At 41.7% G+C, this 144,179-nt stretch overlaps 1 protein-coding gene across 2 annotated transcripts; it reads left to right on the forward strand.

Annotated features, from left to right (window-relative positions):
* Positions 1-18,833: 18,833 nt before the first annotated feature.
* CACUL1 (CDK2 associated cullin domain 1) lies at positions 18,834-99,845 on the forward strand. 2 transcript variants are annotated; one of them, XM_077823047.1, is made up of 9 exons: positions 18,834-19,314; positions 31,914-32,040; positions 40,362-40,464; positions 56,021-56,116; positions 72,546-72,648; positions 85,038-85,127; positions 92,602-92,740; positions 98,192-98,235; positions 99,338-99,845. In XM_077823047.1, exons 1-9 carry the CDS (start codon positions 18,987-18,989, stop codon positions 99,376-99,378), a joined length of 1,071 nt encoding a protein of 356 aa, XP_077679173.1. In that variant the 5' UTR covers positions 18,834-18,986; the 3' UTR covers positions 99,379-99,845. The 2 variants fall into 2 exon arrangements, with proteins under 2 accessions (XP_077679173.1, XP_077679174.1); XM_077823048.1 differs by lacking the exon at positions 85,038-85,127.
* Positions 99,846-144,179: the final 44,334 nt, after the last annotated feature.

The raw sequence follows: 144,179 nt of genomic DNA on the forward strand, positions 1-144,179 counted from the left end.
TTTCCTGCTACTACAGTAAGTAGCCTGTAAGCTTTTTTTGTATCCACTCCATCAGTTGCAGCAGTTTTCATGCAAAATTGTCATACATCTTATGCCAAACGGGTAATAGTATTTTATTTTTACTGCATTTTTCCAGGTGTCCAGTTGTTCATAGTAAATAGGGCCTTGGTGTCAGAACAGGTTTTCTTTTGTTTTTATTGCCCTTACATTGTTTTCCATTTACTCTATTATTCTGCAGCACCTTAATCCCAATATTATATCTTCAGTGATACCAACTGTGGTCCTGTTCTTGAGCCACATCCTCAGGTGGTGTAAATGATTTTCAGTGAAGCACCAGTGAAATCAATGGCTTTTCACTAACTTACACCAGCTAAGAAGCTTCTTGAGTCTTCAGTGCTTTGCCTTCCAGAAAGTTAACACTATTGATGCTCTGTAATTTAGCCAGCAAAGGTTGCTTTAGAAAAAGAGTGCTGGTTTGAATAGTCCCATTAAAATAAACTTGTTCTCAAACCGAAAACCACAAACTTCCACCATATATATGCAAAATGGGTTATTTCTGCTGATTGAATTGTGCTCTGGCATCAGATGACGCTTCTATAAAGCCAAGGTGATAGGATCCTAAATAAGAAACCACATGTGTGATGGTGAATGATTCTTGGAGCCCAGTATGTGGCCAGGATGGGGAGACATTCCAATTGTCCTACAGCATATTTTGCTAACACTGAATTGATTTATCAAACTATTGGTTACTAGTTTTAGAACTACAAGTCAAATTACTTGATGTCAAGTTGACTGACATATGGCCCTAAAGTGTAACTTACTTTTTGTTATTTATGCTCTTTGTTGACATTTTGCATTTGTTAATCTTGGAAAATGAACTAGACTAATCAATTTCACTCTCTTGCTCTCAGAAATTAGCACAGTACTGTAGTTTCAGCTCTGTGGCAGAAGTGTTTTAAATGGGGGAGGCGGGTAGCTGTTTTCAATGGGATAAAAATGAGGGTAACTGTTTTCAATGGGATATAAATGAGGGTTTTTTTCATATTGGGTTTTGTAATCTCTTCTGCCCCCCACAACCCAAAAGCATCTGAAAAATTTTAGGCTTAAATTTCTTGACATTGTCCCTTTAAATAAATCCTATTTACTATACTCCAAAATACTGTTGGAGTTAGTTGTATTGTAAATCCTTTCAGAATTTTTTTCTTTACATAACTTTAATTGTTTTGGCATCCAAAGCCCTTTTTATATTTTAATTGTTAGATTCAGAGAAAAAAACAACCCCTGAATCCACAAAATAAAGAACCAAAATCATAGTGGTAAAGTGCTGGCAGATTCTCAGAAAGAAAATCTAACCTAATTTATTCCATGATTAAACTTTATTTTACCAAAACCAAAGTTGTTAGTTAAATGCTCATGCAAATCCTTCAAATAAGTGAGAAAAAATGAAAAACGTAAAGATACAAGAAAAAAAACCCTGTGTTCCTGAGAAGGCTAGGGTTTCCTTTTTGCTTTTAGTCAAGAAGGACTTGAATGATAAATGGCGTGCTTTTAGAAAGCTTACAATAGACTGGACACACAAATGAAGGTTTAGTAATGGCAAGGGAGATTACTAGGAGATAATGGAGCAAGTCAAATTAGAAAACATGATGAAACAGCAGAAAATGTACATACTGTTTTGGTTGTCCCCCCTGGCAAAAATAAGACCACGGACATTATTATGTTTGTAGCGTTATTATACATTAAAAAACTGTGTTACTAGTTTCCGGCTGCTAATGACCTACAGAGCAGTAGCCAACCCAGCAATCACTCTAGTGAAATATGTTTATGTTTAATGTAAGGCCATGAAAAACAAGGTCACTTGGAATTCTGAAATATCATCTGTGGTACATTACCACATAAAACCTGCCAAACTCTCATAAAGAATCTAAATATGTGATGCGAGCAAAAATAATATATATATATACATAGAGAGAGAGAGGTTGGCCTTAATGAAAACACATTGGTGCCAATTCAGTTCCTCTGGAACACAGGTGGTGCATATTATGCAGTGAAATCAAGCCAACTCATTTTGATCAGGCAGGAGTGGGCCTAAGCCAAGCTTCTGACAGGCAGCTAGCCTTTCAGAATGGAAATCTGAATGAGAAACCTACAGCGCACTTGGTTTAAAGCTACTGATTTAAATAAAGTGTGTATGCAAGTTGCATAATGTAACCATTTTCATTGTGTATAAAGATGTTTCATTTTAGTTGTGAAACGTAATGGCCCCCTGGTGGCTATGATTGATAACAAAAAATATGGAGCATGCTTTACAGTATTCTAGTATTGCTCCACTGTCAATACGTTTGAGTTGAGTGTTTTCATGAAATATTTAAACCCGTTTTTAACATCCAGCATGTTAACAGATATATTTGATCTTATGTTTTAAAAGATGGTACTATAAAGGACTTTCACTTTGTCTGATTATGCAGAAACCAAAATGGACACTCTGCGTTCAGCTATGCACAAGAAATTGGCACTTTCAAAAGCTTCCCATCTCCCCTCTTCACTTCAAAGCCCCAGAAGATCCCTGACCTATTACATATTCAAATCTTGGGCTCAGCAAGAAGGATCCCTGTGAGAGTAGCTTTAATTGTTTTTGTATTTTGTTATAATACATAAGCACTGATGTGCACAAGGTATCCTTTGAATATTAGGCTTTTCACATATTTGATAAGCACTCAGCTGCTTTTGTAATTTATTGAACGTGCCATGACTTTTCAATGAGTCCACGTTACTGCTTGTATTGGTCCAGTGCAGTGGAAAGATGGTATTTGTAATTCTTAATTATTATTAGGGTTTGTGGCAATGGCTCTGTGTGTGGTTGATTAAGTGGCAGGATTTAAAAAGATCAGTTTGTAAGAAATTAAAGTGAGATTAACAGTGAATTAAATAACAAAATGTACTAACTATGGGCTCAATCCAAAGCTCCCACAAAATCAACCTATGGGACTGAATGACACAGGAACAGAGGGTGTGCAAAATATTTGCAGCAAAATAGCCTTTACTCAAAATATTAGAGCATTTCACATTCCATTATAAATAAGAAAATTCATAGCTTTTTCCTCCAAAAAAAGAATAATATTGAGTGGAAATTTAACTATTGGAGGGCGGGGAGACCTAATTTTCAAGTGAAAATTGAGCTTCTTTTTGAACGAAGGCAAATTTTGCAGTGAAAAAATCCTAACATCTTCCAAGGGGTTTGATATGAAAAATAACCATTTTGGTGAATTTTTACAGAGTAGCACAGTTCAGGAGTACCTGCCAGAACTGTGAAAACCTAATGTATACATGGCTACAAAATTAGCCTGCAATGCAATGGCAAAAAAATTCACAAATATTTTTAACCTCTTATTCACACTTCTGCTCAGGAATCTGGCAAAAGGGATTCGTATTGGCCTGAATTCTCAGTTATTCTAAGGCCCCTTTACATTGATTTGGTGGTGTAAGGGGCACCCAACTTTATACCAGTGAAAAGGGATTTTAAAGGAGCCTTAGAATAAGTGAGAATCAGGCCCATTATATTCATCTGAGCTTGGTTGTGAGCAAAATTGCCATCTGCTGGCATATGTGAAATGAATTTGTGCAGGTCAGGCATCCACATCATGAAGACTCACCAACACACTTTGCACCTCCTGCTGGCAGTCTCAGCAGAGAACTCAGAGCTACAGACTAAGGGCTTGTCTCCACTACAGGAGATTGATGCTGCTACAACTGATGCAGCAGGGGTCGAGTTAGCGGGTCTCCAAGAAGAGTAAGGGAAGTCGAGCGGAGAGCATCTCCCATCAACGCAGTGCAGTGAAGACACTAATTAAACTTTCACTAAGGGCTTCTCTTCACTACCGGGGTAAGTCGATCTAAGTTACACTACTCCAGCTATGTGAATAACATCATTGGAGTCGACATAGCTTAGGTCAATTTCCCCGGTGTCTTCTCTGTGTCGATGGGAGACGCTCTCTGGTTGACTTACCTTACTCTTCTGGGGGAGCTGGAGTACCGGAGTCGACCGGAGAGCGTTCTGCCATCAATTTAGTGGGTCTTCACCAGGGCTGGCCCACAACATTTTGTCACCTGAGGCAGGGAGCTCAAACGACGCCCCCATGCTCCCTTGCTTGGGCCAAAACTTTGAAAGGTCTCAATTCTGCCTTCTTCCTGTTCTCCTCCTCTCATGGTACTGCTCTGCTACTTACTTAACAACTTAAAATGCCTTGTTCAAAAATTTTAAGTAACACTTAACTTTTGAATGTCTGAACAGTAAATGTAACTTTTCTTGTCTGCATCGTAAACACTGGCATTTTTATCTGTTTGAATAATCAAAGTGGTGCTTTCCGTGCCTTCTTGGTTGCAAAGATTTGAACTGCTTCCTGAAGATCCATAGTCTGGGCCAGCTCATGCTCTATTGAGATGGTTGCAAGGCCGACCAGCCTCTCTTGTGTCATTGTGGAGTGCAGATGTGTTTTTATTAACTTCAGCTTGGAGAAGCTGCGTTCTCCACTGGCAGCTGTTACAGGAAGTGTTAGAAGTATGCGCAGAGCAACAAAAGCATTTGGAAAGAGGATGGTCATCTTATTTGTGCACTAGGGTGACCAGATGTCCCGATTTTATAGGGACAGTCCCGATTTTGGGGGCTTTTTCTTATATAGGCACCTATTAACCCCCACCCCCGTCCCGATTTTTTACACTTGCAATCTGGTCACCATATTGTATACATATATTCCAGAACAGCCTTTGGAGTTGATCCTGCTGAAATGTATCTTGAAATGGCTTTCATTCATCACCTAAATCACTCGCATCAATATCATGCATGTCATCATGTGTCAACACTGTCTCTAGTGCCCTGCATTGCTGGTGTAGGTCTTCTTCAGGTATAGTGAGGAGTTTTGGAATATCATACAACATCCCAAATATACTGCTGTGTTCTTTGAGCTGCATGAAACGTTCTTCAACTGACTGTATTGACAATCTAGCATCTGGTTAAAGAATTCAACTTTGAATTGTTGTTTGGGGTCTCTTATGGGATTATCCCATGCCTCGTAATCAAAATGTCTTCTTCTTCGGTGACTCTTGTATTCTTGAATGGGTGGGGAAATAGCTTCAGTGTGAAGTTCCTCTGCCAACTTCTGTGCACTCTTCAGAATGTTCTGAAATCCCGCATCTGACTGGTAAAACTGTAGGTATGACTTTGCTTTGTCCAGTTGTTTCATTGCTCCAGATATATAAAGGTCAGCACCTTGGAGTCTTTTTCTTACAACATTAGTTCAAACAGTATGTCATGCCACAACACTAAGCCACACAGAAATTTGAAGTTCTGTATGTTTCTGGTGATTCCATTTCCCTCTGCCACTGTTCTCCCATGAACAGTTCCTATCATAGTATTATCCTCCATAATGGCAACTATGGCATCAACTATCTTTCCAATTTGGTGTTTGGTAGGCTTTATCGCTTCCACTCAACTTTCCCATTGTATGGCACTCAGTGGTTTCAGTGTTAGAGAGGATGTTCCCAGATGTTGCTTCAAAATTTGCCATCGATGAGTTGATGCAGAGAAAAATACATAGATGCTTTGAATTACATTAAAAAATTCAGCAGCCTCACTAGAAGCTGATGCTGCATCACTGACCGCCAAGTTCAATGAATGAGAACTGCATGGGACAAAAAAAGCTTGAGGGTTTCACTCTTGGATCCGTGTCTGCACTCCTCTGTTCTTTCATCTCATGATGGCACCATTATCGTAGCCCTGACCTCTCATGTCAGCCATCGCAATTCCCATATCTTCCAGCTTTTTAAGAAGAACCTTTGTCATAACAGCTCCTGTAGTATCATCAATGTCAATCAATTCTAGAAAATGCTCTCTGACAGTCACCATTGCAGGTGATTTTCACTCGGTTCTGTTGTTGTTACAAAATGCACCATTAAAGTCATTTGTTCCGTATGGCTGATGTCAGGTGTGCAGTCCAGAATAACAGAGCAATATCTTGCAGACTTCAGATCTGCCAAAATCTTCTGTTTGACTTTTGTTGCCAGTAACTGTATGATCTCATTTTGAATTGTTTTTCCAAGGTAGTGGTGTGTGTACATTTCTTGGGTGGTTTCAGAGTAGCAGCCGTGTTAGTCTGTATTCGCAAAAAGAAAAGGAGTACTTGTGGCACATTAAAGACTTACAAATTGGGTGGTGACTCTTCTTAGATGCTCCTGGAGTATAGCATCAAACTCAACCATCAGCTCCACAATTTTAAGGAAGTTTCCATTGTTTGGCACATACAGCTGATCTGAAGTGCCACACAGTGTTAGGTTTTGGGTAGCAGCATTAACACAATGGCAATGAGCCTTTTCAGAACATTTAGCCAGTAAAGAGACTCTGATGCAATCTTCTCTTGATGCTGATCATCTGTGGTGGCCTTTAACGTTAGTCTCATCTCAAGCTCTTTACACCTGTGGAATGCTCTCTGGTGATTTGTTGCCTTCTCATGGCATGCCAGATTTCTAGCCAGATTTTTCCAGTCCTTTGTTCCTGTAAAACCCAATGTGGCTGGAACATTAGACTGGAAGAGTTTGCAACAAAAAGAATATGCAGCATTCTGGGTTTCTGAGTACATAAGCCATGGCCTCTCCACTTTGTCACCATTGGGGATTTCACACCAGCAATGTGTTGGATGGAAACCTCTATTTTCATTGTCTTTGGGGAACATGAAGTTTTTCACTTGCTGTGGCCCATGCAGTACAAGGAAGTCCCTCAAGCTACTGCTCAACTGGGTCCACAGTACTGGATCATCTAGACTTAAGGAACTAAACTCAGCAGCAGCTGTTTCTTGCACCTCCACCACACTCTTCTCTGATCTACACTTTTCTTCAGGAATGTGCATGGTTACATCCATTTGAGATGGAGATATGGATGCTGCAGTAGCTGCCAGGTCACTTGAACTCTGACTAACTGGAAGATCAGACATCTCCTCATCACTCACATGGGGCCAGAAGGCTCACCGTGAACATTTGTGTCTATGTATCTCAGGAGAGCTCCTTCCTGCTTAGATAGAAAAGCTTCCTTTGCTTTCTTTTTTTTTCTGAATGCTGCCCCAGAGGGACATTTTCTTCTTTCACTCATGACTGCTGTTCCGTGCCAGCTATAGTGGCTCTCAACATGCAGTTGAAGGGGACAAATAAGCAGGCTGGTAGCAGGGCTGGAGTGAGGGAAGACATCAGCATCTTAAGGGCCTAACGGGCTCCTACTACTTCGGTTGACTGCCTGTTTTCCTCAAGTGGGTTCAGGGAAGCAGCAGGAAACAGGAAGCTCCCTGAGAAGCTGGTGTTAATCAGTCCAGGCTCCTGGGGGTGCTAGAGTGGTACATAAGAGGCTCCTCCTCCTCTCTCTCCCTGCAGCTCCTGCTGCTTTCTGTTATTCCCTCTCACCTTTTCTCCTGCCTGCCTGTTATGTCTCTTGTACTCTCCTTCCTCCAGCACAGCACTCCACCATCTCTGTGCATCTAGAGCAGAGAGAATACATATGCACCAGCAGCAGACACAATTTTCTACACTCTGGGTCCTAGTGGCACCCCCCAGTCTGGCACCTCAGGTGGCCACCTCAGTTTGCCTCATGGTAAGGCCAGCCCTGGTCTTCACTAGACCTGCTAAATTGACACACACTTGGATCACTTGATCTCCCTGGTAGTGAAGACAAGTGAAGAGTGGGGGCACACTGGCAGGAGTGATGTGGGGAAACCTGCACTTCTACTGCCTTTGCTGTACTTATTCTATGGATGAATAGAGGGTTGCAGTCTCTAGGGCTGTCAGCGGGGCATCTTTCACCAAGGGCTCCATCCTCATCTTGAAAAGATTGGTGTAGTTCACCAGTACTAAATTAACCACTCTCCAACAAATCTGTCTCTCACACATATAGGTGGGGCTGGCAGCATCCCTTATTACTAAGATTGCCCAACACTTTTTATTATAAGACCCTGTTTTCCTGATTATTACTTTGCCATACTGTTTGGATTGAAATTTTTCAGGCTGGGTGTCTGCCCCAGGCTGAATGCTTTTGGAAAATTTCAGCCAAAACAGTCCAGCCATTTATGAGAACAAGGTTAGAGAAAAATATGTTGTTTTGCAATGATAAAAAAAATTCAGATGACCTTTTATTTTGAGATGCTTTAGTGCCCCCATGCTTTGGACCAGGGACTTGAAATTTCTTAGGGGAAGAGGATGACTTTGTATTAGGGATATGCCTTTTGCTGTTTCTGTGAAAAATTGGCCAAGTTATAAACCTTTGAAAAAAATCTCAGTTTGCACATGCTCAGGAGAGACCTCTTAGAGTTTAGCAGCTAAAATCTCCAAAGATTCCATCCTCACTGAGCATGCTCCATCCCCTCACAGCTCCTTTGTATGATCAAAGTGCAGGTGTACCACGCCCAAAGCGCTGAGTTAGCAAGCTCCAGACCAAGGTTATCGGTGTGAAGCTAGACTTTCCCTGTAATGGTTGCTCCTGCTCCTCTGGGCTGGGCACTGGAACTAAGAGCAGGGAGCCTGTCTCTCCTGTGTTTTCAAAGACTGTTTTTTCCCTTCAGTTTGCTTTTTTAAAAACCTAGGTAATTATGCATGCACGCACACACTTGAAAAGACTATTATTAATGTTGCAAAGTCAGACACTCAAAAGTCAGGAAATTCCAGGATTAAGGTTGCCTACGCAGTTATGCTCTAAATTTCCAAACAAACACAACTGTGGGCTGGGTTACAGTATGAAAAACCTCAGCCCAAAAGAAATTTAAGGAAAAGAGAACATTGAATAAGGTGTTTAAAATGGAAATTGGAAGTAAATCTTAAGCGCTGTGGGTGCTATAATACGCAATAGAGCCGATAGAATAATCTCATTATGACATCCTTGGATGATCGCATGCCAGTTGATGTGTGCCTCAGTTTTGCCACTTGTCAAATAGGAATAATTATCTGCTTCATAAAAGGAACATGTAGCTCAATTCTTTAATGTTTATGAAGTGCTAAATTACTGCTAAATCTTATTACTAATTCTTCTGTCACAGGGCTTGTCTTCACAAACACTTAGTTTGTGGGAAAACTGGGGTTTAAAGATATCCCGCAGTAGCCTGCTGCACACAAAATGTCTGTGTGGACCTGCTGCCATGTGCTAACACTTCCCTAGTGTGATTTAATTTACTCCCATTTCAAAGCAGGGTAACTCAAAGTGCATGAGGGAACTTTTAGTGTGAGGCAGCTGGGTCCATACAGCCACTTAGTGTATGGCAGGCTAGTGTTGGGTAGATTTACACCCTAGCTTGCAGCAAACTAAGTGGTTGTGTAGACAAGCCCTTACTAAGTCATAAACCAATTCCAAAATACAAATATTCCTTCATATTGGTGAATATAAGTAGATAGAGAAAATAATCCATATGATTGATTATGACTAAAATAGCAGGTTGCGATGGAAGTTGGAACTCAACTCTTACTGTAGGCTCATTTTCTGTTTGTGAATCATCCATAAATCGTGCAGGTAATTGCTATATACCTAGATGGAAACATAAATCCTAGGCCCATGGGACTGCCTAAGTGTGCTTAAGTGCTTTCTGGATCAGGGCCGCTGAGAAGAGAATAAATTTCTGCTGAATGAACCAGTCTCACTTTTGGACTAAGAGATTCAGTCACTCAGATATGATCTGACATTCTGGCCTGATGTCACTTGAAGTATTAAATAAAGTAAGCTCTTGGCACATCTCAATTGGGGATATGAGTGCTCTTTGTGCTCCTCTGTCTCAAGGATGTCCTGCTGCCCCATCCATTCCAGTTATGGCAGTCAGACATCGCTGTGGTACAAGGACTCCCATCCTGGCACATGATAATCCAGCCTCAGTTATTCACAGCTCTGTCACTTCTCACCCTATAACGATGGGATATAGCGAGGCATGCAGCCAACTCCATCTAGTACAGCACACTGCAATGTATCTCCTCAGCAATATAGGCTATCACAAGGACATCAGATCCGTTCTCTGCTCTCTATACTGTCTTCCCATAGAATCTGAATCAAGCTCAAGGGCTCAATCCTTATTTTGAAGGTGTTCAATTGCCTAAGCCCAGGGTATCTAAAAGACTGCCTAAAGCTCCAGGATGAAGACTGTGGTCAACAACTACACTCCTCTGGCACAATGGAACTCTCTCTACAATAAAAGTGAAGTTCGTCGGTGTAGGAGAGAGAACTTTTTAAGGGACTCCTCTGAGACTGGAATGAACTTCCCCAGAAGCAAAGGACCGACTCAAACCTTACCACCTTCTGCTCAAAGTCCAAGGCACATTTCTTTGACCTTGCCTTCTCTACATAAATACATAGAAACATGTATAATGAAACAAAATCACCTCTCCCCCCAAATCCTACCAAAATAAGATGTCCCACTACACATGCTTCTCCAGCTGGGGGAGACTATGAGAGAACAAACACCACATGACAGGTGTGTGGTCATGTTGCTTATAGTACTTCTGGAAGGCATTCAGATAGTATGGTGATGAGTGCAATAGAAGAACATATATAGAATAGACTATATTAATATTAGCTCTTAAGGACAAGACTAAATTTTCATTATATAGAGCTAAACAAGCCCTAATATATCTATAGCTATCTATCTATCCATACACACACACACACACACACACATACAGTCTGTCATATCAATTTGTCAACAATGACAAATATTTATTTTTAAATGCACTGTTCATCGTAAGTGATGTGGTTTCTAGCCAGCTGTTGAACTAACGTGTTAGTGTTTTCTCTTTATAAATTTGTGAATGGACTTTATTCCTGGAAGTAGTTCTTGGGGCAGGAGACGTCCCAGGCTCTTTCTACTGTCTTTGTTTTGCTAAGTTTAGTTTGCTGAATATTTATCTTTCAATGGGATAATAAAGCTGACATTATCATCAAGGAAGAGTAAATTAACAAAAACATACATGAAAAGGAATACCGAATGGAAAGTACTCCCTCGAGTGGATACATGTATAAATTGTAAGAAAATAATCTCCAAATGCAGCCTTGAATTATTTACTCTCTTTTAATCCTCTTAACTTCAAATCAAGATAATTCATATTGCTTTAAAGTCAAGCTTTCAATTGTGTGTTCACAAATAATTTCCTTGTCATTCACTGCATTGAACAAACTTGTAATCCGCTCATGTTTTCAACATGGAATCATTTGTCTGTTTAGCCTACAGCCTAACAACTCTCATCTTCATCCCTACTTACTTACTCTTCTCAAAGTCATGTTTTCAAGTTCTCTGCCCAAATTTCTTTATGCATGAATAAAACTGTCAACAGTAAATAGGAAACTGAATGCATTGCTTCTGTTTTAACCACACCTGATATGAAACAGCTTTCAGGTTGTAACATGTTCAGAAAACAGCTAAGGAATTCAAAGTTGGATTTGACAGTCTACTTTAAGAAAAGAAGCATTTCAGGGATGGTTATAAATTTGTATTGCTTAGTACCTGACAGTCTGGAATAGCCCCAGAACTGTTCTTGTTCATTGGCTAAATATGTTTTGAGGGGGAAAAATTCCTCTTCGTGTCTGGGGATTTGCATGTATAATTCCTCACACATCCAAGATGAGAATATGCCCTTTTGGCAGTTTTTACTGATTATTATTTATCAGAGACTAGAGTCTTTGATTAAATATGTATTTTAACACTTTTAACTACATTAATCTTAGAATGATTCTGGATGGTTAAATATATGATTTTGCAAATACATATGGATTAACTGTTGAGTTATGCAAACGTAAGTACATAAAACAGGCAGTAGGTGTCCTAGGATTATACAAAAAAATTTCCTTATGTGACATAATTACATCTCACATATATAGCAGCCAGTTTTCAGACTGTTTGCTTTCCATTCCAAAAAGACCATATAATGCTCTTGCTTATCAAACAATGTATTCTTCAGCTGTGAAAAAAGCCCCTTGAATAAAGAGGTTTTAAAACACTCACATAACTCAGAAATGGCTAAACATAGACTGTTTTTTAAATTTGGAAAAAAATCATTGGTACTGGTCTGAGACCTGATTGCTGTGTTTGGGGCTAACGTGAAATGCTGTATTCCATATATAAATCAGTTAGCTCACATCTTGCGCACAGCTGAGTGAGTCTCCATTTCCCAATAATTTCACTGGGAGTTGAGGACACCTAACACCTTGCAGGTTCTGAAGAAAAGAACCAACAGCCAGAGCATCCCAGCTGTTTTATGCTGCCATAGGGGGACATATAGTAAAAGATGGTTTCTTAGATAGTTGGGTTCTAAACTATTCAGGGCTTCACATAGAATCACCAATACACTGACTTGTCCCTGGAAATTAACAGAAAGGAAATATATATACTTGAGCACCAGTGCTCAGTTTATGCCAGCATATTAGAAGGAGGCAGGCACAAACTTTGAAGGGTTTTCAAACTCAGTTTTAAGTATAATGTATTGGAGTAGTATAGCATATAGGTACCAGGAATAAATAACCTTTGTGAAGTCTTCAGTAGAAAGGAATGGTAATACCACCTTGACAGCAGTAAACAATCAAAGGCATTATGGACCATTATCACTACCTGAGAATCTAAGAACAGTGGTGGATCACTAGACTTGCATACCATTTGGGCAAAAGGAAGGCATACACCCTCAATAGTTGGTACATGTCCTCTTTTAACTTCTTTATTAAATGCCTTCCTCTTCTTCCCACTTAGCAGTATTAAATCTTGGCCCATTTACTTTCCTTTAGATATCTTCCTTATTCAGTCATGGAGGAAGTAGACTGTAAAATCTGAGGAGTACTTGTGGCACCTTAGAGACTAACAAATGTATTTGGGCACAAGCTTTCGTGGGCTAAAACCCACTTCATCGGATGCATGCAGTGGAAAATACAGTAGGAAGATATATATACACAGAGAACATGAAAAAATGGGTGTTGCCATACCAACTGTAACGAGACTAATCAATTAAGGTGTGCTGTTATCAGCAGGAGAAAAAAAACTTCTGTCGTGATAATCAGAACTTAGAAAAGTTCTGCTGTTCTGCATTTTATAAATGACAAGGCTGAGGAGAAAGCTCTTTGCTTTGATCAAAACTGCTACAAAAAACAAAGAAATTCAATATGGAACAAAGTTTATCTTGCTTGTAGCAACGTTTTCTTCACCAGTACTCGAGGATTCTCCAACTGTGAACCATTGTGACCTAAGGATTCAATGTGAGGGGGGAAACAGCATCCAGGTGCCACACTGTCAATGTCCCTATGCAACTAATATTTATAATGTTCCACTAGCAATTAAGATGTGCAAACATCATTTACATATCTTTGTGATTAGTAGAAAATAGACACACTAATCTAGTCTAAAAATTGTTTGCTGATTTAGATTTCACCATAACATTCATTATAAAGGGCTCTCTTCATATTAAATATTACACACCACCTGCTGCACAAAGAAAGCTGTGATACAGAGACACAGCTCAAGTTAACAACAAACAAAGTAAATGATCAGTCCTTCATCTTGTCATGGTCAAGACATAGCAACAGATCACCAAAATGGGATGGTGGGAGAAGGACCATTATCTATCAAAAACAACAAGGAGTCTGGTGGCACCTTAAAGAGTAACAGGTTGCATCTGAAGAAGTGGTTTTTTACCCACGAAAGCTTATGCCCAAATAATCTGTTAGTCTTTAAGATGCCACCAGACTCCTTGTTGTTTTTGTGGATACAGACTAACACAGCTACCCCCGATACCTTACATCAGTGTTTCCCAAAGTTGGGACTCCGCTTGCTTAGGAAAAGCCCCTGGCAGGCTGGACAGGTTTGTTTACCTGCCGTGTTTGCAGATTTGGCCGATCGCGGCTCCTACTGGCCGTGGTTCACCGCTCCAGGCCAAAGGGGGCTGCGGGAAGCCAGTGGGAGCCACGATCGGCCGAACCTGTGGACGTGGCAAGTAAACAAACCGGTCCGGCCCACCAGGGGCTTTCTCTGAACAAGCAGCTTCCCAAGTTTGGGAAACACTGCCTTACATTATCTATCAGTAATCTGAGCTCTACAAGAGATATGCCAAAGCCATGTTTGGCCTCTGAATCGTTTAATGACTCTGTGGGAAACAGAGAAATTCCAGAAAGCTGCAAACTACAGCTTATTGAATTTTGGTCTGAACAAAGCCTGATGGAGTCGTTTTTATTTCTGCCAAACTGATTATACCTAGATCAGATATATAACAAAAAAACATAATGTGGCCAAATTGTTTTAATCACTGAATGCATCCAGGCCCCTCACAACAGGCCGGCTCCAATGGCCATTGTAGTCTAATGGTTTCAATAAGCATGGATCAGACCCAATGTCATTTTGGCCAAAAAATGAATAGGCATGAATCCCGAAGTACCTTCACACCTCTCTAGAGATTAGGATTTACGTCAGTGACATGACAGTGCGGAGGTGTTTGCACTGCTGCTCTTCATGCTATAGTCATTTTGTACATAAATAGGGGGCTTGTGCTTTTCGTGTTGTCAGGACGGACAAGCATTTAAGCAACTAAAAACCAGCATTACTGAGGACTGCAGATCATTATAGCAGGTAGGTATACATTGTATGTAACATTATTAGTTAGAAGAATATTATAGAAGCTATTCTCCTCCATCCACACACAGTAAGACAATTCCGTCAAATAATACAATACAAATAAAGACAAAGTAGGTTTGTAATAGAGATGCTAGAAAAATGCCAATCGTTTTTTCATGGGAAATTTTGGAAAAAAAAAAAAAAGTTTCCTTTTTTGGTTTTGTCAAGCCTTCCCACAATTTTTTTGGTTGCTTTTTCAGTGAAAAAATCAAACCCATAACATCTGCAGCTTTTGATAAATTTTTTTTTCCAGTTTTTCATTGAAAACCAGAAAATGTATTTGAAAATTTGTTTTCCATTCAAAGATTTTTTTTTGGCCAAAATTACTTTTTGACAATTTTGTTTTTACCACTTCTAGTTTTAGTTCAATCTTCAAAGAAAAGTTCCAGGGTCCTCTATGATTCGAGTGCAAATACAGATGATTTTATGTACAACCTTTCTGTCTCATTTGTCTGATGTTGACTGAAGCCGACAAGGATCTGAACTGCAATTATGCATAAGCTGGTAGCAAAAGACACTACCTCACACTTCACCATGGGAAACCAGCTTGTCAAGTACATCCTGAGAGATTCTAACAGAGATAAGTCAGTGGCAAGTTCAGCCATGTCAGTAAAATGAGTTTGGAGTCAGACACAACAACTAACAGCATCATGCCCTCACTCATTCGCAAAGGCCCTCACCCTGTCTCAGGTCGGTGGCACAATTTGAATGACAGAGATTGAAATTTTAAAAGGACTCCATCAACATAACATGACAATTCTGTCTGAAATGTTTTACCTACTATCATTATTATGGCCATGTCTTCACATACAGCGCTGCAGCGCATCTGGTGAAGATGCTCTATGCCGATGGGAGAGAGCTCTCCTGTCAGCATAACCCCCCACCCCGCCCCCCATGAGCAGCAGAAGCTATGTCAGTGGGAGAAGCTTTCCTATTGGCATAAAAAACATACCCCTGCAAGCGGCAGAAGCTGTGCCAGTGGGAGAAGCTCTCCTGCTGACATAGCACTGTGCACGCTAGCGCTTATGCTGGTGTAATTTATGTCACTCCGGGGGTGGAATATTCACACCCTGAACGACATAAATTTTGCCGACATAGGTGGTAGTGCAGACATAGCCTTAGATTATAAACTCGTTGGGGGCAGGGACTGTCTTTCTATGTCTATGTCTATGGGAATATTTTGAAGAAATTTTAAAATCACAAAAATTAGGAGGGAGACAAGGTGGGTGAGGTAATATCTTTTATTGGACCAACTTGGTCCAGTAAAAGTTATTACCTCACCCACCTTGTCTCTAACATCCTAAGACTGACACGGCTAGAACAACACAGCACACAATAAAACGGCAGGGGCTGCCTAAGGCTGCTATAGTGCCTGAAACTACTTTAAACTCAGTTTTTAAAATGGACTAGATTTCAATCTGATGATGTTCTTTTACTGTCTCATTTCAACACTGACCTAGAGATCACATGCCAGCAGAGGGCGACCTTTCCAAATTGCCTGAAACTGAATGTGTCTTTTTGCTTCTAAATAAATGGGTTTCTGCAGGCCTTGAACTGATAAATACAGCTGGATGCTAGTGGGTGGTATTGAAAGAGAACTCCTGAAATTTGCTGTTTCCTCACCTTTGTTAAAAATATACTTTCTTAGTTACAGGAGAAATATTACTCCCCCTCCCTCACCCAATAACTAGAGAAAACTTCTGAAGACTAAAATTCCCTCCCCCCTTTGCAGTGATAAAACAGATCAGTTTTAACTCTGCTGCAGCTTGGAAAGGCTCTGAGCAGCAGCAGGGGCACTAAGACTGTTTGTAGTCTCTTTAAGACAGTCTGCAAGCATAGGTGCCGACTTCTTCTTCCGCTGGTGGGTGCTCGACTCTCCTCTACCCCCCAGCCCCGCCCTGACTCTACCCTTGCTCCACCCCCTCCTGCCCCTGCCCCACCCCCATTCAAACCCCTTCCCCAAAGTCCCTACCCCAAATCCACCCCCCTCCCTGCCCCTATTCTGACTCCTTCCCCAAATCCTCGCCCTGGCCCCGCCTCTTCCCCACCTCCTCCCCTGAGCGCGCCATGTTCCCGCTCCTCCCCCTCCCTCCAAACGCGCTGCCAAACAGCTGTTTGGCGGCGGCATGGCGGGAAGCGTTGGGAGGTAAGCAGAGGAGCGGGGATGCGGCGCGCGCAGGGGAGGAGGCAGAGGAGGAGGTGGGGCGTGGGGATAGGGGAGCTTGGCTGCCAGTGGGTGCAGAGCACCCACTAATTCTTCCCCGTGGGTGCTACAGGGCTGGAGTCGGGGCCTATGTCAGCAAGTAGGGTTGCCAACTTTCTAACTGCACAAAACCGAATACCCTTGCCCTGCCCCCGGCCCTGCCCCTTTCCTGAGGCCCCGCCCTGCCCGGCGCCTTCTCCAAGCCCCCCCTTACTCACTCCACCCCCCCCCTTCGTTGCTTGCTCTCCTCACTCACTCTCATCATTCTGGGGCAGAGGATTGGGATGCAGGAGGGGGTGAGGGCTCCGGCTGGGGGTGTGGGCTCTGGGGTGGGCCCATGGATGATGGGTTTGGGGTGCAGGAGGGGGCTCCTGGCTGTGAATGAAGGGTTTGGGGTGCAGGAGGGGGATCAGGGCTGGGGCAGGGGGTTGGGGTATGCACTCAGGGAGGGAGTTGGGATGTGGGAAGGGGTCCCGAACTGGGGCAGGGGGTTGGGGTGCAGGAGAGGGTTATGGATTGTGGGCTCCGGCTGGGCGGCACTTATCTCAGGTGGCTCCCAGTCAGCGGCGCAGCAGGGTTAAAACAGGCTCCCTGTCTGCCCTGGCCCTGCGCGGCTCCCGGAAGCGGCTGGCATGTCTGGCTCCTAGGCGGAGGGGTCAGGGGGCTCTGCATGCTGCCTGCAGCCACTTCCTCTGCAGCTCCCATTGGCCACGGTTCTGGGCCAATGGGAGCTGCAGAGCTGGCACTCGGGGCGGGGTCAGTGCGTGGAGCCCTCGTGCCAGACCCTGCACCTAGGAGCCGGGCATGCCTGATGCCTGGCAACCCTATCTACAAGGGGTAGGCAGATAATGAGCTGAGACTACTGCTCACTATGCATAAAAGTACTTTTTAACTGTTACCTCTTCCTTCCCTCCATTTGCCTCAGTACTGCCAAACCCAACTGTTCAAAAATCATGCGAGTGGCTTAAAAATCATGAGATTTTCATTTTAAAAAACTACCATTTGAGGTTCTTTGTATTTGCCTTTTGGGTTTGACCTTTTTTGGGGGGTGATACAGTCAGATCACTTTTTCAAACTTTTCATCCACAACCATGAGGGCGTTTTAAAATGAGAGCCGCTCGTCTCACAGTCACATGATTACAGGAGCTGGGACTTTAAGAAAACCACCAAATATGGTGAGAGGTGTGGTGAAATTGAGAGTGGGCTACACTGCGTCTGTTTCATTGTGTCTTGTCATGAAGCTAGGTTTGTATGGTCTCTGAAGCAGAGCACAATGGGGACCTGATCCTTGACTGGGCCCACTAGGCACGACTGCAATCCAAGTTACTAATAATTGGATTACACTCAGTTCATATTTGGAAGGTTTTCTTTGCTGCTAGGGAGGGCTCGAAACCCTTTTTATATGACAGCGGAAATTCTGCAGAGGTTAGCAGCCCTGGCCCAGCACTTCCTCCTCCCGCGGATTTTTCAAGCCCTGTCTCAGGGGAAATCACAAAGCCAAGCCCTTCCCTGCCAGAGAGCCCACCAGCAGATGGCAAACAGGGAGAGTCTCCCCCAGAGTAACAATGTCCCCATTTGGAAAAAAGGGGGCACCTTCCCCAAAGAAAAGGGGGTTCCCTCCCCAGAAATGAGTCTCCCTTCCCCACCCCTCACAACAGGAAGAATGAATTTCCCTGACATGCGGGGGTCTTTTCTCCTGCACAGGGTCTGTCCCTCAATTCACAGCGAGGGTACCGCCCGCACCACCCCCGATGTGAGGCTGAGCAACTCGCCCGACCCACGCCTTGGCCCTTTGCCTATGGTGTCATGGCGTCGGGAACAATGGCCGCGGGCCACGTCACGTGATCCAGCCTACCGCCTCCCTGGCCCGGTAAACTACGATCCCCATAGCGCTCCGCGGCGGCACTGGGCGGAGGGTCCGCTTGAGCCACCGCCGCAAAGTGCCGCGGCTTTGGAGCGGCGTTCTTTACGGCTGAAGCTTGAGCTTGCTTTTCCGCAGCTTTGCCCTGCCCTCCTGAGCCGGAGGTTCTGAGCCCTGGGATGTAACGTGCAGGATGGGAGGTCGGTCTTGAGCTTCCCCCCGCCTCGCCGCCCCCAGCCGGACCGAGCGGGGCCCCCCTCCCCCGGGCAGGATGGAGGAGGAGAGCATGGAGGAGGAGGGGGGCAGCAGCAGCAGCTATGAGGCCATGATGGACGATCAGAACCATAACAACTGGGAGGCCGGTGTGGATGGCTACAGGCAGCAGCGCCCTGCGGGCCATGCCCAGGCCCCCCTCGGGGACAGGGCCCTGCAGCTGCCCGCGGATAGGAAGGGCCACCGGGGGCAGCCGCAGGAGGAGGAAGAGGCCCAGATGGTGCCCGAAGCCAATGGCCTGATGAAGGGCTGTGACTCTGCAGGGGCTGCTGGCAAGGGAGGAGCCGTCGCTGCTGCCACCATCAACACCTCCACCTCCAAGTTCTGTGAGTGACAGAGCCTGGCCTGGCCCGCCCCGGAGAGGCCTGCACCCCACCCCGAGAATGCCCTGGGTCCCACCAGCTTCCCACACATACACCCTGTGACCAGGCGGCCCTGGCCTGGAGTCTGTCCCTGTGTCGCCCCTGGCATACTCACACTCTGCGCCTGGGGTCCCCAGCCTGCCCTTGTGTTACACGTGCTGTGTCCGGGGCCTGGGAGTCTACCCTAACTGCCACTGCCCCACCCCCTTCTGTAAAACGGGGCTGAAGCTGGGACTTCGCTTGTGTGTCTGAGCTATGCTTCCCTCCACTTCCTGGAGTCTAGGCTGAAACTGTCCTCTCACCCACCATGTGTTTGCCCTTCTCATCCTGCTGCTTAGCTAAAACTGTCACTGTCTTTCGTGCTTCCTTCCCTTTGAACACTCTCTTTCCCCCACATGCCTGTATGGGCCTTGAGTCCGTTCTCAAACTGGTCCACTTCCCTGATTGTCTCAGCCCTTGCCTGTATCTGAACTAAGAACAAAAATATTTGAATGGTTGACTGAGTTGGAAGTAGAAAGCATCCCTTCGCCCTCATGCTTCCCACTTGCCTCAGAGCTGGGACTTCCCGTGCTGCTTGGCTACTCACCTGGTGGGCTCTAGGTAGTTTGGTATCAAGTATCAGGTTAGCCGTGTTAGTCTGTGTCCACCAAAACAATGAGGAGTCCAGTGGCACCTTAAAGACTAACAGATTTATTTGGGCATAAGCTTTCGTGGTTAAAAAAACCACTTCTTCAGATGCAGTTGCATCTGAAGAAGTGGCTTTTTACCCACGAAAGCTTATGCCCAAATAAATCTGTTAGGCCTTAAGGTAGTTTGGTAGATTCAGAAATGTTTCAGAAAGGTCACAATGGAATGTCATTTCAGCTTCTTCTGAATGAAATTTATGAATTCTGCAAGAAATCTTGAAATTTAATTTTTCATTCTGCTTTGGAACAATTTTGTTAAAAACAAAATTTCAGAATTTTCTGTGTAATGTGAATTCCAGTTTTCAGACAACTCTGTTTTTTAGGTTTGAGGGTGAAGGAACTGCTGTGTTTGCTTTTGTGTTGTGTGGGTCTCCTAAAATATAGATCTGTCATTAAAATGGCAGATTTCTTTTTTTAAGCATATTTGAGCATTTGTTCCCAGAGCTCCCATGAAATAGCTATGTACTAGTAGGTATGCAGACCTTCACTTATCTTCAGAATTCCCTTATCCAGTACTGCTATGTAAAAACTAGTAGAATGGTTTAATCAAAATATTTATGAAATCACGAACAAATGTTTGGTTTATTAGAACTCCTCAGTGTGATCATCAGTGGTTCTCAACCAGGGGTCTGAGGCCCCGTGGGAGGCCATGAGCAGGTTTCAGGTGGTCCTCCAAGCAGGGATAGCTTTAGACTTGCTGGGCTCCATGGCAGAAACCTGAAGCTCCACCACATGGGACTGAAGCCTGGTGCCTTGAGCCCCGCTATCCGGGGCTGAAGCCGAAGCCTGAGCAGTGTAGCTTTGTCGGGGGCCCCTGTGGTGTGGGGCCAGGTAATTGCCCTGCTTGCTACCCCATAACGTTGGCCCTGGCTTTTATATGCAGAAAAACAGTTGTTGTGGCACAGGTGGGCTGGGGAGTTCTTATAGCATGAGGGGGCTCAGAAAGAAAAAGGTTGAGAACCCTGTGATAGATCATCTTGGCCTATGACAGATAAACGTTGGTGGCATATGTACATGAGCAACATAGATCTTAGCTTCTGCAACTGCTGCTCAAATGGCATAGTCTATAGAGGCACTGTGATCTGAATGTAGGGCCAGGAACTCCTTTTGTTTTAATTTTGGTTCTGACACTGACTCTGTTCTTGGTCTTGGATAAACCATTTAATCTCTCTGCCTTAGTTTCCACATCTGAAAAATGGGGATAATAATTACTCCACAGGTATGCTCTGAGGATGTTTTGAAGAGATAAGTGTGTGGGAGTGAGGAGATGGAAGAGGAGGGACAACCCAACAATTTCTCTCCTGCCTTCCCCACCTCAGCAGCAGCTTACTGTCTAAACCAGGGGTTCTCACAAATGTTTTGGTGGCCTCAGTGTGGCCACTAACTCTTGCTGGTGGCCACTCTGACAATTTTTCCTAAAATATTTTAGGAAAAACAAATAAGTATGCACATATACATGTCCAAATCATTGTAATTTATTTATGCAGTAGGAAGGTGGTAGGAAATAGAGCTCCCCATTCAGTACACCCAGACTTTGCTTCTATTCTTGTGCTCAGTGTGTGTCGTGGAACAGGAGCCCCTCACCTTGCCGGGGAGCTGCCAGGCCTGTTGAACAGCTGTGGTATCTAAGGCAACTGTAAACAGCAGGTGCGGCTCCAGGCAGGGAAAGTGCCAACCCATCTCTCTGTTCCTGCCTCCTCTGGCGCTTCAGCGAGAGCCCTCCCCGGGGAAAGTGGGTCGGGAACTCACCAGCCACCGGTGGAGTCCCAGGCTTCCTGTGCCCCAGCTGGGTGGGAGCAGGGAAGATGCCCAGGGGAGCGCCCCAGTGACCGAGTGCCACAGCTGCCTCCACTGACAAGAGCTGCCTCCGACACTGGCCCCACTTGTTTCCAGAGGTGCTGCCCAGAGCCCCCAAGGAGGTTGCGCAATGCAGGGCACCGATCCCCGCTGGCAGCGCCAGCGTAAACACCAAAACGGTACATCTTGCTGCCCTTGGTAACAGCTACTCAGGAGCAACAGCTGGGTGCTGCAGGGAGGGGCTGCTGCTTTGCCAGCACCTCCTCTTCTCCCCCCCCCCCCCGCCCCCATCCCACTCTGCCCGTGCTTTAGAGGCTGTCATGGCTGCAAAAAAATCCACCTTTGGCAGCATTTGAGAAATGCTGGTCTAAACTACTCTTCAATCTTGCAGTTTTAAAATACATACAGGAGGTCAAATCTATTTTAATATATAAATGATATTCTGGTAAGGTTGGTAGACCTAAAACTAGATAGACTTGATGTTGCATATTTAATTTCACATTGTCCTCCTTTTGTTCCCATAAAAGACTTAAAAGAAGTTACTTCTCTGTTGCAAGTTTTGTTGTACATCGCCAGATAGATGATTCTAAACCTAATATTTATAGAAGCCGTTCATTTTATAGTGTTTTTTTTTCTAAGGTCATTAGAGAGTCAGTTCATGTTGTTTTACTTAAAATATTGAGAACTTATCGATTGTGTTTGTAATCAGATTGTAGGATAATTGTAGAGAAAATGGGTAAAGCGCAGTTTGCATCAACGCACAATGTGGCTGTAAACTGTTTTAAGTTCGGCTTTAGCTCTACTTGCAAACATGGCTAATATGGGTTTGTTGCTCAGCTTAATAAATCCTTGTTTGGCAGTGCAGATAGCAGCAGGATGATTGAGATATGCTGATGTATGTTTACCCAAATTATGTAAGAACTTAATTATAAAGCATTCTGTGTTCATTTTTCTGTGTAACAAATCCATTGATGTAGACAAAAAGTTTGAAATTTACTCTTGGTAAGCATTTTGAGTAGTGAGTGGGAAGTAGTGGTGTGTAATGCAGCCACAGAATGGATTCATAATTTTGCTACGTTATGCCAGGGTATAGCTGGGGAAAAATGCCATTGGACATTCTTTTAACATTCTGTATTACTTTGTTTAAAAACAAAGGACAATGGGGAATGGTCATCATATGAAGAGCAGCAATTTCTACAGGTAAACTCTTCATACAGTATATGACAGAATGTTTTCCAAAAGCATTCATTCTTAGAACTAATTTGTTATAGTTGTGAATGGTGATTGCAAGAGGAATACTAGAGTTATTTTTATTTATACAACAATAAAAGAAAAGTGTGAGATGCAAGGTGTGCTTGGATACAGGTGAGTCGCATCATACGTGCATTTAACTTAAGCAAATTCAACTATATGCGCTCTGCAAAAAAAAACAACAAAAAAAAAAAACAACAAGATACCTGTAAATAGTGTGGGCGATTCCGCCCACCATTCCACTCAATGAGCTTATGCCCTGGAGTGAGCGTGAGATGGGAAACTTGAATCTGCTGTTCCCTCAGTCAGTCTCAGTTCCCGCATGCCTCTCATAGTGTGAGCATCTCGCCACGCTGAGTGTGATTCTAGTGTTTAAAGATACTGTACGTATTTTTCGTACAACATGGCCCCTAAACGCAAGCCAACTACTTCATCTGGTGCTCAGCTGAAGAAACAACGATCTGCTCCAGTGCTGGAGGAAAAACTGGCTGTGTTCGACTTAGTTAGAGACGGTATGTCGGTCTCCAACATGGCACATAAATATGGCCGCAAAGAATCTAGCATCAAGATTAGAGAGAGAGAAATTCGTCATGCTGTGGCATCAAGTGCTCCAAAAACTGCTAAGATGACAAGCCAGATGCATGATAAGACTTCAGTGAAGACTGAAAAGGCATTAAACTTATGGCTGGAAGACATGAACTGTAAATGTGTGCCTATTGATGGTAACACGTTGCGAGAAGAGGCTCTTAGCCTCTGTGTGCTGTTCAGACCTCCCACCAAAGAGGGACAGCCTTCTGATGAGAAGGAATTCAAAGCCAGCCAAGGCTGGCTTAACAGTTTTAGGAACTGCTTCAACGCAAAAACGTACAGACTACCGGTGAAGCTGCATCTGCCAGTGAAGAGGCAGCAAAAGCCTACCCTGAATAATTAAAGAAAAATCATAGAAGAAAAGAGCTATCTTCTGGAACAAGTTTTTAATGCTGACGAGACTGGGCTCTTCTGGAAAAAAAATGCCCAACAGCACTTACACTTCGAAATCAGAAAGACAAGCCCCTGGCTTCAAAGCAGCTAAAGACCGTGTGACTGTGTTGTTTTGTGGTAATGTGGCTGGGCTTACTCTACAGGGCTGCAAATCGCCGTGCCCTAAAAGGCAAGAACAAAAATCTCCTGCCTGTGTCCTGGCAATTAAATAAAAAGGCTTGGGTGACGTCAGCAGTATTTTTGGATTGGTTCCACAAGTGTTTCATTCCAGAGGTCAAGCTGTACCTCGAAGAGAAAGGACTTGACTTTAAAGTATTGCTGATTGTAGACAATGCTCTTGGCCACCCTGTGGCACTCTGGTTTGCGCATAACGATGTTGAAGTCGTCTTTCTCTCCCCCAATATCACCTCCAACCAAGGCGTGATTCGCTGTTTCATGGCCACGTACACGAGGTTTACGTTCTCACGGATACGTAGCGCTATGGATGCCGGTCCCAATCTTAATGTGATGGAGTGTTGGAAGTCCTTCAACATTGCCAATTGCATCACTTATATTAAACAGGCAATGGATGCAATCAAGCCTGAAACAGTCAATTTATGTTGGCAAAACCTATGGAAAGAATGTGTGAATGATTTTAAGGGTTTCCCGACCATTGACAAAGAAGTGAAACTCATTTTTCAGGTGGCCAGGCAAGTGTGTGGTGATGGCTTCGTCGACATCCTTGAGGAAGAAATTGAAGAATTATTTGAGAGCCACAGAGAAACGTTGACTAACGAAGAGTTAGAGGAACTGATAAAATCGTCTACAGAAGATGAAGATGATGATGACGACGACCAGGAAGAGCCAGCAAGTTGGAATCTTCATAAATTTTCTGAAGTGTTCCAAGCAGCGAAACACTTGAATGATTTAATTTCTGAATACGATCCCTCTATGGAACAAAGCCTCAAAATCACACACAGTATTATGGACGATTTGAGACCATATCAAGAAATGTTTGAGCAGCTCAAGAGACAACAGCGACAGTTGCCGATCACCATGTTTTTCAAGAGAAAAACAACCAGCAGCAAATGAGACTATGCAATCAACTTCTCGAGCTGAACCAGAGCCAACCACTTCGTCTACGACTCTGTCACCTCTGTCTCCTGGGCTGACATCAAGCCCTGATGACCCCCTGTAATTACCCACTGTAATTAAAAATACAGTACTGTAAAATTATATTTTGCATATATACTCTTTATTATTTACTGTCTACATTATACATGTATACATATTACTGTACAGGGTTGTATACACAAAACCATGTACAGTATACTGTACTTTATGGGTGATTTAAGGGATTTTTAAGGGTAATTTTGACTATATACGTGATTTTCGCCTTACGTGCTAACTTTAGAACCTAACCCCCGGGTAAGATGTGACTCCACTGTGTATTGGTATATTTGAATGACACTATCTAGCAGGCTTTGCTAGTTAGTTGGAATTCTCTCAACTATGCTTTGCAATTGCCTAGAATGCAGTTTCTTCCAACTGGCTCTTCCTGATCTGAATTACCTAAGACCTATTAAATAGGACTTGCACTGTAGTTAAGAATAAAGATTTACATTACTCTTGGAGGCCCTGTGCAAACCAGTTTCAGTCAAGCTTTCACCTCTCTCATTTAACACTGCTGATTAATCTTTCTGCATTTTCAGCTTTCCCCCTCTCCTCTTATGCTGACTTTGTTTTGGAATAATTCACTTCACAAATCCACATGGACTGTGAGACCTTTGTGAACATCAAAAGACCCAGAACATATGATTTAGCATTTAGCCATCATGATAGTTTGCAACCACTGTTTGGATGCTCTTTCTGAGAAGGAGTGGGTCCCCATAGGTGATTTAGAAACTGTAATCACCTTGCATTCATGTCCATGTTAACTCTTTCAGTTTTTCCTTTTAAAATTTCTTCACTTGCAGGATCTATTAGTGGATCTGTGAATTTAAATCTGTCTGGAGGACAGTGTTTAGGGACAAAGTGCTTCAGTCTTTTTTTAATTTGTCACTTTGTGCTATACAGGAAGTGAGGTTAGCATAAAAAGAACTTTGCAGATTTCTTATCAATTTTAAGTTTATTTTATGACAATTAGTGATTGCTCTTTGCTGCTTCTTGGCATTTGGACAGCTTCTGAATGAAGTTGATGTGGAAGAGTTCATGGAAGGCCTGGAACGTGAATATTTTTTGGCAGTATTTCAGTTATGACCGTGACATTGAAAATGCTTGTTGCAGTATAAAACTCATCAGCATTCTGCTTTTCCACTTTAGTAGACAACATTTAATTCACTGGCACATTTGACTTTAGGCTCTGAAGAAACTGAATGCTCATCTCAAAAAGTGTAGAAAAATTCCTTTTATCTTGCTACTTTTCAAATCTTGGCAAAGTTTACAATTTACCTGGGAGGAATTGTTTGGTTTACTTCTGTCCCTTTTAATCACCAGTTTTCTATCACTTGTTTCAACAGTAGTCATAGTGTGTCAGATAAAATCATACAGTGATAGCTGGTAATCAGTAATTTGCAGTATTGATCAGCAGTTTTCACATTTAGTATGGTTTGAATGTGAAATAGCCCCGGGATGAATACAACACTGAAAAATAAATGAAAAAAGGTTGCCAGATTTATGTAGAACCACGTTATCAGCTGCCCTTTGGAGAATTGTATAGCTCATACCACACCAGAATTTTCTTCTGATATTTTAGAATGTTTTCACTTACAGATTGAAACTGGAGCCTAATGATGTTGGTGGTTTAAAAACAAAATAAAAAGCAAAAAACACTTACTTTCAAATATGTGCGATATTCATAAACAAATGGAAAAAATACAAATTATTACCCTAAAAACTCACTGAGTTGATCTTCCCACCCCCATCCTGCCCTTGCTCTCGATAAAACCGTTTGTGCAAAATCTTGATGTTACCCCTACGGAACTGATCATCAGGCAGTATTGTGCTAATTCAGCATTTATTCGGTGTGAGTAGATATGGGTGGGAAGAAAGGGATGTGATGTATATGAGAGCAAGAGTTCTTAGAATTCTGGAGAAACTTATTTTTTTTAAGGGAAAGAATAAAATTAGCAGGAATTGGACAGTGCACAGTCCTTGGACCGTTTGATATATAAACATTTTGGTTGGCTTCAGTTGAAAGCTGTGTGGTGGCAATCAAGTGCACTTTACTCCTGAATGGACTAAATAGGGTTTGTAATAGCTTTCTAATTAAAATCTACTACGCAATACTTCCAGAATCTATAGGTTCTAGCCAGTTAGTACACTGCAACCGCTACCTCTGTCAGAGGGTTATTCATAAAAGTGTCACTTTACCCCTGCCCTCTTCGAGACTGAAACGGAATAGGTTTTCAGGTTTCTAGTGCTTAATTCTTTGTGGTGCCACAAAAAAGTTGATAGGACTTATCACTCCATTTAAAAATTGATTCCATGTAGTTCCAAATTAGTTCTTAGGTCACTCAATCTCTTTGTCAGGGTAGCATAGTTAATTACGCTCAAATCTACACGAGGATTTGGACTAATATTTAGTGTTGGCTGCATGGAGGCATTATTTTTTGGATGAGACTTTAAACGAAAGTCTCTTCTTTCTCTGGTGACCAAACCATTCTTTTTAATACAAGCAGATTAGGCTGTCCAAAGCTACATGTAAGGTTTTGTTGAGAACAGCTACCCAGATACTAGACTATTATGAGTCTTAGGGCTAGATCCATAAAGCAATTTAGGTACCTAATTGCCACTTTGAGCACCTAAATCCAGAAATTAAATCCTCAACCCCCCTAGTCAGCTGCCACCTAACTATGTAGGTGCCTAAATTCCCACCTGTAAAGTTCCCATGACACCTAAATTTCTGTTGCTGGCCATGTACACAGCTGCCTTGGTCCTGACACCACTGAGCAGTTTGGTGATTAAGCCTTGGAGGATGCTCAGACTAAATATTTCCCTGCCTGTCTCTCCTGCAGGGCCAAATCCTGTAGACATGTTCCCAGGCATCCTACTGGATCAGGCCATGCATAAAAATCCAAGGAGAAGGAGGTGGTCTCTCTGTTATGCACAATAACCCAGGGGTTAGAGCATTCACCTTGGATGTGAGAGACCTGGGTTCAGGTCCCCCCCTCTGTCTGATTTGGATCAGGCTCTTGAACCCAGGTCTCCCACCTCCCAAGTGAGCTCCCTAAACACTGGTGTGGGTATTATTCTGTCAGGTTGAAGCTGTTCCACTTTGTATAAATTACTTAAATAGTGCTTGTGCCAGAGAGAGCGAGACTAATTCTCTAGCGCAGTGGTGGAGGCGTTCACCTAGGAGGTGGGGATTTGAACTTGGGTCTTATGTTCCAATGACTATTTAATTATTTATATTGCTCTCCTCAGCGTTTGCTGTTGGCTAGCTTAGGCGGCTCCCCACTCAGCTTGCTGGCTTTTGTGGATCCCATTCTTAGATGCCTCAAGTTCCCCATGCATTGCATAGGGAGCCTGGGTGCCCAGCTTGGGGCCGTGGATTCCACTAAGTGACAGGGCACCTAAATGTTACATATTGTAATGCTAAGTTTGTCCCCTTTGTGGCTCTAGTCCTTAATATCATAGATAACTTTTACTTCATTGATTTGCTGGAGTAGAGTGGCGTGCTGTCAGAACGAAGGTTTAGCTGTGGCTAAGGCAGGCTACAATACTCGATAGGCGTGCTGTGTACACTGCTGAGTGTCCTAAAGCCTCTGGTGTCCATCCATTTGCAATGAACAGAATGTATAACAAATATTAAGCAAGGGTGAACAAATAGTTTTGCCAAGATGGGCTGGCAGTATAGCATTTTAGTGTTATACAGTCAGCAAAACTGCTGAATCTGAACTAAATGTTATAAGAAGAAATATGTAAAGTACCATTCTACTGAGAAATCTTTTCAATTCAGTTCTGCTTTTGATGCTGCTATTCAGACACTTGCTTGACTCGCACCTCTTTCCATGCCCTTTGTATCTTTCTTTTCTTGTGTTTGTCTTCTTTCATGTTGCAAGTTTTGCCTGAAATCCTCTCCCTCTTGTTGCATTAAGCTACCATGCTCCCTTCATTCAAATCCCAAACTAAAACATGTTTAGTTCACTAATCCCATCAATGTTAATCCACCAAAGAGAGTAGTGATGCTATATTTAGAAAAGTATTTAAAATATCTTCATGGTTTCTGACTATATCCCTCTCCAAAATGTTGTTTGAATTTATATTGTCCATTTAGAATGTGAGCTATTTGGAACTGAAGCAGTCTCTTCTTGTGTTCTGAGGAGCATAGAATCATAGAATATCAGGGTTGGAAAGGACCTCAGGAGGTCATCTAGTCCAACCCCCTGCTCAAAGCAGGACCAATCCCCAACTAAATCATCCCAGCCAGGGCTTTGTCAAGCCTGACCTTAAAAACTTCGAAGGAAGGAGATTCCACCACCTCCCTAGGTAACGCATTCCAGTGTTTCACCACCCTCCTAGTGAAAAAGTTTTTCCTAATATCCAACCTAAACCTCCCCCACTGCAACTTGAGACCATTACTCCTTGTCCTGTCCTCTTCTACCACTGAGAATAGTCTAGAACCATCCTCTGTGGAACCACCTCTCAGGTAATTGAAAGCAGCTATCAAATCCCCCCTCATTCTTCTCTTCTGCCGACTAAACAATCCCAGTTCCCTCAGCCTCTCCTCATAAGTCATGTGTTCCAGACCCCTAATCATTTTTGTTGCCCTTTGCTGGACTCTCTCCAATTTATCCACATCCTTCTTGTAGTGTGGGGCCCAAAACTGGACACAGTACTCCAGATGAGGCCTCACCAATGTCGAATAGAGGGGAACGATCACGTCCCTCGATCTGCTTGCTATGCCCCTACTTATACATCCCAAAATGCCATTGGCCTTCTTGGCAACAAGGGCACACTGCTGACTCATATCCAGCTTCTTGTCCACTGTCACCCCTAGGTCCTTTTCCGCAGAACTGCTGCCTAGCCATTCGGTCCCTAGTCTGTAGCGGTGCATTGGGTTCTTCCGTCCTAAGTGCAGGACTCTGCACTTATCCTTATTGAACGTCATCAGATTTCTTTTGGCCCAATCCTCCAATTTGTCTAGGTCCCTCTGTATCCTATCCCTGCCCTCCAGCGTATCTACCACTCCTCCTAGTTTAGTATCATCTGCAAATTTGCTGAGAGTGCAATCCACACCATCCTCCAGATCATTTATGAAGATATTGCACCAAGCTTCCTGCTCAGATAATACAATTTTGAACAGATCAGTTCAGATTTGGTAAAAAACGTGCTCTGTATTGTATTGACTATTTGTGTCTTTGGGCTAGTTGGAACTTGTGTTCAAGCTCCCTGTGAGTAAGAGCTAGCAAAGTGGTTCTACTAATGCAATACACTATGCGTTTTTGAGGGAAAAGGTGTTGTTCATTCTAGAACAGCTGGAATTGTTCCATGGGCAGTTAATCAAGCTTCCTTGTCTGAGAAGAGAGAGCTTTAATTTCAGATGTTAGGGGCTTGACTGTGCCTGTGTGGATGCCCAAAGTGTGTGGGGGAAAAGGACACAAGGAACAAAAGTGGGATGGTGGTTGAGCTCAGTAGTATATATAGTCCTAGGTACTTCTGTCCCCCATTACCATAATATCTGAGTACATTACAATCTTTAATGTATTGCTTCCTGCAACATCCCTGCCAGGTATGGGTGTACTATGCTTCTCTTATAGAAGGAGAACTAAGGTACTGAAAGATATAGGGGTTGTCTACATGGTGCCTTATTTTACACCCCAGCCAGTGTAGACGAATATTCACTGGTGTGTTGTGCACTAACTGGCTCATGTGGCCCCTTGCTGGCATGCACAAAAAGTTCCCTAGTGCGTGTTAATGGTCTACATCAACACACACCAGGGAACTTTTAGGATATGTCTACACTGTTTTAAAACTGGTGGCAGTGAGTGTAGAGACTTGAGCTCAGGCTATGGCACTAAAATCAGTTGCATAGATGTTCAGGCTTGGGCTGGAACTCAGGCTCTGAAGCCTGGGGAGGGGATGGGTTTCAGATCTGGAGCTCCAGTCTGAGCCCAAATGTCTACACAGCTTATATTTAGTGCTGTAGCATGAGTCAGTCTTTAGACTTGGGGTCAGAGACTTGCCACAGATTTTGAAACACAGAATGGACATGAGCATGAGTATGCACCAGCAGGATCCACAGCGGCCAATTAATACACAATATGCTGGCACACATTGGAATTTACACTACAGTTAGTGTGGACTAATGCACCATGTAGACAAGTCCTAAATTGTCGCTGCATTGACCCATGAACCTTGTAGTCAAGAGTGTTGATGGTCCATTGTAAGATGGTGTGGTTCGCATACCAGTTGAGAGGGAGTGTTCTGGGAAACTGATGCTCCCAGCCTACCCTTGTTCTTCTGGTGTGGGAGAGCTTAGTGTTAATCTTTAATTTTGGTTTCCCATACAGTTGCATAATTTGTCATATGCTAAGTCACTGAGCCACTTTGTTTGTTTCATTTTGTCATTATTGGAGCTTCCAGGATGGTGATTTTCCCTTTCACAGCAGAATTGGTAACTCTTTTCTGGGGCCACAAAACACTGACTTAGCAACTTTTCCATTTGTAAACCTCAGATACAAATTAGGGCATAACCTCTATTGTGCAAGATGGGTGTATCCTGACAAAAATTAAATGCAGTTATTCATAGGGAGTTCTCTGCCTGCTTATCAGTTGTGATCTTAAATTGCTGACAGTTCACCAGCCTCTGAGTACCTCAGCTAAAAGTGCAGTAAAACACAGCTTTGTCTTTTTTTTTCCTTACAGTAATGAATGTTATAACCATTGAAGATTATAAGAGCACATATTGGCCAAAGTTGGACGGTGCCATAGATCAGCTTTTAACTCAGAGTCCTGGTGACTACATCCCTATCTCCTATGAACAAATATACAGGTAAGGAACCCTTTAAGTACTACATAACTTCCTTTCCATTGAACTTGTGTGTAAAATCCTCCCTTACAAGCTACATATGTTATTGATTTTGTTTATTATATAAAATGCAATCCATTTACTACTCATGTGGTTAGAATGGGAAAAAATAAGCTGTAAAAATATCCTTGCATCTTCTGTCAGGGAATACATGCATTTATGCTTGATCTACATAGAGCAAAACCATGATCATCTTGAATAAGTGAAAACTATAAAAATAAAATACGGTGCCCCTACAGAGTTTTGGTATAATACACCCAGAAGTGTGTAACGCACCATTAATTATGGCAGTTGAGGGAGGCGTCATGGTAAGAAGTTGAGTGAATGCCTCAAGTAACCTTTTAGGGTATGGTTACACAGCAAAAAAATCCCCATCTTAACAAGTCTTGGGGCCTCTGTCAACTGACTTGAGCTCGCGCTTCAAGGCTAAAAGTAGCAGTGTAAACATTCAAGCTTGGGCTGGACCCAGGCTCTGAGACCCTCTTCCCTCGCCAGGCTCCAGCATGAGCCGAAATGCTTACATTGCTATTTTTGGCCCTGCAGCATGAACCTGAGTCTATTGACCCAGGTCCTGAGTCTCACTGCCATGGGTGTTTGCTGTGTAGACATACCCTTAGAAGCCTGATCCTGCAAGGTGCTAAGAGTCTCCTCTAGAAAAGGATTAGTGATTTATATTTCTAAATTTGGGATGAAAGGGAGTTTTTGCCCTGTGGGTGGCAGCTATTCAGGGAGTCGGAGAAAAGCTGGTGAGGAGAGATGTAGCTGCTTTTATTGGGTAAGGGGCTGACTCTTGCTAGTGACACCAGCAGATTAAAGCCACCTTCCATGTTCCTTAGCAGAGGACTGGGTTCTAAGCATGGGTGCCAGGAATGCAGTCCTATTTCAGCTCTATTTCATGAGGCTTATGGCCTCTCAGCTCTTGTCTACTGCCCCCGCTTGGACATAGCCTTCCACTTCTCCATCCCCATTTCCCCAAGCTGGATCCTTAGAAAAAAGAGCCAGATGGGGAAAATTAAATTACCTGCCACATTGCATCTAGGGCACTGCCTGTTGCTGCCTTACTGTTTAATAAAAGTATTTATAATTTTTCAATAATTACAAAATTAATCACCTCTACCCTGCTCTTCTCTCCCGCTGCCCTGCTCTTAGAAAATGCTCTCCTCAGTCTCTGGACTGCAACATCTGTATCAAAAATTAAGAGGGATAAGTTCACTTTAATTCATTAGATGGTAACTGAATCTTCATTCTTTAGAAGTAACAGGTGTTCTCCCCATCTAGAAATCTCAAATGAGCACAAAGCCAACAATAAAGACAAGCTTAGCACCTACCAGCATTGACCTATGATAAACAATAAACACAGCAAATCCAGACCGTTTTTTTCCCCAGATAATTAGACTAACTCTTTACTCCTTTAGAAATAAAAATAATTGGTTTATTGTTTATAGATTTGGAGAGGAAAAACGGTCTTCTGGTTAAGGCACTCGACTGGAACACTTCTGAATGAATGATATATTTTCATGAGAAACTAATCATAAGGATAAATAATTTTAAATTGCTCCCAAAGGATTTTAGTCTCAGAAGCAACAATTAGTATTCAGATTGTGATGGTGCCTACAGGTCCCAACAGAGATCAAAGCCTTAGTGTTCTAGCCACCATACAAACACATAGTAAGAGACAATTCTTATCTCACAGAGTTTACAAGCTAAATAGACAGGGTAGATCAAGCATGGGGGAAAGAATATATATATATATATATATATATATATATATATTTATACTGACACACAGAAAAATGAAGAGACAAAGTGTTGCAGGAATTCAGTAAGAGAGCCAGGACTTGAAAGCACATCTTGTTCCAGTCCAGTGCCTTAACCAGAAGACCGTTTTTCCTCTCCAAATCTATAAACAGCTACGCATCTTTATCTTTCTCGCTGTCTGAGAAAGAGATGGGAAAAACAAAGACCTTCTGGACCTTAAAACCTAAGTTGTACTAAATAAAGTAGCCAATCCTTCTCTCACACACAAAGTACTTACATAAAGTCTGCCTATACACTGAATATTTTTCCTGTATCCCTGAGGAGTTAAAAATAACAGACACAATCTGTAGAGAGCATCTCTCAGAGGAAGAAAATCTGAGGTAGACGGATCAGTTGTACTTCTAGTACTTTTTATAAGCTCTCTTTAAATCTAATTAAAAATTAGAATTTCGATCACCATTATTCAACAGTAGAAAATTTACAAATCTCAGATTATTTTCCATTCAATTATCTTCTAATTGTTCTATTTGGGGAGTTGATAATCTCTCATTGAAGTGTGGGACTGTGCTAAAAGGAACAGCAGTCTGGTAAAATTCTCTTTCAGCTTCCTTAGAGTGATATCAGAGCAGTGGTGACTCAGACTCAGCCTGCACTTGGGAAGTGAGAACAGGATCTGAAAATGGGAAATAAGTTCTAAAATAGAAGTGTTCAAATAAAAACTTAAACACACACACCTATATTCATATACTAACATTGTCTAACTATAGCTGTTTAACTACATAAAGGATTGCAGAAATTCAGGGCAGGAGTAGATATAGGAGCAATTCAAAGTACATTCCTGCAGAATGTCACGTAGAATTTTGTAAAATTACGTACTATTTCAAATGAATCAGTCCACTTCACTTATTGTGGGAGTGGCCACATATTGTGCTGTGTCTGAACAAATAAACCCCACAGCCATGTGCTGTCTTTATCTAAATGTCAGTTTGACACAACCAATCTCATCTGCCTTATTCTGTCTCCATTTCTTTTCATCCAAATTACAGAAATGTTGTTTCTGACATTAATGTATTGTATGATATGTTTCTACCTGGTCATTCCTTCTTTAGACTTTATGCTAGAAGATTGAACTCCTCAGTATGGAGGAGTAAACATGAGAAACTATAGGGAGTTGAGTTGAAAACCAAGTATATGTAAGAGGAGGAGGAGCAGTTTTTAAGAGACCTGTTGGATAGGGAAGTTGCAGTGTAGGTGGCCACTGGAGGAGCCCTAGAAGGGGATGGACAGATGTGTTCTATAGTAAAAATTGTTGTCATACTTTGTAATGTTCTGAACGAGCTATTAGTCTGTCATGACAATTCTACCAAAATGCGTCTTCAGTGGCCTGAGAGCATGACATAGTTACTGAGTGGGCTTCCCTTTTTTCACCTGTGAAACTGTGGGGTTAATTCCTGACATTTCACCAGTGTTATTGAGTTCTTGGAGATCTTATCCTATGATTCATTGTGTGATCCATATTGCATGTTTATTGGCATTGTTAGCCTCTGCTGAGTGGGGGGGGGGAAGACAAAGAAAGGAATTGGAGAGTTGTATACTCCTGAGGGCATTCTGTGCCAAAAAATTAAAAATTCTGCAACAAAAATAAAAATAAAAATTTTGCGCACAACACCCTAGGGCCCTGCCCCTCCTTGCCAGGTGCACCAGGTGTGGACGGGCAGGCTCAGCAAAGCAGGAGCCAAGTGTGGAGGGGCTTGGTGTGGGGGGATCCAGGTGTGGGTTGAGCAGGTTCTGCGTGGGGCAGTCTGGGTGTGGGTGGCTCAGTGGGGTATCCGTGTGTGTCTGTGGGGATCTGGATGCACAGGAGCTTGTTGTGGGGTTCTAGGTACAACGGTAATGGGACGCTGCAGGGAGGTCCAGGTGAAAGTGGTTGGGGCTCAGCAGGGGGGATCTGGGTGTGGGGGGGATAGAGCTTGAGTATGGGTATGGAGGGCTCAGTGGGGGGTAGGGAGCTGGAGCAGTGGGGCTCAGTGGGGTAGGGATCCAGGTGCAGCTTCTTGGGGCTCGGTGGGGTGGGGATCGGGATCTGGGTGTGGGTGGCTCGTCGGGTGATCCAGGTGCGGGGGGGGGGGGGTCATCGTGGGGATTCTGAATTCGGGAGGGGGTGAGGCTCGGTGGGAGGGTCTGGGTATGAGGGTGTCTGGATGCATGGTGTCATGGGCATTGGGCGGACGGGGGAACAGCTCCCTGTACAAAGATCCCTCCACCTGCAGATGAGGAGCGATGGGCGCAGGAAGCCCGGGAGGGGGAGAGGGGGTTGGCAGAGCTTCCTGCAGTCGGGGGAGAAATCTGGGGGTGGGTCTGACTCGGCTCCGGATGCTGTGCATCCTCCCCAGCCCAGCCGGGACTAGCAGTTGAACCTGGCGCAGGGTAGGAGCCACCAGCCGGGTCTTTTCCAGTCTCTCCCTCTGCCCCACAGTGATTTACCTCTCTGCTGGCTGCCCTGGGCCCCCGAAACATACTGCTGGGGAGGGTCACATGACTGCTCTTGTGGCTTCCCTGTGAGAAAGGAATTTTTCTGTGGGGAAGCAAAGAAATCTGCAGGGGACATAAATTCTGTGCATGCGCAGTGGTTCAGAATTCCCCCAGGAGTAGTTGTAGTCAAGATTTTGGGTACTTCAGCAGAGGTGTACAGAAGGTCGTTTATAGTTTGGCTTTAGTTCGTTATAAATTTGTATTGTAGTAGCACCTAGAGGCCTCAACTAGGATCAGAACCCCATTGTGCTAGGCACTGTGCAGACACACAATAAGAGGCAGTCCCTACTGCAAATTGTGTGCATTCTAAATAGATAAGATGGACCAAATGTGGGGAGGAGAAACAAGGGCACAGAGAGGTAGTGACTTGCCCAAGATCATACAGCAGGTCAGTGGCAGAGACAGGAGTAGGAACCAGATTTCCAATCTGCTGCTCTATCCATTAGTCCATGTTGCCTCTCACTACTAGAAGGATTAGTAGTAGTATTAACTTTCAAAAGAGCCAAATTCACATAATTAAAAAAATACGCAAATTGTATTAATACAACAGCAAAAGTTTTTGGTAGGGTGGATTGATTTTTAAATCATCGATTTAAATCAAGTAGAAAGCCTTGATTAAAATCAATTATTTAAACCAACTTTTCCATTTGTATGTTAATTATTTTCTAGAGAGAGGTGCATTCTTATTAGTTAATATAACCATTAAAACATGTTTGTTTACAACTAAATGAGCCTTTGTGCTAGAATTGATACATCTTTTTGCTACCAAGGAAGCAAAACTGTATCCATTTATAACTATATACATATTTAAGCAAACATATAGTTTAATATGTTCAGATTAATAATTGTACATTTTTAGTTTGTTAGAAAATGGAGAATGACATACTGATTTACTAGATAATTAACTTTGTGCTCATGATTTGTGTCAAGTTATATTAAGATGGTAACTGAAATTTAATTAAACACATGAATTAGAGTAGAAAACTTACTTTGATTAAACAAAACAACCTTAAATGTTTTGGATATATAAACTTCTCTTATCAAAACATGTTTTAAGTTTACAGCTAAATGATTTATTAAACAGAGGGATAACTGTAGTAAGTGAATTAAACTGATTATTTTCAGGTAAGCCTGGGAAAATTTTCAAATATGCCTAAATGAAAGTGGCTGAAGCTTATGTTCCTACTCTCATAGGTCTCTTGAAAATGACAGTCTCCGAAGTTACATAGGCTTGACCTATTGTGCCATTTTTTTAAAAGCTTGACCTCAAAAGTTAGATATTTCCCCCCTGATTCTTTCTTAATATAGAAAACCAGCCTTTAACTCAAAGTTTGATAGAGGCTCATGGGTTCAGTATATTTTATTTATTTATTTAAATGTTTTAGGAGATTATAATAAGTTTAGCCCTTAACGTATTTTGTATTAAATTCAAATTTCATTTTAAACAGGTTTATTTTTAGAAAGTAAGAACTTATCATTTAAATAACAAACTACAAATATCCCATTTAAATTAAAAACCTGATTTTTAATTAAAAAAAAATTAGGACTGTTAAGCAATTAAAAAAATAATTGTGATTAACTGCACGATAAAAAATTAATTGCAATTTATCACACTGTTAAACAATAATAGAGTACAATTTATATAAATATTTTGACTTTTTTCTACATTTTCAAATATATTGATTTCAATTACAACATGATAGAGTATACAGTGCTCATTTTATATTTTTGATTACAAGTATTTGCACTGTAAAAAAGCAAAAGAAATAGTATTTTTCAGTTCACCTAATACAAGTACTGTAGTGCAATCTCTTTATCATGAAAGTTGAACTTAGAAATGTAGAATTATGTACAAAAAAAACCCCTGCATTCAAAAACAAAACAATGTAAAACTTTAGAGCCTAAAAGTCCACTCAGTCCTACTTCTTGTTCATCCAGTTGCTCAGGCAAACAAGTTTGTTTACATTTGCAGGCGATAATACTGTCCACTTCTTGTTTACAATGTCCCCTGGAAGTGAGAAGAGCCATTCACATGGCACTGTTGTAGCCAGTGTCGCAAGATATTTACATTCCAGATGCGCTAAAGATTCATGTATCCCTTCATGCTTCAACTACCATTCCAGGGGACATGCGTCCATGCTGATGACGGGTTCTGCTTGATAATGATCCAAAGCAATGTGGACCGTAGCATGTTCATGAGTCAGATGCCACCAGCAGAAAATTGATTTTCTTTTTTGGTGGTTCGGGTTCTATAGTTTCCACATCAGAGAGTTGCTCTTTTAAGACTTTTGAAAGCATGCTCCACACCTTGTCCCTCTCAGATTTTGGAAAGTACTTCAGATTCTTAAACCTTGGGTCTAGTGCTGTAGCTATCTTTAGAAATGTCACATTGGTACCTTCTTTGTGTTTTGTCAGATCTGCAGTGAAAGAGTTCTTAAAATGAACAACACATGCTGAGTCGTCATCTGAGACTGCTATAACATGAAATATATGGCAGAAAGTGGGTAAAACAGAGCAGGGGACATACAGTTCTCCCCCAAGGAGTTCAGTCACAAGTTTAATTAATGCATTATTTTTTTCACGAGCATTGTCGGCTTGGAAGCATGTCCTCTGGAATGGTGGCCGAAGCATCAAGGGGCATACGAATGTTTAGCATATTTGGCACGTAAATACCTTGCAATGCCGGCTACAAAAGTGCCATGCAAATGCATGTTCTCGCTTTCTGGTGAGGTTGTAAATAAGAAGAGGGCAGCATTATCTCCTGTAAATGTAAACAAACTTGTTTGGCTTAGCAATTGGCTTAACAAGAAGTAGGACTGAGTGGACTTGTAGGCTCTGAAGCTTTACATTGTATTGTTTTTTTGAGTGCAGTTATGTAACAAAAAATCTACATTTGTAAGTTGCACTTTCACAACAAAGAGATTGCACTACAGTACTTGTATGAGGTAAACAAAAAAAGTATTTTTCAATTCATAATTTTTACGGTGAAAATATTTGTAATAAAAATAATATACGCTTTGATTTCAATTACAACAAAGAATACAATAGATATGAAAATGTAGAAAACATCCAAAATATTTAATAAATGTCAATTGGTATTCTTTCGTTTAACCGTGCAATTTAAACGGCAATTAATTATGATTGATTTTTTTTGAGTTAAGTGCATGAGTTAACTGCGATTAATCGACATCGCTAAAAAAGGTCAATTTTTATCCATCCTATATTATGGCAAAGGTAAGCTGTGTCTAATCTTCGACGTTTCTGATTAGCTTAGGGCATGTTCTTGCTGCACGTATTGTAAGTATTTGTTTTATTACTGCTTACGTATATTTCTAATCTGTAGTTTTGTTGCCATGGGGGAAAATAAAATCTTTTAAAAGAACTAATGGTGATGATTTGACTTAAACCAACCAAATCCTAAAATGAGCAATTAAGGTACCATTTATGGTCTCTTGACTTCACGTTTCTGTGAAGATGTGGTTTTATGTCAAAAGTCTTAGACCAATGGACGGCGAATTGTAATATGCTCTAATTCTGAGGCACTCAGCCAAGTTTTATCTGTGGCAATAAATTTTATGTCTTTTGATGGTTTAAAACCAATTGTTTTGCTATTTTTATTTTTATGACTGGTTGACAGTTCTGTATATCTTATATACTTAATATGGTAACTTTAATGCTGTGTATGGAAGGAGAAACATACAAAGTGTACTCCTGACAGAATTACCAATGTACTTAGAAGTGCAACCTTACTTCCTAGACAGCATTAGGTTCTGATCCTGTCCTGAGCTCCATTATGGTGGGTCTTCATTGAAGTCAATGGGGATCCATGCTGAGATTTCAGGATTGGGGCCTTGGTCATTGGCTTAGTGTACAAACTGTTAAAGCTTCATCTTGTTGCCCTCTAAGTTGAGATTTAAAGCAATATTTTAAATGTTCACTGCCCTCCATTGCAAACTGTTGTAAATTCATCATTGTTCCTATATTTGTTTCTGCAGTTGTGTGTATAAATGTGTATGCCAGCAGCATTCGGAACAGATGTATAGTGACCTAATAAAAAAGATAACTAACCACTTAGAGAGAGTCTCAAAGGAGCTGCAGGTAAGAAGCTGCACAATCTAATTTTGTTGTTTTCCTGGGATCTGCCATTGTACTGGAACCAGCATTTAGAAGGGGTTGCTATCAAGACTAGTGCCTGCAATTCAGTAAATTGATGCATAATTAACAGACTGCGATTTAGACAATAACGCAATTGTAGGTAAGGTTAGATTGTACAGCACTGGTTTACACTTGGTTCATATTTGGCAAGTTGTCATTGCAAGCATAAGAGCTGAGAGTTAATATATTTTAAAATGAAAGCTTCGATAGTGGGGAATCTGAACATAATATAGACCACAAATGCATCAAGCAGGCAGGATCTGGCCCATGTGACATAGGCGCTTGACTCCGCTTTGCTAACTTAAAGCACACAAGGTCACTTACAATCCACGTAGGTCAGAAATTGGAGACAACTGTGCATATTAAAGGAAAAAACTTGGTGAGTTATGTATGAGATGGTAAAAAGTAGGTGAATATTATGTGCCATTAAATATGAATTCTTTGAGTTAGAGACAAATGTGCATTTTTCTTACCCATCCCTAGATGTCAGTGGTTTACAGCAATCATAATACAGCTTGTATGTTCCTGTCGCACTCTGCATTTCTGATATTTGTACAGTGTCTTTCGTCTGTTTCTTTTGTGTGTTGTGTTTTGGAATTTCTAACATGAAAATTATAACCTAGCATTCTCCAAATTGTCATCACATGGTCAACTGGAAGTCTAGGGCATCCTGAAAGTTTTCAGGCAGCAGGCTGAAAATGGAAAACTATAGCTGTACTTTTATTGCTATATTGTAGGTAGTTCTGTTCATGTTTATTTCGAGTGAATGTTGCACTGACGTTAGTTGTTAACAATTAAACTAAAATTACAACAAAGTCATGTAATTGACTTTAATCACTTTTGAAAACTGATATTATAGTCACTTGCTGACTTAAAAGTCAAGCAGTAACACAAAACATCTAGGAGTCTTCAAATACAGCAGTTTTTTGTTTTCACTTGGTGAAAATATAGTACCTTGACTATAAACCTCACTTTTTTTCACAGTGCTTGAAATTAACAACAGTTTGTTTTACTGCTTTTATCTTAGATCTGTTTTTGGTTTTTAAATATAAATACACACATCAAAATATGTAATAATGTGCTTATGCTGATGTTACTCTCATCTAAATTTAGGCTGTAAGCATTTTGGGGCAGGGACTCATTCTTTGTCTACTGTGAAGTGCCAAGTAACCAAGAAATAAGAATAATTCCCTTACAATGTCTTACATCCCCACATAACAGCCATCCCAGCTGTTCTACAAGCATTACTTATAGTAGCTGGTTGCAACATCTAGAATTAAGTCTTCAGCTCAGGTCCTGCTGAATTGGTGCTTTATACACTTTTTTTCCCTCCATTTGTATGAGAATTGACAATCATTGCACTGGTTCAACTAGTCCTCCTAATTCCATCCTACGATGCAATGCTTCGTGTTTGGAAATTTCCCAAAATCCCTTGCTCCCTGCTGTAGTGCTGGATTCTGAGATAGTTCCTTCAGGAATTTAAGAATTTATTGTTTTTAAAGGCATCTGTGCATGGATGCACTAAAATTCTTCTGAAAATATCTGCTATAACCTATTGCAAGAATAAGTGAGACAACTATTTTGTGCAGCCCCTGTCTTTGCAACAGCTTCCTTGCTTAGATTGAACCCACCTTACGACAGGTGATAGAATTATTATGGTATGATATAATGACATGACCTTTGACTTTAGTTACAATATTTTGTTTCATATACAAAAAATCATATAATTTGAAATGTGCATATGTAAAGATCCCTCACTTAGCCTGGTTTCCTACAAGAAATCTCTGTAGGACAAAGAATGACCATAGTGGGTCAGACCACTGGTCTATCTAGCCTTGTATCGGGTCTTCTAATGGTGGCCAGTGCCAGGTGCTTCAGAGGGAATGAAAGAACAGGGCAATTATTGAGTGATCCATTCCCTGCCTTCCAGTCTCAGCTTCTGGCAGAAAAACTAATTGGCAATAATCCTAGCAGGCAGTTTTGTCCATGTCTACCAGGCCCATACTTGCACACTGGCATTTTGGAGAACGCTAAATTCTGTTGCTAAAACAATTCATTCTTTTTTTTATGTACTCACAATGAGGGAGGTGGGACATTTTTGATATTTTAATCATGCCTGTTTATTTTCACAATTAAACTCCATCAGTTTATACTTGCATGTCTTCAATATGCTATCTCTTTATACTCTCTAATGTAGAACTATACGCTCAGTAAGTGATCAAGAACCAGTGTAAAGATGTATTATGAAATAAAACTGAGCATCCTGGTTTCTTGTTAGGACAACAGTCTTTTGTTTTTTCAGCTATTTTTATACTTTCCAAAGTATTAATTGCAAAACTGACTCTTGGGGAATGACACTTCTGCTGCTTACTCTAAACTCTCTTATTTAACTGAACAAATTCTGGCTTAACGTAACATAAATCATTGTCAATGTCTTATTATTTTGGTTTAGTTTCATGCATTAAGGAGCTGACTTAAATTAAAACAATGTAATCCAGCTTTAAATTGGTTTTAAGAATGTCTATATAGGAATTTGCACAAAGTTTGACTAAATTCACTTTTTAAAAAGACATTCAGTTTAAACCACTGCAACTCTGTTTAGAACAGGCCTTAAGTGTTAGATTCTTTGTCAGGTATCTATCTCTGAACCTGTCTGGGAAATCACTAGCATGCCATTAATACTATACAAATAATTAAAAATTATTACTGTTTAAATCTCAAGATTATGGACTGTACTATTCATAAATATAGTTCTAGCTTTAACTTCAGTGGATAGAACTCCCTGGTGTGGAATGGTTACCTGTGGTTCAACTCATGCATAAAAGATTTCATACTGTAAAGTGATGAAGTATGTGTGAAAGGATTCTAACTCTCTCATCTTGAGGTGATGTTAAACAATTTGCACTGTGGGTCTGATTGTACAAGTTATCTACAGGTGAACTCACACTGAATTCATGAGAGCTTTGCTCATAAAAGGCTTGAAAGTGGTTTTAGTAAGTAGAGGATTTTGTGCTATAAGACTGTCTTGGGTTCCCAATTTTAGCATAGTAAACTAGTAGCGTTGTACCAAGATTTTTGCCTGCATCAGCCAATTTCAGCTGCCTCTCCTTCAGTTTTGCTTGATGTAATCTGCACTGGAATTTGAGTTACTTCAAATGACAGTTTCACAAAGCAAGTTAGACTGTGTACAACTCAACTGTAGGTGGGTATCAGCAGACTACTGGGTCCAGAGCAGACTCATCATAAAAGGTCCACTTTAACACCTATTGAAATAAATGAAGAAACACCTACTGATTTTAGTGGGGGCTTGCTTGTCTCAGAGTGCAGATCAAAGCCTGAAATTGTATCTAGTAATGGGTACCAGATGTGTGAGTGGGACAGGATTTGGTGTGGCATTTATAAAGGGAGAGATGGTTGCGGGTATTTGTAGCTGCTGCATAGCAGGTAAACGTTGTTCTAAAATACTAAGCAAGATGTTTAAGTCTTTAAAGTAGTATCAGTTTTTGGCAATTTTTTGTTGTTGGCTACCAGTCTGACACCAATCCTCCTCTTTTTCAATTGGGCTTGGAATCAGCTATAGCAGACTCTGGCAAATGAGTAGGAGCAAATGATACCTGGAGGAATACAAGGATGTAAAGAAATTGGCCAGGAATGTACTTGCAAAATGTACTTGTATATTCGAGGAACTTTACACAAGACTAGGAACAAAGACTTGGCACAAGCATGGGACAAAGGACTAAAGATATAAAGGAAGTGAGGTTCATCAAAGATAAACCTGGTGTGGTGTTGACTGATGGTAGTTGCATAAAGATAAATGGAGACTGTATTCTGAACAGCTTTTAAATGAAGAAAACCCAAGAGAGCAATGCAACTTTGAAATGGTGAACTTAGGTGTAGTGGAGCCTATCACACCAGATGAAGTGGCAAATGCTGTAAAAGAAATGAAAAATTATAAGGCCGTGGGCCCAGAAGGAATCCCTGTTGCACAAAAAAGGTTGGAGTAGAAGGAATGAGCTTGGAATAGAATCTTCTGACATCTCTGTAATCAAATAAATTATGAGACGGGAAAAAATGTCTAACACGTGGAGGAAAAGTTTGTTGGTGCTGATATACATGGCAAAAGGTGACCTTGGCAACTGTACTAATTATAGAGGTATAAAGCTGATGAGTTATACATAAAACTGTGGGAGAGAGTCACTGATAAGAGACTAAGAAAATAAGCAGATATTAATGCAAATCAGTGCGACTTCGTGCCAGGAAAAGATCTGTGATTGAGTTCCAAGAGAAGTCACCTGGTGATGTATGAGGGAGAAAAATTGTACCACAACTTTATGTGCAGCATGTTAAAGCCATGTGTGTAGGTGTAATGTCAACAGTCAGAACGTCTAGTAGTGAAAACCCTTCATCAGTAAAGGTGTGAGTGCATCAGGGATCAGCATTGAATTCTTGTTTATCCTCATGCTAGATACCCTGACAAGGAACTTGTAGAAGGAGTCACGTTGGTCCATGTTGTTTGCAGCTGATGTCATTCTGCATAGTGAGGAGAAAGATGGTCTAGAAGAAGATCTTGAAAAATTGACAGATGTGTTGGAGAGACATGGTCTAAAAACAAGCAGAGGAAAAACAGAGTACACGATATGTAATTTCAGTAATGTGAACACGGGAGTATTATCCTTGAAACTAGATGGCCAGACAGTACTGAAAACAGTTTCAAGTATTTGGGTTTCAGAATCCAGAAAAGTGGGGGAAATGGAGGATGAAATTGGAGCTGGGATAATAAATGCGTGGCTTAAATGGAGAGGGAGAAGTGGTGTAGTATGCGACAAGAAGATACCAGTAAGATTAAAAGGGAAAGTTCACTTTTACAGTCTGGCGCTGAATGTTGGGCAATGAAGAAGATGATCTGTTCCACAGAAATGCGAATATTAAGATGGTTGACTGGTGTAAGCATAAAGGGGTAAGTGAGGAATGTGTATGTTGGAGACATGCTCAAATGGTTTGGTCATGGAAAGTGCAGTCCTGACAACTATGTGGGTAAGAGAGTCCAGTTGATCAAGACTAAAGGAAAAAGACGGAGGCCAACCCAAGAAGTAGTGGTGGAATCTCATAAAGGAAGACATTGGGATATGGTCTGACAGAAGATATAGCTTTGAACAGAGCACTTTGGAGGGAGGGGACTCGTAGAGTGGACCCCATTTGATGGGATTAATGCAAGGAAAAAAAAAGTCTTAATATTTTAAAGCAATTGACTTTGTTCTAGCTAGAGGACTCCATGTCAGGAATTTATCTTCCTTTTTACACCGGCAAAATTTTTTAAGTTGTCCTATGGTTCCCATGTCTCTTTTTAATCTACTATGATTAGAAAACATTTTCCATGCCTGACTGAAGAGAACACATTTACATTTTCTATAAAAGGGGGGTATTTAAAGTTTTTAAAGAACTACATATCATTTAAATCAGAGCAGGACAGTTTGTAGTCTGGAAACTACCTATTTCTCTCTAGCACTTAAAAATTCTTAAAACATGTAGTATTTCAGTGCATATTTCACATGTGTGACCCACAACACGGTAGCCGTTCTACAGTGCTGTAGCTGAGCAGACAAACACTTACCTAACTGGTATGATTTAATAGGAATGGATACAGAAGATGGGGTCTAGTACAAGGTGATGGTATTATAATTTTGTGTCAAAAGAGAGTGGGTGATAAAAATTGCAATGGCAGGCATGCAAAATGTCATCTCCTCAGCAAGCAGAGTACTTAGCAGCGGTTGTGTAACAGCTGCATTACAGAGCATCTGTGTACAACCAGTATGTCAGAATAATCTGGTTATCCTCACGCTGAAATTTCCTAGTGGGAACACTGAACCAAAGAAGTTGTAAAATTGTCAAATATCTGAACATAATGCTTGAGCATTTGATATCTCTAGACAGGCTTTTTAGTCTTGCTGGTTTCTAGTCTTATTAAAACCTATCCTCTGTCTGTAGTGGGTTCATCACAGAGATGCTTTTACTTACAAATTTATTAGAGCATAAGCTTTCGTGAGCTCTAATAAATTTGTTAGTCTCTAAGGTGCCACAAGTACTCCTTTTCTTTTTGCGAATACAGACTAACACGGCTGCTACTCTGATACTTTTACTTGACACTATTCTTTCTAGACTAGAGAATATTTGTCCCATGTACGTATTCTTTTGAACACTGCATTAAGGAACTTCCACTGAAGTCAATAGAAAGACTTAATGATTTCAGAGGGGTTGAATAGAGCCCTAAAAAAGCAAGAGCAAATGGTGTTTATAGATTTAGAATCTTTAGCTGTCCTAATGTCCAATATTACTCATGGTTATCAATTTGAGATTTATAACTTGTACTGTAGGTGGCAGTAGAATGCAAATAAAAGTTTTCTTCTTTGCACTGTAGCTTAGACTTTGCAGAGGGCTATATTTTAATTTTGACACAAGCAGCAGTTCTGTCTAGAAAGAATACTGCTATATTAATTGCAAACTGAAAAAAAAAAGACCAATTAACTTTTCTTCTTAACATTAATGGATCACAGCCGCTTCTACACCCCCATTAAAGTTACAAAACATACAAAGTACAATGTATTGCTTCTGTATTCATTGCCTACCGCCTCCTCTGTTCCAAATTGGTTGCCAGGCCTACTTAATACATTCTTTGCTGGAGAAACTACAGTGTAAAGGGTGGATGTAAAATGAATCTACAGGGCTGAATAACGCTTCTTTAGGTGGCACTGAAAAGTTGACAAACAGAATAGGAAAATATTGCTTAGCTTGAAAGAGTATATTCTTGGATATCAGTAGTAGGGTGGGCTGGTGAGCAGCCCAAACCACAAACAGAAGCCAATGTATATTTAATTAAAATATGTAATGTATGTGTCACTTGTCGTCATAGATCATAAACTTTATAAGGCAGGAACTGTCCTGTTTGTGGAAAGTGCCTACGTTTTGGAAATTCAAATAATATTTCTTAATATTGATGTATTGGGAGGAAAGAGTTGAGCAGGGGATGGCTTCCTGGCTTCTTATACTGCCATTCTCACCTCTCTGATCACCATTTATTAGAGTGAGTGGGTCTGTTGAATGGCCCTTCTCTTTCGGGTCCTCTCTGTTGCATCTGTGAAGAGACTTTGAACAAGGATTTCTTTGTCTCATCCCCTCTCCCATCCAGCTAATAGGCAGAGAAGGTGACTGTGTGCCTCAGTAAAATTGGGGTATGCTTATTGAACCCTTTTCTGAAGAGCCAGATTGCCGTGTGTGGTGAGTGGGCTGAGCAGAATTTCAGAAATGAGGCAGCTTAAAAATGGCTAATTTGGCATTCGTTAGGCGTTAATAGAGATTTCCCTCCTGGCTTTCTAGGCAGAAGGCTTGTGGGGTTCCTTTGGCCTGGCAGCCCTAGGTTCAGTTTTCTGATGGACTTCGTCCCAAAAAGCTGAAAGCACTAAATAAAATCGTATAATTTTTAGTGGATATTTTGTTGGAAAAAGTGTAATCTGTCATGGTCATGGCCATGATAAAAAAATAAACAAGACATCTATTTCTGTTGTAGAGGCTTGACAGATTAATTTTCCCAATGTGAAAAACAGCAAAAATTATTTATTGCACTTGTGGATGTGTCTAATTAGACCGTGACAGTGAGAGAAGTGATCATTCCTGGTATTGCACTTACATAAGTTGCTCTAGTTGGGGCATTATTTGTTATGCTTTCCTTTTTCAAACTAGTAGTCAAAATTGTATTAAATATGAACATCTCACTTTAAACTCACTAATTTGCAGTTATGATGGTCATTACTTTTTATCATGATTCTCTGTAACACAGAATCACCCCTACTTCTTATCAAAATGGGTTTATTTAGTAATTTTTTGGTAATGTTTTATCATGTTGCTCTAATGGCTTGCACCAGGTTTTAAAACTGCATGGAAATAGATGTGTGGTATTCTAGCAGTTAACTGTTTCCCTGTGGTAAGTGTGCAAACATCTTTAGCCATGACACGTCTGTCAAGCAACTAGCTGTCAAACTTGGAAACACTCTAGGCATTCCTCTTACTTTGAATGTCCATTTAGTATCTCAGTTTAATGAAGAGCCATATAAATAAGAAGCTAAATTCTTAAAACTACCAAATAATTTATTGTTAGTGTTTGTGTGGAGTCGGACACTGATTATTAAATTATAAAATTTAGTTAAAGAACTTTCTTTCTGCAAATATTGGACCTGAAAATTCTAAAGTGCAACAAAACCATCTCAAAATAGTATGACTAGGTAATGTTCATATGAAAAGGTCATTGCTTCTATCATTTCAGTTACAGCTGTATACATTTCTAAAAATGGTCAGAATTACTTTTAATGCTAGGAAACCAAACCTGGCATAGCACAGAATTATGCCAATGAAATTTTAGCTGTTGTATGTCTTCTGCTTTCAAAGCGTCTATGCTCCATCCCTACCACAATCTCAGAACAAGTCTCCATACGCTGCCCCAAACCAGTCTTTTCAATCCATGAAAACGGGTTTAATCATTAACTCCATTGAAAATCAATTAAAATTAGCGGGAGGTAGGTGTCTAAATAGCTTTTGAGGATCTCTGGCTAAGGCCTTGTCTACACTGGCAAGTTTATGCTCAGTAAAGCATCTTTCTGCTAAGCATCTAACTCCCGGGATGTACACACTGCCAAACCAATTAGTGCGCAGAAACGACGCAGATGCAGCGCTCTAAAAAAACCCACCCTGACGAGAGGCGTACAGCTTTCTGCGCTGGGGTTACAGCGCTGCGGTGCCAGTGTAGACACCCTGGTCGATTACAGCGCTGCGATAGGCCTCCGGGAGCTGTCCCACAATGCCTTTTCTCACCTCTCTGGTCATTGGTTTGAACTCTAGTGCCCTGCCCTCAGGGGAGAGGATGCTGTGCAGTCCCAGCTGCGCTCCAGCCATAGGAATTATGATATCTACGGACAGATTTCACGATGCATGACAGAAAGGGGCCATGACCAGACACATTGCAGTGTAGGGTAAAAGTGAAGGAGCTGTGGAAAGCATACCACAAGGTGTGGGAGGCAAACCGCTGCTCCAGTGCTGCGCCCACGAGCTGCTGGTTCTACAAAGAGCTGGACGCAATACTCAGTGGCAACCTCACCTCTACTGTGAAGGCCCCTGTGGATACTTTGTTGGCTTGCATGCCAGTCGAGAGTGGATTGAGTCAGGAGGAGGAAATCTTGGACGAAGAGGGGGAGGGGGACCCAGAGGCAGAGGATGACTCAGAGGCCAGAGATGCATGCAGCCAGGAGCTCTTTTCTACCCTGGAGGAACCTAGCCAGTCACAGCAGTCGGATCTTGGCAAAGCGCAAACAGGAGAGGAGGCCCCTAATAAGTGGATCTGATTTTGGGAATCCCTGAAGCGAGTTGTCGGGGGCAGGAGGGTTGCAGAAAGCAAGCTTGTCTCCCACTGCATGCCTAGTCTGAGCGGCGGAACAGGCTGTTGATAGACTCCCTCACTTCGTGGGAATGTCCCTCAGAGATCTCCAGGAAACTCTCGTGGAGATACTGGGCAATCTGCTGCCGCAGGTTCCTTGGCAGAGTTGTGTTGTTTCTTGCCCCATTAATGGTAATTTTCCCTTGCCACTTTGCTGTCACGGCGGGGTGGTGTGGGGTAGACCGGGAACCATTGCTACACACAGATGAGCCGTATAGGGGCCAGGGCAGAAGCCGCAGGCTTGGAGAAGACCCTCCCTTGATTCCCTCTCACCCTCAGCACCGAGATGTCTTCTGTAATGATCACCTCCTGTGGAAAGTGTGGGAACAGGAATGATCATTAGGTCCCCACTACAGTGCTGGCTCTCCCCAAGAGCCGTGTGCCTAGTGTACAGCAGGTTCCGGGAAGAGTGATTTACCCTGCCCCTGTGGCTACTGACCATTTTGCGGATCTTATTGCTCATGTGTGCTTGCCTAGGGTCAGCCAGTTAGTGATAGGTGTGTGAGTACTGGCTGTGTTTTAAAGCACTGAATCAGTGTTGTCTGTGTTGCAAACAATACTGCTTCTGTAAAATGTTGCATTTAAACTTCACAGAGATGACCTTGGGAGCCCAGCCTCCCTCTTTATCGGCGGAAGAATGGCTGCGCAGAATTAGAAAGCGGCCAAGAGCAACTAAGGAGGATTTTCTGCGTGAGGTTTTGATACTCTGCCGCCAAGAAACAGGAATTGAAGGAGTGGCTGGACAGTGAGAAGAGGGACCGAAAGGAGAACGCGGCACACCAGAAAGAAGCTACAGAGCGGCTCTTAAACGTTATGGAGCGCCAAGTGGACATGCTCCAGGCGATACTAGCTCTTCGAACCGAGCAGCTCCCTCCTTTGTTTTTGGACCATTTGTCGCCTTTCTGTCCGGCATGGTCCTATTTAACATTGAACCGTTGGATCCTGAGTACAGTAACAGTTTGTTACACCCTCTAGTTTTTATGCACCCCTCCCTCCCACCCACCATCCCGTCCCTCTTCAGGGACCTTTCTCACGAGCAACTCCTTGCCCAGAGGTGCAATTCCTCCTACGTGTGGGGGCTGTAGAGGAAGTTTCCTGGGACTCGAGAGGGAAGGGATTTTACTTCACATCCATGAACTCGGAGCCCACCTCCAGGGGTCCTGCTTGTGAATCACCTAGCATGGAATGGATGTGAGCAAGAACTCTTAAAAGAAAAAACGGTTGTTCTTTGAGATGCATTGCTCATGTCCATTCCATGACCCACGATCCTACCCCTCTGTTGGAGTTACTGGCAAGAAGGAACTGAGAGGCTGCGAGGCCCCTTACATCGGCGCATATGCGTGTGACTCCAGAGGTGCACTGGAGCTGGCCCTGCGGATACCACTAAGGGAAAAATTTCTGGTAACAGTGCACGCAATGCGCGCACACCAAGATGTGTTGCTCATGTCCATTCCATGCTAGAAGAACAACAGTTACGCAAGGTTAGTAACAGTTTTTTACTTGAATGAATTAGATTAGTGATTTTTGTTTATGAAGTATTAGATACTGAGGGTCAGAGAGTTGTATCTTTTTTCCTCCGCATATGAATAAAGAATATTGATCTGCAAGTGCTCTGCAACAAAAAATGGTGCACATCTGTGCTGGATATCATACTATTGAATTAGCAGCATGGTTATTGCTATTCAGTTGGGTGATAAAGATGACAGCCTAAAGCGGCACAGTTGCCAACAGTTTTATTGGAGAAGGAAGAGGAAAAGACTTTTTGTATCTGTAGATGAAAATGTGAAATATCCACCCTGTAATGAATCTTATTTTGATTGATAAATAATTTTAAAAAAGATTGCTATTCTACACTCTAGATGGCTTTGACAAAAATTTACATAATACATATACAAAATCAGCAGCTTAATCTTCTCCTTTCTCTTAAAATACCCACCCAAAGCAAGTTAACGTAAAAATACCTCACCTTCTTCAAGTATACCAGCCTATAGCTATTTAATCCCTAAGAAAATAGATTAATTTCCAATATGCTCTGAACAAAGTTAGGTTATTTCAAGTGAAGGGAGTGAATTCCAAACTTGAGAGACGCTCATAGATAATGACTTTCCAGTAGTCCTCTCTTCTTAAAACAAGGGAGTTCTAGCTCAAGTACCTCCACTGGTTACATCCAGAGGCAAATCCAAGGTGTGCATCGTGGCAAACTGTAGCCTCCAAAAATATGAAAGCTCCCAAGAGGGAAAGACTTCCATTGTAATTGAATGCCCGGACTTATTGTCTGGGGAGAGTTCAAAATCTCTGATGCAACACTTCCAGATGTCTTTGCTACACTTTTACAGCCTTGGTTTTGCACAAATAATTTGTGAACCTCTACCCACAGCCAGTCACACTGTAGACAGTGTGGACAGGGCACGGATCTAGGGAGAGAGGAAATGCCTTGTGGCAAAGAAACTACCCGTGAGTCAGTGGAACTGAGAATGCAGAATCATTAAGTATCTTTCTGTTAAGAAAAATGAACAAAAACGAAGACCAGTTATTCCATAACCAAACCCCAGCTGTCCAAAAGCCTTTTAACAAAACAAGAGGAGGCAGGAGCCACGTTCACATTCTTTAGTGGTGTACTCAATCTTTCCTTTATCCTGAATGGTCTGGAGGTTTCAAATATTTTTTTTTTTCCTGGTTCTTGATATTTTTCAACTTTCCCGTAATGATCTTACCCAAGCAGTTGAAACAATTTCGGTAGATATTTTGCATGGTTTTTCATTTCCCTTGCATACAGATATTTGTGTGAAATCTTTAACTTTTTTTTCTCAGTATCTCACTTTTCTATTTAGCATGTTTCTTCTATTACAGTTCATTAGTTAAAGGGCTTTAAAGTTTAAAGTCTTTTCATAGAGTTTAAAGTCTTTCATAATTGCCTCACCTAGCTGTAAAAAGGTAGTTGTCGTACTTCACTATTTCTTCCATGATTTAAATGGCTGAATGGATTTTTTTGTTAATATTTTCAATAATAATTTGTTTCTGGACTGAGACCAAGAATGAGAAATTTCAGCCAGAGCAGACAGTATCTTTTATGATAGTTATAACCGACTGAAAATAGGGATTTAAAATAGAAGTGACATTTCTACTAGAGCCCCTGTAGAGAATCATTTTAATGAAGTCTGATTTACTTGACTGTCTGAATAGGTCCAAGATCCATTTCTTCTTCTTAATTTGCAAAGTCTATGCAGTTATTTAGACAAATAGTCCCACTAGAGTCGTTGGGGCTATTCGTGTGAAGAAGGACTTACTGCGTAGAGTCCTTACTTTGAAACAAGTAGCTCATTGCAGTCCAACAGTTAGGAACAACCCTACAGTAAAATACCATTGAACTTAAAATTTAAGGAAAGGAGGGAAAAATTTAATGAGGCTATGGACTTCCTTTTAGGTACCTAAAGAATTGTTGTGAATCACTGTGGGGAGGAAATGCTTTTAAAATTATGAAATACTCTTCATAGTGATTTTTTTTGTTTACAGTAGTTTACAGGGGAAAGGAGGGGGGATATTCTTTGATAAAGAGAGTGAAATATTGTCACTTTAAAGATAACTTTTTGGAGGTGAATGGGATTTAGCTGTTCAGTGCTTTACTGTCAGACACCCACGAAAGCTTATGCCCAAATAAATCTGTAAGTCTTTAAGGTGCCACCAGACTCCTTGTTGTTACTGTCAGACACTGGCTGCCATCAACTGTATAAGGGCCAATGTGAAATACCAGAAGAATAAAAATGAAGATAGGCAGCTTGGGTTCGTTAATTTATTCGGCATTAATTATTTGACACTGGCAGTTACTATGCAAGTTAAGGAAACTTAAGGCTCCTATCCAACAAAACCTTAAACACGTACATATTCAAGCACATAAATATTCCCACTGAAGTCAATTGGCCTTCTTTGTACTTAAAATTAGATGTGCTTTAGGGCTTTGGATCAGGACCTAACACAACAATTTCTTCCTTTATTATAAGGAGATGATGGTCACAGTTCTTTACTCTGCTCATTTTTGTGTATTCATTGTATCAGAGGAACTCCAGAGACACCATAATCAGGTGGAGTTTTATGACACTTGGGTTGTAGTCAGTATTTGTCATGGGAATTCTTAGAGCCCTATATGACTGTTTCATTAGGTGAAATTAAGGTATATTTTAATCTTTGTGGGAGAAATAAGCATTAAATAAAATTCCAGGACACACATTAATGGGAGATCAGATATAATGTATTGGGCAGAGTGTTCAAATATGGTAAAACAATTTATTATGTCTTTGACTTTTTTCTTTTTTTTGATGAAAGTCTTATGTGAATTTCACATGGCCAGATAAGGATAGAGATGTCCAGTGTGAGATTGTCTCCTGTTTGACACATCCCTTGAAGTGGAAGTTTCCTTTTAAAAAACTTTACTTAGGTTACAACAAATCTTTAAAAACTGGAAATGATCTCAATAATAAAATAGCACAGACAGACACAAAAATGTACCTTGGAGACCATAGTTTGGGGTGGAGAAGTGGAAGGGAACATTTTAGAGGAAGCAGAAATACTGTCTGCTTGGAAAATGAGATTTGATGGCACACTACTTTCAGCAAATAGGTTTTTGTGCATAAATGTCTCCTAAACACTGTGTATGAAAAAGGAGTCTTCAGAGCTCATAGCCACCTCTACATACCCTCTCCTCATTTGCATTTTGTTCCAAGAGTGGGTTGGCTGGGCCTGAGAATTGGTCCCATAATCTGTTTTTAATCATACATTTGTTACACTTGTTCAATTTGATCCTATATAACTCTGTCACTTTTATTACAATGTACCCAAAAAATCTCTCTTATTCTTTTGTGGCTTTTGATTTGCCTTTTTAACATCTTTACTTCTGTTTCAAAAATCTCATGTAACTGGGTTCCGACTGTGAAAATTAACACTTTTTACGAATTTACTAGCTATATTAAGAAAAAAAAGATTGCTGGAAAACCTTGCCTTGTATGGAATGATTGGTTTTGAACATATTAGAAGTAGTGTTAGTATGTCTTTATGAAAATACTGGTAACAGTGAAATCACCTTTTTAGAAGATAAGAATTCTGGCTTGTGAAGATGAGGCAATATTTGAGGTGTAGCTAAATAACCGCACACCTACCCACGGGAATTAATATAATGCGAACCATTCTGAGTGAGCATTAAGAGTCAGTGTGGCAGACCTGCTTGAGAAATGTGCATCTCTGTCACTGCCACTGCACAGGGTTCAACCACTGTTGCAGTCCTCACACTCGTCTGAGCATAAGAACTACCTGCTCCTACTCGCACTGTGGGAAGGAGATGGTGCAGGGGAAGGCATGTTCCCTGTTAAAGTTTAATAGCAAACTTGACTGGCCTTGGAGAGTAGCAAACCCCTTAAGAGTGTTGCTGTTGCTTCTGCCCTAGGAGCTTCATAAGGCATTATGCCTCATATCACCTCCAACTAAATGTCTGATCATACTTCCCTCAGGCTGAAAAACTCAGCAGAACCCAGAGACACAGTTTCTTATATGCCGAGCAGTGGCTTAATGTCACCATAATGTCTAAGAGGTAGATCCTAAAAATGGATCCATGCAGGCACACTTCAATACCCATACAGATTCATTGTCAGGATCTAGCCCTGACAGACTAAACCTTTCAAAAGAATGTTTGGATGCTTAGTTAAATGCATATACTTGGTTGTGCTAAATACTGGTTTATGCTACAGGCATGCTGGAGGTATCATTGGACATATTTGTCAGAGTAATGACAGATTTCTGGGGGGGGAACTGGGTGTTGTAGCCTAAGTTTTTGCTGGGTGTCTTGGTGGAGGTTGTTCTAATTCTAATTGGAAATAGGAATTCTGGATTAATATGTGACTTGCTCCTCTTGGACTAAGTGTCGCATCCTTTATAGCCTTGGGAGTTTTGAGTTGAAAGTGTAGTCCATGGTGTCCTACATTTGTGTTTTCCTTTGTGTTAAAATTACTCCTTCCCTTTTACTGTTTCTTGCAGGCCAGCCCTCCAGATCTGTATATTGAAAGATTTAACATAGCTCTTGGACAATATATGGGAGCATTGCAGAGCATTGTGCCTCTTTTCATATATATGGTAAGTTTAGAACATTCTTTTTTTTGAATAGACTATGTCCATGCACATTGAGATGTTAACTGAAAGTGGAAAGAGATAAGTGCAACTTTAATGACCTATTTTCTTACAGAATATAGTATTCATTGTTGCTTTTGCTGCTGGTATCACACTTACGATCAAATCTAGGAAGATAAGAAAAGCAATGCACTTAAATTGAGAGTTGTTTGCTATTTTTCTGCCTTGCCGGTGTCTTCATAGCAGAAAGATTGATATTTTTTTGTATCGACAGCAAAAAATCAACTTTTGTGTAACTTTTTAAATGTATTGCGAGTTTGGCCAGCTCATAGGCTTGTTGTATGTTGGCCTGGTAGTTTGGGTGCATTATGGAAAAGGTGATTTCTCTCTTTAGGTTGCATGAGTTCTCTAGGCCTACAATGGCTTCTTGAAGTCATGTAAGCGGGAGAAACCACACAAACAAAAAAAGCTAAAAACCCCACCATACGGTCTCGGAAGTATAATTAGCCATAACGATAATGGAATTCGGAGCATCAGTTGCACCAAATGATTGTTTGCAAAGCTTATGGTTCGCAAGTATTTTTGCAGAAGTTCTAAACTCATTGAACTGTAACTATTGGTTTTACTGATTTTTCTAAATTCCTGCCTGTGGAGTTTTTAAGCTCTTTGATACCTGTGCAGAAGCTTATAATAATTCGGTGGGAACCTGTTAGAGCTCCAAGATGTATATTTTTGTAATAAATAACTAAAAACAAAAATTGCATGTGATCTTATCAAAAGTAGTTTATGCATTGGACTTCACTCAAGAATATGAATAGAAGGAATATTTCATATCTAGATCAAGAAAAAACTTAAATAAGATTTTAAAAAATGTCTTATTTTTAATTTTATCTGTTTTAAAAAAATTCTTTGCTAGATGCAAAAAAACTTTGTTAGAAGGGGGAGTGCATATGCATATGTGTGTGTTTAATTCACTTGCCACAATTTTAGCTAAGGGGTCACTTCTGTATCTTTATTATAATCCTCCAAATTATAAAAGGAGATGGGGATTCTTCAGTCCCCTCCACGTGGACCAGTGAGTAGTGGAGCCAGGGACCATGATGAGGAGGTGAGGATTCTCCAGTCCTCTCCTTGGGAGCAGGTACTGTCTATTTTGCCCAGCGTAATCTCTTGTACCAACCCCATTGGCCTGCCCAAAAAAAACCAAAAAAACCCCCAACAGCCCCCTCCCCCAGATTCCCCAGAGATCTACTTGCTGGTGAAGGGATGAGTCAGTTCAGTCCCTTGAGATGGGATATGAATAACTAGGCAGAGATGGCTATACTTCTTGATTTACCAACTTTGTTGCAATGAGTTGGCTCTCAGGAGTGTGCAATGCTTCCTTTCTGCGTGCTACGTGAGAATCCGTTGCATTATCTGTATATGCTTTGAGCTGTTTGTTCATGATTTAGAGCCCATAGCTAAAATAATATATTCTTAATGTTCAAGTACATGCTTTTATCACAGGTTTATTGTGTAAAATCCTGGTCAAAAGCTGTATTTAGCAGATTACATTTGGGCATTGCAGTAATTTTATTCTCTTATTCGGTATAATAACTTTTATGTAATCACAGGTTCTAATTGCTCCATAGGTTTCCCCATCCCATCTTTGTCATAACAGTGTTATTTCAGCTGGTGTTCATTTCTTCTTGATGTGAGGGGAAACGTCTTTAATTCTGTTAGTTTCTTGATAGAGAGTTTTTGAGAGTACAGTTAACACTATCTGAAAATAGTGAAAACAAGAAACTGTAATTGTAAATCAAACTGTCAGAACTTACTGATTAGACACTATAGATGAGGGCTGTGTAAGTAGTAAACAGGCAGATGGTAACAGAATCTGCTTTTAACTCTGTTTAAAAAGAAAAATATAGATTCTTCTTCGAGTAGTGTCCTTGTGGGTGCTCCACTCTAGGTGTGCGTGCATCTCTGGGCTGCTAATCTGAGAACTTCAATAGCAGTGTCCATTGTGCCCGCACATACATTGTGTCTCCTCGTGCTCTGCCAGGAGGCTAGCCAGCATGCATGACCTCCTCAGTTCCTTCTCAACCGCCCCTGGCTAGAGATGCTGCCATTAGCGTCCATTAAGACTATCATCTTAATTTACATACCTATGATTAGTTAGTTTCCTAGTTGTAGTTCTAGTTGTTTTTCTACTTTTATTTTATCCTTAAAAATAAAATTTAAAGAAGACTTTATTTTTTCTTCCGGCCTTTTCTCCCCCAATGGGGACCTTTTCCCCCAGTGGGGTATGCCCAGTTCGCTGAGCTTCAAGAATTGCCTCACTTGTAAAGAGGTGATCCCAATTGTGGATAAGCATTCTCAGTGCATTCACTGCCTCAGAGAAGGCCACGTTTAACAAAAGTGTTACCTTCGCCAACAACTCTGGCCAAGATCCTGCAAAGACAGAGAACTCTGCCAGAAGATTATCTTCATGGAGGCAGCTCTCCGACTCCAGTTTCCTGGTAGATGTGAGTCTTTCCCACAGCCTTCTACATCTAAGGGGTGTGGACCCCTCTCACAAATCATCTAAGAAGACAGCAGGAAGCCTCCATAGTGAGCGCCGAGATAGCTGCAAGTGATCACCATCTCGCTCAGTATCTTCGGCACTGAGGCAATCTCAGTCCGGCACCATGGCTCATGGAAACAGACTGCAACTGGTACTGCTGACAGGCCCACGGACCCAATGGGTATGGGCACTGACTCATTGGCACTGAAAGACAGGAGTAAGCACTGTTCTAAAAAGATGCTTCTAGTATGCAAGTCTGCATCGGTACCACCAGTGATGGCTCGCCAGGCACCAGAGCAATTGGTGCGGGAAAGATCTCTGTCCCCCCTGGCACCACCACTCCTTTTTATATAGCAGTCATAACAATGTTATGACTTCCGCATCACAAGTCCCCTCCTTTGAGTACTGAGACCTCTGCACCAAGCCTCTACTAAGCATGGGGAGTATCCCTGCTGCCATGCCATTCCCCTCTGCTCTCTAGCGAGGGTTCAAACAGTGAGCCTGAGGAAGTGGTGTTGCAGTACTCCTCCCAAGCTCCATATGGTGCTCATTACCAACAGAGCCCCAGGATATACCCACAGATGGTCCCATCATCACCATCCTGGTATGGCTATCCATGGGTGCCACTACCAGGTTCTATGCCACCACCACCTCAAAGGCCATATTGGGATCCTTGGGTGTGCACTGCCATCATGCCTCTCGACCTCTGAGCCTCGTCCGAGAACCCTTGAGGCACACTTCCCTCGGCCACACTATCCAGGGCTTCTGAATTGCCTCAAGACTTAGAGGAACAAGAAGCCAGTACTGAAGAGGAAGTGATACCAAGGACCATATCATCCTCCTCCTCTTCAAACAAAGCTGTCATGCCTTCTCCACCATCTTTGGCAGACGACTTTCGTCCCTTCGGGAGCTAACAAAGAAGGTGGCTGATGTGCTCTAGATTCTATTGGAGGAAGTCAAGGATACCCACCATCAACTCCTTGGTACTTCATTCTTCGGCCTCCTCAAAGATCACCCTCCTGATTGAGGCCATTTTAGACCTGGCAAGGGACTGTGTGGCACACCCTGGCATCAGTGGCCCCAACCTGCCAGCGAGCAGACAAAAAAAAATACTATAGCCCTGCCAAGAAAGCTGAATTCCTATTCTCCCATCCACCACCCAACTCCATCACACCGTCAACTCCCGTGGTCGACAACACCAGTCAAGAGCTTCTCCTATGACAAGGATTGGAAGTGCCTTGATCTGTTCGGTAGAAAAGCTTACTCAGCCACTCTACAATTTCGTATTGCCAACTACCAGGCCTTCATGGCAAAATCCGATTTCATAAATTACTCAAAACGGAATGACTTTATTGAAAAGATGCCAAAGCACATTGTGACTCATTCAAGGCCATTATCCAGGAAGGCCAATTAATGGCAAAGACGTCCCTGCAATCTGCCCTCAGTGCAGCCAACACGGCAGCTGGCTCTATCTCTACAGCTTTGGTGATGCGACGAGTGTCATGGATCCATTTGTCGGGCTTTCCGAAAGTCCACGTGGACCTTTCCTTTGAGGGCATGAAGCTCTTTGCCAAGAAGACTGACGCTTCCCTTCACATTCTGACAGACTCCAGGGTTAACCTCTGGTCATTGGGTATTTATATACAGGGACAAAAGAGACGATTTAGTTCCCTGTCCCAACACAGACCACAGGCATCTCAGTACCAACTTCACTGCCACTACGAGTCACAAAGAAAGAAAGGGAAATCCTCTAAATGCAAACCACCTGGCCCACAATCTTCTTCATAGCCCTCTATGTCTAAGCACCACTTTTGATGGGCAGGTTGAGGCACTGTTAGACCACTCCCCCTGACTGACTGTTAGCCGATGGCCAAGGATGTTTGGTGAGGTGCCAGCTATGCCCGTTTTATACCATCCGTGACTTTAACCGCTAGGACGCACTGTCCCTTCGCGGCGGGCAGCCCGGGCTCGGCTGACGGATGCCCCAAGGTCCTAAACACCCGTGACTTTAACTGCTAGAGCTCAGAGCTCCTTCGCAGTGGGCAGTCAGGATTGACTGACAGGCGCCCCAAGAGTTTGCCCTGTGGAGGCGGCACAACTCAACGCTAGGCTCTTAGTACTCTCACCTAATGGCCAGGCTTTATAGCCAAAACGGCTGAGGTTCTTTCATTGTGTTGGCTGCTTTACAGTAAACCAGAGAAACAAGTCAGGCTTATGCACAAATGGTTACCAAAATTTATTAAACTAGATTCTAATCATGTGGTTACAAAATTGCTAGTGCCTACTTATTTAAATGTAGAGATGTTACACACACAAACAAGTTACAAAACTGAAGCCACAATCCCAAAGAAAGAAAACAAAGTATAGAGCTCTATTTCAAAATATGTGTACACTAAAGATAGGAGATCAGGTGTGGGTCCTTCTTACCCTCCTTGCATCTCTCGATTCCAGCAGTGCCAAGCCAGGATCGGTCACTCAATTCCACGGAAAGACGAATAAGGGACAAGGCTTAGGGACCCTCTTAGCTGCAGAAGCCTTGGGAGGCTGTCACTTATCTGACCAGCAGATAGATAGTGGTGTACTCAAAAATCATGGTGCTGTAGGTCCCATACTTATACCTCTGTACTCCTTTATTCTCTTTCTCCTTTCTTATGCCAAATTGGGGCTGGTCTGTCTGGGTGACGCCAGCTCTCGCAAGAGTAGTTTACACTTGCAAGGGAGAGAAACAATAAGTTTCGACTACTGGACGTTCCTTTTATTAGGGTAAATATTTTCCCACCTAGGATGTTGGGGTGTGTGCATCATGCTATTTAGTAGGGGCTAAGAGCCATGTCTGTCACAGCTTCTCTGTCTGCTGTGAGCCTAATCGTTGTATATGTTCCCAGAGGCACATTGTAGCAGCACACCTGTGCTTCTCACAGCTTCAGAGGCTGTGCTGGAATTTATGTTAAGTGCCCTGTTGTTTTGGCTCCCTTGTGTTCCCAGCAATGCTGGTCTGAGAGGGGGGGCTGGCTGTCTGGCTACACTGACACAGCTGACCATCATTCTATCCCCGTTTGGCCACCAATTGGCAGCATTCTACAGTGCCTAGGAATGCATGACATTGGACCGATGAGTCCTAGAGATCATTCGAACTGGGTACTCCATCCATTTTTACTTCCCCATTCCTCTCCACAACACCCTTCCCCATCCATCTTCAGGGACCCTTCTCACGAGAGTTTACTATGACAGAAGATAGATCACCTCCTCCGGTTAGGATCCATAGGATCAGTACCTAACATCTACGAGGCAAGGGGTTCTACTCTCGTTATTTCCTAATACGCAAAAGGAAGGGAGGTTGGAGACCCATACTAAATCTCAGAGCTGTCAACAAATTTGTCAAGGCTCAAAATTTCAAGATGGTCACTTTAGCAACGACAGGAATAGGGAGACTGGTTTTCAGCCCTCAACCTCCAGTACACCTATTTTTATATCTCAAACCTACCAGCTCACAGACGATTCCTCTGGTTCACTCTGGGTCACAACCGCTACCAATACAGAGTGCTCTCCTTCGGGCTGTTATCAGCCCACAGAGTATTCTTCAAGGTTCTCAGTGGTTGCCGCTCATTTACATTCTCAAGGGATAGTGATCTACCTCTCCCTGGACGATTGTCCTCTCAGAGCCCAATCTCTTTGAGAGGCTCACCAAGTCACTAAAGCTACAATACACTTTACAGAACTGGGCCTACAGATCAACACCCAGAAGACAATCCTCGCTCCAGTGCAAAGCCTGGCATATATAGGGGCTGACCTTGACTCGTCATGGGTCAAAGCCCTCTTATTCCAACACAAGTTCCTATCCCTAGCCACACTCATAGACACTATTCAAAGCAGCCCACAAATACCAGCCAGAGTCTGCCTCCAACTCTTGGGGCATATGGCAGCAGGCACAGCAGTCGTATCACATGCCAGGCTTCACATGCGATGTCTCCAAATGTGGTTCATCTCAGTTTACAGACCAATCAAGGACAGACTGGACAAATCCCTGTTGCTACCCACCAGGATCAAAAACTCCTTAAACTGGTGGAAGGACCCAGACAATGTTTGCAAAGGGATCCCCTTCTCACAAACATCACTGTTGTTGCTCCTCATCACTAATGCTTCACTCATAGGGTGGGCCGTGCATCAAAACGGCCTCACAATGCAAGGCAAATGGTCGCCTTCAGAGATATCCCTCCACATCAGTGAGCTGAGAGCAGTCAGGAAAACCTGCACTCATTTTCTCCCGCTGCTCACAGGATCACACACAGGCCAAGTTATCTGTCAGGATCTTTATGTATTACGTCAGTTGGCAGGGGGGAGCTAGATAGCCCTACCTATGCACAAAAGTGATGAGCTTATGGAATTGGGACATCTCCCACAACATTATACTGTCTGCAGCGTACCTCCTGGATACACAAAACTTGATAGTGGACAGTCTCAGTTGCAAATTCCCACACGACCATGAGTGGGAGATACACCCAACAGTACTTCACAACCAGTTCAAGTGATGGGGGGACATACCACCCAGTCTACACACCTGTTCGCCACTCACCTGAAAAAGAAATGTTCACACTACTGCTCCAGAGCGGGGATGGGACAGCACTTGTTGGGCGATGCTTTCCTCTTCCCTTGGCATAGGGACCTTCTCTACCTCTTCCCTCCATTTCCCCTACTGTTGAAGGTCCTGCTGAAAATAAAAAGGGATGGAGTTCATGTCATTCTGAGTGCACCTAGTTGGCTGAGTCAGACCTAGTACCCTTACGTGTGTCAGCTCACAACGTACTCACCAGTCTCTCTCCCGACCATTCCGCACCTCTTGTCATAGAACAAAGAACATACCCTGCATTCCAACTTGGGGATTCTCCACCTCAAGGCATGACTCCTGCTTGGTTCTAACACCTAAAAAGCTCCTCCTGTTCAAGAGAGATACAAGAGTTCTGTTACACAGTAGAATATCCTTGACATGTACTTGTACTTGGGGGGAGGGATAGCTCAATGGTTTGAGCATGGGCCTGCTAAACCCAGGGTTGTGAGTTCAATCCTTGAGGGGGTTATTTGGGATCTGGGGCAAAAATTAGGGATTGGTCTTGCTTTGAGCAGGAGGTTGGACTAGATGACCTCCTGAGGTCCCTTCCAACCCTGATATTCTATGATTCGATTCTATGATACCTACAGAAATGGTCCAGGTTTCAGATTTCGTGCATGTCCCAACACATCTCTCCAAATGCCATACATACACACTCCACAAGGTCGATCTCTTCATCCATCACCTTCCTCAAGAATGTCCCTATCTTCTAGATCTGTACAGCGGTGACGTGAGCATCAGTCTAAACTTTCGCAGAACACAGGGTGATCACTGGGACTCTGCCTCCTATGCCATCTTCAGCTCCACAGGACTGTTATCTGTAACTGACCCAACTCCGCAGTCCCAGCCCTCGAGAAGGAATACTGCTTGGGAGTCGCCTACAGTGGAGCACCCATAGGGACACCACTCGAAGAAGACGAAGAAGTTACCTTGTGCAGTAACCAGGATTCTTCGAGATGTGTCCCCCTATGGGTGCTCCACAATCCACCCTCCTCCCTCTACTTCAGAATTCTTGTCTTGACTCTGCGGTAGAGAAAGAACCGGGGAGGGTTAGCCTGTGTCCACTGGCTAGCCTCATGGCGCAGCATGTCTGGGCCCAGTGGACAATGCACTGAAGTTCTCCAGTCAGCAGTGCAGAGGTGCAAGCACACCTACAGTGGGGCACCCAGAGGGAAAAACACATTAAAGAACCATCACTGCATAAATAGGGCCCTACCAAATTCACTATCCATTTTGGTCCATTTCACGGTCATTGGATTTTTAAAATAATAAATTTTAATGGTTTCAGCTATTTAAATCTGAAATTTCACGGTATTGTAATTGTAGGGATCCTGGCCCAAAAAGGAGTTTGTGGAGGGGTCACAGGGTTCTTCTTGGGGGGAGTTGTGGTACTTCTGTCCTTACTTCTGCGTTTCCGCTGGTGGCAGCGGCGCTGCCTTCAGAGCTGGGCAGCTGGAGAGCGGTGGCTGCAGGCTGGGATCCCGGCTCTGAAGACAGAGCCGCTGCCAGCGGCAGCACAGAAGTAGGGGTGGCCTGGTATGGTATTGCCACCCTTACTTCTGCGCTGCTGCTGGCAGGGCGCTGCCTTCAGAGCTGGGTGCGCAGCCAACAGCCGCCACTCTCTGGCTGCCCAGCTCTGAAGGCAGCAGAGACATAAGGGTGGCAATACTGCAACCCCCCCTAAAATAACCTTGTGACCCCCTCCTGCAACTCCCTTTTGGCTCAGGACCTCCAATTTGAGAAATGCTGGTCTCCCTTGTGAAATCTGTATAGTATGGATAAAAGCACACAAAAGACCAGATTTCACAGTCCATGATGCTTTTTCATGGCTGTGAATTTGGTAGGACCCCATGCATAAAATGACATAGCTTCGCTTCCTAATTATGACAAGTTTCCGAGTAGCAGCCGTGTTAGTCTGTATCCACAAAAAGAACAGGAGTACTTGTGGCACCTTAGAGACTAACAAATTTATTTGAGCATAAGCTTTTGTGGGCTACAGCCCACTTTATCGGATGCATAGAATGGAACCTATAGTAAGAAGATAGATATAATATACAGAGAACATGAAAAGGTGGAGTAAGAGGCTAATTAATTAAGATAAGCTATTATCAGCAGGAGGAAAAACAAAAAAAAACGTTTGTAGTAATCATCAAGATGACCCATTTAGACAGTTGACAAGAAGGTGTGGGGATACCTAACATGGGGAAATAGTCAATATGTGTAATGACCCAGCCACTCCCTGTCTCTATTCAAACCCAAGTTAATGGTATCTAGTTTGCATATTAATTCAAGCTCAGCAGTTTCTCCTTGGATTCTGTTTTTGAAGCTTTTCTGTTGCAAAATTGCCACCTTTAAATCTGTTACTGAGTTGCCAGAGAGGTTGAAGTGTTCTCCTACCGGTTTTTGAATGTTATGATTCCTGATGTCAGATTTGTGTCCATTTATTCTTTTGCATAGAGACTGTCGGGCCAGCTTATTATCACTACAAAAGTTTTTTTCCTCCTGCTGCTAATAGCTCATCTTAATTAATTAACCTCTTACTCCACCTTTTCGTGTTCTCTCTGTGTGTGTGTGAATGTATATGTGTGTGTATATAAATATATATCTATGCATCCGATGAAGTGGGCTTTTTCCTAGTTATGATTTTCTTCAAATATTTGCATCATGGGCCATGATTCTATAATCTGATCTGCATGGGAATGTTCTAGCACCCGGGCAGGACTTCAGTAAAAAGAAAAGGAGTACTTGTGGCACCTTAGAGACTAACCAATTTATTTGAGCATAAGCTTTTGTGAGCTACAGCTCACTTCATCGGATGCATACTGTGGAAAGTGTAGAAGATCTTATTATATACACACACAGCATGAAAAAATACCTCCTCCCACCCCACTCTCTTGCTGGTAATAGCTTATCTAAAGTGATCTCCTGTAAGGAGAGTGATCACTTTAGATAAGCTGTTACCAGCAGGAGAGTGGGGTGGGAGGAGGTATTTTTTCCGATGAAGTGAGCTGTAGCTCACGAAAGCTTATGCTCAAATAAATTGGTTAGTCTCTAAGGTGCCACAAGTACTCCTTTTCTTTTTGTGAATACAGATTAACACGGCTGTTACTCTGAAAAGTGACTTCAATGGGACTCTGCATGGATGGAAGGGCCCACTTGGATGGATCAGATTGTGGGACTGGGGCCACACCCAGTGGCCAGTGTTTAAAAGAAGGTACTTGTAACTTAAAACAGGAATAAACTAATGCTTAGAAAGCTTCATATGTATAGTATGAACCTAAGTTACTATTTAGCTTTTCAGAGTAACAGCCGTGTTAGTCTGTATTCGCAAAAAGAAAAGGAGTACTTGTGGCACCATAGAGACAAACCAATTTATTGAGCATGAGCTTTCGTGAGCTACAGCTCACTTCATCGGATGCATACTGTGGAAACATCCGATGAAGTGAGCTGTAGCTCACGAAAGCTCATGCTCAAATAAATTGGTTAGTCTCTAAGGTGCCACAAGTACTCCTTTTCTATTTAGCTTTTACTTTCCTGCTTTGGATTTTCCTTATCCTGCATCGTTTTGGGTATAAAGCTTCCTTGTTCAACGGTCATATATGTTGCCATTCCTGAGCTGGTCCCTATTCAAATTTTGTTTTTTGTCAATTTTTTTCTTCGATCTTGATATGTATTCCCTTCTCCCTCACCGTAAGAAAAGAAAACACTTATGTATCAGCATCCCCTTTTAAAATAAAGCAGTCTGATTCAGATGCAGGTAACAAACACTTATACTTAACTATACACTTTCATAGTCTTTAAATAGATGTAGCAAAACCGTTGGCAAATCTATCGTTCCAGAACTAACTGTTCAGCTAAGTGTTTAGTGCATTGAAAAATTTAATGACAGGTTTCAGAGTAACAGCCGTGTTAGTCTGTATTCGCAAAAAGAAAAGGAGTACTTGTAGCACCTTAGAGACTAACCAATTTATTTGAGCATGAGCTTTTGTGAGCTACAGCTCACTTCGCTGCATCCGATGAAGTGAGCTGTAGCTCACGAAAGCTCATGCTCAAATAAATTGGTTAGTCTCTAAGGTGCCACAAGTACTCCTTTTTCTTTTTGAAAAATTTAATTATTACCATGAATGGCCTTTTCTGTATTGTCAAGTTGCATTCAAGTAATGTATTTTGTAAGGATAACAGTATTCGTATTTAACCCCCGCTTCCCCCACGAAGGAGTCAAACAACCTTTTTTCCTGAGAAATCTGTGGTACATCTTGAACGTGTTTTTGTTCCTGAGCTCCTTGGCTTGTCTCAGCTTGTCTCCTCAGTATGGCCTAACAGTGTATTTTGCTGTGGTTTGAATGTATGTACCCACTGAAGTCAATAGCAAAACTCCTATTGACTCCAGTAGTACAGGATCAGGTCCCATGACATGTATGGGAGCATTGAAAATGTAGGAAGTATGTATGCTTGATCAGTTCAGTGTGTTTTCCCGCATATCCTGTAAGGCTCATCTTTATGAGGTGGTGGTGGTAGATTTCTGGAGAAGGGATTGTTGCAGGAGAAGGAATTCTCATTTCTTCCTTTTGCGAAGAGCTGTCATTTATGGTTTTAAGGTTGCTGTTGGTTTACTCTTTGTTTAGGTGTGCTTTTAGGCTGGGCTTTTCTAAGGATATTAAAGAAGCTAAGCACCTAACTTCCACTGAAATTCGGTGGACTTGGAGTCCTCTGAAATCCCAGCCTTCTTGCGCAACTAAACAAAGATCTAGCCAGCAGCAGCCTACATCTGAACTCTTTTGGCTCCTTTGAAAATCCCAGCTTTAAATAATTATCCAGGGCACCTAGAACTTAGGTGCATCTTTTTTTAATAAATCCGAATAAAAATAGGATTCACTTCTGGATGCTTACTAAGGGTTTACTACACAACATGCTGTGGGACATAAACTGTGGAATTCAAGTTAAACAAACAAAACATTTCCTATTACTCCCTTAAATTTATCATTTTGGAATATTCTCCTATTTTTGTCTAGACTTTGATTATTCCTTTCTTACATAGGTTTGTCCAAATTATGTCATGGCTGAGTCCCAGCAGTTGAAACCCCGTTACATTTCATGTTATGAAGTCAGTCTGAACAAAAGTGTTGGCCCTTCTAGTTTTGACTGCTGAATTTCATCACCACTACAATTCTTCTCAAATATTAGCATTCTTATTTTGGCACCTCCACAAACATTGATGCTCGCTGGATGGAGAATATATTGCATGGATGGTAGTAAAAGTGCTTTTCTTTCACATTTCCCCGTTCACCTTATTAGCACTAACTCAGGTTCACATTTGACATTTTAGTTGCAGTTATCTTTTACAAAAAATCTGCTGGTCTCTTCACTAAAGGGGGTAGGGGGGAGAAAACCCTCCTCCTTGGCCTTTCTGTACTGAAATATTTATCACTTACAGGATAACTACATTTGTGAGAGACAGAAAGTGGATATAGCATGTAAACAGCATTTCCAAGTAAACAAATAGATCATTTATATTCTGTAATATTGCCTGTATGATAGGATACATACAATAATGTTTTCTGTCCACAGCATTATAGAAATTAGAGATACAAAAGCCATCTAATCTTTCCCCCTTGTTGTTTCAGCAGTATTCTCTACTCCCCCCCCCCCCAATATTCTGTGTTGCTTTTCCAGTTATAAAACTTAAGTAATGGCATTTCCACCACTTTCCACCATTTCACCACCAAAGAGCGAGAGAGCATGTTGTCTGTCTAATTTGTTTAATTATGGCCGAGACAGACTCATTAGAATGCTTTGACTATCTTTCCCCCGCTGTCCCAGTCAGATCTGTTGTTTTCTCAGCTCGGTGTCTCACCCCACCCAGACAAAAATAGTTACTGCTGTGCTTGTTTCTGGCTGTCAGACATCAGCTGTCTGAGTTGGCATGGAAGGGAGACTCTGTATAGATAAATCACTTTAACTGGCTCTAGTCAGCTGGCGAAAAAGATAGGTAAATCTGACATTGCAAATACCATTAATGTAGTACTTTGGGTCTACCTAGAGTTAGAGTTTACAGTGGCCTAGCTAGCTGATGGCTCCTATACCTGAAAAGCACTATATGTTGCAACATTGGCTCCATGCTACTATTTATTGGGAAATTTCAGGGAACAAGGAAATAAGGTCTGACAAAGGGCACACTTGTTAGAACATGAATGTACCAATCTCTTTTAAAGTTCAGCAAAGGGTACATATGAATCTGATTTATGCATAATTTCTGTACTGTAATGCCATGACTAATATTAATTCCACCAGTTTGCACTATTAATTAATGTATTTAGGAATGTTGTACAGGATGTGTCAAATCATCTCTCTGAAGTTATCAATTTGAGCCATGAATGTGATTTGATAAATACCTAGATGGTACTAAACCACCTTGTACTGTAAAAGACATCACTGGAACACTGCATCATTTTTCAAAACTAATTGGGACACCTACTAAAATTATAAAAATAATGGGATCAGATTAAAGTCATAACACCTTTTTTAATGAAGTATAAAAGACGTGTGATCTCTTATCATTGCTAACCTAATTAAAAAGAATGAAAATGCCAATAGCTATAGAGAAATTCTGAGTGTTTTCCTTAGGAAAACTGTAGAACATAATTCATAGTCCAAATCAAATGCAGTATCTTCATGCAGTAAGAAGACCAAAAAAATAAAAAAAATAAAAAAAAAATTCCACCATGGCTAAATAGCACAGTAAAAGAAGCATTTAGAGGCAAAAAGGCATCCTTTAAAAATTGGAAGTCAAATCCTACTGAGGCAAATGGAAAGGAGCATACTCTCTGGAAAGTCAAGTGTGAAAGTATAAGAAGGCAAGCCAAGAAAGAATTTTGAAGAACAATTAGCTAAGGACACACAAACTAACAACGCATTGTTTTTTTCAATGCATCGGAAGCAGGAAGCCTACCAAAAAGACATTAGGGTGATTGGATGATAGAAGTGCTAAAGGAGTATTCAAGGAAGACAAGGCCATTGTGGAGAAGCTAAATTAATTATTTGCATAGGTCTTCACTGCAGAGGATGTGAGGAAGATTCACACACCAACCATTTTTAGGTAACAAGTTTGAGGAACAGTCGCAGATTGAGGTGTCAGTAGAGGAGGTTTTGGAACAAATTGATAAATTAAACAGTAGTAAATCTCTAGGACCAGATAGTGTTCACCCAGGAGTTCTGAAGGAACTCAAATATGAATTGCAGAACTGCTAACTGTGGTGTGTAACCTATCACGTAAATCAGCTTGTGTACCAGATGACTGGATGGTAGGTAATGTATTGTCAATTTTTAAATTTTAAATTTAAAGGAGATCCTGGCAATTACAGGCCAATAAGCCTAACTTCAGTACCGGGCAAATTGGTTGAAACTATAGTTATGAACAGAATTATCAGACATGTAGATCAGTGGTTTTCAAACTTTTTTCAGTTGTGAACCTCTAAAAAATTTAAAATGGAGGTGTGGACCCCTTTGGAAATTCAACCTGTGGTCTATTGACTCGTACCATAGATGTCTTGGACTGAAAACTGACTGAACAGAATTCAGCTATAAATGTTGCACGTGCTCAGCACAGCATTTGACACGGCATGAGAAAGGACGCTAAACTGTGGGCTTCTATGGTTCTAAATGTTTGCTGCCTTTATCAAAATCAATTGGATTTAGGTATTTTTGCAAACTTTACCAGCATCGTTTGAGCAAGGAACCAAGGTGCTTTAAAACACTTAATTGTGGTAAATTAAATCAAAACAAACACTTCAACATTTCAGGTTTTTTTTCCTAAACTCATTTCAAATTCAGGACTGCTGTTAACATAAATTACTAAACAAAATTGAACAGGAGTGTTTGTGGCACCTTAAAGACTAACACATTTATCTGAGCATAAGTTAGTCTCTAAGGTGCCACAAGTACTCCTGTTCTTTTTGCGGATACAGACTAACATGGCTGCTACTCTGAAACCTATACAAAATTGGTGTTTCTGAAATATGGATTTGTGCTGGAAATGGCCCAACTTGATTATCATACACATTGTAAGGAGAGTGATCACTTTAGATAAGCTATTACCAGCAGGAGAGTGGGGTGGGAGGAGGTATTGTTTCATGGTCTCTGTGTATATAATGTCTTCTGCAGTTTCCACAGTATGCATCCGATGAAGTGAGCTGTAGCTCACGAAAGCTTATGCTCAAATAAATTGGTTAGTCTCTAAGGTGCCACAAGTACTCCTTTTCTTTTTGCAAAGACAGACTAACACGGCTGCTACTCTGAAATCTGTCAAAAGAAATCTGTTTCTGGTCTATTTAATGTATTGCAGATTATGATTAGAGAATAGCAAGTGTATTCTGCTGTAGTATTTCACATTTCCTTTCCTCCGTGGTTCTACTGGGATGGTTGGTTTAAACTCCTAGTTATCTGCAGTGAGATTTATTCCTGGGAATAGGGTGTGTTGATTGGTGCTCCTTTTTTTGCTTGCTAACTGACTCTGTGGCAGCAAAGCAAAAATATTGTAAGGTTAAGTGTAAATAGTGGTTGTGTAGTGGTGGTTTTCTCTTGGAGTAGTTGAATTAAAAACAGTTTACGAAAAAGACTAAGCCAAAAACTTAAATCTGCAGGACCTCCCAACCAGATCATAATTTCAAAGTCAGTCAGTTTTGTTCATAAACTATTTGGCAGTCTTTCATGAAGACTTGTATAATCCTCATGAAACTACCAGTGCTAGCACAAAATCTGCTAACACTCCCTTGCCATGAAGCTGATGAAAAACACTTCAGATGTTTTTTATACACATGCACCCCCCCACCTCACTCCTGTCCTTCAGAAACAAGTAAGTGAGTAGAATTTTGCAGATAATAAATCACATCTTAAACATTTTGATGCCTTTGATAAACACATTATTGCTATAAACATGATATCGACTCCTACTTGGGTATTGTAGTCTGTTCAAAACTATCATTAAAATAAAATGTATTTTGCAGATGCAGACCCCAATTCTGCAAACACGCATGTGCTTAACCTTAAGGATGTCTCATTGGCTTCAGTGGTGCTACTCATGTGCTCAACTTTAAGCATGTTGCATGTTTGTAGAATCAGGGCTCGTTTGTGTAATATGAATCAGATTAGCAAGTAATCTGTTTAGAATTCAAACAATAGCATTATTACAGTTTTTAAATCTGGACTCCATTCGGTGGTAAAGTATATTTGCTTAGTCTGCCATTGTAAAGTCAAATATAAAAACCTTTGTCTGTATTGTTTTCCAGAATAAATTTTACATAGAAACCAAGCTTAACAGAGACTTAAAAGATGACCTTATAAAGCTGTTTACGGAACATGTTGCAGAAAAGCACATTTACAGCCTAATGCGTAAGTAAATTTATTGGACTTTTCTTAAAATGGGGGGCAATCAGATTCTGTCGCAATTCTGGGAAACTATAATATTTTCAAGTGTAGGTTTTAGGAGAAAAAGCAGAATAGGTAGGAATAAAATGGCAAAGAACTAGAGGATTTAAATACAGATTCCATAGAACAGTACTTAAAATAAGATTTAAAGATAAGGGAATGGGTGCCATACTGTGGGGTTTTTTTGAGTCTCCCAGTAAAAATGCAGTGTAATAAGGTTGGTTATTTATAAAGGTATAAATTTAGTAATGTTCTAGGACAGTGATTCCCAAACTTGTTCCGCCGCTTGTTCAGGGAAAGCCCCTGGCGGGCCGGGCCGGGCCGGTTTGTTTACCTGCTGCGTCCGCAGGTTCGGCTGATCGCGGCTCCCAGTGGCTCCGGTTCGCTGCTCCAGGCCAATGGGAGCTGCTGGAAGTGGCGGCCAGTACATCCCTCGGCCTGCGCCGCTTCCAACAGCTCCCATTGGCCTGGAGCAGCGAACCGCGGCCACTGGGAGCCGCGATCGGCTGAATCTGTGGTAAACAAACTGGCCCAGCCCGCCAGGAGCTTTCCCTGCACAGGCGGGGAACCACTGTTCTAGGAGGAAGAATGAGGCATATTAGTGCCAAAACAACAATTACGCTTTCACAAACATCATTTTGTGTAGATGTCACTGTCGTCGAAGTACTTCATGCTAAAGATGTCCATCTTACGATTATGAGGACATAATATTTTATTGTCCAGCTGCCTATGCTCTCTTCTAGTTTCAATATCAAAATGCTAAGTAAAATGTGACTGGTGTGGTGTGGTTGGAGGAATCAAGTGCCCAGGTGTTAGAGGGTGTACAGCAAGAGGAGAACCACATCTCCCTTCCCACCCCACCAATTAGGAAAAAGTTGGGGGATGGACAAAGTAGTGGCTAGTGTAGCCTTAGTGTACCCACATAAATCTCCAAGCACAGCCCCTCTTCCCACCAGATACAAATCAAGACATCCACCCACACAACACAATCAGCATATCAAATAACCTCAAACACACACAGTCCCTTATGTTAATACAGACCACTCATTTGCCACATGCACAAATCCACACAACTCTCCGGGCATAACATAACCAGCACACCCAGTATAACCAAACATCACTCTGAAGCATAAAATGTCTGAATCAGTATGTAGCATAGAAAGATTTACAAGCATGGTTGACCGTTCTTTTTGTTCAGAATATCACCGGGTTCAATGATCACTGGGATTCATGGTCTGTTACAATCCAGTTTTTAAGTTCTCAGCCTCTTTTGGCTCTCTTATCACGCATTACTTTACAAATTACACCCATACGACAGCATGGGCTTTCAGCTACTAGTGTGATTTAATTTAGTATGACCTTCTGTAAGGCAATAAGCTCTGTAGCACACTAGTTAACATTTTTAGAAAATAAATTTCTGATCTCTCTTGCCATGTAATTTTTCTGTGAATTATAATTGCAATATCAAAAGCAATATACAAATAACAGAAAAAAGAATTTACCAGGTAACACACGTGACTTTTTCCTTTGATTACCATAGGGTCTCTCTGTCTTTCTTCGCTACTGCTTTGTGATGAGTTGCAGAAATCAAATTAAAAGAAAATATTGGAAAAAGATAAAAAAAAAAAAAAAACTGCAGGAAGTAGAGAAACCTACTGTATGGCTTTGTGTGAGGTAGGGTTGCCAACCCTGAAGGATTGTCCTGGAGTCTCCAGGAATTAAGGGAAGCAGTGGGGGCAAAAGATCTATCTGGCTTTAAGATTAAACTTGATAAATTTATGGAGGAGATGGTATGATGGGATAACATGATTTTGGTAATTAAATATTCATGGTAAATAGGCCTAATGGCCTGTGATGGGATATTAGATGGGGTGGGATCTGAGTTACCCAGGAAAGAATTTTCTGTAGTATCTGGCTGGTGAATCTTGCCCATATGCTCAGGGTTTAGCTGATCGCCATATTTGGGGTCGGGAAGGAATTTTTCTCCAGGGCAGATTGGAAGAGGCCCTGGAGGTTTTTCGCCTTCCTCTGTAGCATGGGGCACGAGTCACTTGCTGGAGGATTCTGTGCTCCTTGAAGTCTTTAAACCACAATTTGAGGATTTCAATAGCTCAGACATAGGTGAGAGGTTTTTCGCAGGAGTGGGTGGGTGAAATTCTGTGGCCTGCATTGTGCAGGAGGTCAGACTAGATGATCATAATGGTCCCTTCTGACCTTTGTATCTATGAATTAAAGGTTAATCTTTAATTAAAGATTGTCATGTGATGAAATCTCCAGGAATACATCCAGCCAAAATTGGCAACCCTAGTGTGAGGTGCACTGTTAATGGACTGCATTTATTTAGTCTCACCATTCAGCTTATTAGAACTAGGCCATTTAACATCTTGTGTTATATTTTTAAACCTTTGACAAACTTCTTACTGTGATCTGACTTTCTTATATCCTGACTGTAGTAGTGGTTTTTTTTTTTTTTAAATCAAAGATTAAAAAGTGGTATCTTGACAAAATTTTAAACTTCCTACAGTATCCCTGGAAGTAACTGAGTACATGCATACAGTAGGGAAATTGAGAAACATCTTGCAGTAACCTTCGCAAATATTTTCCAGTCATTCTAAAATTTAATGCCAGAATAAATGAATTACCCCTTTATATTTTAAAGACTGTGTAACAAAAACAATATTATATCGTACCTCAGTGACTACCTACGGTTTGACTCAATATCTTTACATAAATTGCATTTTTTAATTTAAAAAAATAATTTGGATGTCAGATTACCTGCTACTACAGTTCAGCAAGACAATTCATGAGAATAAATGTTCAAAATAGGCATCTACTTAGGGAAATAAGGTAACTTTAATTTGAGGCCCTCTTGGAAGATTGAATTTTCTAATATATTTGAAAAAGTTTTGATAAGACGTTGAAGCTGTCATTTTTTTTAACATTTCTCTCCTCCCTCCCCCACCTCCCCAAACACACACGCACACGGCCAATCTATCAATATGAAAAATGCTTGGAGATTATATATTCTAAGCTCAACACAAAGGAATAACTTTTATTTTTACTTTTAAAATTTGTTCATCTTTTTAATGCATTTTTGTTGATGGTATCTTGTCATCCTATTGAAGGCTAAAAGTTGAAATTTCTATTTCAAATCCCATTCAAGAGGGGAAATGAGAGTAGTTTAAGTTTAATTGATTTGTAAAGTGCTCCTGCACAAAGGCACTGTTTAAAAAAAAAAAAAAAAAAAAAAAAGGGATAAATGGCGTGGAGCTTTCCGCCTTTAATATGCTGTAAAGGCAAAAGTCCCATTGACTGAGGCTTTGTCTACACTAGCACTGTCGTTGGTCAGGGGTATGAAAAAACATACCCCTGACAGTGGGCAGCTGGTGAACCGGCTGTTGGGGGAGGCTAACTCCCAGCCCATCCCCTTCTGACTGACGCCCCACCCATCATCCTTCCCTTCTGCCTCCCCTCCCCCACAGGAACCCAGAGCACCCCAGTGGCCCCACCGCAACAGCCCCAAGCACCCGCAGCTCCAGGCGGGCCCTCAAACCCAGCCTCGGAGCGCCCCCAGCCCCAGAGCTCCGGGTGGCATGGCTGCAGCCCCCTCATTCCTGAGCTCTGGGCGGCACACCAGCGACCCCAGCCCTAACCAACCTGGGCTATGGAAGAGCAGGAACTGGGAAGGAACTGCAGGAAGGGGTGGAGCGTGGGCAGGGTCACACCAGGCTGTTTGGGGAGGCACAGCCTCTCCCAGACTATGATACCCGCTGCCCATGCCCCTGACGGATATAAGTTTCACAGACAAAAGCGCTGGTGTGGACAGCGCTATGCTGACGTAGCTAACACCGCTTGTAGGGGTTGGTTTAATTATGCCTGCAGGAGAGCTCTCTCCTGCCGGCAAAGAGGGGCTATACAGGAGACCTTACAGCGCAATAGCAGTACAGTTCCACAGTGTAGACATAGCCTAAAATAGGGCCTGCTTCTGAACCCATATAGTTGGAGGTGAGAAGAGAATAATTAGAACTCTGATCTTACTTGGAATCCTCTAACACACCTAGGCAGTTGGGGGTGCAATGGGTTCTGAGTTAAAGCCTGTAGTTGAGCCAGGGGTTGAACTTGAGCTGCTAACTAGTGTTAAAAGCTGAATTGATGTGTCTTCGCTGCTATTTTGATCAGAGTTAAGAACACGCTTTTTATGTAGCGTAGGCATACCCTGAGTTGTTGTTTGTGGTGGGTCTGAATTGAGAGTCACTGAAGGAAAAAGGAAACACCTGCATATGGGACACAGTCTTTTGTGATCAGTGCAGGATGGGGCCTACACTCATCCTTGCTTTGCAGAAAAAGCATAAAATAAATGAGCTTTATGCAGATTTCTGGCCATGTTTTGCCTGTGCTCGTACCCGTTCAACCTGATTGTCTTCGCAAAAATACATGGGTATAACTGGTTGCAGACTTTGGCCCTTAGTGTGCTATTTCTGGACATAGTATCATAATTTTAAAAAATACTATATAGATGCGCACGCACAGCTGTGTACCTATGTATAGAAATAAGTATATGAAATCACACAAACAGAAATAATTGTCATGTCAGAGCTCTTTAAAGTAGAGCCACATAAACTGAGTGAATAGAACCATATTATTTTTCTTATGCGAGCTAAAGCTGGCTTCATTTGATAAGGCCGCTATATTAAATGATTAATGGAGCATTTACTAAATGCAAAACTACTTACCTGGGTATAACAAGGAGAGATGAAACATCTTATTTACACAAAGCTTTGGTAATATTGAGTGATGCAGATAATTTGTTCTCTTTTTATTTCATGAAAAAATCTTGTTTGTTGTTGATGGCATTTATGCATGAGATTATTATAAGTAACAAAATCCAGAAATGAGTAATAGTCACTAATCTAAACCACAATCACTTTCTTTATACTGTAAACCCAAATACAGGTCATTTGAAAGGCTTACTGTTGTCATTCTTTTCAAACGCACTAATAAACAAATCTCCAGTCCTTCACTTTACAATAAATTGAGATAGAAGATAGTCTTGTTCCTTCATGCGCTGTGTGAGTGATATGTCCCATTTGAAATGATAGGAATAAAATGTTTTCTGATAATAGAACACCTATTATCCCTCCCAGTTTGGTCACTGACATTTTAAAGTGGATTGTAGTTCAGGAAGCCAGGCTTTTCTACAGGTTTAGTTGGAAACCTCTCCAGACAGTCATGGCTTACAGCTATGCCTTGTGTCCAGAAGAATCTTTAAAAGTTATTACTTTGTTGGGTGACATCACTGTTGACTGATGGCATAATAGGTACCTGAAAATCTATGGTCCATTTGCAACTTCTTATATCTGCAAACATATCCAGCTGCCGCCTTCAGTGGCAAAAAAAGTTTTTTAAGTGACAATTGAGGGTTCTCATCTTTGATGTGAACAACTCCTTGGCACCTCCAGGAGGAGCTCACTGCAACCCTAAAGTAGAAAGCTCAGCTGTACTAATTTCAGTTGGTCTACTAAAGAACAAGCTAATAAGGAACAAACTGGATTTGGAAGAGTATCTAAGGCAAAATAATTCTGATTATTCTCAGTCTGGAGCAGTGCTGCTCACTAACTTGTTTGGCTGGGGTATGTTAGATTCTATTCTTGGGGCACCACCAAGAGCCTCTGTAAGTGTTGGCATCGTACACTGTCTTGCTGACTTTCACCATTCCTGTTTTCATGTGCATATTCTCCCCTTCCCTTCGTGTCTGTATCTGAGCTGAAGAATTTTCAGAGAGTTAATTGTATTTGGGGGAAACCTACCCTTGTAAAACATGTGATAATGCCTGCCATTTGGTGCAGTCTGGTGATTTCCAAAGACAAAAAGATTTCCCTTCAAACACATCATTTTGATCCAAAGATAAAGCACTCCCGTCTTGAGGAATCATTTAGCTGTAACTAGAGGAGGAGATCTGCTCCACCAGAGGAAAGAAATTAATTTCTTCCACATAGCTTCCCAGTTGCTACTTCCCTTTTCCGCGGGTGCGGGGGTCAGGGGGGATTGGACGGAGGCTGAATCTTCATGTTTTCCCTTCACTCACCTGTCCTCTTATATAAATGGATGAGAAAGGGAAACATCCAGCTGGCTGTTAATATAGGTGTGTGATAGAGTGTACCACTCATGCTGAGGAAGTACTATAAGGAAAGAGAAACGTTGTCTGCAATCACTCTTTTACTGATATAAAACTCTTTACTCAGATTTCAAACCAGAAGTGCAAGATCTGAATAAAGATGGACCCCAGAAACAGAGTCCCATTAAGAACCAGTGTCTAGGCATGAAAATACGTGCACAAAATTATACTAATTGTTTATAATATAGTTCAACACTGATTTTTATCTAGCCCCACACTTTTTTAGTCTGTGCTTTCCCAAGTCATAACATATACCTAGACAGTCATACGATTAGCTAATCAAAAGCTACTCATTTATTTGACAGATTTGTTATCTACAGGCTGACTCACTATAATAGCAAGCAGGCATTTGTTTTATGTAGTACTCAGGTTCAAGATTTAATTTACTTGAGTGCATTGAAAGTAAATATTTACCTGAAAAGACACATCTTGATCTTGATCAAAAGCCAAAGCCAATATTTCTGTCATTGGTTGTCACAAAAATAACTGTGGCATGGATTTGTGTGATTTACATTTTGAAGTCTGAGAGTCTGACATTTCGCTCTCAGGGGTCTGTGGTTCTTTTGCCCTGACACTGGAACCCCTCCCCATCTCCAAGAATTCTTACTTGTGAAACATTTAATTGATCCTATGATATATTTTAGTCAGAGTTGTCTTTTACATCGGACAGTGTTATTTCTTTTTCCCAGTCATGTTCCCCCAGACTCAGAAAGGGGTGGATTTAAAGCTGTTCACCTTTTCATGTTTAAAAAGGGCAGGAGTTCTTTCATAATCGCATATGAGAAAAGAGTTTGTTTTAAAAGGTCTCCTATGACGAACATAGGGGGAAAGTGCTTCAACTGTAAAAATTTCAAAGAGGAAGCAGAAAAATTGACCTAGAAGCTGAATAAGTTCAGCGATGGTTCTTTGCAAAAGAAATCCACTCAGATCATCCCTTCTTGCTTCTGATATGGAATTAAAAAGCATAAACGCCATATGAAAATACAGGAAAAACTAAGGTGGTTGGAGGCTGGTACATGTTGCAAGGAAAGGGGTTTTTCACTTTTTGATACCTCAGTTAATGGACAGGCAGGAAAGGGTGTGTTACTTGATTTGCACTCCAGCGAATTACTAACAGATGTGTAACTCTATACTGTCATCAGCCAGCTCATTAATGTGGGTGGAACAAAATGTACTGATTTGTTCTTAGTTTACTAAGAAAGAAGGCAGTAGAGTGACTCACTGTCTTACAGTGATATGTCCCATGCCCAGCTTTTATATATGGGAAGAGGGACTATGCAAAATACTCGGAGAAAACTGGACAGTACTTAATGTCAAGATCAATGCCTGAATGGGTTGCTATGGCAGAGAAGCTGGTATCTTCCCCCACCTCACCTTTTGGAACAGGCAGGCAGAACTCAAAATTAATCAGATGGAAGGATCTTGCTATCTTCCAGTGATGACCTCTCTTTTTTTCTCCAGTTTGACTCTTCCCTCTCAAGGGGTCAGCTACGGGAAAGCTACCTGCAGCTGCGCTGGCAAAGCAAACTAGAAAAAGGGCCTGAAAAGAATATCTACGTTTTTGGTTTCCAGGCTGCCAAGAGGGATGGGGAATGCACAACAGTCTCATGGGTGCCCCCATGTAAAGCCCTGCAAATCCATGGATATCCACTTTATATTCGGGGATATCCGCATCCATAGATGCAGATGCGGATGTCCACGAACCATTTTTGTGGATTGGACGTGGATATAAATTTTGTATCTGCGCAAGGCTATAAATATAGGATCTCAAAGGCGGGGAAGCAGCTGTCAGCCTATATTCCATCACTCTTTCTCCCTCCTCCCCCCATCTACTTACTTTACAGAAGCAGCTGCCTCCCTCTAAACTTCCGTGATACGGCAAAAATGAAGTCGGGAGAGGTTTCCTAGATAGCTTGGCTGCTTAAACCATGGTGATAGGCGCATGGGGGATTTTGCTGCCTCTCTTGATCTATCACCCCCCCCTTCTGTGTATGTTTGCGGGGAGAGAGAATATAGGCTGCTTCCCTGTCTTCCAGATCCCACTCTTCCCCCCCCCCCCCCGCCCCTGGCATACAGAGAAAGGGGAGGTAATAGGTCAAGAAGCAGTTGTCTACAGCTCATAACCTATGAGGCTGCTTTCCTGCCTTCTAGATCCTCATAGACTATGAGCTGCAGACAGTGGCTTCTTGATCTATTATCTCCCCTTTCTCTGTATGGGGGGTGATGGATATAGGATCTCAAAGGTGGGGAGGCAGCCTCATAGGCTTTGAGCTGCAGACTGCTGCTTCCCTGCCTTTGAGATCCTACAGTACACACACACGCGCACAGATGGTCCTCTGAGAGGCACTGTCAGCGTGCTGCTGCGGAGGCGGTGCGGATGCAGATAGAAATAAAAGATGAAGTGCAGGTCGCAGGTTGGACGCAAGTTGATTCTTGCTGATGCGGATCGGATGCGGATCCACATTTTTGTATCTGCACAGGGCACTACCCCCAAGCTTGCTTTACCTTTAAGATAGGGTTGGTACTGCTCCCACTTTCCTTTTCACTCCTACCTCAATGCGGAAATTAATCTCTTGTAAGAAAGGAACTATTTTTATTCTTCATTTAGATGACTTGGGCCCAGCAGCTGTGCTGTCTCAAAATCAGTACAGTTTGAGTTAATAATCCAGAAAAGCTTTCTTAGTGAGCTATTTTGTAGCTTTAAAGGCTGGTGCAATCTGCCTACCAAAAACAAGTGGTAAAAAATATTTGGCGAGTCAAGATGTAATAAGGTTTGGGGAGGAAAGCACAAATTCACTTCTGTTAATGAGAGGATTGATCTCCAGGTGAACTTGCTAATGAAATTCCTTTATAAAAAGGCGGGTGCAGTAATCAATAAACCAGCACAGAGATTACTGTTCACTTTCCTTGCCACGTATTGTGGATGCAGCTGGTTAAATCTTCAAATACTACATACTGTGGAACAGAATTATACCTCAGTTTGAAAAAGAAATGTTTTTATGGGAAAAAATCTAAACTAGTATGGAAATACTGTAGTCAGCAACTAAAATCATGTTTAAGTCTGAACATCTCCAAGCTATGGGTTAGTCATGCAAACAGTCCTAAGTTTCAGGACTAATTCCATTGACTTCAGTGCAAGTTAAGCACCACTAGTGGAAGTCTGCAGGTTGATTCATGAGCTGTCATCTCCTATGACAGTGGGGTCCCACCTGTGGTCCAGTGTCCATTTGTGCACCTCAAGTGTCTAAGCTGTGCCCTTAGGCAACTGTGTCCCTGAGGAAAAAAATTGTATTTTGTGTGTTCTATAAGCTGAACCCCATGATTTTTAAACAGTGTTTGAATCAGCCCTATCATTGCAGGGGGCCTGTAGGGGATAGCACTTCTCTAGCTGCCTCCCATTGTTTCCTCATCAGCCCCAGGATTAGCTCTAATGAGAGCTGGGAGCACTTTGAGCAGTTGCTATCCCTTTGTTAGCTTCTCTACTGGCTTCTTGCTGCATTGTAGGGGTTGAGGAATGAGGTGCATACTCACTTACCAAATTGTGAGAGCCCCAGGGAGAACACAGCAGTTTGACTCTGCCGTGTCTAAGGGAAGGAATGCCTGTTGATGGATGGCTCCCCTTTCTCCTCCATGCAGCCATGCAGGGTAGCCCAGGAGAGGGAGGGGAAAAAAGCTGAGAACAAGCAACCAATTATATCTCCCTTATTCTCTGCCCCAGCCCTATCACAGATGAAAGCAGCTTGGGGGGCTGTTCTGACTTGCACCTGGTGGAGTGTAATGTGATCCAGCCATGCATCCTCTCTCGTTCCCCCCCAACATGCCTTCTGTACCATGGTCAGAGAGCTGTAATAGCCAACATTGTTGGCTCTACATCTGTTAGAGACCCACCCATACAGCGTTTTGCTTGGATCAGATGTGCCTTAAGAAAAAGATGTTTTGTGTCTCTGGGCACTTTTTGTTTTCCATAATGTGAAAGCAAATATATAAAAGGTATGATGGGATGAACTCTGAAACAAATTTATAAACCAAAGATTTAGTATCTGACTAGGGTGACCAGACAGCAAGTGTGAAAAATCAGGACGGGGTAGGGCGTGCGGGGTGGGGTGGGTAATAGGAGCATATATAAGAAAAAGACCCAAAAATCAGGACTGTCCCTATAAAATCGGGACGTCTGGTCACCCTATATTCGACTCTGATTTTATTTTATGTGATCAGAGGCATCTAAGTAATTTGCAGCTTGAAGAATGTTTTATGCACCTGTTTAGGGAGCTTGCTTTCCTGACTTCTCTCTGATTGATAGGAACATAACATTTGGCGATACCATTTTTCTCTGTAATAATATTCTGTCTGTCCTCCCCCATTGTGTAAAATTGCCTGTGATGAGTGTTAGTACTGCTCAAGTATGTTTAAATATCTCTGGCTGTTGCAGCCTACGTGGGATATAAGATCAAACACTACTACAAAGCAAGATTGGCTATTGGGTTTCCTTTAATGAAGTCAGTGAATTATGTCCAAATGGTTTGAAGATACTGTCAGATGCCATGTATTCAGCTGCTCTTAGCTGTGAATGTTCTGGCTTTTGTTGAGTTCATGTTCATTTTAATGTTTAAATGTTTACCTTTGATGTGATTATTCTTTTTAAATAGTCTTCTCAAAAGTTTTAAGGAGGAACTGAAAAAGCCATTTAAAACTAAATCCAGTACACATATGTTGGTTCCATTTTAGATAGAATCATTTTACAATTGCACCTAAACGTCTGATGGCTAGGCTTGTGTTTTAGATGCATGATATATCTATAGCTTAATCTCTTCTAGATCATATTTAGATATTGCTATACATTGTAATAAAGTCTTGTTCCCTAGGTGACATCACTTTAGGCAGCTTTTCTGACTAGCCTAGGTACTGCTGCAGGGAAAATCTGTTGAGGAAAGGTTTCAAATGTCTCATTGAATGCAAGTCACTGTCCTTTCAAAACTTCCAGATTTAAAAGGACACTGTTCTTTTTAAAATCACACTTCTGTCAGAGACAAATTTACCTATAATAGTTACAAATAGCACTTTGGATTACTGTAATTGAAAGATTAAAGAAAGAGATTTCTCTTGTCAGTTTCCACTGTTTTATACAGGTCTTTTATACCACAGAAGAAGGAAGAACTTTAAGAAAAAAAAAAAAAAAAAAAGCAGTGGTTATAAGTATGGTGACTGCCATCTTGACCAATATTGGGTATTGAACTGGGGACGCTCTACAGCTAAAAACATATGTTTCTAAAGTGTGAGCTAAAGGGGCAGGACCGTGTGCTGTGGATCGGGCAGAGAGAGGAGTGTGTAACACATGCTGACCAGTGGCTTCTGGAAACATACAAACATGGCAGGAAGGGCTTGGGGCAGGTGTAGCTCTTTAACCAAATGAATTACAAGTAGTTCATGTTGTAGTTTATACAGGTACAACATTAATCAAATCCACCTCATGTTAAAAACTGATGCCGCATAATATGCTTAATAATAACAGTACCAAATCAACTATCCAAAGAAAAAATGCAGTTATTGATAGTGTCTCTCGGTTACATATTAAGCCAATAAGTGCATCAAGAATGAAAGATAAATATTCTCTCCTATTTAAAAAAAAAGAAAAAAAAAAAAAGTAAGTACTCTTGCTTATAGCTGATTTTTAAAAAAAACTTTTTGTTTCAGGGTGAGTGTTCATGTTTGGACTTCAAATCCAGAGCAGATATTGTTGCCAGGATGGTAAATGTCTTAAAACAGTTATTAGTGGAAATTCTTATGCTTAGCATAGCACTGTGAATGTTAACGCTAAAAATAAGTTGCATTTACTTCAGTTCTGTTGCGGAGTCATTTAAACACAGTTACTTGCCTGTTTTCCCTTACAAGTCCTATATGCTTAGCTGTAACAGGAGAAAGATAAAGTATTTCACATTTTTGCCACACATAACTTTATATCGTATATTGCACTTTAATTAAAAGGTTATACAGTACTTACATCTGTAAGAATACAGTTCTCACTCATTTGTCTCTCACTTGGTTTCCTCATTATGAACATCAGGTGACAGACAGAGCAGGAAAAAATAACTTTCTTTCTTTTAACTGCCAAAAATATATGCAGAGAACCTAAAGTATTTGATCAAGAAAATGGCTAATCAGGCTTCTCTTTTCATTTCAGCTTTACTTTTAGAAGCTCAGTCAACACCGTTTCAAATAACCCCTTCAACCATGGCAAATATTGTGAAAGGCCTGTATACACTTAGACCAGGTAAATATTCATTGCTTCCTTTTGGAATCTCCCATCATTCTATAGTGCCAAAACATTCCACAAACTGGAATATTATGTATCTTTAAAAAGGTAGTTTCATGATCTTATCTGTCAGCCAGTGTTCAGCTGTGTTGTGTAATGTCCCAGCAAAGCCTTTGTTATGAATGCAGTAGATCTATGTTGTGAACTGCAGGAGGACTAATTCTTGCATTGGGCTCCCACCTTCACTTAAATAGTTTAAAATAAGAGAGGGGAAACTGAAGCAAGAGCACTGTGCTTCTTTGTATTACTATAAGGGGATGAGGCTGCTCAATGGGACAATCATGACAGATATTCAAAAACAAGATAGATGAAACAGTGGGAATGATATGGCCTTTCCATCTATGATGCTGTGGTGATTACAGAAGTAATTTTGCTAAAACAAAGAAATAAATAATTCATTTATTTCATTGTAAAGTTTTATTTTGCCCTTGGGTAAAATGTATATAATGTGGGCTTCAAGTCCAACATTAGTTATCTCAACAAGCCTAGAAAAGTGTGGTGTGTGAGGGTATGTCTACACTGCGATAAGACCTTTGGCACTGTTGCAGATGGCCTGGGTCAGCTGTCTTGGGGCTGTGGCGGCGGGGCTATCAAATTGCAGTGTAGATGTTTCCATGAGTGGAGAGGGTCTCAGGGCCTGGGCTCCAGCCCAAGTGTCTAAACTGCAATTTTCAGCCCTGCAGCCTGGGCTCTGTGAGTCGTAAGTCAGCTACCCAGGCTCTGAGACTCGGTGCCAGAGGTTTTTTATGGGAGTGTAGACGTACTCTGAGATTTTTTCATGGCATTAGAAATTTAATATGAAATTGAGAAGGTACTGTAAAGTATAATTTGGAAACTGAAGTGAGCCCTGGTCAAGGGACAGTATTCCCAAGGAGTTTAACAGTACAGCAGCAGGTAATTAAAATAACCATTAGTCACTGGTATGTGTAGTTTGCCATGTGGTGAGCTCTGCAGTTGTTTATAAGACTTAATAGGCATATAATAAAATATGTAATTCTAACAATATTGTAATGAACGTGTATTCATATGCTTTAGTTAGTGACCAGGTATAGTCTCTGCTGTAAATCTCTACTGTCAACAGCATCTAACTGGCGATGAGGAGAGGAAATGTTTTGGGCATTCTGTGAAGTTCCCGGAATGAACATCGGTCATGCTCCTTTATTTTTCTGCTTCAAAAACACAAATACCAAAATGGGCCTGGTTTTCCTCTTACCTACAATGCCAGTTTTAGCTCCATGGAGTTATTCTATTGTTTTGTACTGGTGTAACTGCGAAGAGGATCGTATCCAGGTGCCATCACATCTTCTTTTCTATGGAATTGCCACTCAAAGAACCAGACATGACAAAGAGGAAGCTTTATGAAAACTTCAGTCTGGCGTGTATGAGGGCCAGTATTGTGGTGGTCAGACTATCTACAGAATTCACACAGTTAGCACTCTTCGCAGGCATGTCTTATTTTTATCAAACATTAAAAAATATAAGGAGGTAGGGGAAGGAAACTGGTGAGGACTTTAATCTTTACTCTCTTTTACTTTTCAGTGCTGGAGAAGGAAAATGTATTTAAAAAGAGCACAAAGCATGGTTTCATTCTAAGTTGAGCCGATCTGTAAGATTTTGATATTACTATCCTATTTTATATCCCAAAAGACAAGAGTATTGAAAACCTTACAAAGCCTGTCAACATTAAATGGAACTTGCCTTGCCTTTTTTCCTTCACAGACAAAGTTTAGTTTGGTTCAGTACTGTCATTTCCCTCTCAGATTTTCAGTATTCTTACTGTGTTCTAAAGGCTATTTAAATAAGATTGTTACCAGGTCATGAAAAATCACCTGGCTAGTGTTGAGTAGGAAGACCTAAGCCATTGATTTCTGCAGAATTTAAGCTTTCCCTTAAAAACGGTAACTAGCTGTCAGTTACCAGCTGCTCCAATGCCTGTGGAAGTCCTCTTGCAAGCCCCACCCTCAGTCCTCATATGACAGATTGCTCAAGCCATTCCATTATTTGACCAAAATAACTGACAACCAGACGGGACTGTACAAACCGTCCTCTCTCTGCACCATCCTAACATGAAGTGATTGGATTTTGTATTGCCAGACGTTTAAAAATCATGAGTTGTTGTCTCGGAGTCACCGGGCGATGCTCTGGAACTACTCCGTATAAAGCCAGTCAGGACTCTGGGGGAGCATGTCTCCTCTCTCTGAGCATACTGTTGCCAGGGGAAGACACCTACACAGCTTCGACCTTCCTTGATCTGACCTTGGAGCATTCAGCATCCCCTTCCATGCCGTGCGCTTCCTGCAGCGAGTCCGCCCGGGCGGGACTCCTGGGGAAGCCAGAGGGCCCTGCACCCCAACTTTGCAGTCAGATGTGACTCTCAGCCAGTGTAAAACAGAAGGTTTATTAGTCAACAGGAACACAGCATAGAACAGAACTTGTTAGCATGGAAATTAGTGACTTTCGGCCAAGTCCAAGTTGGGGAGTCCTGGGCCCGGAAGCCCTGGACTCCCCCTTTTCCAGTCTCCTCAAGCAGACTGCCAGCTTCCAGCAACCTGACCTCAGACACCCCCGTTGCTGCTGCTGCTGCTTGTCTTTGTCTCGCTTCTTGGGCAAAGAGTCATCTGGTCGTCACCTGGTTGCATCCCCTCCTGGGTTTCAGGTTATGAAGGGCACCGGTCATAGCATATGTGCAGGCAGCTGGAGCAGCCTCACCTGCCTCAGAGGTCTCAGCCATAGTCAGACACCCCTATTCTCACCACCGAGGTATTGGTGCAGCACGTGGGAAACTGAGGCACACACAGTATTCATGCAAAACAGTAAAACTCACATAGGCTCAACAGTAAGACTCACATCCAGCATAACAAGGGAAAATCCCCACTTCATCACAGTCATGTCCACAAAAAATAGATTTTAAAAAATGATAAATTTGAGGTTCTTTTTATTTGCCTTCTGGTGTTTGAGCTTTTGAGTTTAACATTTTCAATCCCGTCTTCACAATCTTGAGGGATAGAAAAATGAAAGCTGAGATTGTCCTGTAATTGCATGACTCCAGAAGTGTAGGCTTTAAGAAAAACACCAAACAGCACAAGACTTGCAATAAAATCATGAGTTGGCAGCACTATAATTATAACGTTGAATATCTTTTATTCTAAATTCTCAAGTCATATACCCGGTGAGCTGCATACCTATTAACTTTGAGTAGAAGTGCATAGTTGTCTGAGTAATCCTGCTGGATGCTTCATAAGTAAGCATTCAGAGACAGTTGTAATGTTTAGAGTGAGATAATTAGAGTTCACAGTGTCCACTCAGCCAATCTGTGAACAATGCTTATGCTATGGAAGAGAACAGAATGTCTTTGGTTAGCAATTAAGGAAAGAATATTGAGTTTGTGGTATACAACACATCAAATTCTTAAGCTCAATCTGTCAAACATTCACCTTGTCATGGCTTTAGTCAATAGCAACATAGTAAAATTAATTGAAAAGATGAAGATAAGGATACTAGATGAAGATAAGGATACTATATGAATGCTGTTCTAGCTGGACTGGAAGTGCTCTAAGTTTGTACCAAGAACAATTCCTCTGTATTGAAAGATGTTCCTTAGTAGAGTCAGTCCTTGGTGATTTAGATTCTACCGTGTTCAGAAGAGCAGGCCCCTGGGAGGCTGTGAGACTGCCCCAAAGGTGAGAAGCTGTTCCAGTTGTACACGATTGTTGATGCCACTCAGTCTCCACTGCTGGCACTGGAAATACAAAGGAAGGGAATATGAGCTTCAAGAGCTATCTCTTCTCCACGCTCTGTCTCCAAATGGTTCTCTGAGACTAGGTGATTGACAGAGTAATAGGAGAGGCTGGCAAAGGGAGGAGAAGAAGAGTAGTGCGATTGGAGAAACTTGCCATGCACTTAAGTACTCTGATCTGGGCTGAAGTCAGGGAGCAAAATGTGTCCAGCAGCTAAGTTCCCTGTAAGCTGTGCAGCAGCCTGTTTAGCGCTATGCATGTGCTTAGGGAACCTGCCCGGCCAGGCCCTGCCAGGGGAGGGGCGGCCCAAACCCAGCCCCGGCCTGGACCTGCTGCGGCCGAGGCACCCCTCCCCTAGCCCAGACCTGCCAGGGAAGGGGTGCCTATCCCGTGGCCCCAGCCCTGAAGCTGCTGTGCGGAGAGAGGCTCATCTCCCACCCCAGCCCAGGTGCTGTTGCGGGGAGAGAGAGCTGAGGGGGGGGAGTCCATTCTCTCCATACCGAAGCCCTGGAGCACCCTCTGCACCCCAAACCCCTCATCCACAGCTCCACCCCAGAGCCCACACCCCAGCCGGAGCCCTCAGCCCCTCCCCTCCCCCCACACACCCCCCAAGCCTCTGCTCCAGCCCTGAGCCCCTCATCCCTGGCCCCAGCCCAGAATCCGCCTCACCCAGCTGAAGCCCTCACACCCCTGCACCCCAACCCTCTGCCTCAGCACTGAGCCCCCTCCCACACTCCGAATGCCTCGGCCCCACCACATGAATTTTGTTAAATGCACCAATATGAAGGTGATGCGTCACACATCACCTCCATATTGGTGCACATAACAAAATTCATTCCATAGATTTGTGGGGAAAAATTAGAGGGAACACTGTCCAGTAGCTCTCCTTAAGCAGCTCAATCTGCTTCTTTTTCCTTCTCTCTTCTCTACCTACTCTAGCATGCCTTTTCTGGAGGAACACAGAGACACTAGTAGATTCCTCTCCAGATCTCCCGCAGCAAAATTTGTTCTGATTAATGTTGGGGATGGGGAGGGTAAAGGGTAGAGAAAGGAAGCCACATAGTGGAAGGAAGGAGACAGAAGAAGGAAAGAGAATAGGGGTTGGGAAAGAGAGGAAGAAGGAGAACTGAAGGATGACACTAAACTGGGAGGAGTGGTAGATACGTTGGAGGGTAGGGGTAGCGGTAGGATACAGAGGGACCTAGACAAATTAGAGGATTGGGCCAAAAGAAATCTGATGAGGTTCAACAAGGACAAGTGCAGAGTCCTGCACTTAGGACGGAAGAATTCCATGCACTGTTACAGACTAGGGACCGAGTGGCTAGGCAGCAGTTCTGCAGAAAAGGACCTAGGGGTTACAGTGGACGAGAAGCTGGATATGAGTCAACAGTGTGCCCTTGTGGCCAAGAAGGCCAATAGCATTTTGGACTGTAAAAATAGGGGCATTGCCAGCAGATCTAGGGACGTGATCGTTCCCCTGTATTCGACATTGGTGAGGCCTCATCTGGAGCACTGTGTTCAGTTTTGGGCTCCACACTACAAGAAGGATGTGGAAAAATTGGAGAGAGTCCAGCGGAGGGCAACAAAAATTATTAGGGGACTGGAACACATGACTTATGAGGAGAGGCTGAGGGAATTGGGATTGTTTAGACTGTGGAAGAGAAGAATGAGGGGGGATTTGATAGCTGCTTTTAACTACCTGAAAGGGAGTTCCAAAGAGGATGGATCTAGACTGTTCTCAGTGGTCGCAGATGACAGAATGAGGAGTAATGGTCTCAAGTTGCAGTGGGGGAGGTTTAGGTTGGATATTAGGAAAAACTTTTTCACTAGGAGGGTGGTGAAGCACTGGAATGCGTTACCTAGGGAGGTGGTGGAATCTCCTCCCTTAGAGGTTTTCAAGGTCAGGCTTGACAAAGCCCTGGCTGGGATGATTTAGTTGGGGATTGGTCCTGCTTTGAGCAGGGGTTTGGACTAGATGACCTCCTGAGGTCCCTTCCAACCCTGATATTCTATGAAAGAGGTGACCATATGAATGAGCAACATTCACAGACAAAAGAGATGAGGGGGTGAAAAAAAATAACAAAATGAAAATGGCAGGGGTGGGGGCAGGGAAGAGAGGATGGAGAAAAACAGGTCAGATGCAGTGACCAGCCACGGCATGGGGTTGAGGTAACCCAGACTTGAAGGTCTTGAAGATGGGGGGTGAGGGGGTAAATGTGGGTTTAATCCTTTGTTCTAAGAAAATATGTAGACATTTACACAGTGCATTTGGCTGCTGTCCATAACTTTCCTTCATTGGTAAACAATGTGTAAGATACTGATCTCTCTGACTCACATCACCATTAGAGGATTTATTGTTTATAGGTTTAAACACTTTTTATTTCACATGGTCCGTGTCAATGGCAATGGCACAGAAGAGCTTGTCAACAGTATTTAATGTTAAGAAATTAGCTTGGGCTAACTTGTCCAATGCTGATAGTTTAATGGGATATTTGTGTGTACTCATTAAATGGCACAGTACCTTTAACTTACTGTGTAATGTGCAGGGTGGTATTGCTTTGTGTACAAGTTATCAGTGAACCTTACTACAGTGATGAAGGTATTGGTTTATGCACTGGTGTTCATGTGTAAGGCCATGTCTACGCTAGGAACATGGTGTATTTTTAACACATTAGCTAAGGCATGTTCAGTAGTCAGGTAAACCCTATGAGGGAGCCAAGGGTTTACCTTAACCAATGAGTACAACTTGCCTTGTCTACACTAGAATTGCAACAGTTGTTAGCAAACATTCTCTTCTTCTCCAAGCAAGCTCAGCTATAGATACTTGCACTGTTACTCTGTGGTACTTCTCTGTTTCTCCATGTTTCTAAGGCAGTTGCTGTATGCTACATTATCTTTGCTTTGTCACTTCTGAGAGTCTGTGGAATCAGTCTGGAGGCATGGTTGCTTCCGTGAAGAGACCCTGTCTGTGGAGCTGCCTCCTGGAGGATGTATACCATTCTGACTTTGTATGCAGTGTAGTTGTTTAAAAGCTTGTCTCTTTCACTACCAGAAGCTGGTCCAATAAGACATTACCTTATCCACCTTGTCACTGGGTATCTGGCTGGTGAATCTTGCCCATATGCTCAGGGTTTAGCCTTCCTCTGTAGCATGGGGCACGGGTCACTTGCTGGAGGATTCTGTGCTCCTTGAAGTCTTTAAACCACGATTTGAGGACTTCAATAGCTCAGACATAGGTGAGAGGTTTTTCGCAGGAGTGGGTGGGTGAGATTCTGTGGCCTGCGTTGTGCAGGAGGTCGGACTGGATGATCATAATGGTCCCTTCTGACCTTAGTATCTATGAATCTATTCTGACTTAGTAGCATTTTACACCCTCTTGCTCTGGTGTAAAGGATTACAGAAGGTACAGGGCAATGAAGTATAAGACTCGTACTGTTTACAGCAGTAAGTGTCTATCGTGCCATTGGCTCTTGATGGAGAAGCACTGACTCTTGGGTCAAAAATGTGTGAGACTTTAAGAATATCTAGTCTTTTAATTCAAGCTATTAAACAATTTGTATTATTTTTTTAAAAACCTTCAGTCCTTCCTCAAAATAATCATTGCTAATTCTTAAAGAAAAAATTACCACTCATAAGGTTTTTTTTTTCTATTCTGCATGTTTCATCATTTTTTTTATTTTTCCCTTTTCACACAGAGTGGGTTCAGATGGCACCAGCTTTATTTTCTAAATTCATCCCAAACATTCTCCCCCCTGCTGTGGAATCTGAGCTTCAGGAATATGCTGCTCAAGACCAGAAACTTCAAAGAGAGCTTATGCAGAATGGATTTACCAGGTAATAATTATTAGCCTTCAATGGCAGTTGCACGCACTAGACAGCACTGATACTACTCAAATGCATATACTTAAAAAAAAAACATAAACATGTAAATATTGTATTGTATTCAATAGAATATTAAATATTATTCTAAAGGCTTGAACCAGAATGTTCAAATCTGGGTATTTAGGCACCTAAATCCATATTTAAGCACCTAACAATGTGGCCTGAGTTTTCAGACGTTCCGAGCACCCACAAATTCCATTGAAAGCAATAAGAAGTAATAGGTGATCAGCAGCTCTCAAATACTTTCCGATAAAATTGAGATGCTTCTGATTATTTTTATACCCTCGTGGTATTTTGATTTATTTATTAGTGGGTGGTCATCTTCACTGTCAGTTCCCATTCAGCATTGTCCTTTGAACATAGCTTTTCCCTAAAGTAGTAAAAGGACACCATCAGTTTGAATTTTTGTTAGTTTTTAAAAATGCGCTGGGGTCTACTGTGCTCCTCTTCTCCTCCCACTCCAGTCCGTGCTCTCACATCTTACCGGCCGATTGTCTTTCAGTGAACTTGGCAGGCTGCAGCACGTGACTGCCACTGCTGCCTCTCCTGACCCCCTCTGCAGGAGCCAGAAACGCTAAGGTTAGGCTGAGGAAGTTAGCAAGCCCAGATCCTTTCGGAGGAGCATCTCTCCGGAGTAGAGCAGCTAGTGCATGAGGCAGGAAGTGAAAGTGACCCTCAACAAAGCATTGAAACTGATAATACACAAAGTACTATCAAATGCACAAAGTAAACAAACTGAGTAAAAGAGAATTTTATTTTTCTCTAAATGTTAATTGTCCTAATCTTAGTGGCTGCTTATAACAATAGTGCATATACAATATTCTCACAGAAATGGGAATTTATAGATAGTCTTTCTTAAGGCCTTCAGTTTTCACTTAGATCAATATTATAATATTTCAGTTGATGATCAGTATTTCTGAGAAGCACATTCTTTTATCTCCTAACTAGAATAAAACATCATGTGTTGTATGTTGGCTGTCAGGAGACCTAGAACTGTGTTCTCTCCAATCATAAAGAATACACATAAAACAAAAGGTCAGGTCGGTCTTAACACATTGGTGTTGACCTTCAGATCGCCTTGTGATCTGTAGCTGAGCACGTCTGAGCTCCTTTGAAATATCCCCCAAGTGAGAGTTCCAGTTACTAAAGTAGAAAAGTTATTAGTAAATATTCTGCTGTTCAAAGCACCAGTGCTAAGGAATAATCATCTGCCTATCTTTTGACACAAAACCAGCACTCTGTATTTAATACTGGCTTCTATCAATGGGCAGCATCCTGGTGTTAAGATTAATGGGAGTAAGATCGGGTAATATTTTAAGTATTTCTTATGTGCCATTGCCTTGGTATTTAAGTGGTAATTTGAAGACTCAGATGTTTTCTACTGTGCTTGTATATATTGAATAGCCTAAGAAAAGGAGAGGGTGTTTATACTAACTCGGAAATTTAGTCAAGCCTTTTAAATTTTGACACAATCCATTTCAAAGACCATAGATAGAGCAGAATGTATTTAAGTTGTTTTTGAGAAAAATTGAAGTTATTAAAAGAAACCGCCTATTGGTCTCTTGAATTACGGTTTGTTCTCAGTTATGGGGTTGTTCTTTGGGAGTGGAGAAGCAGAGGGGAGATTGATATTGATCTTAGCAAAAGTTCTCGCTGCATTAAAACCCTCATTAAGAATGTGTGGTTTAAAAAAAAAAAAAAAAAAGAAAGATTAGAAAAGACTTTAAGGGCATTTAGCCACAAGATGACGAGATTTCTCAAGCTTCATTTTTACCAGTAAACATATTTGAAATGATACAATTACATCTAATCACTTAAACCTGGAAATCTGATTATGAAATATGTCTATTTTTAATTGAGAAGTTAAACTATATTTCCTCAGAGACAATTCGTAAGCAAGCCTTGAGCTGAGCTTTTTAAACACTGGCAATATTCCAAGTGCTAATAAATTTGATCTGAAAGATCTTTTTCCATGATGCCATAGGTCAATAATTAATGATTCATAGTTTTATCGTAAAGGGTTTAACTCTTCTCATCGAACTATACTGACAGCACTTTGAGTGCAAGGAAAAACTGTGAAAACGTGTGTCCTGGTAGATAGCTATTTCAGCATCGTTTCTGACATCACCACTGCAACGCAGAGCCTTATTTAAAAACCTACATAAAAATTATTCAGATAAGCCAACCTTTCTTTTTATCTTATTGATTATTCATGTAAATCTGTGTTCCCAGAAAACTCTATATTTATTTTGTCAGAACAATTTGATAAAAATTCTAGAGTGTATATTCAGTCTTGACTGCAGCAGTCTCTCTCTTTCTCTTTGATCCCCCAAATTGTCACTTTCCAATCCCCTCCAAAAAATGCTGCAAATTTCACCTCTTCTCACCATGCCACTCTCCTCTTCCTATCCCTTCACTGGCTTCATCTCACCTTCCACATCAAATTTTAACTTCTTGTCCATGTTTTCAAGTCTCTTTTCTGTTCTACCCTACCTTCTCTCTTATTTTCTTCTCCTCCTTGCTCTTCCCAAGATTTTTTTTTTGCTCTTCCCAACGTTCTCTCATTGTTCTGCTTTTTTTCCCTATGCTGCTCCTTTTCCTGGAATCTTTGCCTAGGGTGTGGACTGTAACCTCCATAGCCCTGATCCTTCACTGGGATTTACATGGGTGCAAGAAAATACCTTTATCTGTTTGTAAAGGACTTAGTAAATAATTTGTGGGGCCCTTGGGCTTTAATATCTTTGTCTTAGTTTTGTATCTGCATATGTGATGTTGGATAACAATTCTTGGGTACGTCTGTCCTGATGTTTTCTGTGAAATAAAAAAAAATGTACTTTGCTATCTACCAAATGCTACCTGTGCCGGGGGAGGGGAGACGACAACAATTCTTTGAATAAGGAATACCCACTATTTGGGTTTAGTCTTTGAAGGTGTTTATAGGATAACTCTAATATAATGTAACTGATTTTATTCTGTAAATATCAATATGCTATATGGAAAAAAGAAGGTAAGGTCTGATTTGGGCATTTGGAATAAACATAGCTAATATGCATGTTGTGCTTGAAAGAGCAGTATTAGAATATACTATATATGCTTAGATATTGTTCTGATGGCAAGCATTGGGGTTAATTTACAAAAAAAAAATAAAAAAATTCTTCTTTCCATTTTTAGCATTTAAAAGAGCCCATCACTGGCTCTGAGTGCCCTAGCAGTAATTTAAATTCACTTTACTTAAAAATGATTGACAATAATACTAATGTTACTCAACAGTATATTACTAGTCCAAAGATATAAAAATAAAGGTCTCCAGTTTTACCATCTACATATAATCATTACCTTCCTAAGTGCTTGAGAGAGGCTTTGCAATATATGACTGGAAAGTTCCCCGATCTATACGCTAGCAGACTAGTGCGGGGGGGAAGTATGTTCAAGAGTTAAGGGGCCCTTGTGGGGAACAACCTACCCTCCATCTAGTATGGACCCCACAGCAAGTGCTTTGAACCACCAGGGGTCCTTGAAACATAGTTTGTCAATTTCTGTTTTGTACAAAAATAAATAATTGCCTGTTCCTAATGTTACTGACCACTGTAGCCCAGTTCCAATTCACGTTGTCTCTATACATTACCTTTGGTAATGGTTGTTATTTGGCATGGGAATAACCAGGGTCGTCTTCTGCCAAGTTTTGATGTTCTACAGTGCTTAAATAGAGCCAAGCATTGATGGCTGGTTCCTTTGAAGAGCAGTATTTGTGTCTGCCTGCAAACAGGCTAACTAACTTGTCCTTTCTCTCACAGTTCTGTGACCTCATAGGAGTATAGAGGCAAGAGGTCATACAGAAAGGGGGATGGTAGAACCTAGAACAAAAAAAGTGGATGATCCTCAAGAACTCTTTTGTGCAGCCTTTGGTCAAATGCACTATGAGAAACCACACACACTCAGAACTATATACTAAATTAAAAAAATCAAGTTGTATTAGGCTTTTATACTGAGAACTATAGGCTTTTATTCAATTAGCAATTGAAGCTGCAAAGTTCCATATTAGTTCCTCTCTAATTTAATTGTATATATGGCTTGCTTATGTAATTGACATTCATGCTGATGAAACAGTTGTTTTGCTAAATTAATTCTAGAGTTGCTAAAAATCAGCTGAGTCAAAAGAATGTACACTGGGATGGAGATAATTTCCTGCAATTAGACTAAGCTTCCGGTGTGCTGTTTAGTACTTAAAATTACAGATTAACTCATTTATTAAATATAGATTAAAAAGCCATCAATTTTAGCAGCCTGATATATAAATGATGAAGTCAAAACAACATTCCTATTTCCCAAATGAGACTTTCTGTACAAGCAGCAGATTGTTGACATCTTCACTGCTCCACATATCACACCAAAATTAACCACAAGGAGACTGAATATTGAAGAACTAATTACATGACTGGCACCCCTCTAGAAAGTTTTCAGCAGTGATAATCAAATGACTAGTGCAACTGAAGATGGTGGGGAAGTTACCTAATCACTCCGTGGTGATTTTTGCATTAATGACCTTAAACGAAGTGCACACCACAGGCCACTCTCAAAGAGGATGGATTTATTAAAGTGGTTCACTACTTCCTGTTGTGTCACATGAACGCTTGATCTGGATTGCCTGCTAGCAGAGAAGTGAGAGATTCTGGCTAGCATGAAGAAAATAAATAACATTGAGACATCTCTCTTGTCTCATAGTCAGCTATTGCCATCTAGCTTCAAATAAAACTACAAAGCAGCTCAGTTTTCTGTACATACTAGTCAAGAAAGTCAAAGGGGTGAAGAAATCCTAACCCTTTTGAAGTGAATGAGAGTTTTGCTGTTGACTTCAGTGGAGCCAGGATTTCACCCAGAATTCTTTAAAAAAAAAAAATCCTCTGTTTAGAGGAATAGTATTTGGATTTAGTGGATCAGAAGAATAAGAAGATTTCGGCTACTGCTAAATCTAAAAATCTTTCAGATCTTCTAAAATAGCTTTATAAAACTGGTATAAGGAGTTTGTTTTAAGACAAATTGCTCAGCTATAGTCTGGTCTCAACTCATACATTAAATAGTTTCATTTAAATCCAGAGGGTGAGCTTTTTATTTATCATAAGAATTATTTTTAAAATCAATTTTAAAGAAAAGGATAGAGTAACTAAACTATATAATTGTCCGATTGCACTTTTTATTGTATGTGTATTGATTCTGCTGTGGTTTTTTCCCCAATCAGATATTTCGACTGTTGTTGTCATTAGCGTATTTGCATACTGTTTAATTTCTACTAAATGTCCCAGTATTTCTTTTACAAATTAAATATGATGACTTTGCTGTCATAGGTTTCCACACTGTGTTTTTGTTTGGTTCAGTGACCATTCTTTTCTCCCCATTCTTTCCCAGAGGTGACCAGTCACGCAAGAGAGCTGGAGAAGAGTTAACTTATAGTAAGTAAGAATCCGCTATTGTTCATTGTTTAGTTTAAAAAAAAATAAAAAGAATAAAACTGTCTTTGATCTTCTGTGCTAGTTGGGTTATGGGTCTTTCAACCAGCAGGTGGAGACAATATCATTTTCTATGTATATAAAGGTGTAACTCTTCAGCAGGGGGAGGAATGATTCTTTTCCGAGTGGACTGCTTGAATACAGAGAAAAGGGTGGGTCTCTGAGGTCTGGGAGTGATCAGAACCTGCACTCCAATGTGTTGCTGTCTTCCAAGTAACCACTGCTAATAGGACCAACTCTAACAAGGCCCCAGTGTTGCCTCTGAGACAACAAGGTGTCCATGCAACTGTGGAGATGGGGGGCCAGATTCTCCACACAGTTACAGCCCTTTGCACCATTAAGCCCATGTAAAGAGGCCATAATTTGGCCAAAAAAATGACCAGCAGACAACTCTCTCTATTTATGCAAGTGTACCAGATCTGGGCCCTGTACCTGAGTTTCCCACCTTATTCCCTCCCCTGTATAAGGGATATATGAAAGGAAGGAGGGAGGAAATTGGAGCTCTGCTACAATTCTTTGCTGGCTACCCTATCCCAGAGGTACAAATTAGAGCTGCCCAACAGCTTGCTCTAACTTGTCAGGGCTGGAGCTGGTCAGCTGAATCAGGGATTGATAACTAGGTCTTTGGTGCCCTCACCTCAGTAGAGCTTTGGCACAGGAGAGAATCTAGTCCCATATCTTTTATGGTGAGATTTAAAAGCAAGGTCCTGATCACTTGACACTAAACATCCCCCTGGATCTTTTGGTAACTATTAGTAGCATCAGCTCTCATTGAATTTTGACTGCATTCTCTCTACCCAATTTCTTCCAATAATATCAGTGGAATATGTCCTTCTTAATTTCCTTCTCTAGACTGATATGGAGCATTGCTCTGTGCTGCCATTCTTCTAGACAGAAGGGTGGTAGATGAAATGACTAGAGAGCTGGCGTATCAGATTCAGTTTGTACACAGTGCTTTAGGATCTGTCAGGATGAAAGGCGCTACAGAAGTGTAAGTTATTATAAGGATTTCTGATTAACCATGTCTCTTTTATGTATATTTCAGATGGCTCATCAGCATGTGCAAGCTCCAGAGGGTACAGATAGTGAACATACCGGATGTGCTTTTATTCCTAGCCAGAACAGACACTGGAGGAGCACAGATAATATCCAGCGCCTCAGCTGGGGTCTGCTGATATTCAGGAGCTCTGTCGCAAGCTATACCTGGAAGAGCAGTTTGGACTTTCTTCGTTATGTAATAAAATGTCAGTTGCTGCTACACTCGGGATAACTTTGAAAGACATGATGCTTCGGTTTGGTCTCTCAGCAAGTTCCTACTCTCTGATTCCGTGAGGAATGCGCCTTGAAAACCAGATAATTTCTAAGTGAAAATTGGCAGCCAAAATCAGCAGCTTCCTCCAAAAATGTTAAAATGGAAGAATCTTTTTTGCACTCTTGTTTTTTATTATGGACATTCTTTAAACTAATTAACACATCAGTGTATTAGTTTTAAAACTTCAAGGTATTTTCTGAAGCTTTTACTTAAATAATAAGAATAAAGATTTGTTACTTTGCAGTATTTATTATTCAGTACAAAGTGACAGCAGCTTTAAGAGTTGGTCCCTTCTAAATATAATTCTGACAATGAGGTTTTTGATTCCGGATTTGTTTCTTCCATTGGTTTTTTCCTTAATGTTTTTTGACTCTGTGCCTTCAGCTTGTGCACTTGGCAACTTTACAGACCGTATTTGGTGAATGCAAAATGGGTTCTTAAGGAAAAGCTTGTGATGTTGTGAACAAATATGCTGCAAAGTCACAAGGTTCTCCTGCATTACTAGGATATGAATTTAGAAAGGAAGAAAACTTTTAACCTGATAGTGTCACTTATAGTGACTTGGCCTCCTTCCCACTTTTTGTTTTTCCTGTGTTTATTTAGTATTAATGCTGGGACCAATTCTTGTAGAAACATCCCTATGTCCCCTCCCTTTTCTGGTGACTTTGGTGGCCTCCATAGTAATTACAATAGATGAATGTGAACTCCAAAATGAATGCAATGCCATGTATTGTGTTGTGTGTTATTTTGGAAAGTTAGCTGAGAGTTGGATTATGAGCAAGATTCTCCAGTCTGTTGAATTATGCTATGGGCCACTCTGGCAGCAATGAGCAGACTTAAACCTGCCTTAGTTGGTCAGTGGATGACAGCACCCATGCAGGGCTGCCGGAGTGGCTCTCCCAGTGCTCCTCCTGGCTACCAGCATAGGGCGTGTGACTGGTGAAGAGGGATATGGCCCTGCAACCAAACAGCCAGAGTGTAAGATACACAGCACCGTTCAGGATCAGGGAGATACCAAGGTGATGTAATGCATATGTGCATGCATGCACCCTTCTAGACTTGTGCCAAGCTCAATTGGGCTGGTCCAGTAAATCTGGACCTGTAGTCTTAATTGTAATGGTTAGGAGATGAATTTCAGTTAGCAGTATGGGTAATCGAATCCAGTTAATTTAAAAAGGGAGAGAAATGTACTTGAAAAAGTAGCTTTGATTCCAGATTCCTTTTATCATCTTTAGTTAAGAAGAAAAAAACAAACAAACTAGTAATATCAAAAACCTTTCTGAGCTGAGGCACAAGTGTATCCACACTTCTGCCACACACAGCTGTCCTACCTTTAGAGAAATTCTCTTAAGCTTGCATGAGTGGTCTATAGATTTCAGGAAGAAGCAAAATATACATGTGGCAGTGACAGAGAGTTCTTTTCCTTCCAACTTTGCTTTGTAAACAGACTCTATTCCCTTCATGTTTAAATTTACAGTGTCATAGATTCCAAGGCCAGAGGGGACTGTTGTGATCATCTAGTCTGACCTCCTGTATAAGACAGGCCATAGAACTTCCCCAAAATAATTCCCAGAGCATAGCTTTTAGAAAAACATCCAATCTTGATTTAAAAATTCAGAGATGGAGAATCCACCATGACCCTTGGTAAATTGTCCCAATACTTAGTTTCACTGTTAAAAATTTACTTCTTATTTCCGGTCTGAATTTGTCTAGCTTCAACTTTCAGCCATTGGATGGTGGTGTACCTTTCTCTGCAAGATGAAAGAGCCCATATTTGTTCCCCATGTAGATACTCAGACTATAATCAAGTCATCCCTTGATCTTCCCTTTGTTAAGCTAAATAGTTATATCATTGTAAGGCATGTTTTCTAATCCTTTAATCGTTCCCGTGGCTCTTCTCTGAACCCCCTCCAATTTATCTATGTCCTTGAATTGTGGGCACCAAAGCTGGACACAGTATTCCAGCAGCGGTCACAGCAGCGCCAAATACAAAGGTAAAATAACCTTTCTAGTTCTACTTGAGATTTATGCGTTCCAGGGTTTCATTAGCTCTTTTGGCCACAGTGTCACATTGGGAGCTCATGTTCAGCTGATTATCCACCATGACCCCCAAATCTTTTTCAGAATCACTGTTTCTCAGGATAGTCTCCCATCATGTAAGTATAGCCTACATGTTTACATTTAGCCATATTAAAACACACATTGTTTGCTTGCTCCCAGTTTACCAAGAGATCCAGATTACTCTGAATCAGTGATCAAAAACAAACCATCAAGGATAGGGTTTTCAAAAGCACTCAGCATTTGGTGTATCTCTGCTTCGACTGAAGTCAATAGGAGTTTTATCGTTGGAAGCAGAATTAGGCCAATGTTGATTGCTTTTGTAAATCCTACCTTGAATGAACACAGTGGAGAAATTAACAAATGCTGATAGAGGAATGGCTACTGATTTTAATTTTGCCACATTCCAAAATTTTATCAAAAACAGTTTAAAAAAAAAATCAAATTTCAAAATTAAAACGATTTGACAGTGTCCTTAGTTGTACATTTACTCTGTATACGGTGACAGAAAATATTCTTGAATTAAGAATATACACATCAACTAGTTGATTTACTACATCAGTTCCATTCTAGTTCATATGATAGTGTGCAAGCTCTCAGCTTTATCATGCTGTTAAGGTTTTGCTCTTTTTTTTTTTTTTTTTTTACAAAGGGTTTACTGATCTACAGTTTGTAAATAACTTGTAGGACTTAGGCCTCATATTTGAGGCAATGATTTTAATTTACTCCTTTATTGTTGAATTACACTTAGGACACAGACTTTTGAAACAGTAATTCTATAAGAAGGTAAAATAAAACATTCCTCTTAGTGTGGACAATATTATATGCACTATAACAGTACTTGAATGCTTTTCACCATGTGGCGTTCTCATTTGGCCAGCGGACATGAGAACTCTCCTTGTAAAGCATTGTATTATGTTGTAAATTGGCATTAAAATTTCTGTATGTTTTGGCATTATTAACCTAATGCTGAAGTATTGTTTATCTTGTCTTCTAGGGTTTTATCATTGTGAGCTGAGCATGAAATGGAGTATAGCATAATATGCTAAATTATTTTGTTTCTTTGTAAACTTGAATTTTACTTACAGTAAAACTAACTCAGCCAATTTGAGCATTGATACTGTAAAACCATGACTACAAGGCAGCATGGTCCTAGCTACACTAGTAACTCTAACCAAATAACTTTGTGGTAAATTTGCATCTGTTGCTTACCATGAGACTAAACAGTAAATTTGGTTATACATTGGGTGTCCTCTTCTATGTCTAAGTTCTCTAGGCAAACTTGCTATATTAAAGTATTTTTAGATGAATTTCATTTCTTGCTTCTGAAAGTTGAAATATTTATCTTACTACTTTTGTGTTTGTAGGAAGTTCTTGACTAAACAATGTTTAGGGCAGTTTTCGACACAGAAATAGTCTGTGGTTCTGTATATGGCCCAGATTGTGCAGGTGCTGAGCACTCAACTCCTGTATAGACTTTGGACCTCACTCAACATCTTATGTAGACATTGTGAAAATGTAATGCAGCTAAATGGAAAAGGTGCAGAGAAGGGCAATGAAAACAATTAGGAGGATGGAACAGCTTCCATACCAGGAGAAAGAGAAAAGACTGGAACTATTCAGTTTAGAAAAGAGATGACTTTGGGGAGTATGATAGAGTTTATAAAATCATGGTGTGGAGAAAGGGACTATAAGAAGCAGCAGGCTTGCAACAAACAAAAGGAAGTACTTCACACAACGCACAGTCAACCTGTGGGCCTCATTTCCAGGGATGTTGCGAAGGCCAAAAGTATAACTCGATTCAAACAACAATTTAAGTTCTTGGAGGACAGGTCCATCAATGGCTATTAGCCAAGATGGTCAGGGATACAACTCCAGTTTCTAGGTGTCCCAAAACCTCCAATTGCCAGAAGTTGGGAGTGGACAATGGGGTGGATCACTCATGACAGCCCTGGTATGTTCATTCCTTCTGAAGCATCTGGCACTAGTCCCTGTCAGAGACAGGATACTGGGCTACGTGGATCATTAGTCTGACTCAGTATGGTCGTTCTTATGTAAATATTTGGGTCTTTCTCTCTGGGATAATTACTGGCCAGAAATACAGTCTGCCAGATTCATCCTTCAGTGGAGTCAACCAGGGTGCATTTAGCCCAGTATTTCCTTTTCACACACCAAATAGAAGGCCCAGTTTTACAAGGTGCGGAATGCCTCCATCTCCTTTTAACTTGACCAGGCATGATTCTTCATCATCTTTCATGTTGAGAACTCCCTGACCCCAAAACAAATATTAACTTCCGAATGATTGAAAAATGATTCTCATGTATTCTGTGAAATTTTTCTTTGGAAAGAATAGGTTTTATAGGACTGACCTAACTTAAGTACTTGCAAGTGCATCCCTCTCTTCAGGTCTGACTGACTTGTGCTTGGTGTAGACTCCAGTAAGGAGAAAGATAAACAGCTTTACATCACCTTTGCACTCCCCCAGTGCCTGGGGCTGGTTCAGCCCCCAGTGCAAGTTGTAGCCATCTCAGGGTTGTTCAGATTTCCCAGCAGTGGCTCCCCAGAGTCCATAGGTTGTCCTAGAGCACTGTGTTTTCCCTCCAACATCCTCCTGGCATGTTCCTTACACCAGGGGCTTGTGAGGGTGGCGGTATATTTGTCTTCACTGACACTATGCCACCTGGGCATTGCCTTATGCTAGGGGAGGGTGCCCTGTTGGTCACATAGGCCAGGTTTAAGACTGCTTTTACCCACTGGAATAGTGTGAAAACAGTCTTATTGGAGCTGAGGATCTGGCCCATTCTGTCAGTGTTTTTTGTAGGTGTGGCTCTGTTGCTGTGTCACTGGGTTTCTTTGTCGGTGTTTGATTCAAGTCTGTTGTCTTCTTTAGCTGCTGAGAGGGAACGGCTTCTCCTGAGCTGTATCCCCCGCCCTTCCAACCTCTGCTTTCTCAATGCTGCAAGAGAGAAGATAGTGTTGTGTCTCCTCTGAAAACTCATGGTATTTTTTTTCTACTATACCAGGCAATGAGGAAGGATTAAATTGATCTTGTCCAGATTTGAATTCATAGTTTGAGGGAATCTAGAAATTTCATAGTTGATGTAAAAAGAAAAGAGAGTACTAGTGGCACTGTAGAGACTAACCAATTTATTTGAGCATAAGCTTTCGTGATGCATCCGATGAAGTGAGCTGCATTCGATGAAGTGAGCTGTAGCTCACGAAAGCTTATGCTCAAATAAATTGGTTAGTCTCTAAGGTGCCACAAGTACTCCTTTTCTTTTTGCGAATACAGACTAACATGGCTGCTACTCTGAAACATAGCTGATGTGTAAACCATTGAGCCATCCCTCCTGGCTCTTCTTCCATCCATCTTTGGAATCCTGGTGGCTAACCCCCTGGTTCTGAGCTCCTGCTAAAGGATTTTAATTAGCATAACATTGGAAATGTTGAATCCTGTAATGATGGGATAAAAATGGTGGCAGCTACTTCCTCTCTAGTATTGTTTTGAACTTGTTGCTTGTAGACACAGAGTATGTAACTTAGGTGAGGTGACCTGTGGGGGAATTTTGCCAGAAGTTCCTCCCATCTCTGTTAACAGACAAATGGTAATTTAATTGATAGCGTTGCAATCTCTCTCTGCATGCTATCAACAGGAGAGCTGCTGTTTGCACAAAGGGAACAACTCAAAATTGAAATGCACCAAATATTTAGTTGGCGTTATCTGAGTTGAGGACTTAGTGATGTGGGCTGCACAAGGGAGTAAGGAGGAATAAGAACCTCCCTTAACCCCCTGCTTCTGCCACCAGGCCTTGGATCTGGCCACACAGGAGTAAATAGAAATGCTGTGTGCCTGTTTACGACAGACCTGGAGCAGGTGAGAAAGGAAGGATGGGGAACAGGTGGACACTTGGTTTCAACCCCCCACCCCCACCCCCGACACACACTCACTGGCCAAAGTGAGGAAGAAGCAGAAGAGGGATTGTGACTCGGGGGTATCTCTGAGGCACAGTGCTTTCCAGAGCTTCCCTACAGGGTTGGGGGTACAGTGTACACATCATCCCTTGCTCAGGTTTGTGCCTAAGGGCACAATCTAGCCCTTAGTAGCTGTTATTTAATGGTATTCTCCATGCTGTACATCTGAGGTCTGGTGAAGTTTGGAGGACCTATGTGTGTGGGGGTCCTATACACCACTCCGTTCTAAATGGCTACCCAGACACTCCTTGTGAGAAATGGTTCTGCCCGAGTTCCTTGTTATACTTTCCTAATCCTTTAACGCTGTTGTTTAGCTTTTGAACCCTTCCCTCATGCGAACACATCTCTCTCAAATCTCCTCTCAGACACCTTCAGTCATTTCAAAGCTGCCTCTCTTCCCAGCAAGAATAAGCTGAAGTCTTTCCTCATAATTTACAATCACTCTATCTGGTAACACTGAGCCGCATCATGCCCGGTGCAATCCTCTCTCGGTGACATGATGGCCAGCACTGAACACAGTACTCTAGTTAGAGTTAAGAAATTAATTTATTTCTTGGGATTACTCTGGGCTCATCCCTATAGAATCTCTGCCCCTTATAGTGTCTGTATAACTGTAACACCTTTATTTTCTTCTCTTCCCCTGCTAATAAGTTGTCGTCCCCCCCCCCCCCCAGCTCCCCCTCAATGTTCTGGAGGATTGTTCTATTTAGCACATTTGGGCACTTTCCTCTCTGCTGCGCAGGAGGGAGCAAAAACACTGAAATTCAGCAGAAAAAGGAGTAGACAGGAAATGCAGCCACGCAACATGGCTCCCTCCTTAGATTTCTTCTATGCCTATAATGCAGAGTATATGGGCAGCTGGGGGGAGCAGTTGCCCTGAATGGCATAATCTTCTCTGACCTAAAAAATGACTGGCTGCCCTGAACCAGCCATGCCCTCAGTTTTCTGAGAGAGGAGCTAGATGGTACGTAGGAGGTTGGTTTTGCTCTTCTGGAGCTCGATCCTGCTCCATGTAAAGTCAATAGCACCAATTCCATTGACTTCAGTGGTGCAGCATCTAGCCAGCGACTGGAGATCCCCAAGGTTTGGGTATTGTGTTCCTGTGGATAGCCATCCAATGGGAACATTTGTAGGCCCTGCCTGTACTTTCTACCCTGCTTTGCTAAGGGGAGCTTGAGGTAGAACTTGCAAGGCATGACCTCTCTTCCTGTGCAGGAAGAGGAGGATGTGTGTTTTTTGGGTCCTTCTTCAGGACTAAGTTGATTTATGTTGAGTCTCCACTGAAATGCATTTCCCATCTGCTGCATGTGCAATCCAGCTCCTTTTAGAAACTGTCTGTATTGTTCCTCCACTATCTTTGCCTCTGCACACCTGAAGATACTGTTTAATTCTTTTGTCTGAATCACATGGGTAAGTATAGGAGGTGAATGTGTGTTTAATTAACATTTTGAGATGTCTCTTAGCCCTTTTATTGTTGCAGTTGCTATTATGGGGGACCAGTGCTCTTATGCTGGCAGCTTTCCAGTCTCCTGGAATCTGTCTCACTTAAGATTTCATAATCCTGCTTATTAATTTCCTTTAAAACATAAGAATCTACAATTTCTGGTGCTTAAACTATTTATAATGTACACAATCTTATAGTATTTGTTCACTCAATTACAGCTCTTCAGAGAGGTTTCTAAGAATCAGAGAAGCAACTGCAAAGCACACAGCTTGCTACTTCATGGCCACTGAGAGTTACAGGGAATATTGTGTTGAACACACACAGTTATATTTATGATGACCTCTACATTGAAAATGCATTCACCACAGATTTCTGTGCTCGGTGTACCTATTAATTAGTTTTATGCGGTAGGGGTGGTCGAGGGAATATTCAGCACAAAAAATAAGTTAGAGCTTTATTAATATTATTTTCCTAAATTATTTTCTATTTGTGTTACAGTGGTGCCTAAGGGCACAGCCATAGTTTGGGGCCTACTTGTGACTGACACTGTATAAACCCATAAGAGATGGTCCCCGCCCTGAAAAGCTTCCAATCTAAAATAGCCAAAGACTGGAAAAGAATCAGAGGTAACAGAGGCAATTTACCTAAGATCACACAACAAGCCTGCAGCCAACTTGGGAATAGAACCCCAGTCTCCTGACTGTCACTCAAGTTTCCTACCTGTGCAGCCAGGTGAGTCTACATTTTCAAAGGGGACTAGTGATTTTTGGGTGCTCAATCTGAGACAACATGAAGGGCCTGACTTTCAAAGAATAGGTGCTCAGCTGTTTCTGAGAAGCAGACCCCTTTAAGGTGTGTCAAATTTGGTACCTGAAAACAGCCTTCAAACTACTAGTCACTCTGGAAACCTACACCCTCGTTACTCTAGTTCTAATGTATTAACTGCAGCATCTAGGGATCAATGAAGAGACTCCAGAATTCACCATTGTGACATCACAAGCAGCATGAATGGTAATGAGAATTGCTGTTTGTCATGTCACACTCTGGGATATTGTTAGTGAACCAAGAAATACTAGGATTATTTCCCAAGAGAAAAAGTGAAAGAACGAGTTACTTTGTGTGCTCACACGTGCTGAATGCTTAGTTAGTGAGGGAGCCAAGAAATCTGTGCTTCTCAGTTTTCTGCTTGTTCTTTAAGTAGGAAGTAATTGTCCTTTGAACTGTAATCTGGCAGTAGTAGTGTGGGAAGAGGTGGGTTGAGAGCTCTCCTTCACTACTCTGTGTCTTGCTAGTTTGCTGCCAACAAAACCAGCTCCCCTTCAATCACAATTATAATTCAAGACCCAATCAAAACCAAGTAGACTGAGTTTAGGCAGAATTAAACTGCCATAATTCAGCTTTTATATCTGTGACCATTGCTTCAGAATTCTTCTTTCATACAAAATAAATGTTGAAATAATTATTGAATTAGCCCTCTACCATATTTTTTGTCTGAGTTGATTTTAACCTATTTAATTTCTTAACATCGATCTTTCAAAAGAAATCTTTATTCTGGCTGTCTAACCCTGAGGCTTGTGCAATACTGAAGAAGCTACTGTCCTGCTAATCTGTGATGGGCAGCTAGACTGTGCCCTGGCCTCACTTAACTGAGTAGGGAAGCAAGGCCTCCCTGCTTGCCAGTCTCTTACTTGATTAAATCTACTTGGTTCTGGTTTAGAGGAGTAAAATCCTTGCTGTACAGATGTTCCCTTCTGTGGGGAATGGAGCATGAGTGCTGGCTCAGGCATGGAGGGGAAGAAGTAAACTGCATCCTCTAAGGAAGGAATTATGCATCAGACACCCTTGTGAGTCCCCATGCCCTCAGTACTACTTTTGGGCTGGTGCATTTACACCCCAGTCCTTACTCAGGGCAATGCCCCAACTAATGAGCTAACCTACGGCAGATTATTTTTCATGAGCTGGGGGAAAGATGAAAATCTCAAAGCAGAGAGGTGGTGACCTGGGTCAAAGCCATATGCAAAATTCTACATCAACACTGATATTTTAGTCACAGCTACAGCATGAAATTCAGAAAATTAGATCCCCACAGTGGCAAGGTCTCCCTTGTACATACAATAATGGTCTGTTTGTAATTAACCTGACCATGCAATGTATAGACAGTAATACAAATTGCAGATAAAATGTGACGTTTAAACCTAAATCATGAATATCTGTTTACACCAATTTTACAGGGGTGGGGAATCAGTATTAAAATTCAGCTTAAAATGTAATTATAAAAAATGAGTGGTATCTGCTTACTGTTAGGTGACTTACAGATGCACACATTTCACCAGTTTAACCATTTTCTAAATTGATTTAAACTGCTGCAAGTCACTGGTGTGGGCATTTTTAAACTGGTTTAAAAGTAATGTTGATTTTTACGCTTAATTTATCACCACAAATTACTTTTTACAGCTGTAACTCCTTGTTGAAACGAACTCCGCTATGTATTTCTACAGCAATACGTGATTTATTTCAAACCCCACAGCTACCTCCCCTGATCATGGTGAAACTCACTAATTGAATAAAAAAAATGCCCTGACCACCAGTAAAAATTATTTTGTCACCCTTTTCTCCCCTCCCCCCCGCCCATCTCGATATGCAAAATAAAACAGACCTGATCTGCTGTTAGTTGGGACTGTTAGGACTAACTCATCTCTATTGTCACAGCAGTGCGCTATGGACCATGGAATCATTTTTAATTTTTTTTTTTAAACGAAAGTTGTTCTCCTAAACAGGTAACAAGATAAATTCCGAGGAATAACTGGCTAACAGTTCAGTTCTTTACCATCATGAAGAACTAATTCATAATTTAAAACCAAAGAAGGGCACATTAATATGCCAATTCATGATGAGATTTGATGTTTAAGGAGCACTCCTTCCTGGGGGTGAACTTGTCACTGACTGAATCCTGAGTGTGTCTAATGCTGTTGTAAATGTATGCTCTGATCAGCCATGATTTCCAAATTCTCCCCCTCAAGTAGCTGGTAGAACAGGAGCAGAGCCCCCAAGCATGGCAGGAAACTGAAGCAAAAGCTTTCCTGCTTGGGTGCCAAATCGTAGGCTCCTAGTTACTGTTCTAAATAAGTGACCTTAGTCTCAGAAGTACTGAGCATGCATACAGATTCCACTGACTTCATGTGCCTAGGCCAGCATTTTCATGGGCTAGTGGCTAATGCTGAAGTTGGACTATCCCTCAATGGGCTACCTAGACCTGAGTCCAGAGGTAGTAAGTGAGTGCTTACAGGGGATGGATCACTTGATGATTGCTTGTCCTGTTCATTCCCTCTGGGGCACCTGGCATTGGCCTCTGTCAGAAGACAGGATACTGGGGCTGGATGAACCTTTGGTCTGACCCAGCATGGCCGTTCTTATGCAACTACTTTCCTCTCCCTCCCCCCCCCAACCCCAGCAAGGAAGGGAGGAGAATGGAATAGGTGGAGTCTTGTCTCAGACCCTTCCCCATGCCTTCCCCCATCCCCATGACCTGAGGCTTTCTCTGTGTCCCAGCAATCCTTGACTGCCTTTATAACCCCTTGATAACCTGTGTAATTTAGTTGCCCTAACTTACTTTGTGGGGAAAGCAAATGTGCATTAAAGCTACTTTTGCAATCCTCTTTTTGAGTTGCACGCCTTGGCCACAGTCGAAGATATAGGGCCCAGACCTTGGGCAGTACACTGGCCGGAGCACGTGAGTTAAGGATGGTGTGGCAGCTTTAATTCTGATCACCTTTGGCTGACTTAAAACAATTGCCAACACATTTGGGTGCTCGATTTAATTTTTGTTACTGGGTGCTAAAGCAGCAAAGATGAAAATATTGATGCCTTGAAAGTGTCAAAATAGCGCTAGATACTTCCTGTGTAGACATAGGGCTCTCTGAGGTGGTGGTGAAGGGGAATTAATTTAAATGTATTAAAATCTTCCATAGTCAGGGCTGGTTCATGATTCCCTAGGTATTACTATACTGTCATTCAAATACTCATGATTCACCGATTCTTACAATATATGAGATTCTGCCATTGATCTCCTTTCATAATTCACTGTAATGCATGTCTGATGTCAGTGACTCAGATAAAAAAGAACTGAGCAGAGGTGGGTTTGCAGCAGTGCCATGATTCAAAGTGAAATACCTAGACTTTTTTTTATTTAAGCTGAATTTCTTCAAAAGCCTTTCAAACCCATAACCTCCTTTTATCTTTTATTCTGAGCCAGAGCTTTTCAAAAAGGCCTGTTTTAGTGCATGGTAAATCCCTGGATTTATTGAAATAGAAACAACTAACTGTTAAGTGCAGGAGCCTTTGGCCATAGCTGCAATATCACCACAAGTGAAGAAAAAATACAAAAACAATCATGTGAGTGGAACAAGTAAATGAAAATCTGCACATGGCCCATTAACGAGCTGGGTTAGCAGCCAGTGCTTAAAGATTTTGAAGGCTTGGTGCACCCAGCTTCTGTAGTGGTATAATTATGTTGCTTCAGTGTGTTTGCCACAATAGTTCTACCAGCGTGGGGATGTTGTGGATGTATACTAGTGTGGATGCTGACTGGGCCTTATGAGCACAGTGATTTTGAGTGATAGTTCTGGCATGTTCTCTTAGTGAATGGAAAGTTCCCCCCACTTTAATGTGTTTGACGAGTTTAGACACACAGGACTAAACTCAAGACTGGCTTTTAGTTGCCTCTTTCTGTCACAGCTTTCCAGCAGTGTTGCAAAATATGCAGTCTTGGCCAGCTAAGCCAGACTCTTATCAGACAAAATGGAAAAGGAGAGGGATAGGTAGGGCCGTCCCTAGCTATTCTGGGGCCCTACGCAGTCCCCCCCCACCCCACATACACACAGGGGGTGGGGGTGGGCCCTAGGCCTCTGCGGGGAGGAGCAGGGGTGTGTGTGGGGCCCCAGGCCTCCATGGGGGGCTGGCTTGGGGGGCAGGGGGAACCACCCCCCAGCCTTTACCAGCAGCACAGCTGGGGCCAGGTCGCTGCACTTCCTGCTGCTGGTGAGTGCAGCCCTGGCTCTGCCGCAGAGCTCAGGGGAGTGGGGACAAGATGGGAAGAGGTGGGGCTAGAGGGGGAGCAGGGGCGGGGGGGGCGGGGGAGCAGGGGCGGGGGCCCTGGGGAAGAGGCAGAGCAGGGACTGGAGCAGCACGCAGCTGCGCAGGGCATCAGGAAATTTGGTGCCCAAATTTCCTGGTGCCCTACGCAGTTGCGTACTTTGCATATGGGTAAGGATAGCCCTGGGGATAGGAAAGAAAAGAAATTAGGTGGGGAATGAAAAGGACACATAGGGGGCACAAGGGGAGAGAAACAAAGTCTCAGATCCCAGATGGTATTTGGGACTTAACTCCAATCTTTAAAAAAAGGGAAGGAGGAGGATCCTGGGAACTACAGGCCAGTCAGCCTCACCTCAGTCCCTGGAAAAATCATGGAGCAGGTCTTCAAGGAATCAATCCTGAGGCACTTAGAGAAGAGGAAAGTGATCAGAAACAGTCAGCATGGATTCACCAAGGGCCAGTCATGCCTGACTAATCTAATGGCCTTCTATGATGAGATAACTGGCTCTGTGGATGAGGGGAAAGCAGTGGACGTGCTGTTCCTGGACTTTAGCAAAGCTTTTGACGCGGTCTCCCACAGTATTCTTGACAGCAAGTTAAAGAAGTATGGGCTGGATGAATGGACTATAAAGTGGACAGAAAGCTGGCTAGATTGTCGGGCTCAATGGGTAGTGATCAATGGCTCCATGTCTAGTTGGCAGCCGGTATCAAGTGGAGTGCCCCAAGGGTCGGTCCTGGGGCCGGTTTTGTTCAATATCTTCATTAATGATCTGGAGGATGGTGTGGATTGCACCCTCAGCAAGTTTGCAGATGACACTAAACTGGGAGGAGAGGTAGATACGCTGGAGGGTAGGGATAGGATACAGAGGGACCTAGACAAATTAGAGGAGTGGGCCAAAAGAAATCTGATGAGGTTCAACAAGGACAAGTGCAGAGTCCTGCACTTAGGACCGAAGAATCCCATGCACCGCTACAGACTAGGGTCCGAATGGCTAGGCAGCAGTTCTGCAGAAAAGGACTTAGGATGAGAAGCTGGATATGAATCAACAGTGTGCCCTTGTTGCCAAGAAGGCCAATGGCATTTTGGGATGTATAAGTAGGGGCATAGCGAGCAGATCGAGGGACGTGATCGTTCCCCTCTATTCAACATTGGTGAGGCCTCATCTGGAGTACTGTGTCCAGTTTTGGGCCCCACACTACAAGAAGGATGTGGAAAAATTGGAAAGAGTCCAGCGGAGGGCAACAAAAATGATTAGGGGACTGGAAAACATGACTTATGAGGAGAGGCTGAGGGAACTGGGATTGTTTAGTCTGCGGAAGAGTAGAATGAGGGGGGGTTGATAGCTGCTTTCAACTACCTGAAAGGGGCTTCCAAAGAGGATGGATCTAGACTGTTCTCAGTGGTAGCAGATGACAGAACAAGGAGTAATGGTCTCAAGTTGCCGTGGGGGAGGTTTAGGTTGGATATTAGGAAAAACTTTTTCACTAAGAGGGTGGTGAAACACTAGAATGGGTTACCTAGGGAGGTGGTGGAATCTCCTTCCTTCGAAGTTTTTAAGGTCAGGCTTGACAAAGCCCTGGCTGGGATGATTTAATTGGGGATGGGTCCTGCTTTGAGCAGGGGGTTGGAGTAGACGACCTCCTGAGGTCCCTTCCCGCCCTGATATTCTAGGATTCTGTGGAGCTGGTAAAGGTGGTAGTGTCATCTTGGTCCCTCTGTCTGTGCCCGTCTGGGGAGGACGTCTCTTTGGATTAGGACGGAGAAAATCTAGGATGCCAGGAGATGGTGGTGTGATGATGGTGAAGCTCACTCCTTCCCTTTCTCTGTCTTTCAGTCAGCCAACATCACGGTAGCCTCCAGCTGTTTGTCCATATTCCCCAGAGTGAGAGAGAGGGAGAGAGAGTGAGTCAGTGTGTGTTAAAGACAAAGACACCCAAAGGAGTAATGGGCGGAATAGTCTAGCCTCTCCTTAGGTGGTCTGCCAGTCGGCCTAATTTCTAACACACGAATTTTCTTACATTGACTTTTGGTCTCATGTTGTCTTGTTTATCAGGCATGATCTTAACACAGTTCTCGTGTTATAGCAGTAGGCCTTTTTGTTTTTACTAATTCAGTCTTTGTCTCCATCTTGCAACTTTTCCCATCAAGATTTATTGTTATAGGTTATTGTGACACTTTATGAACTTTCATTCACTTTTCACAATTGAGCTCACAATTTGGGTAAATTTGTAGGCCCAATGATCGCAACAGGCATTTTAAAATAAATGGGAAGGCGTTGATCCTTTGGTTTTATGTTTGCTTTTCCAGGCTGAATTTTCCGTTGCAACAACTGCATCCTCTTCATTCTTCGGCTCTACTACCCCCTTTTCCTGTGCCAACAGCCATCAGTGTCAGCTTTTGAGTGATATTAAATTGGATAGTATTGGGAGCTGATTTATGCTCAGCCCTTTTATCCTGTTTGAATGCAGATGCTTTTCCAAAACCAGTTGTGTTTACAAAGCTGATATCCATCGCTGTGCAGCTCTCAAATGTAATAATACAGCATGTATTTGACTTCTCTCCTCAAGGTCTGTTGTGCTCTTATAAAAATCACATTTTGTGTACATGAACTGGCAAAGGCTTTTTTAAAAAACAGCTGGGCAGTGTGTCAAGTTTTTCTTACTCTAATGTTATACCTATTTCCCCATAGACTAAATTTTAAAAAATAATAAAATATTACTCTGCTGCCTTAAATGATTGGCCAAGGTCTGTGACCTGCCTTCGACAACTACATCTGGCTTCAGTAGCTAGCTGACCTATGAATCCAGCATCAAGCTAGGCTATGAAAGTCATTTCTTCTCCTTTGGCCTGATCCAAAATCCATTCGGGACTATGGAAAGATGCACGCTGACTTTAGTGGGCTTTGAGTCAGGGCCTTAATAATATTCAAGGCCAAACGAACCTAAAGCCCCAATTCTGTGGTTGTTGAGAACTCTCAGCTCTCACCGGAGTTTCTAAAGTGAAGGTTTTGTTTTAGATCAGTTATCTGCTTAATGCACTGGGTTGAGGCTGAGGAGATCTGGATTCAGTTCTATACTCCGCTACAAACTTTCAGTGTTACCTTGGATAAGACAGTTTCTCTTTTGTAAAATGGGGATGATATTTCACTACTTCGGGCCTATGGTGAGGAGAAATTTAATATTTAGATGCTGCTTAGATACTGTAGTGAAGAGGCCCATACCGGTAGATTGATAGATCTGACAGCCTACTGGGTGCCTCAGAGTTGGATAAACACATGTGTTCTTCTGAATGCCTCTCTAAATTAGCTATCAAAAAGGGTTTAACTACATTCAAAGAACAGATAAAGGGAATGGTGACTGAAGGAAGCCAAGGTGTTCTAAACAGCTCTGTTACCACTGTAGTACACTTAAAAATGAAATCAGCAGTTTGACTAATTACCCCTTCATCTAAGCAAATATTTAAAAACAATTCAAAACTGTTTGTTCCATGCTTTTCCCTTTGGTACTTTGGTGGCCTCATTATTACAGTGCCTCACAATCTTTAATGTTTGTAGCGTCACTGTGCTACTCTGAGGTAGGGGAGTACTGTTACGCTATTTTAGAGACGGGGAACCGAGGCACAGAGAGACTAAGTGACTTGCTCAGGGTCACGCAGGAAGTCTGTAGTAGAGTAGAGAACTGAACGCCCACGTTTCCTAAGTCCAAGGCTCATGCCCTACCCACTGGACCATCTTTGCTCCCCTTGTTCAAGTGCCATCTTCTCCCCCGTGGGATCAGCTATGATGTCTCATCAGCTTGGAAAAGGGAGAAAATACTGAGAGCTACACACATAGGAGTCAAAATGTGGTAGTCCCAACCTTCATGGAAATAGCTGTGGAAAAACTGTACTCTAGACACTCCTCTAAAATAGCCAGGGCAGACCTCTGCAGTCCCTGGGGAGGGTAGCGATCCTGGGGTCAGTAACCTATCCTTACAATACCTGTCTCTTTAAGCTTTATTTACATTTAGACAAGCCTCCACTGAGGCAGCCAAGATATCAAATCTTTTGAAATAGGCAGCTTTGAAGACGTCACTGGAAAAATGTAATATGCATGTAACACCTCTGTTGTGAGGCAGGAAAGGCCAACTCCTCAGCTGGTGTAAATTGACATGCTTTAGATTTCAGTGGAGCTATGTCAATTCCTATCAGCTGAAGACTTGCTCCAAGTGGCTGTAGGTGCTGCTGTGTATTAAACAGATGTCTAGGCAGAATCATTGTAACGACTTTTTGCCTCGTATTCAGCACCAATGATGTTACCATATGCTGCTGCATTCATGCTCCAGGAGCTGGCAAGCCAATGTAGTTCACTGCTGTTCTTGGGTAGGTTCTCTGGTCCATATGTCCCCATTAATTCCTTGCTGCACCTATGCTGTGGGTTCTCTGTTAACCTCTAGATTGCCAGCCATAAACATATATCTGTTTCTAAAAAATCCAAAGTTGTTTCTTTACAAGTTTAATTTCATAAGCAGGTTGTTGTCTGACTCCAGTAGACTTCTTAAAGGGGAACTCAAATAGTCAGGCTGATGATTTCACCCGCTTCACAATAATAAGAACATGGTGGGAAAGATCTTCTGGATTCTCAAGGCCTGATTTTTAAAGGATCCTCGAGCCAGCCTCCTTTTGGGAGGACACAGGCCCAGATCCTCGCAGGTATTTAGGCTCCAAACTTCAACTGGATCAACAGAAATTTTGTCCTTAAGTGCCTTTTTGGCTCTGGGCCACATGTCTACTGATGGCTGTCTAATTACCCAATTTGCAGGTACAATAAGGTGAGCATGGTTAATTGCAGGCACACACACAAAAGAAAGAGATTAATGGTGAAACCCAAACTCCAAATTTATAGGCCAAGATTTTTAAAGATGGGTGCTTAAAGTTAGGCTCCTCATTGGCCTTATTTTATAAAGCACTGAGCACCCAGCAGCACCCTTAAAAAAAAAATCTCTGCCTTGCTTTCTCAGATCCATCAATCCGTTGATAACTGTGTTTGAAGCAAAGTGTAATCACCATTTTTATATATGGGTGACAATAACTGTTCAGCTGCTTGCAAATCCCACTAGGAAGCAGATGGAGTACAAATTAACTCAAACAATCCCAAGGCCCTCATGCTGCCAGTATTATTGTTAAGTCACAGTTGAACCCTGGCAGCTCATGAATAAATTCTAATAATTCAGAAAAGAAATGTTTGTTATGGTCATCAGGCTCATAGCCCCAGAACCTGTGCAAGTTCTTGTTCAGCTCCTGTTTTGCTGGCATCCTATAGTCTGCTGAGATGTGTCAGGTTTGTACTCTAACACTGACAAAGGACTTATGAAGAATATCAAAGCTCTTCTCACCTCCTGGGTATTAAATTCCTCTCTGCCTGTAGCGCTTGCAGAGTTGTGAGGCTATCGGCATCAATGAAGCCGTTTAATTCCTTTGGTCAAAGAGTCCAGCATGCTGGCTTGTGTGCTCTCAGAAATGGGGAAATAGAATGGCAGGGGTGGTGGAGTGAGTGTAAGCCATTCTTTGCATTTAATCCTTGCAGGTCAGCGGTGGTACAACCTGGCCTGTTACTCTGCTGCGCCATCACCGGGCTGTTGCAAGTGGAGCCAGTTGTGAGGTCCCACATGTATCTGAGCCAGTGGGGTCTGGGTAGAGTCTAGTTTCTAGCTCTGGAATTCTAGGGCATGCTCAGACCTTTTGTCTGACGCCATACCTGTGTCTAACACCTCCTGCGGCCCCCTCGCCAGTCACTTACACACACATTCCCTCAGAGTTCCACCTAGCTGTGGTCAGTTTAGGCTTCTAGTTAAAACCCTTTGGTGACAATGTGGCAGAAAAGCAAGTGACACAGGCTTAGCGATGGAATTTCTTAACGATTATCATCATGACAAATCCTTAGGGATGTAGCCTCCTTGCAGGCTGAGCACCACCCGTATCAATCTCTAGCTGAGTTCTTAGGATGCGTCCCCCTGCCTACCTGCATCACCTCCATCTTCTGTAGATTGAGCCTCTAGCAGCCTTTCCCATCCATGCCCCAGCTCCTACCACACACAGAGAGGAACTCAGCAACACTCTTTGGATCAAGGAAGATGGAGGGAGAGAGAACTGAATGCCATCAGCGAACTGAAAGGACTTTAGCCCACACCTTCCCACTGGCCCCAGATATACATTGAAGAAGTGGTAAATTTGGGCTATTTCAGCCCAAGGCATGGAGAGGGCACTTCAGAGTTGTGGGCTTCCCCTCACATATTCCATTCTCAGTGGAACAAAATGGGAGATAGCCCTTGGGGTAGAAAAATAATGATCCAAAAACCACCTACTAGGGTAAGTCTACGAGAGAAAAAAAAAAAAACTAACTTCAGGTCAGCAAGCCAGTCATCACCTCATGATCAATGATATCTAAGGCTCCTGCTAGCCTGAAGGTAAGATTTAAGGGCATCATGATTCAATTGCCAAGTTTTTAGAAAGCCGACACACAATTTAGCAATTCCATATTTATACAGTTCTGATGATTCTCTGAAAGCAGAAGAGAGAACTCAGCAAGTCTAAATGAAAAAATGGATTGATTGTGAGGTGTTAAAGATGTTTGGTCCTTTTTTCTAGATGTCTGACCTACACCGCAGAAGGAAATCTTTTTTTAAATTTTTTACTAGTCTTTTCATCACTCCCATCTCCCTTTCCTACTTCACACTATATGCTTATGAAGTAATAATAATCAAAAATTCAGCTGAAGGCAAATTAAAAAGATCTACTCATTTTCTTTTCCAGTAATTGAGCTCATTTTCATCATGTTACACTGGATTTGTTTTTGTAACATGATTCTTTAATGAGTTATTAATGAGTCTATGTAAATGAAAGGTAATGTATATCATAGGACTGCACTGAATTAAAAGAGACTGCAGTCAGAGAATACTAAAAAAAATTCCAGGAATTTAGTTCCTTTCCTTCCTTTCTGGACTATTTTGAAAGTAATAAATTTTACATTAAATTTTCTGTTTTGTTCCAATGACAATTATTTTAGACAGACTCAAACATTCTGCATGAAGGGAAAACAGAACAAACTGGTAAAAATTACAGGGCTAAGAGTAAAATCTTCCCAATGCAGTAGATAAGGAAGTACAGTGTAATCAGATCTTTATCTGACGTGACCCACATGGCTCCATTGAAATCAACGGAGCTACACCAATTTACATCAGCTGAAGATTTAGTTTCCTTTAGAGAATATACACTTACCTTAACAATTCTGGTCCCAAACACTTATGCATGGGGGTACCATGCTACTAAAATTACATTACTTAGCCTACAAACTAGAAAATGATCAAGTCATACTTAAGAAGTATGTGCATCAATTGAAATGTCACTGATGTTTTTAGAGGGGAAGGGGACTGTAAACTGTACTTCCCTCACCTACCCTCTTGAATTGGCTCTACCATTCTCCTCCCTGTTACAAAGAAAACATTGTAACTGTGCTAGAAACGACTGAAAATTTCTAAGTGAGAAAAAAAAATCACACCAGAAAGTAGATTTCCTATAAAAGGAGCACAATGGAATGCCTGCCTCCCTGCCTCTGGAGACACTGGCTTAGATGAAATTGCTGGGACAACAGGCAACTCACTGATTTTCCAGAGGAGCTATGCCGTGTCATTTAACACAGCTAAAATATGTGCCTGGGGCATACAGAGAGGTGTGAGGATGAAGGACATGGCTTCAGACCCACTTTCTTTCCTCCTCTTCCTCCAAGCTTATGTGGCTCTGCAGACATATTCACTTCATTTTCAAGTGCACAGACTCTGTTGAGGGGTGTGACCTGGAACAGGTGTACCACTCAGCCCTCTATCTTACCATCCTGGGCTCCTTCTCATACTGTGCTGCCATGACCAGCTGCAGACCGCTCCTGATTCTGCACTCCCATCAGCATTCACACACCCACCTGGAAGTTACATGAAAGCTCTGCCAGCCTCTCCATGAGCCAATGATAGAGAGGTTCTAGCCAAAATACCCCCCAGCTCCTTGGACCTGTACCTTTCTGCCCTGGTCAAAAGCCTGACCAGTAAAGATTATTACAATTACCCAGTCTGCCCCTCCCTTGATGTGGAGGGGAATATGCATAAACTTTTGTTAACTGAGCTGAGATTTTTCCCCAAACACTTCACTTACACCCCACTGTTTTAGGTAAAAATATAAAACAGATTTATGAGCTACAGAAAGATAGATTTTAAATGATTATAAGTGATAGCAAACAGATCAAAGTAGATTACTTAAGAAATAAACAAAACACAATCTAAATCTTCTACACTACACAGGATTTGAATCAAACAGCTTCTCACCCTGTTAGATAGTACAAGCAGTTTGTAGATGTTTCATACACAGGCACGGCTTTCTTCTTTCCTGCCTAGGACCAGCACTTTCCTCCGTTCACTCTTTGTTTCTCAGGTGTTGAGCTGTAGAGGGAGCGAGGACTCTTGGTGATGTCACATCCCTCTTTTATAACTTATTCCATAGGGTGGGACCCCCTTTGTTCCAAGCCAAGTTCCCAGGCCAGTTTGTGGAAAAATACAGGTACCAAAATGGAGTTCAGTATCATGTGGTCTAGTCTCATTCCCTTGCATGCTTCGCTGAGTCATAGCAGGGGCCATTACCCATATTCTAGCTAGAACATCCCCAGGAAGGCCCATCAGGTGTGGATATGAGTCTTCCATGGTCCATTGTGAGTTAAGTGTTCTTTGTTGGCCATTCAACTTGAATAGTTCCTTCTTAATGTGCTGGCCAGACTAAAAGTAAAGCTTTGTGGGTGTTACCCAGAGCACGCACATTTGAAATACAGATACATAGTCAACATTCATAACTCCAGATACAAAAATGATACATGCATACAAATAGGATAATCATATTCAGCATTAACACCTTATGTGACAAAGTGCATCATAATTATGTCAGAATCATACCCCTATGGTGAATATGGGGTGCAGTGTTTCACAAGGGGTATTTCCATTTGTTCTATAAAGGAATGGGCATGGCTAGGAAGGGTAGCTGGATTAACTGGTGAGGCAGTTAAAAATAGAAATGTCTTCTGTCTCCACCAGCCTGATCCAAACTCCTTTGAAGTCAATAGAAAGACTCTCATTGACTTCAATGGGATTTGGATCAGCCCTCAACCCCGTAACTGACCCTTCTGTCTGCACCACTCCCAACTTTAGGCTCCTTTAGACTTCTAAGTTAAGAAGCTGAATTGGGAAGTATAAACTACATCCCTTTTTGGGTCCCTCCATAAAAGAAGCACTTAAATCTGGCTGCTGCTACTGCTGCCCATTATGGCCATACCTCTGAAGTTGCCAGAGCCCAATTGTGGGGCACAAAGTGTGAAAAAGACCCTAACTGAGGGGGACACACAGAGTATTTGGGCAGGAAACTGAACATACCATCCCCATGTGACTTATTCCTCTGATGTGAATTACTGCTTCCATAACCTTCAGTAAATGACTGTATGTCGTGAATCATTTTTAACAACAGAAGTGCTGGGGGGGGGGGGGGCACCAAATTGTTATGGAATGTAACTTTGAGACTAAAATGGCTGACACCCTCATAATGTAGTACATTTGAGAGACATGATTTTGGCTGGCTAAGGGGCAAGTCACAGTTTTTCTTTGAAGTCTCCCTGGTATTGTTCCTGCTGGCTTTGAAGTGAATAGTGCCTTGTGTTTTTAAAATTTATGGTGATCTGCTGTAAGCACTCAACTTCCATGGACCCACTTGAGCCCTTGGACTGAAAGCACATTTGGGGCCTGGGTTATGCTTGAGACAGTCATTTAAGTTAATGGAAATTGTGTGGCTAAACCCCTTAGCTTTGAAAATCTCATCTTCTGCGGTCAACATTCATGTTCTGTTGTGCTTCATAAATAATACAATCCCAGGCATGTTACCGAAAAGGAAATAGGAAGGGGCGAAACCCCAAAGCCCCTCATCCCATAGTTACCACAACAGCAGTAAGGATTTTCTCTCTCTTTGTCTTCCCCCCTGTGATGAGGCTCAGACTGTTTAGTGCTAAGAGCTGACCCGTGCTTTGATATTGAAAAAATGACATGGCTAAACAGAACATGGCTTGGGGCAATCAATGTCTCCAGTCATACTCCACTCTGTATGGTCTAATAACCATTTCATTCTTGGGTAGATTTAATTTTTTTTCTTCAGATTAACCCTCTTCTTTTTCTTTTAGAGATTACTTTTCACATGTCTGTTTAATAATAACAATAAACTATTACCTTCATAGTGTTATTTTAACCCCAAACCCACCCCCCCACTATGTTTAACACTGAAAACACAGCTTCCTTAGGGGAAACAGTTGCTTAAAGAAAACAGCAAAACTAACCACAATTTAGGACATGAAATATCTACTAGAGAATAAGTCAGTGGGAGCTTTACTACTGACTTATGGGGCCAAGGTTTCACCCTGAGCCTCCAATTCAGCGAAACGTTTAAGCATGCGCATAAGTCCATCCATATTCAACAAACTAAGTGGGAGTTAAACACATATCTAACACTGAGCACAGGCAAAGTATTTTGCTGAATAGGGACAGTCTACTGAGTCATGGCCTCAGTGAAGAATTGAGATGGACAGAACATAATTAGTCAATCTGGCAAGGGCACTGGGGATTCTGTCAGAGGTCTTTAAAGGGGTGGCAGTTAACTATTTTTCTTAGTAGCTGGGAGGTTGAGTAAATGCTACCACAAACCAGTGAAAGGTACATGCAATACAACAGAACTCTGCTGCACCCTAAGAGTATTATGAAAACTATACAGTGACTATGAAGGAAAAAGAGAAGAAGGGAGAATGATTCTAGGGAAGAGGTGATTTGTGGGATGCTGATCAATTCTGCTATTTTGTTAGCTGTAATGATTACAGTCACATGAATCCTTCCTTCATGCTTGGTCAGCCAATTGAAATAAGAGGACATGGAAGCAGAGAGTTAGTCTCCTAAACTGCTGTGTGTATAGTCACGGGTATCAGATAGCAGCTCTGATGTCCACAGAGGATGAAATTTACCCATTACCTTGGGGGCTGTGGATCCATAACAGTTCTGAAGGGCTGGAGTAATTGATTGTTAACAATTACACAAAGGATTACACAAACAGTTACACAATTGTACACAAAGGAGACTTGATAGCCCCTGCCAAGTGCACACAACCCTCCCTAGAGGGGACTTTAGGGACAAATTGGGCATCGCTGCTAAGTCCATGACATCACTGAGCCAATAGCCATGAAAAGGGATCACTTCTTTGCTGGCCCTCCAGGTGAATTTCATCCCATGCATAGTTCCCAGCACAAACCTAATTTACTTGGGCTGTGCACAGGTGCACGTGTTTAACTCAAAGCTCCTTGCAGGCTGTTGATTTCCCAGATTAATGCAAAGTGTACCCTTTATTTCCCAAATGGCTTGTAGCATGGAGAAGTTAGACCACTTTGACTCTATCATCACTTTGCTGCCCTATACCTAAGACTTAATGTGTTTTCATCAAGCACAATTAATACAGGCAGCTGGATGATAACAAGAACATTTTTAGTGCAGGAGCAGGTACAGGAGGGATTGGCACTTTGGCTGATTAAAAATCAAACCTCTCAAAAAGGCTGGCAGAAAATAGAATGACATTTGTCATCAGAAAACAACTGCAAAGAAATAAAAGTTACAGAGACATAGTTTCAGCTAGTTTATATTGGTAGTGCTCCAGTGAAGTCAGGGGAAAAATTCTGATGTACTCCAGCTGAGCTGTTGGCCATAGGCTATAAGAAGCCTGAAAATGATGTTTCCATTTAAATGATGGTGTATCCATCAGGGATCCATGAGGGTTAGGTTGTATAAGATGACTTTATCCTAAACACCTAACTGCTTCTGCTCAACCAGTGCCAAGCAATCAAACAGCAGGTGAGTAGTAAGTTAGAATTGAAATGCATTGGAACCGTTGCGTGAGACTTCTCCAGCATCTGGCTGGGTTCTGTGTCTCTCTAACTATTGCAATTAATACAGATTTTTTTTCCAAATGAAAGCTTGCTTTATGAAGGGATAAACAAGCTCAGTATGAGCATAATAAATGTGACTTAGTGTTGTGCTGGGGTTTTAGCTCATGAAAAATGATAACAACAGTGAGTTGAAATGAAAATTAATTATTTGGCAATATAAACAGTCAATGTGTTATATCTGCAGGATACACGGTACATTTGATTACTAGGGGCTTGTGGCCTATTTGTTGTGTCTTGACAAGTGCTGTCTTGCAGAGGAATAAATGCACAATTGGTTTATTGGTACTGTTTGCTATTTCAGCCCAAATCCTGTGAGGAACCTCAATTCCATAGTGTATTGATTTCCTTCTCAGACAACAGAGCTGTCTATTGTTAGGGAAAGCATAGTCGAAGCTGGTGACTTGCTGATTTGATTGACTGGCAATAGTACAAAGTTAAGTCTTATCTAATATAGGAACATAATGTAGCACTGAAATCTGTGCAAGTGACTGCTGGGGCATGCTAGACCTGTCATAATATTGGAGAATACAGAGAGTGACATGCTTTAAACCAGATAATGCTTTTGACAATTCATTATTAGTGATTATCTCAGATTCACACAACCTGAAAAACTTGGCTTCTCTTGTTTTTAGTTAACAGAAACCACAAGGATAAATACACCGAACAGCTATTTAAATACTCACCTGACTGTGCTTTTATGTTATTGGGGGGTAGGCAGTCATGCTTTTCACAAATCTGATGCTACTTTCATAGATTATAAGGCCAGAAGAGACTATTGTGATCATCTAGTTTGACCTCCTGTATAACACTACCCATAGGACTTCCCTGAGTCAATTCCTGTTGGATCTACAGCATTTCTTTTAGAGAAACAACCAAGCTTAATTTAAAAATTCCCAGTGATGAAGAATCCATCATGGCCCTTGGTTAGTTCTTCCAATGGTTGATTAAAAATTGATTAAAAATAGGGCACAAGTGTTTACTCTGAATTTGTCTAGCTTCAGCTTCCAGCCATTGGATCTTGTCATACCTTTTTTGCTAGATTGAAGAACCCTCTGTTATCAAATTTTTGTTCCCTGTGTCATAGCTATAGACTTACTTGAGCGTTGATGAGGTGATAAACTGCCCTGCTTTTATGGCTTTTTCTAAAGCGGGTGGCTGTTTGAAGTTCTTTCCTTTTAATCACAAGCACAATACTAAATGTGTGCACTTTAATAGGACATCCAAATCCTTCATTCGGATGCTCAAACCAGCACTTGGAACCCAGAATCAGGACCCTAATATCCTCATAGTACACATCTATGTTTCAGTCTGAGCATCTAAAGGAGGAGTTTGGACATCAACTTAAAATATGACGGTTGGGCCCACAATCTATATAATTAATATTTCTATTTATATGAACATAAAGAATGTTTTTGCTTTTAATTCTTGCCAAGAGATGGCAGGTACTAGTGTTGAGAACAAAGACTGGGTGGGAGGATGTAAAATATAAACTTAGGTGTAAAATGTCCCAGGAAAATGAAATGAGAAATTGTGTAATTCCTGTTTCCCTACCTGCCAGTGCGCAAATGTGGAGCACATCATGTGAGAGGGAATGGCGGGGAGGGGGGAAAGAGAACAAATTATTCAAGAATTAAACTTAAAATGCTGCTGGATTATCCCTTCAGTGTAAAGAACTTTCTATAAACTTAGCTTCGTGATTCTTTATATCTGATTTTTACCATGATGTGAGGGGGATACAAAAAACATTTGGTACTAACTGAGTGATGTCCATTGAAATGAGGTACATTGGAGAGCTTGGCACTTTACACCCAATCTACTACTTATGGTTCAAATTGAAGGGATGAGGAAGAGTATTTCTTTGTTTCCAGTGTTGTTCTATCCATCTTAGGTACTTTTTTGGCCCCCATTACTGAGGTAACTGAGCACTACACAATCTTTGATCTTTATTTAATCTCACAACACCCCTCGCAAGGTGGGGATGTAAAATTGTCTCTATTGTACGCAGATGGGGAGCTGAAGTCAAGAGACTTGCCCAAAGGCCACAGGAAGCATGGACTTGACCCAAGGTCTCTAGAGTCTAATGCTCTAACCACGGGACCATCCTTCTTCTCTTTAGCCTGCTAGATTATCTCAGATGGGGATAAATTTATCCCCAGCTCACTAAATTACCTCTGATCAATTTTTTTTGGTCTTAGGAGTATACCAGGTTACACCAAACAGCAGGTATTCTAACAAAAATGGGCTTAGGGTTAGATACAGCTGTGTCTCCTAATGTGGGTTTTATCCCACTTTGCTATTTACTCAATTTCAACACTGCATCAATGATTTCTCTCTGATCTTTGCTCATCCTCTACTGTGCATTTGCTTGAGAATCTGAATGTTCTGTGGGTAGCTTGACGTACAGTTAAGTAATGACAATGCCAATTGTTCAGATTACCATCTCCAAATTGCAAATTGATTGTGTTAGCACCATTATATGAGAATTTCTTAATAACAGAACATTTCCACGGCACTCAAAGGCCTCTCAACTTAGAACTTTATAGCTTTTACAAAAAGCCTCTTCTCTGATTATAAATTTAAATCTAATTTTGTGGTCTTCTTAACATAAGGTGGAGGGAGATATTTTATCCTGGTCAAATTATCCGTTCCTTCTTTGAAAATCAAATCTTACTCAGTATAAATTTATTAAACTATGAAAGGCAAACTGCCTCACTAGCATCAAAATAAAATTAACAATAGAGTAATGCAATTTTATGATGAACTGTGTTACAAAAATCTGCATGTATGATAATTCCTCCCTGTAATATATATTGCTTTGGAAAAAGTAGATCTGTTTTGTTTTTTTTTCCCTTCACCTATAGATCAGTTTTATAACAATCCTGTGTATGAGAACTCTACTCAGATCTTCCAGAACAAAACACACAGTAAGACCTTGATCTTGTGAAGATTCCCTTAATTTTACACGCTATACAGTCAATGGGACTTCTCACTGTGCCTAAATGAAGCACCTGTGTAAATATTTACATAATTTGGGGATACTAATTAATTAGTATCAACTGTAATGTACTGGATATTTTCATATATTCACAGATTAAAAGGCCAAAAGGGACCATTGTGATAATCTAGTCTGACCTCCTGTATCACAGAAGCTATAGAACTTTCCTGAATTAATTCCTGTCTGAAATAGAGCACATCTTTTAGAAAAATATCCACTCGTGTTTTTAAAATTGCCAGTGATGGGGAATCCATGGGTAAGTTGTTCCAATGGCTGATTACCCTAACTGTTGAACATTTATATGTGAACCGTCAACTAGATGGAATGAAATTTGCTCAAGTGTCTCCTTCTAAGAGCTGAAGTTTACAGAGGTGTGACACTCTGTACCTCAAAATAGCACCCTAGAACCCTCACATTCACCACTGAGATGATTTATATGGCTTTTTAATACAAAGTATGCCTTGTAAGGTATCATTTAAAAAGTCTTGATCTGTTGAACATTACTATCTTGTTGAGTTGTATGCAAAGTTATGAAGTATTACTATATATTTGTTACTGAAATATGTGGTAAGTGGGAAACGCTCACAGCTAATCTTTCAGTGGCAACAAAGGAGTAACAAACAGTGACAAGACAAATTTTATTTCAGGACCAACCACACATGTTGATGGCCTATCAAGAAGAATCCACTCTCCCAGAGACCTCAGGCATGTGCAAAATGGGGGCTGCCTAATGCCCATGTCACAGCAAGGATCTTTTTAGCACTTGAAGAGAAAGTATAAATGAGGGTCAATGACATCACCACTGGGCCTCTCTCCTCCCCACAGCTCAACATCTTTTCAAGGCAATAAAAATTAGTCACCCCACAGCACAAGGGATTATGAACAAATGGCTGATGTTTCCTGAGTGTTCTGCACAACCTAGCAGGTTAACAAGATATCATCTAATTCAGACATTTAAGTCTTTATGTTAAATACACAACATGCTGTCAGATTTAGCACAGCTAGGTCAGGCCATTAGCATAAGCAACACAAGTGCTTGAGGCAACACATAGACAATCAGTTTGTGGGCCAATTTAGTCTCCCCTACAACAGCAGGACTGGAATGAGAAGGGATTTACAGCTAACTTCCCTTCCCAAGTCCTTAAAATGTCTGACACCCAGCAACAGCACCAGTGTCAGAGTCATCTCATCACCTGATCTTCACCTTGATCAGCTTGGGGGCCTAGCCAAATCACAGGTCTCACCTGAGCCCAATTTGATGTTAGTGGAGGGGACACAATATCAGCTGGTATAAATCAGCATAGCTCTGATCTTGCATAGAGAAGCACCAATGTGCACTAGCTGAGTAGGATCTGGGTTGGAGCATTTCTCCCCTGCATAAGGAAGAACATTTTAGTAGTCTTCTGAGAAGACACAAAAGCCTTTGTTTATAGTAATGTTAACACACAAGCTACAGAAACATCATGAAGCCAGGGAACCTTTGTTTTATTTCTCCAGGTGGTTGCAGTTCCCATTTAAAAAAAGTACATTCCTCTAATATCCTCTATCACTGGGCTGCTGAGCAAAGCAGAGATTTTTTTGTGGATATACATCTGGAGCTTTAAGAATAATGTCATGGAAAATATCTAATCTGGCATTAGTCCCACTTCTCCATCCCCTACCACCCAATTACACACTGTCCTACTGAGGCTGCCAACAAGATGAAGGATGCTAATTAGTGCCGTCTGAAATGGTTTGCGGTTGGCTGAGATTTTTTGGGGGGGAAGGGCATGAGCAATAATAAAATAATTCACTAGACTATCTTCTTCCCCGTTGAAAAGAGATGGACAAATATAAATGTCCCTATTCTGTAGACAATGAAACTGTCTATAAATTTAGTCACTTGCCTAAGATAACCCAGAGGGAGATCAAGGCAGAACAAACAACCTGGCTCTCCTAATGCCTAGGCCTATGGACCTTGCTACCTCGCAGATGTTGCTGGAAGTTATTGAAGTTGTCTGTTAATGATGATGTTTATATCAGATTGATCTAGGTCAATTCAAAGTGATGGCCTGGAAGCAGAAGGCTGCTTATCTACTCGTCAGTCACTGGAGTCATCTAGTTGCCATCTGTAGCAACAACAAGCTGTGTTTAAGCAAGCACTTTGAACATGGAGAGGGCCTTTCTACTAAACCACTTCCTTTCAGAGAAGGAAAAATAACTGTTGTTCTGATTAAGAAAGGTACAATGTTTCCATTTACATAATTTGTTTGGGTCATCATTCATTACTTTTGTTTTAAACAAAATGCTTCTAACTTGAATTCCCCCACACATGGACTAAGAGGTTGAAAAGGCAAGAGAAAAATACCATAGCATGCAGTTTATTTTCCATCCGTAGAACTAATTTAGTAGTAGTATCAAGGACAATCTTCATACATGGCTGTATTTGCTTTTCACAATCAACTCTCTAAATAACTTTTTCCATGAGTGATGTACCTGAATATTTGGATGCTAATAACTAGACTATCTTTAAATTTATTAATCTGAATTTGGGTTATTGTGGATGATGTACTAGATGTATTGTATGGCTTTTAAACAAACCTTTGTCCTTCTGGGTAATTTAAGCACTATACCCAGATGTACAGACGCTCTCTTTTCTTAACCTGTGTGCCATATAATTTTAACATTAGCTTTAATAATTTTTTAAATTATTAATACTACTGCCAGTTTACAAAACACAGGCCTTGACATTCAGTTTCCTTTAAAATCTTTCCATGATCCTCCTCATTGCTGGGTTCCGGTAGCCCCCAGAATTATAATTTAAATAAGGATGGCCAAACTACCTAATACATTTGTTCCTTGTATCCTCTTCTATTCAGCTGTTGAATTCACCACTAAATTTTAGTCTCTGTCTCCTGACAGTGCTATCCATTTATAATCTCTCCATGGTTATACACTTTAAACAGTTCCTTGTCTATGTGATGCAATGCGACAGTATCTTAACCTATTTTCCTTTACCTTTTGTTTAATTTTATATTAGGGAGTCACAAAATGAAGTTAAACTTTTAATCTGAGCTACACAGTTTAGCAATATCTATCCAAATCATCAAAAGTTTTAGGGTAAGAATGGATCCTAGAAATGGTAATCTTTGGTTTCCGCTGCAGAGTGATCCAGCGATCCACCCAAGAACTGTGCAAAATTGTTAGCGTAAGCCCTATAAAATAACGTTTTGGAGCATTTGGTTTTCTGTTTGGTTTTTTCTTCCACCAAATAATCCTTATCTCCCCTCTGAATTTTTCCCCACCGTTGTTTTCATTAAATCACTGTAAAGGAAAACTCCAAACAGATCTCTCTATTTATTAAACAGTAGATGTCACGACTGTATCAGATGGGCTTTTTAAAAAAACTGGTTTGCATAACAACAATGTTATGTGATGTCTATCTATTATGATTGGTACAGTGTGTAATTGTCTGCGGTCTCTCCAAGGTCTCTTTGGAAATGTGGTCTGTGACAATTATTGTCTTGGTGTAAAATATTTCTAGAAAATGACGCTGTTGGTTACCCTCTGTTCAAGGTTGTTTGTTTTGTTCTTGAAATGAAATGTCACTCATATAAAGATTCGGGCAGCAAGTATTTACCTACTAGAATGATTTTGTGATTAACCCTTATATATGATTACATATCTATAAAAGCTTTCATCTTTTCTTGACTGCAAGGTTATTCAAATGTGAGATTTTCAAACATGACTAGTGATTTTTTTTCCCATTAAGAAAAGGAGGACTTGTGGCACCTTAGAGACTAACCAATTTATTTGAGTATAAGCATCTGATGAAGTGAGCTGTAGTTCACGAAAGCTTATGCTCAAATAAATTGGTTAGTCTCTAAGGTGCCACAAGTACTCCTTTTTCTTTTTGCGAATACAGACTAACACAGCTGCTACTCTGAAACCTTTTTTCACATTGATTTTCAGAATCTTTTAAGGTTTCTCTAGTTGGACATCCAAATACTGACCTCCCCCCAATTACTAGTTATTATTGAAAATGATTTTGGACTAACTTGGTCACAGCTCTTCTGCTGCCACTTTTTAAAAAGGATAGTATGATTTTTCAAGCTCATTTCATACCAGTTTATATCATTCATACATCTTTATTAATTAATCTCTTATGATGATTGTTAGGATATAGATATTCAGGCCTGCCTGGAAAGGCCTATACTTTAAGAATGTAGGTATATGTTTATCATTTAGCTAGTAATAGAGGTATACAAGAAAGAATCTGTGTAAGGGCCTTTTCTCACTGTGACAGTCTGAGGCCCTGTTCTTAGGCCAATGTCTTTGGCTAAGCAGCAGAGGCAGCCATAAGCTGGGAAGCGACCGGTCACATCCTCACATCCCAAACTAGTCAATATGGGGCTGTTAGGAAGGTGATCCAATCTATCACCTCCAGAAAAAGGAAGAGCCTAGAAGATGTAAAAGGAAATTTAGGTTGATAGTTTTCTGTCTGGTAAGAACTCACTTATCAATAGACACAGCTGGGAAACCCTTATGTCATTATAGATGTAGTTGTGAAATCCTCACTTCTGTATTGTTTTGTCATTATAGTTCCCACTTTGCTATTGTTTATTTGCTTGGCCTCTGTCTGGTTCTGTGATTGTTTCTGTCTGCTGTATAATTAATTTTACTGGGTGTAAACTAATTAAGGTGGTGGGATATAATTGGTTAGCTAATCATGTTACAATGTGTTAGGATTGGTTAGGTAAATTTCAGTAGAACGATTGGTTAAGGTATAGCTAAGAATATTACTATATAAATTAGGGGCAAACAGGAATAAGTTGGGATTCGAAAATAAGGAAAAAGGAACTTGGATTTAAGCTTGCTGGAAGTTCACCCCAATAAACATTGAATTGTTTGCATCTTCGGACTTCAGGTATTGTTGCTCTCTGTTCATGCGAGAAGGACCAGGGAAGTGGGAGAGTGAAGGAATAAGCTGTCTAACAGTGATGAAAGAGGAGACTTAAATGATCTTCTACAATACATGTGGGGTAGAATATATTGATTATACACAACTGTACACCTCTTTCCATGTGGACTCTATTAGCATGGCATATCCCCTTTACAGTTGCTCGGACGACACTATTGGTTGAATGTATCACAGCTGCCTTGATTACAACCCAGGAAAAACCGAAACCTGGATGGTGGATAGGGGTTATTAGCAGGATAAACTTTCTCTTCTTGGCTGTTCTGGCACATGGAGAGGGCAAATTCTGAAGTAGCAACAAGTTAAGGAACTTAGTGTTCTCAGAATTATTTTGCCACTTCCCAATCAATCTTACCCAGCAAGTAGGATTTAAGTCTGCAACAAGTTAGAAGGAAGTGTAATTGCCACAGCCTTGCATTTGTACATGCAGTCCATTTGTGTAACACATTTTCATTGCTGCTACTCCTCCAGCTCCAGTGCTCGCCCCTTTTTGATGGTTCTCCAAAGCTAGTAGCTGTCCCAGCGTCAAGGTTAGTCTACACAGGATCAGGAAGGTGTCATTTCCAGCTTGGGGAAAGGTAACTGGTCTGGTTCTGATCTAAAAATAGAAGTGTAGCTGAAGTGGTGGGAGGATCATGTGTGATCCTTTCTGAGGCCCTAGGTGCATGCTCAGGGTAAGGTACCCCCCTAGTGCTGTGGTAGCTGCACTTCCATTTTTAGCATGCTAGCTATATGAGAGCTAGTTCAGCTACGTCTCCTCTACCTGGAAATTACACATTCCAGCTCAATTGTACATAGATCCACAGAAAGGCAAGTGAATGAAACAAGGGTAGCATCAGGATATTTCTGCTCACCACTGGCTCCTCTCCCTCAGCCTGAATTGACTATCCTTCCATGTCCTCCCCTCCCTGAGTTGATTTCCTCTCCCCCCCGCCCCCAAGTAGATCCTCAGATGCAGGAACAAAACATAGTGCTATTGTTTTTCTTCCCCTCCTTACTAGTGCTACTTTGAGTTACAGGAAGACAATATTTTCTTGTTTAAAAGCGACTGTTCTGAATTCTTTGGCGCAAGAGCTGGTCAGATTCCATCCCCCCGCCCCCCGTGGAAAATATCAACTTCTTGTTGAAAAATGGGTTGGTTGGTTTGTTTTGCTTTGCCTGAAACTGAAACTTCTTGGTTTGGGGACAGAAATTTTTGGTTTTCAGGTTTCTGTACTGTCAATAAAAAGTCAAAAAATTCTGCAGAAAGCAAGTGCTTTTAGCAAAAAACTTAGGTTTGTTGAAAACCCAATTTTCCATTGAGAAACAGTTTCAATGGAAAAGTGTATCATGGCCTACTCAATATGTTGTTTTCCTCTCAAGAAAACTTTTGATTTAAAAGAAAGCAGTGAGGCTATTAGCACTTGTCATGCTATCAGTTAGTTTGAAATGTATTTCCAAAAGATCCCATTACTCCATTATTGCCTGGATCTTCAGAAGATGTGCTAAGAATGTGATCCAAAGCCCTCTGAAATGGGTAGAAAGATTTTTACTTCACTGGGGTTTGGATCAGGCCCTTAGTCTTGTTGGCAGTCCAATTTGCTTCGCTGAAGGCAAGACATTTTGTCCTAGTCTTAGTCTGTTGGAAAATAGTTTAATGAAGTGGAAATAAAGCTTCTGAGAATGTGGAAGCTCTGTCAAAGATTGTCACAATCTACTCTAGACACTGCACAGCCTTTCACAGTTTTTAAAAGGAAGTTTAATAAGATTAATTGAAAATGAAAGTTGCTTTTTTGTATGAGCTGTAAGTGTAGGGAACTATGCAGAGCCACAGCCAGCAGTAGGTTTTGTATCATTACAGTGTGCTGGGTGTTTTATGGACAAATATAGAGATGCACCTTTTCCCCCAAAGCCAGATCTAAGGGTCAGACATCAATGGGAGTTTTGTAGTTCACTTAAATGGGATCAGGTTCTATATACGATATGTACAGCTGACAGTATGTGACATTAGCACACAAACTAACAGTGATGGAACTGGTGTGTGTCTTGTTAGTTCTGTGTTTTTGACTTAGACTCTGTAATGAATTCATAAATCAACTTTACATATTTAACACATAACATGGGGAGGACTAGGATTTTCAGACCCATTAGAAGAGATGCATACTTCAGGAGAGGCTTGAAGGAAGGAGAGGTTGATACCAAGCTGGGAGGGGTTGCAAGCACTTTGAGAACAGGATTAGAATTCAAAATGATCTTGACAAACTGGAGAAATGGTCTAGAATAAAAAGGATGAAAGTCAATAAAGACAAATGAACTTTGGAAGGAAAAATCAATTGCACAACTACAAAATGGGAAATGACAGCCTAGAGAGGATACTGGGTGATCCTGGCTTTCCAGAGAAATGTGACATAGCCATACCAAACATCATAACGGTATAAGAACACCACATGAAGTTCTGCCTGAAGATTAACCTGACTGTGTATATGACTACTATTTGATTTATTGCACCAAATCCCATCTTTGCTTCCTAACACCAGTGACCGTACCCTGAATCTCATATAGTGCTTACTGTGAATTCTTCTTCTTTCTCCCTCTGTTTACATTTTCGGCAGGGGCTTTATGCTGAACAGCCAGATCCACTTACTGTCACTGTTTTAATGAAGGCATTTTAAAATGGAATGATTATAAAGTGCTTGAAGTTTCAGCTTTGGATATGAAGTCGCTTTCCCATTAAAAAATATCTGCTTCCAAATCACTGTCGCCTTTACTCAATTCTAGTTATGTGCACTGTTCTGAAAGGCTTGCAAGGTTGATTGGCAGTCTCAGAACAGTCTGCATTCACTCTAAGGACATGTCATGGTAATGAGACTTCCGCCGTTACAATAAACATCTTATTAAAACCTAATTAAGGGCCCAATTCTGCAAGGTGTCATTGCAGCCAACATATTGCTGGGTACCCACAAATGCCAATTTGGGAACTTTAATTGAAAACATTAACCCAAAAGGACATCATGTACACTGAATGCCTCAACATAAGAGCCCTAGTCTGTTTCTGTAGTGTCTGTGTATTTCAGATGAATTGATCTTGGTGATAGCCATTGGCATGAAATAGCTATTGCCCCCTGGCCACAATGGAGACTAGCATCCATTTCATTGTTATACTGTGCCATGATTCATGCTGCAGCTAGGTATATTAGCCAATAAATTATGTGTTTCAGCTTCTCAGTCTTTTGAGAGAGAAAGTTTTCCTCATATTTATGTGCCACTGAAGTTGCTTTAAAACAGGACAGTTCATCTAGACCAATTGTGTGGAAATTTGACATTAGCTAGATCTGTTTCATTCTGAAAAACAATTCAATTTCTTCCTCCAAAGGCAGGGAAACACTAGTTCCTTCAGAATTTAATCTCTAGATGACCTTATTGCTGCTGCATTTCTATCCAGGGGAGTTCAGCTGCTCATGAGAGTGGAAGGGACTTGTTTGTTTAGAACTGATAATGCAGCATGGAGCCTTTACCCCTAAATCAGTGGTTTGAGGACAGAGGCTGCTGAAGGGATGCAGTGCTGCCCTGACGATGCCCCCTTCCTGGCCATCAACACCAAGTCTGGGTCTATGCTGGACCCCATGAACAAGCTCCCCAGTAACCGGGATGCTGTGTTTGCTTCTCCCCCCTCTCCCCCCGCAGTGAACTGTCCATCATGAAAGGTCTCTGTCAGGCTTGTCTGATCTATCTCACAGGGATGCTGTGAGGGTTAATTAGAGAGTCTGTACAGTGCTGTGCAACTGTAAAGCACTCTGCAGGTGCTAAGCAGTGCTAGCATTATTATCATTCACGTTATTCTGCTCTGATTTATATCCTCCACAGCTCCATACCAATTGCGTTTTCCTTATGTTACATGCTTGCTTACTTAGAACAAGATCATAGAAATGTAGGGCTGGAAGGACCCTTGAGAGGACAGAGTCCAGCCCCTGCTCTGAGACAGGACCAGGTAAACCTAGACCATCTCTGACAGTTTGTCCAACCTCCAGTGACGGAGATTCCACAAACTCCCTTGAAAGCCTCTTCCAGAGCTTAACTACCCTTGTAGTTAAGAATTTTTCCTAATATCTAACCTAAATCTCCCTGGCTGTAGGTTAAGCCCATTATTTCTTCTCCTATCTTCAGTGGACATGGAAAACAATTGTTTGCTATCCTCTTTATAACAGCCATTAACATATATGAAGACTGTTACCAGGTGTTCCCCCCCCTCCCCCCACAGTCTTCGTTTCTCAAGACTAAATGTGTCCAGTTTTTTTAAACCTTTTCTCATAGGTCAGGTTTTCTAAACCTTTTATCATTTTTGTTGCTCTCATCTGGACTCGCTCCAGTTCATCCACATCTTTCCTAAAGCATGGTGCCCAGAAATGAACACAGTACTCCAGTAGAGGCTACACCAGTGCTGAATAGAACTGGACAATTACCTCCTATGGCTTTCATATGACACTCCTGTTAATACACCCTATGGTGATATTAGCCTGCGCTTTTTTTTTTTTTTTTTTTTTTTTTTGCAATTGCTGACCCATATTCCATATGTGACTTTATTCCGTATGTGATCCACTAGAACCCCCAGATTCTTTTCAGCAGTATGATCATCTAGCCAGTGGTCCCCATTTTGTCATTGTGCATTTGATTTTTTTCCTTCCTAAATGTTGTACTTTGAACTTGTCTTCACTGAATTTCATCTCATTGATTTCAGACCAGTTCTCTAAGGTGACATTACACTTATAACTTTTCCTGCCACCTATAAGGTAAGATTGCACCACTTCCCTGGGTTTTTTAACCTCCAGCTAGAATGAGAATCTGACTCTAATCTTTTCTGCACTAAGGAAGAAAACCGCTGCAAGAACATTGCTTTCATGAAATACTTTGTTACATCACTGGTCCTTGAAGCAGGTTAGTGCAGTTATGCACCAGCTGTGTTTTTGGTGGGACTATTGTAGTGCTTTCACGCAGGGTCTGTTTACAGGACTTAAAATAAACCATGACTGACAATGGTTGTCACCAAGGACTTCTCCCTAGGCCTCCCATCGACTGTAAATGAAAACAATTGGCTGCTAATGTAGACAGGAAAAGAATTGTTTTCAGCACCACTACATGGACACTTGGTGGAACAAGGTGTCCATTCTACTGTCTACAACTGTGCTAAATCCCCCCCCCCCCCCATCTGAATTAGGATCTAAGACCACATTTTTCATAGGTGGCCTCTAGTTTGGGATACTCCAGTCATTGGGTGCCGAGCTTTTTGGGTGTGTATCTCACCTAAGACCTAATTCTGAGAGATTCTGAGCTCCTTCATCTACAGTTTCAGATTTGTGTCCATTTATTCTTTTGTGTAGAGAATGTCTGGTTTGGCCAATGTACATGGCAGAGGGGCATTGCTGGCACATATCACATTGGTAGATAAATGGACACAAATGTGATATGTGCCAGCAATGCCCCTCTGCCATGTACATTGGCCAAACCAGACATTCTCTACACAAAAGAATAAATGGACACAAATCTGACATCAGGAATCATAACATTCAAAAACCAGTAGGAGAACACTTCAGCCTCTCTGGCCACTCAGTAAAAGACTTAAGGGTGGCAATTCTGCCACAGAAAAGCTTCAAAAACTGCTGCGCTTGAATTAATATGCAAACTAGATACCATTAACTTGGGTTTGAATAGAGACGGGGAGTGGCTGGGCCATTACGCATATTGAATCTATTTTCCCCATGTTAAGTATCCTCACACCTTCTTGTCAACTGTCTAAATGGGCCATCTTGACTATCACTACAAAAGTTTTTTTTTTCTCCTGCTGATAATAGCTCATCTTAATTAATTAGCCTCTTACAGTTTTTATGGCAACTTCCACCTTCTCTGTATGTATGTATATCTTCTCTGTGTGTGTATCTATGTGTGTACCTATCTATCTGTCTTCTTACTATATGTTCCATTCTATGCATCCAATGAAGTCAGCTGTAGCCCATGAAAGCTTATGGTCTAATAAATTTGTTAGTCTCTAAGGTGCCACAAGTATTCCTGTTCTTTTTACTTTTGCTATGAGAGTGCCCAAAAGTCCCCATCAAGATTTGGAGCTTCATCATGCTAAGTGCTATAAAATCATTTAGGAAGACAGTCCCTGCTTCAAAGAGCTTACAGCCTAATTTGACATCATTTCATCATCCTGGGGGAAAAATGATGATGTTTTAAGGTGGTGATTTTTCACCTCCTAAGTGCTTGTGCTAACTCATCAACCCAGTCTGTCCCTAGCTGAATGTTGGATCTCTTTTCCTTTTTCTATTCAAGGTCATTGTTGAGACATATCTGGGCATATTATTTCTGGCCAATGCAGATATGGTAATACAGGTATGTTCTGTGGTAATTTTTAGATTGTATTCCTCCATTACACCTGAAGAAATTATGCACAGAAAAAAAATCAAGATTATGCCAAATTAAATATTTTTTAAAAACAAATTAAATTATAACACTATTTGAACCTTCTTTAGAAATGTATGCAGGTATTTTGTATTTATATATCACATTTTATCACAGAATCTACTGTAGTCCTTGAACAAAAAAAAGTGGCGTGATTTTTAAAATTGAATAAAGTTGTTAAAGGAGAACTTGTTAAACTGAGATTTGTTTTTATAATTTTCAGCAAAATGACCCCTTTTCTGCAATAAATTAGATGCTCACATCTTTTCAGAGTCCAAGTGCAAAACTAAAAACAAACAAAAGAAAAAGCTTTGAGTCCTTGCGGTATCTCAAGTACTGTGCAATGTAACAAGATTATTGTGTAGTTATATTGGGTTCTTCTCTCATACTTATCAAAATACTAGCATCAATAAGACTAAACCAAATGCTTTTTTGTTAGCATAAAGTCTTTTTAAATTCCAAGACTGAAATAAAGGAACACCAGCTTGTTCAGTTTGTCTTCTGAAAGAGAGCACCTCTGACTGGAGAGGACTAGATTATACTGTGAGTTGTTGCACTCAGCACCAGCTGTGTTTCATTACAACATTTATGTATCTGAAAGCTAATGGTTTCAGGAACAGTCAACATGGATTCATCAAGGGCAAGTCATGCCTGACCAACCTGATTGGCTCTGTGAATATGGGGAAAGCGGTGGATGTGATATACCTTGAATTTAGCAAAGCTTTTGATATGGTCTCCCACAATATTCTGTGGTGGGACGGCTGCCCCACAAAGGCAGAAGAAGGTTAAAGCAGCCTTGGGGAGGCTGTGCAGAACCCAGCCAATTAGAAGAGGGCTTATTGAGCCAGCCAATAGGGAGAAGGCTTAGTGGAGCAGCCAATCAGGGCCAGACTGGCCTATATAAGAAGGACTGCTGAGCAGAACAGAGGCAGTCTTTCCCTGGAAGCTAAGGGGGGAAGACTGGCTGCCCTGTGGGAGGGGAGCGAAGCAAAACACATGCACCATGGACAGAGCAGTTCTGGGTAGGGTTAGGGGAACAAGAGGGAGCTCCAGCCTGATGGCTGCCAGACGGAGGCCCAGATACAAGGGCAGAGAAGGTGCTAGGGCTGTGGGGAAGTGGCCCAGGGAAACAGATGGCGGATTAGGAGGAGGGGCAGTACGTGGCTACCGGCTATAAGATCCTTGGGCCAGGACCCAGAGCAGCAGGTGGGCCCAGGTCCCTGTCCCCTTTGCCCTCCTTCCCCCCCCCCCCCCCCCCCCCCCCCCCCGCACTGGGGAGTGGACAGTGCATGGACTGCAGTTTGCCACTGAGGTGAGTGGCTAGACCAGAGACTGCAGTTTGCCACCCAGGGAAGTGTCTGAGGACTGTTAGGTCCCCTGGAACGGGGGAGAGAACCGAGTGGGACATAGCTGGAGGGCTGTGTCTAGAAGAGGATGCCGCGGTCTGGGGAGCGATGTGGGTCCTAAAGGTGGAGGCAAGAGTGATGATGGGCAAGACACCACTAGACGAGGCACTCTGGTGAAACGAGCTAGTTCCCAGAACAGCCAGAAGGTGGCACCATGGTGGTGAGTCTTGCCCTGTTACAATTCTTGCCAGCGAGTTAAAGAAGCATGGATTGGATAAATGGATTATAAGGTGGATAGAAAGCTGGCTAGATTGTTGGGCTCAATGGGTAGTGATCAACAGGTCGATGTCTAGTTGGCAGCTGGTATCAAGCGGAGTGCCCCAGGGGTCAGTCTTTGGGCTGGTTTTGTTCAACATCTTCATTAATGATCCAGACGATGGGATGGATTGCACCCTGAGCAAGTTTGCAGATGACAGTAAACTGTGGGGGAGAGAGATCCACTGGAGGGTAGGGATAGGGTCCAGAGGGACCTAGACAAATTAGAAGATTGGGTCAAAAGAAATCTGAGGTTCAACAAGGGTTAGTGCAGAGTCCTGTGACAGAAGAATCCCATGCACTGCTATAGACTGGGGACCGACTAGCTAAGCGGCAGTTCTACAGAAAAGGACCTGGGGATTACAGTGGATGAGAAGCTGGATATGGGTCAACAGTGTGCCCTTGTTGCCAAGAAGGCTAATGGCCTATTGGGCTGCATTAGGAGGAGTGTTGCCAGCAGATTGAGGAAAGTGATTATTCCCCTCTATTTGGCCCTGGTGAGGCTACATCTGGAGAGTGGTCAGTTTGGATGAGCTATTGCCAGCAGGAGAGTGAGTTTGTGTGTGTGTGTGTGTGTGTGTCCCCGGGGGAAAAAAAAAAGGGGGGGGGGGGGCGTGAGAGAGCCTGGATTTGTGCTGGAAATGGCCCACCTTGATTATCATGCACATTGTAGGGAGAGTGGTCACTTTGGATGGGCTATTACCAGCAGGAGAGTGAGTTTGTGTGTGTGTGTGGGGGGGTGGAGGGTGAGAACCTGGATTTGTGCTGGAAATGGCCCAACTTGATGATCACTTTAGATAAGCTATTACCAGCAGGACAGTGGGGTGGGAGGAGGTATTGTTTCATGATCTCTGTGTGTATATAATGTCTGCTGCAGTTTCCACGGTATGCATCCGATGAAGTGAGCTGTAGCTCACGAAAGCTCATGCTCAAATAAATTGGTTAGTCTCTAAGGTGCCACAAGTACTCCTTTTCTTTTTGCGAATACAGATTAACACGGCTGTTACTCTGAAATCTGGAGTACTGCATCCAGTTTTGGGGCCCCCCACTTCAGAAAGAGTGTGGACAAATTGGAGCTAGTCCAGCAGAGGGCAACAAAAATGATTAGGGGAATGGGGAACATGACTTATGAGGAGAGGCTGAGGGAACTGGGCTTATTTAGACTGCAGAAGAGAAGAAGTGAGGGGGGGTTTGATAGCAGCCTTCAACTACCTGAAGGGGGGGTTCCAAAGAGATGGAGCTCAGCTGTTCTCAGTTGTGGCAGATGATGGAACAAGGAGCAATGGTCTCAAGTTGCAGTGGGGGAGGTCTAGGTTGGATATTAGGAAACGCTGTTTCACAAGGGGGGTGGTGAAGCACTGGAATGGGTTCCCTAGGGAGATGGTGGAATCTCCATACTTAGAGGTTTTTAAGGCCCAGTTTGACAAAGCCCCCTCTCTGGGATGATTTACTTGGTGTTGGCCCTGCTTTGGGCAGGGGATTGTACTAGATAATAGACCCTAATCTTCTATGATTCTATGAAATTTGGAAGATGGTAGGCTGTTTATGACCAAAACATGGCAATGTCAACTTCCTCTGACTGTAGAGTGCTCTGGATTGCATCGGATGCCACCTTCCTTGTTTACAAAGCAAACTATTTGTGTGTGTAAATTCTCTCTAAAGTCAGGGTTGCAGAATCTAACCCTTTACCCATCACTTACTCCAAGTTATGATAAATCTCAGCTTCTGCCCCCCCCCCCCCCCAGCAAACTTGGTCCACAGGATTTTAAACACCTACTCTGACTTGTGTTTTGAAAACCGATAAGGCAGCTAGCCATCTTAACATCAGTAGTGAATGCTGATTAGTACATTGGCTTTCCAAAAGCTTTCACTGTGCTCTTGTCTGTTTTTTTTTTCTTTTTGTTTTAGCATATTTATAGAGAAACAAGCAAACAAAACCCCCCTGAAATATAGAGCTTATGGGGAATCTTGAACTGGCACGTTACAGTTACATCAATAAGTCTAAGATTCTTACCAAAACTTTTAAAATGTAGCCTGAGGTTTGCATTAATATTTACACTAAATCCCCACCATTTGCAAATTGCTTTCTTTCCCCCTTGGACTCTCATGAGGGTGAAATACATTTTCACCAGACACCTAAACATGGAGTCAATTTTCACAGCAGCGGGAATCTCATTAGGGCTCGTCTGGCTGTTGAAGGCTTCCTTCCTTCGGCAGCAGAATGGTGAGCTACTGTTGTAGTCAAACTTGAAAGCAGGCACAACTTCTTTACTTCAGTTTGCTAGCTAGTCACATTTCTGGCAGGACGATGGTGTCTGCTCTCTGCTGTGTTCTGGGAGGAGGAAGAGAGGATTCAACCATGTGGTGGAGCGTTTGGTCTGCTGGACCTCAGCTCTGTTCCAGTCCAGCTTCTACTTTGGGTAAGAAAAGAGAACCCCAACATGACTTCATTTCAGCCAAACTCCTTGCTGCAGAAATGGGATAGCAGGTATGGTGTCTAAGTTGACTCAGATTCCATGGTGATGGGATGCAGAGTTACAATCTGGATAGGACTTAAAAATATATTTTTCCAAATTACTTTTTTATAAACATGGCCTCTTTATAAGCCAAGTGTGTGTGTTTGTATTTATATGCAGGCATTTCTAGAGTACTTGTCAGCATGGTATAATTGCTGTACCGTTTGGTGATGAGTCATACCTGAACTAGAGCCTGATTTAACCACTTGTCGTCATGAGTCATTCCTGTGCTAGGCTCCAGCCAATCCACAAGTCAGGAGCTGATCATGTGACTCTCAGAGCAGGTATATAAGCCTCACGGGAGAAACAGTAGCTCAGTTTGTTTAATGTCACTTCATGGCTTGGAACTCTCCTCAGCCTGATAGGGATAACAAACTCCACAGACCTCAGCCTGTTCCAGCCCTGCTCTTGCTCCAGCCTCGTTACCAGTTCTGTTCCAGCCTTGGTCTTGTTCCTGGACTTACTCTTGCCTTGTTCCATGACTGCTCTGGACCCCTGATTCTGACCCACCGCTCCAACCACTAGTCCTCACCATGCCCATCATGGTTTCTGAGAGTTCTAATGCACCCATACCCAGCAGCGCTATGCACCATATGTTGCCTTTGAGTACTCCAGCACAGTAGCAAGCAGCCCAGAAAGTAGCCTGTTTATGTAGCCTGTATCCTGTACGGCTACAAAAGACTCCAATGGCCTGCCAGAGCCAAAGAGAAAAGGAATAAACAAGCTTTTCAACACAATGAATGATGAATTGTTGGCCATGAGATAGCTAGACATTTGGATGCAATAATATTTAGCATTCATAGACCTTGACATCTTCAAAGTGTTTAGTGAACATTAAATAATTAATCTTTATAATACCCCTCTGATACGTAAATATCACCTCCTTATTACAGGTTGGGAAATTGAAACAGAGAGGTTAAGTGATTTGCTAAAGGCTACAGAAGAAGTCAGTGTCAGAGATAGGTTTAGAACTTTGGACTTCCTGGCTGCTTGTCCTGTGCACAGACCACACACGCTGACTTCAGTCCTATATGAAGTGAGACTCTTCAATGGAAAGTGTCTTTGCATTTTGGTCAGACTTAAGAAATACATCTATGTAGGTGCTTGTTCCCTTCAGTAAAGATTATATCAAGACAATGCTTTTTCCTTAATGAAGCTGGGAAACATTTTGCTAGCTGTCTTGATGGGAAATGCCGTTCTTAGATACTTCATAGTTGAAGTAAACTTATACTGCAACTCACCTTGAAGAAAGCATTTATTTGACAACTAAGTCATAATTTGAATGGTTAAGATTTTTCCCAATGTCTAAAGATGTTTTGATGACCTTTTTATGCAACTGCAAGTCATTACTATAGCAGAAAAGCTGAACTTGACCTTGTTTTTTTAAACTTCAGTGCTGATTGATGAATTT

This window comes from Eretmochelys imbricata, chromosome 7, assembly GCF_965152235.1.
Source record: "Eretmochelys imbricata isolate rEreImb1 chromosome 7, rEreImb1.hap1, whole genome shotgun sequence".
In the NCBI taxonomy this organism is placed as follows: domain Eukaryota; kingdom Metazoa; phylum Chordata; order Testudines; family Cheloniidae; genus Eretmochelys; species Eretmochelys imbricata.

Excerpts from the sequence above, each read along its gene's own strand:
- CACUL1 (XM_077823047.1), top strand. The coding sequence starts at position 18,987 with ATGGAGGAGGAGAGCATGGAGGAGGAGGGGGGCAGCAGCAGCAGCTAT. Across the intron at positions 72,649-85,037 it reads GCACATTTACAGCCTAATGC|CTTTACTTTTAGAAGCTCAG; the intron begins GTAAGTAAATTT and ends TTTTCATTTCAG. Across the intron at positions 92,741-98,191 it reads ATGCAGAATGGATTTACCAG|AGGTGACCAGTCACGCAAGA; the intron begins GTAATAATTATT and ends ATTCTTTCCCAG.